Here is a 144,179-nt window from a genome sequence, read left to right as displayed (position 1 = left end):
TCTCATTTAAAATCCCCTAATTCTATTCTTGAATTTTTTTTCTCCTGTAGACTTAAAAGGCAGAACCACTTATTATTTGTGCCTGGGAAAGAAGTCAAGACCTGTATAGACTCAAATTGGACTTCTTTTTTTTTCTTAAGGAAAAGGTAATTGCACACAAACAATGATCCCCTCTAACTAACTGTCATCCTTTGGCTGAATTGTAAATATCTATGAATTGCACCCCCAAAAAAATTATATATATATATATATATATATATATATATATATATATAAGTCCATAAGTGAATTTTGGAGCTGTCTAGTCTGGGGATCTGTAATTAAATCAAGGAGACTTTCTGATCTATCGAAGGGTCAGCGCAGCAGGGCAGTGCTTTGAACCACTGTCTCATTAAGATACAATTGCCTCTTCTCTTCCCAGATTGTTTACAACAGAGGGCTTATTCCTAAGCAGTCAATAATGGGAGAACATAAATCACAGCACAGAAGGAGTTGTTCCTGCTTTATGGGCCAGATCCTCAGCTGGTATAAATCACTGTTGCCCCAGTGATGTCACCTAAGCTCTGCTTTATTTATACAATCCAAAGACCTGTCTCATGCTGTTCTCATTTTGTTGGCTTTTATTGACTCACTCTGTAGGCATGGATTCATATATATGTATTCATATATATATAATGAATTGGAAGATAACTGAGGTACGTGAAAAGTGATTTTGTAAAATTTTCAAGGGAAAATCTGAATTGCTCTCTTCCTTCCCCCTTCATTTTATTAAAAAAAAAATAGCTACCATGTGATTGTTGTCAGCTCATAACCATTTTCCTACGCACCACCTCAGCCACTTTGCACTCTCCCTTTTGCAAAATGTTCCAGTGGTCTTTCTGTGATCTAATGGAGCTGCTTGTAGATGTTAAACTCAGACAGGATGACCCCAGGCTGGCTGGGGACAGTTGTGTTCACATCTGGCTTTCAGCACTGGGAGCCTTTGAATCATCCCATGCTTAGTGTTGGGCTACACCAGCACTTCACTCCTCACAATATCACCTCAAAACCTTCCTGAGCAGCCTAGGTGGACGTGGAACAAGCAAGCAATATCCACCCAACCCTCACAGCTCCTCTAACAAAGCACTATTAATAATAACCTATTACTAATAACTTGTTAGACTTACAACAGCTCCTTTTCGTTTTTGTCCCAGTGGTTGCTGTGACCAAATCTGGCACCATGAAGCCCCTTTTTATATGTCCTGGTTGTATTTCATCATGCTGATATCAGGACTGATGTCACTGGTGTCAATATGGCACAGAGATCAATGTTAAATAGTGGATTTGGGATCCATTGACAGACTTATAGCTCAGACCGCATTTGACCTTCTTTGGCCAACTGGGAGCCAGAGGGGTTTTTCCATGTCATTCAGTTAAAGGAGTTTCCACTGTCTGGCTTTCTCCTCTCACTGCACTGCAGTGACAACAGACAGTTGAGAAAGAAGAAAAACAAACAACAACAACAACAACAAAAACCCAATAATAAAAAACTCTCCAAGGAAATAGTAAAAATTTATGAAAGAAATCCCCAGAGAACAAAACATCAGACAGGCAGAGGCTGAACATGAGAAAATAGCCACAGAACATTGTGAAAAATTGATGAGCAGAGCTGCAGATACTTGAAAACAATAAACAAGCAGAATCTACTTAATTAGGGAAGACTGCAATGTTATTTTTCCTGGTTAAAAAAGCTAACTTTTAGGTCCACCCAGAATTTTGGCACTCAGATCAGGATGTGCCCAGTCATTTGAGTATGCTGCTGTCCTCTCCCAGTGGAGCCTTGCAGTACAACCACAACACGTGTGCTCAAGAACAGTTTGTTATTTAATGTGCCTTTAACATGCTTTCTGTGTTTAGGGCAGCACTGATAACTTCAGCTCTCGTGATGTTCCTGGGTGCCACAATATAACAAAAAATCAAGCACCACAACCTCTGCTTTGTTGCTACAGGTAGGCTGAAGATCATACCTTTTCCTTCTGATATTTATGTGTGTGTGTGCATGTACATATATATATACATCTATATAGATATATGTGTATACAGGTGCACATATAGGCTGGCTTCACGCTCACCACCTCTGATTTCACCCCCTTCCCTAATCCATCAGTCTCCCACCGACTTCCTTGGGCTCTCCCAAGCGATTTGGAAGATTTAAACTCTCACAGGTGGTGGCATTTCTTCCTGAACTGTTGATGACGCTTTCCCTTAACTTCCTCTGAGCCTGGAGATCTTTCTTATGCTCCTAATCTGCCTGAAACCATCATTTCTTATCCAAAGCTGCTTAAGCAGTTGGGGAGTAACGTTCATTTCCAGGCAATATGTGTGCAAAGTTGGATGAGGGCTGGTTTGCAAACGGAGCTGGCTGTAATCCGACATAAAATTAAACCTTAATCACTGTGTTTGGAAGGAAAGATTTGTCACTGCCCAGCAAACGCGTATCTTAATAAACACATTAATTCCCCTGGAGCACAAATCCATTCATATCCACTGGCTTAAAAGCATATGCATCTGCACGTGGGAACCTGGGATTTTCCCCCATCTGAAGCAGCGTGTTGTATTTGAGAAAGGCTTACATGTAAGTACTGGTGACCCTTCAGGAAGAGACGTCACTGCCACTGAGCTCAGCATGGCTGCAGGGCTGGGAGCAGAGCTGAGCTGTGGGTGGGAGGGGGCTTCTTGCCTCTCCTGACACCAGACCATGGCAGGGGTCAGGAATCAACCTCCATCTCTTGGGCCACCACCCCGTGCACTAACCTCATTTTTAGTCCTCTCCATTTCTCAACTGCTCGTAATTACTCTCAGAAATGCTCTGCAAGCCAAAACAAACAAGGGAGATATTTCCAGTGAGCTTTCAATTTGTTATTAATCCTTCAAAGGCAGTTCTGTCCACAAGGCACTGCAGCAAGTGATTGTGTTGCTGAGCCTGCTTCTCTGCAGTGAGTGTTTGCAGCATCATTTCTCTCTGATGAGCAAACTTGCGTATGAGCTGACATCTCCCTCTTTGGACTGCAAGTTTTCTCTCTCCCATGATGGGAAAAACAAGTTCCACACTGAATCAGAAGCCAGCCTGCAGAGCTAATATGATTTGGATTTGTTTCAGAGGACAGGGGTTTGGGTCACTCAGGGCCCACCTCAGCACCAACTGCAAGTAATTCTTTGTATATTTACTTCCCACCTTTTTCCCACATTTTCCTAAGCACCACCTCATAAGCACAGCATCCTGGAATGACAGTAAAGGTCTGCAGATACTGGATAGAATTTTAAGTAAAATCTGTGGAAAAAAAAAAAAAAAAAGAAAAAAAAAAAGGAAAAAAAGAAAAGAAAAAAAAGGCCTTTACTGGATCTCTCTATACTACATTGTATCTCCATGAATGTGAATTCTAGCACCAACTCATTCTGCACTGACTCATTGGAATGTGCTTATCAGAGGTGAATCTATTAAAGTCACCCTTATTGATACTTTGCCTTCTTCCTTGGAGCTTGTTTGTGCATGATTCCGTGGAGCTTTGCAGGAGCTGGGTGTAATGTCCCTCTAATTAGCAATATTATCTCACCTTGCATCATGTATTACAATGAACAGACGTTATCTCGGTGATCTAATTCAAGGGAAACCAATGGGAATATTTCAATTCTGTTATTGAATTTTCTTCTCAAGCTTTGTAATTAATTCCCCTTGCCTGAGGCAGGCTGTAGTAGTGGTGACAGATGAGCTGTGCTCCATCACAAATGTGAGTCAAAGCCCAGGCTGCTGTTAGACTTGGCATCTTATCCCACCACGTACAGTGCCTTTGCCTCTGCTTTTGCTGCTTCTGTGGGGCAATGTAAAGGCAACACATAGTGACACTTTTCCCACCGATGATTAAAACCTAAAGAAAATCCAGCCCAAATGAATGTAGCACATTTAACTTTCCTTGCCCTATCTTGAAGCCTTACACGCTTCTAGGAATAAAGCATCTTATGTCATTCTCTGAAGCTGAACACATTAGCATGAAGACTAGCTCAAGACTTTGGGGGCAATCACCAGTGAGTTCATTTGATGAGAAAAGAAGAGATTGCTTACAAGTGTTTGGACCAACAGAGCAGGCAAAGGAGGTGGAATTTCTGAAAGTAATTGCTTGTTAGAAGCCAGAGTGTCCATTTAAATGAATGGGATTTAGACCTAGAAGTCCTTTAGAAAATCCCTTGAGATGACTAGCTGCATTGTTAGGCTCTTCAGCTTAAAATCCAACTTCAGTGCTTGTCTGTTCAATGAGCATGAGGGTATTCTCCTAACTCCAATGAATAATTACATGTGCAGACTACATTATGTGGCAGAAGGTTCATATAAAACCAGCTAAGATTCAAATAAACCTTCTCAGGCAAAGATTAAAGACAAGCTGATGCCCAAAGACCTGTGTGGCCATTGAGACTCAACATAGTGTCCATGTTTCACACCTGAATTTATGACCTAATGAAGATGGCAATGTGTACAAACACTGCTGGCCTGCCTTGTGAGTTCACAGCAGCAGAGGACATGCCATCTGGCCAAGCTTCTTTGGTAGAGCCAGAGCTCAACCAAAGCTGAACAAGACATGGATCAAGGTTTCAGACTCCTTCTGAGAGTCTGAATGTAAGTTGGTGAAAGGTGTTTTAGCAACGGCCTGTTTCAGGTTTTTTACTGCTTCTCCAGATAGGTTGGGTATAGCTGCTATAAAGTGAAAACGGATTGACTCAAATTTATTTTTAAAAACTTAACTAACCAGATGATTGATGTTTTATCTGACTATAGGCCAGTGCAGCCCACATGAAGACAAGGTTACAGAAGAGATCAAAGATTTCTGCCAACATGGCACTGCTATTAGGGGAGATTTCCAGCAACCTCTGTCACAAGTTGCGAGATGTTTATCAGAACCAAACGGAGTTTGAAATTTCATGACATTTAATTTTTTAAGACAGTAATTTCCTATTTCCTTACCAAAATTAGAAACAGAAAATGTTTTCAAAAGCCCTCTCTCCCGCAACCTCTATTGTGAGTCAGTTTCTTTTCTTTGCAGCTAGGGCATCGATCCCCTTTCCAGCAGCAGCCCAGACTCTCTCACTCCTGGTGAGCTCAGCCCAAGGCAGCGGGCAGAGGAAGGGCAGCCCCAGCCCATGCTGCTGCCCAGAGGAGCGAGGTGAGCATGCTTTCAAGAGAGCGACTAAGGCAGCTGCAAGATATAAGTTTCACTTTATCAATCTCTGAAGGAGAAAACAACTTTACTTGCCATTAAAGTCTTGGAAGCTACAATTGCTGTCCTTAAAAATTAGAGGGGAGAAATGGGCTTTGGGGAAAGAAGAGGGTGGTAACATAGATACTGTGCTGGAGGTGAACACAGTAGAAAGGCAGTCATTATATGCAATTTAACCATCTTGCTAGTGTTTCTTCCCCGTCTCCCATCAGAGATGTCATATCAGCACTCACTGCCTGAATTTGTGCTATAGACACACCTTACAAGTAAAGGTTTAACTGGCAAAATTATCCTTTGATGAATTAGCGGTAAGAAGGAAAAATTTATTTCAATTACAACTACTTTCCATCCTTTCTTTTTGCCACATATCTGAGCTGTAAACACGAATAAAATATCTCAGTAATTCACAGAAATGATTGTATCAGTGTTACCAGAAATTCCAGAGTCCCACATGAAATCGTGCTTGGAATCAAAAGTAACTCCTGGGCAAAGCAAATAGATTATCTGTATTCTTACAAGGACTTCACAGAGCAACCTGTGCTCCAGGGATCTCTTTGTCCCTTCTGAGGTTTCAGAAGGATATGAGATGAGATTGTCCCAAGCACACACTGAATAACTTTCAAGTCCCTGCGGCATCAACGTGGGTAGATGCTGGAAGACATAATTAATTGGCATAATGGCAGGACGTGCAGATCAGACTGATAGGTTGTGGACAAAGGAATACATCACGTGCTTCTTCTGAACGTGAGCAGGCTTGCTCTCCAAAGCAGTTCTCGGAGGACTTAATTTCACAGAAAAGAGCTTCTGCTACTGAAAATAACCTACTATCAACACAATTGAGTTTCCCTCCCCAGGAAATTCAATAGCACTTCTGATGGTTGGTGGCTGAAATGAGAGGCCCTTTGAATGAGACAAGGTGAAAATTAAAGAATTGCGTTGGATGTGACTGTGTGGTTGCAGCCTTTTATCCCACTGCTGGGCCATCAGTAACCCAGGGTTTTCCATTAATACTACTCTTTCTCTCTCTCACACTTATTTTTTTCCAAATCTGAAATAACTCCTGTCTGAATTTACAACAAAGAAAACCACCAAAGGGATCTGGCAGCTTTGCCAAGGACACTGTGCACGAATGCTCATGTGGGATGCTCACAGCACTTCTCGAGGTGGATCCCGTGGGTGATGCTGGTGGTTGTTGGCTGCTGTTGCATTTCAGACAGTTGAGCTGAAAAGCTCTTTAAGGCTGGAGGAAGAGGCCTGGGCCATGGAGCACAGTGTATTCCATTGCACAACTCAGGCACAGGCATGCAGGCGTTGCATGACCCCCAAATGTTGATCCTTGTCCTATCAACACAGGCACAGCAATATCACATTGACAATGCACATATAGAGGCATGCTCAGTAAATCTGGTCTAAACCCCAAATCTAGGTTTACAGCAGCTGACTTAACACTCAACCCCCAAAATCCTTGCAAAGGTGTTAAGATGTGGTGGCCGTGGGGGTCACGTTACACCTTGTGACCAGCAGCAGCCCGTTAGTCATGCAGTCTGCAGCATAATTACAGCTCCACAAGACCCGAGTATGCTTTGGATTTGCTCCACACACACTGGATAATTACTAGACCTTGGAACAGAGGTTTTTTCAAGGATTTATAGGGTTGGTATGTGGTACAGCCCATGGAAAAACAGCAGATCGAGGCATGATATAACAGGTATGATGCTGTACGTTAATTTCCATGGAAACCCTTGTGGGTAAACTGATGCAAGATGAAACTGAGCATCAGCTGGTAATTGTGCTGTGTAAGTGATCAGTGCTCATACTTGGGCTAAAGGTTTCTGTGTAGGGTCAGCCCAGATGAGATCATCAGTGCTCTTTGGGGAATGCCTCATCCTACCCACAGGAGTTCTGCGGGAAGAAAAAATGATCACTTGGTTAAGTAAAAGTGCTAAAAGATTTTTACCAATTGCCTGCTGACAAATCAGTGGAACATCTGAGTATGTGTCTCTTGGTGCAACTCTATCAATACCAGCAAAACCACAGCAGAGTTGGACTCGATTTGCCCCATTGCCTTTTGAGCCGCTCAGTGCTTTCTAGATTCTTCCCTTGCTCATTTTTCATTTTTGCCTTGACTTTCCAGCAGGCAGCAGAGACGAGGTGCGTGCTGAGTGATCATCCTGAGTGACACTCAAACAAATATGCGGGGAGGAAAGAATAGGTTGCAGTGAGTGATAACAGCTCTGCACTGGGACATCACCAACCTGGGGATGCTGCTAACGCGCAAGGGCTGCACGGTGGCATATTGAGCAAGGAGGTATGGAGGCCAAGGGATGGGACTTGCAGAAAGGCAGCAGCAGAGCTGGAGCTGAGCAGAGGCGAGGTCTATGCGAGCCTTTGTGCAGCTGTCTGGATCAGTCCCGGGGCTGCTGGGGTGTCATGGCATACCTGGGCTGAGATTCAAGACGACCTCAACTGATTTATGGGCTGGATAGAGACCTATAAAACCTGCGGCAATTCTGCATGGGGGTTCGCTGTGAAGCTCAGCAAAACTGTGAAACTCCAGCTGAGCTTTGTCCTGATTTTTCTGACACTCGGATAAATGTAAACCAAAAGCCTCAACCCAAATACTGCCAAATTATGGGGAATGCGCCAAAATGGAGATTATTTTTAAACTTCTTTCCCTGTTTTGTGGCTTATGGGATGGGCATAGGGATACTAAACAGTAAACAAGGGACTACAGAGACAGTGTTTTGTGAACTCTGTGCATGACCTTTTCCACGAGGTGAAGTTATTGTATAAGACTTTCCTGTCTGAATGGGAAGGGAACGGGCAATACAACACAATAAACCATCTCTCAGCAAATGCTGAGGACTCAATTACAAGAGTGTGGCCCAATTTCAAGGTCTCAGCCACACTGTAACAGCTGCTGAGCCACTGCTGGGTGTAAGGAATCACAGGACCCATCCTCCTTGTGTCCCAGGGGCACTCAGCATCAAGACCTGCCCAAAAGAGGACCAGCTCTAGAAAACTCAAAAATGTCAATCTAACATCAGGGGCATAAATAAACTCTAGGTAGAGAGATACAGAGTGATTTATTGCCCTTGAAATCTGTTTTCTCTTAAAAGTCTTTCTTCTAAATAAAAATCTTTCTTCTAAATAAAGAGTACTTGGCTCAGATAGGGCCCTTTCTTTACTGTATACCAGTGTCATTGCTCCCAGAAAGAAGAGAACCACAGGCAGTAAAAATAGGTCAGGCCTGCTGAGGTAATCGGCGTGGATGGGAAAACAGAGGGATTTCTCCCCAAAAGCAAAGCAGGGATGGTGTGTGCTGGAGGGAAGCACTGGGACAGGTGCCACACATCACATCAGCAGAGCCCCGCTTGGGCGGAGAGGAAGGAGGGATGGTAATTAACTTCTCCCCATGAGAGGAAGGGCAAGAGGAATGTTTGTCCATAGGAAACATGAAAAAACAGCCACACACACACAAAAAAAACAACTTTAGACCCCAGAGGGCTCGATTCCACCCATCAGATAAGCTAATGGAGCATTAACACTTCTCCAGTTCACCCTTCCTGCCCTGCCCTGCGATTTGCAAATGGAACATGGAACAGACACCTCTGCATCCTTTTGCTCTTCCTAAGCTGCCCATCCTATCCCACAGCTCTCTGCTGGAGTTGCAGTGCTGCTCGCAGATCGGTTCCTGTTATTGAACTGACAAAAATGGGGATGCAGACAAATGACAGCAGCTTTCTTCATCCCTGACTGCTGCTGCTGTGACATGGACATGTCATCCCCAGGTGCCCAGAGCACTAAAAGCGATGGGGCAAAAGTGTTGATTGCCAATACTAACCATAGCACCCAACAGGCTTATAGCCCACGTCCTTCCCCATAAATTTGCAGGGGGAAAATGTAGTGGCTTTCTAACAGCTGCTGAATGAAATACAAAGCAGCACCTTCAGCACTGCAAGGATGTCAACGGTGCTGTTCTCCTGAGTGAGCTCTTGAATCCATTCACCAGGAGCAAACACAGTGATAGGATCATACCTTCCCTGCAGCTTTCATATGCCCTATGAAATTCTGTCAAGGCTGAAATCTTGTGCATTCAAAAGGAGGAAATTTGTTTTTCACAGATGCATGGGTGTTTAAGATGTGTGAAGACTACCGTGCTTCTGCTTAACGTCCTTCCCTGGTTAACAGCACACAGAAGTGTGAGTTTCAGCTTGGTACATCTTCCAGAAGGGCACCCAGCCTGGTACAAAGGGATAAAAATCTCCCTGACTCTGGCAGGAATTTCTTTCCAAGGATTATAGCACTCTTCTGTTAAACGCATTGCTCTAGCTTCTTGTTATAACCTTACAACCAGTGACTTCCAGCTACTGGCTTTTGTTGCAGCCACCAAAACATCACACTACTCCAGGTTCAGCCTCTCCTGCCCTTTCTGTCTCTTTACACTGCAGTACCTGTTCACTATTCTTCACTTACTCTTTAATAGTTTTCTTCTTTAATTTTGTATTTTCAAAGCGGAATGCATTTGACAAATCTTCTAAGCTGGAAGAAAGAGATGGTGCTTTAGTGCCCTTCAGTTGTGAACTGCCCTTCATGCATGAAGGATATCAGATGCGATGGGAGACAGCTCAGCGGACAGCCCTGCTGCACGAGGCACTAGCACTGGGCATGGAGTTCCCTTATTGCAAAAAACTCCTTATTTCTCCCTAGAACTGCAGTGGATGTAAAGGACCCAACTGTGGCTGAAGGAGAAGTGTTTTAAAGACAGAAAGCTTTGTTCTTATCCTCACTGCTCCAGACATATACCGGAGAGAAACGGAGTAGGGTACGGGGCCAAAGTTAATATTATTTTTGGAAAGAGATTGATCCTGGAAAGTAAGTACATGAAAGAGGAAAAGAAACAAGGGATTGTAAGTTAAGGTCACTTTGAGGTCTGGCACACAGGACTCATAGAAGCCCAAATGCTTTGGATTCAGTCACCCCTAACAATGCAGGAATTGATGGTGATTATAGAGTTACAAGAGTGCACAGGATAATTTAGCAGTTGGAAATTGAATAAGAAAAGGCTAGGGTATCCACAAACAAGATGTACCCTGCCATGTTATGAAGGGTTTGACAGCAGCCATAAGCACACTGAGGTAAGCCTGCCACTAGCATCAGCCTGCCAAGAATATGAGTGTCCTTGAGAATATGGGAATATTGTAAACTTCTGGGATTCTGTGGCTGGGCACGGAGCTCAGCTTTCTCACCACTTCCTTCCTTCTCAGTAAATGGAACAGTTAAAAGAAAAAAAAAAAAAAGAAAAAGAAAAAGGAAAAGAAAGTTGGTATCTGGGTAGGCCAAATCCACTTTCCCAAAGCCCCTTATTAGAAAAGTCCCTGAGTGTTTGAGCACGTAGAGCTGAGGCTATCAGGAATTGAGGACACTTCACCTTTCTCCACCAGGAGGAAACTGGGAATTTAATGGAAGATGGAACATTAGGACTTGTGGCTTTACTTTGCAAAATTTTCACCTGACACTGGATTATTTGCTTTGCTTTACTGTTATTTTATAGAGATATAATAAAGCAGTTCTCAGACAGACTCCATCCAGGATGGAAGTTTTCCTTAGTTGAACTGAAGTACCAAAGACCTGGGAAATACAAACATTGTATTGTCATCTCTTCTGCTTTGGGAATGTTATAGAAAGCCCTGGTTGCAGAATGAGGAAAATCAGTTTGCTAAAATATTCCCTGAAGCAGCAATATTAATATGTGCACACATCTGGAAGAACCATAACACATGAACAGATGTCACAGCAGCCCATAACGACAGACTCTTATAGTGTTGATTTCTGGGGAGTGGGCAAGAAACTTATCTCCATAGAAATCCCTTGCACTTCTCCCTGTCTGTGGCCACAAGGCACATTGCAACACCTCGAGAAAGATCAAAGTTCATTTAGGGTTCACTGCTCAACAGTGTTATAAGACCAGGGAGACAGAAGTGATTTTTGGTATCTTGAAGCCCACAGAAATGGAGCACCTGCAAGATGAGAAGAATGAGCTTAGCTTTAATAGGCTTTCTAGATCTTGCAAACACTTTTAACAAGCACGAAGCTCGCCAGCTTGTGGTGTGTTATCAGTAGTAATTAGCTCTCAATTGCTTCTCTCTTGCTTTGCTGAAACTCACTTGGCTCAGGAATGGCACGAGGAGGAAAAACACCCTGCCCTTTACAAAACAGATAGGGATTAACCTCATGTGGACACATTTTGGGGTCCACTTTCCAGTCCTGAGAGCAACTGGACTAAGTGCAGCTGGAGAGATTATCATAACGTGCATCACCTGCTGGAGCTTTGACCACCAACCTGCTTTATAAAGCTGTGAGTTTTGCACCAAAATCTTATCACAGGACATTGCCATTTCTACGTGCGTGGACCTTGCATGGATTGGGCATGGGAGCACTATTTTCAGAGCAGTGAGTTTCAGTCAGCCTTTAGACAAGCTGAAACCCTCTGCAATGGAAATTAGGCAACTCTCTTTTAATTATTTCCCTATGTAAGTTTGAAAGGATAAAAGCTGTCAGGCTGCTGCAAAGCTCTACTTTGTGTGGAGGCAATGCTCGGAACAAAGACCTCCTGTTGCAGATTGAGGGGAATTACTTCTAACCTGAGAAAAACATCCATGGCAGTGAAGAATGTTCCAAATTCTCTGGAAGAAAGTCTTTCTTTATCTTCTCTGGCACCGACTCTTTCAGCATTTTATAATCCCAGACAATCTCAAGCACTTTAAGAGCGTAATATTTCTGGACATGGAATCAGCGAGTGTTCAGCAAGAATGAGAGAACATGTTTTTTCATTTTTTCCCCTTAATCTTGTTTTTGTCACTAAACCGAGCTGACAATGAGCTGAAATTTATTTACTTCCTACATTTCAGTAGAAAGACGTACAGCAACACAAAACATCTGACACAACTGACATTTAACACTGTTCATCTGTAATGAAGATCTCCTGTGACTACTTCTCTAATTCCTATTAACAAAACTTTGTCATGCTAATTACTTTTGCACTTGGCTTGTGAGTTTTTTATAGGATGTGTGTAGACAACAAACAGCTAATTGTAACAATAGTCATCAAACCACAGTCACTCACAGCATCTACATTCTTACTGCTCCACTTTCTAACCTAGGATTGCTTCCCAAACCTTCCTTAAACCAGCTGAGCTGATCTGCACATTTTGCAACCTTAATTAGACTTGAATATGGATGAAGATTGTGAAGGTTTTTGTCCTGGCTAATAATAGCTGTACTCTATCTCGCTTTGTCTTTTAACTAAATACATCCTAATTGTGTATTTACATTTGCTGGCATGTGCAAGATATTTTAAGTAATTGGGCAAAGCAGCTAATTAGTAGTGTACATTCTGTTCTTACACGGGACACCAGAAGATTGTTCAGTGGAGCAGGTTATCAAGAACACAGTCAGCAGGATTCATTAATTTGGAAGTAGGAGTCATATATGAGGTGCCTACATTAGTGCTCCAACAATTGATTTCAATAGCACAGAATTTCTTATCAAACCTTTATATGAAATCATATGTAGTGATCTTTTTTCTTCGTGTTAGGCCCAGAGGTAACCAAGTCTACCAGAGATCCAGCAGCGCTTTTACTCAACAGCTTGTGAGTAATTAATGATATTGTTACAGAGGAGATACATGTTAGTATTTCAGATTTATCTTCCCAACACACAGAGCAAGCTGGGCACAGGCTGCAGAGAGGACACAGTCTTCAAAACATCAAATTCCCTTTTCTTTCTGACCACCGAGATTCAGGCTGATGGCACAAATATTTGGCCAAATCAGTGACCTCAGTGTTCTGGAGTGTATATGCACCTCTGGAGCTCAATTCCTGTCCCTACATCAACACTATGTGTTTACAGAGCATCACAGTGTTAATGCTACTGAATTTTAAAGGTATCACAGAAGGATCAACCGCTGTTGTGAAATCTTCATTTGTATATGATGATCACTACTCAGTATGTTAAAAAAAAAAAAATAAACAACCAAAAAAACCACCCAGGCTCTTAAACATCCCAAATCAATGCATATTCATTCATAGCAGTCATTGCAACCACAGTTGCTCTAATAAGCTGTTTTCTTGACTTAACTGGTTATGCACAGTGAATAGCAAAATTTGGGCAGTTTCTCCCAGAAGGGACTACTATGAAAAGATACACAACCTAAGCTGCCATGGAATATAAAAGTTTTATTTCAGAAGAGAAGTCTGGCAGGTGATGGAGTGCTTCACTGAAACAGAGGAGCCAGCCTGCCCTTCAAACTGAGATCAAATCTAAGATTAGCCTCAAATTCAGAGGGTTGATGAAGAGGTTTTCTTCTTTTATGATATTTTTCACAAACTGTAGTTAAGAGCCAAGCTAGGTGTGTTTTCTGAAAAATAAAACAGTCATTAGCTGCAAGAAACCGAGGCCAATGAATAAATGTGTTGTCTCTCCAAGCTAACACTCCTTCAATGCTTCCAAAACAAAAAAGAAATAAAACTCAGAAGGATAAGTTACCTTCTCAGCAAAATTATCTCCCAAGAATCTGGCATCTTTTTTGAGCTCTAAAATTCAATTAACTTTTTTTGCTTTGTGTGTCACAATTCAATTAAGTGGAAAGCATATTAATCATATAGAACAGGAGTGTATTTAACATGAGATAATGTGCTGGATTTCAGGACTTTGCTACTCTGAATTTGATTCAAACTCAGAATGGTCTGTAGCTTGTTTATGTCTTTGGAAAAGGAAAAGAAGGTATGGGAGTCATCCATGGCGTATTTATCAACTGGAAAAATGATTAGAACTGCATGTGAAGAGCTTGGAACAGTCTTTCTTTGCAAAATATCAAATCCTTGCCTGGCACTGAAAATGTTTTAGTAAGAGGGCAGAAGTGACAACTGGAGGTATCAGAAACCTTTGGAGTGCAGACCATGAGATGTGCTATGCCTAGGTGAAAGGTCCGACTTTCAAAATGTAGGAGGACTTGTTTGGAAAAGACATAGCTGCTTCATGCCTAGGTACCAAACTCCCACACAACTGCGTAGTTCTGAAAATCCCAACGGTCTCTGCCTTTGAAAATCTGCCCCTTCAGATGCGAAGCAGAAGATTTTTCCTTGCAAAGAGAAGAGAATGATGCTCTGGTGGTTTTGGCACTAACGGAGAAGTCAAGAACTCTGCATTTTCCTTTTGACTCTGTCATTGTCTTTGACAAATCATTTACACTTGTGAGCTCTAATTTCCCATCTTAAATTAGGACTCACCCCACTTCCCCCATGGACAGAAGGGTTTGGGAGAATGAGAGGAGTTGTAATAACAAACACAGTTACAGTGTGAGCTCTTCCAGGCTAGGGAGCATCTCTTCACTCTGCAGCATGCGGTGGGGCTGGCTCCCAGCAGCAGTGCAGGAATGCTAAAACGTGCACACATTTATGCTCTGGGCAATGCCTTCCTGCATGACAGAGCTTAATGGCTAGTCCATCCACACTGATGAATGACACAGGTATGAAAAGATTAATTTAGATACCTATCCAAAATACCCAGAGCCTCGCCTTCCTGGCTGCCAAAACGTTACTGGAAATCTCATGGGAGTTGCAATGCTGACTGCTTCTGCCATTTCAGCACTTCCAGCTTGAGCTAAGAGTTGGAAACTTAGCATGTAATAGGATAAAAAATAATGGGATTTGTCAGAAACTTCAAAGAAGTTTGGCTCTACAAGTAAGGAAGGATCCAAGATCGGCAAGATATATATATTTTTTTCTCTTATTCAAGAGGACTCTTAATTACAAAACAAACAGAAGCAGAAAACAGAAAAAAAAAAAAAACTTTTCACTTGCCATATGGTCAGGAGTAGTTGGAAAGAAGAAAAAGTTTCCTTCTCCTGTTTCAGCTGAAAGGTTTTTTATTTATTAGAGATGATTTAAATGCTAAAAGTTTGAAAAGATTAGAATAGAAAACAATAGTGGTTTGATGTGTCAACTTTTCAGAAGGGACCAAAAAGAAAAAAAAGTTAAGCAAAACACAAATGCTGTAGTAAATCATTGTATGTGCTAAATAAATCAGTGTGGTATTGATAAAGCTTCTCTGGCTGCTTCAAGTCACATTTCAAAAAGGTGTTTAAACTAGTGGTTACATCCCATCTGCGATATGCAGTTGCGTAACCAATCAGGTGGGCCAAAAAAGTATCAATAAATAAATCTTTAAGAAACATAAAATGGGATTTGGCTCAAAGGACAATAGGACCTGTGGAAGAAATTTCCACATTAAAAAAACATTGCTCTTTCTGAATCCTGGGGTGAAGAAACAGTTTGAAACGAAGCAGACAATTCCATAATTTTAGGGGGAAAATATTTATTATAACTGAGACAAGTTCACCAAAACATCCAGTCCAAGTTTAATTTAGAAAAAAAATCCTCAGTCCCATGCTGAACTTTGCTAGCAGTCATAAGCTGGAGCATTGTGGATTCAAGGACATGGGAAGTTTTAAGCTTTCTGTATAAGCACTGTTCCTACATTTTTTGTGTTCCAGAGCTGATTTTGCCTTTAATCCTACACCTGGAGACCCAAAGGTTAACTTTGAGCATGGGCCCTACTCTTTTTCCAGAGCTGTGCAATGCATGGCAAGGCATCACTCCCTCCAAAGTATTGGACACACCATAAGCAGAGGGGACTTTTTCCTAAGCCTCGAAAGGACCAAGGGAAGCATCCCCAAACAGGCAGGAAGGATTGAACCTTCCATTGAACCTCTGTACATCAGGTTAGGTATTAGCAAAAATTTCTTCTCCAAAAAGGGTGGTCAGGCACCAGAATGAGCTGCCCAGGCAGGTGGTGGAGTCACCATCCCTGGAGGTGTTCCATAACCATGGGGATGTGGCACTGGGGGACACAGTCAGTGGGAATGGTGGGGTTGGACTTGGAGATCTTGGAGGTCTTTTCCAACCTTAATGATTCTGTCATTCTGTGAACCCTTGTGGTCTGCAATAAACACAGAAAGCAGTGTATTCTGAAAGAGTTATCTCAAGACAGGTTTCTGTGTCTCTGTTTCCATTGCTACACTGGAAAAATATATATATATATATATATCAGAAAAAAAAAATTAGTATTCAAAAAGAAAGGAGTAAAAAGGCTAAAACAAGACACAAGGGCTGAACTTGTGTCCAGGTGTTTGTGTAAAAATTGGGTTTGCTTATTGATTATTCAAGATCACTACCTTTAACATCACAGGTAATGTTTTGTTTTAATGTTTCCCCTCTATTATCAAGCTGTCGTATGGTGCGTGGCTATTTTTTCTGTTGATGAAATTACTGAGTAAAAGAGGATGATATGAAAAACAGCACTGGATAGTTGCATATTATATGTGCATGAAAAATCTGTGCTGGCATGACTCTGTGTAGTGTTTTGCAGGTGAAGTCATTACACCAGAAGACCACATCTTTTGTTTTTGACTCTTGGAAATGCATCAAGCCTGGAACAGGGAAAGGGAAGAGAACAAGACCTTAATTTCTTTTGAATGTAGTTCTTTCTCACTTCATAATTTTAATGCCACTGATGATCAGCCTGAAGTCAGAGCCTGTAAGCTCAGTATTACAAACAGAGGTACCAAGCTAGGGTTCCAAAAGAAGCCCAAAGCTGCTGGTAGGCCATGCTGACAGTTTTCTGTTTTTCAGATTCTGACGAAAATTCAACATTCGAGACAGAAAATAACAAAGCAACTGGAAAAATATTTGACATGGGATTTGTAAAGTGCACGTGTTCATCTCAGTTTTGCCCTATGAGAGACCAATATGATTAACAATGCTCATTTTATGCATTTGCCTGCATAATTTCATTACCTGAACTGTAATAATTGATATGAAATTGTAGTTATAAGCCTGTAGAGTCGTAGAGTCATTCAGGTTGGCAAAGACCTCTAAGATGTCCAAGTCCAACCCCAATCCATTCTCACTGTACCCACTGACCACGTCCCTCAGTGCCACATCTCCTCAGCTCTGGAACACCAGCAGGGATGGTGACTCCCTCACTGCCCTGGGCAGCTGTGCCAGTGCCTGACAGCTCTTTTGAAGACTAAATTTTTCTTAACATTCAACCTGAACCTTCCCTGACACAACTTAAGGCCACCACCTCTTGTCCTAGTGAATATCAGACTGTAAGACAGTTAATCAGAAGAAAAAAAAAGCAACCATTTCTACTGTTCCTTGGAGTTGGGACAATGTTACTGTAGAACACTGCCATTGTCTGAGTTGCTTGGATAGGTCATGGGCAGAGGTAGAAAGTGATAACCAAGGATGCTATCTTCACCCTCCTGTGCCTGTATAGATGCTAATTTAAACCACAATGGTGATTAAAAAAAAAAACACTCTTGTAACTTTGGGAAAAAAGATTCTTGAAAAACAGCCAGACCTTTATATCTGTACTTTATCTCTTTCTGATCTAGAAACTTTGACTCCTATGCAGGCCGTCTTCTTAGTAATTAGACATAGATCAAGTCCTGTGGAAAATGTCCTTAAAATATGGATTTGGGTCATTCAAAAGGGGAAAGCAGGTACAAAAATAAAAAATAAATCCAACTTCGAGCTTCCTTTGGTTATCGTGTTGTTTGGGTTCTAGGGCTTGGTTTTGGTCCATCTTAATAAATAGAGTTGACAAGCACAACCTGCTTAATTCATCATGCATCTGAAATTGGAATAAAGAGCAGATCTATTTCTATTTCTTTACAGGATTGAAGCCTGAAATTATGAAGAATAAAATGTCAAGAAGCTTACTTGAAATAATCAGACGGTTCAGCATCTTTCTTTAATCCATACCCAAAAGTGACCTAGACCCAGAGAGAACACAAAGCTTTCAAGACAATTTCAGAGTTTCTATGAGCTCATGACCTTTTTGTGTAATCTGCATTATAAGTGAAATTGTTTTGCAGTGAACTAGGAAATGATCACTATCCAGCATGTCACTAGGGACTCTTTCAAACGGTATAATTAGAATAATTTCACTTGTATTGGGCAGGGCAGGGATTCAAAAAGCAATTCAGAGGCAAAAGGGCAAGCTGCCAGACCATGCTATGTGGAGCTGAGTTATGTACTTCGTATTTTATTACTCTTCCATGTAGAATCGGGCAGTCATGTATTCAGTAAATGCTGCTATTTGTTGTCTGCAGTCTCTTCTGAAATAGCACCAGTCTGCTCAGGTTCAATACGACTGAGCTAGCAGTGGCTTCAAGAAACACGGTGAAGAAAGTTGTGGTTTGGAAAACGTAGGGTAGAGGTTCTCAAAACCTAAGGCAGTTGGTGTCTTTCTAAGCAGAGGAAAACACTTATATCTCATTGCCCTACAAGTAAAAATGGGAGCAGAGAGATGCCAAGTCCAGGACTTCTGCAGATTTTATGTCTAACTGTCAGTCATTTACATTTATAGAGAGGACAATTTGAGTGTAAGGAAGAATACATTCTTGGAGACAAAGTTTTCATGAGGTTTCCCTAAGTTTTGTGAATGCTTTTCTCCCTGAGCTCTCTCCTTTCCTTGATGCTTTCAGCAAAGTGTTTGCTCAGCCACACACCTCTCCCGCTCTGGGAATATTTGTCTTTTACTCACTGCAGAGAAGATCTGCAGCCTTGGAGGAAAGACACAAACACAGATCAACCCCACAGGGGCTGCATTTACTGCCTCGATCACACCGTTTGCTTTAGTGTTACACTCTCTTATACACTGGATTCCTGGAACCCCCAAAAGGGTTTAGGATAAACAAAATCCTGTTTTATACTTATTTCTTTTCTCCTCATCCAAAAGGTGAAAACATAGGAGATGCTACCTAATTACCAAATCTATCGTAATCCCAAGTTCAGAAGTGGTTTTGGTATATGAAAGACTGTAAACCCTTGTAAGAAAGCATTAGTCTCAGAATCTGTACGTATTGATTTTTAAATAAGTATTTACACATCTTAGAAAACACCCCTAACACTGCTGTGCGTTCATCTGTCCCTGGTAAAAACCCAACCTTATATTCCCAAGGTGGTGTTTTATCTGGCACTGGCAGAAAGCTGTTTAACCCCAAATAGCTGAGGTTCCCTTTAAGATATCTCTCACACAAAGTGCTTACTTCCATTTAAAGACCTGCCGTTCTGGGACAGCCTGGGTGAAGCTGAGGACTTAGCAGTAAGGCGTGCAGGTCCACAATGCCCTCAGGACTCTGCCTTCTCCCAGCCCCTTCTAAGAGGTCTCTCCTCACTCAATAAAGAGGATTTTTCAGGAGCATTGTCTAAAATAATTGATCTTGCTGAAGATCTTTGAAGAGGATTGGCACGGTACAAATGCCATCAGACAGTTGAGTCACAAGACGCCTGCTAAGAACAAATTAAAACCACTTAACCTTGCAAGATGTTACTCCTGCCATTATGATAGCTGCTCCGCTCTGATAAAAGCAAGAATTCTAACCAGCTGATTATTTCATCTCCTTGGCATGGAGATTACAGCACAGCTGCACAGCTGAGATGTCACAATAAAAACGAACGCTTACAAAAGGTTATTCTTTATGTTCTTAGCTTGTAAATGTGAGCAGCCTGCATGATCCATATATGCCAGGAATGTCAACAGTGGCTCGGGGCTGCACCTATGTCCTCTAACCCAGAGCAATGCAAAATTACAAGTGATAAATCCTGAGCTCAAAGCAGCAAAAGAGCCAGTATTTGGACAGAGAAACCTTTCATGTTGGCTTGGGTAACATATAAGCAAAGGAGAACACACTTATCCTGCCAGAAAAGCAGAACAGGTGAACTGCATTAGCTTTCCCCTCTCTCTTGCTGCAAAGATGATAGAATCATAGAATTGTTTGAGTTGGATGTGAAATAGGGTGGGTTTTCTTCCCCCAGTCCTCCCAGGTGGGTGACAGGGAAAGAAAAAAAAAAACAAAAGGAAGGAGTTGTTTGGAGGGCTGTCATTTGCTGTTCTATTTGCTTTAAAGCACTTCTGGTGTAGAAAGCTGACAAATGGCTGTGCTTCCTGGAAGAAAAACCCTTCTGGAGTTTTTGGAGGGTATGAGTGCAGCTGTGCTTTGTACATTTGTGCTTGGTGCATTTGTCAGAAGGGCAAGTTTGCCATGCATTGCAAGTCTGCGGCACTGCTGGAAATTCCTTCTGGTATGTAAGAAAATGTATTCAAGTTGAAACCAAAGCATTACCAAAAAGCAGGGAAAACACACAAGTTTGGGGTAACTTCCATCTTCCAGAGATGATATGGCAGTTTTCCTTTGGGTGGATATCCTCATAACAGCACTAAGGATGATTTTCTCCCACCATTCCTGAAGCAGCACATTAGCAACACTTTATTTCCGAATTTATATCACCACTCTGTGAGCTTTTGGGAAAGGGAGACAGGAGAAGGGAACATTCAGATGACCTGAAAAGCATTACCACCATTTGTAATACGAACCTGAAGCCTGTAAAATGATGACAAGTATGTGATATCGTAACATTCTGGCTGACATTTCAGAGTACAAATATCCACATCTTCATCCAGATTGCAAAATATTAATGATTTCAAATGGAAAAATCTAATGGGCTAAACGCTGTTTTTTCTCCTTCTATTTTAGGGACACCTAAAATATGCTTTTGTTGTTTTCTAAGAGAAAACAAAGCATATTCTGGAAGTGAAATGGCTCCAGTTTAAGCGTTAGGAAAAAGCAAAACCCAGGTTTCAATTTTGTGCACACACACACAGTGCCAGTTTAAAGATCAACGTACTTCTTGGTTTGAAATTATCTCTTTCTTTTTTAATAATTAATAATATGGTGCCAAATGCTGAAAATCATAATACTTTGATACTTTTCTGACACTTTAGGTTGTTAACCAGTGGTTGGCAGTGGTCATATAGGCTTTTTCCTCAATTTCTCTGTTTCAGCTTCTGGGTGCTGAGACAATTCCGGAGCAGTGAGGTTGAGTTCAACACCACCCAATGACATTCAAAGTAACTCTCAAGAGCAACTTTCTTGGATTTTCCTTCAGAAAATTACCAACTTCCCTATATTCCCAAACACATACGGAAGGGTCTCTGTTCTCCTCTCTATTTCATGTTCCTTCTCTTCATCCACGCAGACCCTGGGATTTTGGTGGGCTTTCTGGGAGTCGGTTTTTAAGACCCAGCAGGCAGCTCGCCAGCCCCATGGTCAGGTGCAGTAATCCAAGGAGTGTATAATTTTCAATTGCACACTCACAAATTAAGCTGCAGCTGCTGCCCACAGTTAACCTGATCTGCTCCCTGAGACATCATTAGGGAAAATCAATTAATTTTTCCATTCTCCCAAACGGTGCCGAGGTTGAATAAGAAGAGAAGGAAAAGAAAAGGGGGAGAAAAAGAGGACTTCTGTGTCTATTGTGTTGGAAAGACAAAACCAATGGTATTGAGTAGCCAGGTTAACACAGGTCAGTTACAGCTAGAAAGGAGATACAAGTAGCTTGTATTCCATTTTATAAATGAAAATGAGAGCTGGTCAACCATGAAACCAACCTGCCTGCTACTCAAGCACAGCTTCCTTACTTCTTCACCAGATGCTTTTTTCCATGTGCTTCTGCTTTATAATTCTGGCTTGAGATTACTTAAAGGTGAACGGAAAACGCTGTATTAAAGAAAACCCTACCCTGAAAAACTTGTTTCGAACTCCTCAAGGTTCAGGGATTTGTTATAATTCATTAAAAATTAACTGTAAAATAAGTCTCTGGAAAATGGGATATGTTACAGGGGTGTTTTTGTTTTTGTTTTCAATAATCCTGGGCCAGACATGGAAAAAAAAAGACAAAGATGACACTTAATTGAAACTCACTGCACAGGCAAAAGATAGGCTTCTGAAGTAAAACCCATTAGGGTGGCTTTTATGAAATGAAATGAAGCTGAGAGCATTCCAGGTTTTAATGGAAATTAAAAATACCATTTTTAGGGATGGACGTTTCGATTTGGATATATTAATTTTTAGAAATGCTGTTGTTGATGTTCCCTAGAAGAAAAACTTTTATTTGGCAGAGGAGATTAAATGCTCAACTCAAAACACTATTTTTGCAAATTCTTCTTTGAGAGTGAGCAGATTTTGATGGTAAACTGGAATGAATCATCAAGAACTGAGCTGAGAATTAATCCTATTCAGACAATCCTACTGAAACTTTAACTAATTACTTGTTGGAATTATATTTTCTTATGGAAATTATAGCTAAAAGGAAAATAAACCCAAACCATTTCAGGAGAAAACAACCTTAACACTTCTTCTGAAAACCTTGCACTAGAACCATATTAATGAGTTGCAGCTATGTACTAATTTTTTTTATATAAACTGAATAAACAAACGTATCCTAGCTAGAACAGAGCTGAGCTTCACGCATCAACATACCCAATCCAGAGTTTTCAGATCATTGGTAAAACACCATTCACAGCCAACTGAACATTTTTTTTATGAAAGCATTGAGTGATGTGACCAAAAAAAAAAACCCAGAACCTTTTCTGAGCACGAAGCAGATGATACAACAGCCCTGTGCAACCTCCAAAGGCTACTAGCAGCATTCTGTGCAATGGTGAGGCTTCTCCTCTTGCACAAAAGCAAGAGGAAATGAATCACAGTAACCGAGCAGCATCCAGTATGTCAGCACCTAGCAACGTCAGGTCCTGGAACCGCACAATTGTAGGATCACTAAGGTAGGAAAAGACCTCTCAGATCACCAAGTCCAACCCCAACCCATCCCCATCGTGCACACTGACCATGTCCCACAGTGCCACGTCTCCACATTGAAGCATCCTATTCACTGAAAACTTATCTACGGGGACACACTAGAGCTGAGAGCTGAAGGTTTTGTTTAAATTTAAAGTCTGGGTGCCTGGGGTGAAGGAGAAGACAACAGGCTTTGTGGGTCAATCATTACTGAGCTGCAGTTGTGATGGAGCCGCAGCAAAAGAAGGGAAAAGTTGCAAAACCCACACTCAAAAAGCAACAACAAGCAAAGAGATCTATATTTTGCCTTTTCTACTTCACACTACATTCCATTTTTTTTTTTTTTCTCCCCAAATCATAAAACTTACCAAAATATTGCAAAGTGTGAAGTTTGTAACGAAAAAAGGGATCAGAGAGAGGTGTGGGCAATCCCTCCTCTGCACCCAAAGAGATGCCAACCACATGAGCAGAGATACCAGCAGGGAGAAGCCATACATTTATTCAGAGATCAGTATCACCCCAACCAGATGCCATAACAGACCTGAACGATCACATCGCTAAGTAATTAACTAAGTAATCAATTAATTAATTATAAAGGAAAGTTACTCTTGTAACATAAATCACTTCAGGAGCTCTGGTTACAGAAATTAAGTGTTTACTAAAAGAACTAAAGAAACAGAGCCCCATTGTTTGCAGGAGAGGTTCCCTTATCCTTAATTAACGCTTCTGAGTGTAGGTAGCACTCAGATGACCGAAGACCAAATCATCCACGGGTGTAAATGAGCACAGGTGAGGATCAGTGCTCCTTAGAGTCATTGATTGCCTGGCTCTAGATTTCAGCAATTAACAGAATAACTCCAGAACACACAAAGTTTTCATTACTTTTTGATAAAAGACACTCAAGTAGACTTTTCTTTCCCACTAACAATTTTACACCTTTTTTTTTTTTCTTTTTTTTTTTCCCTCCAGCACTTGAGCATCACTCAGACTAACCACACTCCATCAAGAGTGGATCTGAACATGGCCTCTAACCATTGCTGAAATATCATGCTTTTTATTTTTTCTATCTATCCCTCTTCTGTAAAATGTTTATCTCGTCCTATGCCTATAATTTCTGCTTTAAAGTGCAGACTCTGGGGAAATGCACACTGTCCTGTACAAATACTTTGGAACCTTGGGTTCCACCTCTACAACCTACAGAGAAAGTTGCTTGGGGACAACAGTGGAAGTTTCCATCAGCGTTGCTGCCAGCCACTAGTATCACTCAACATGGGGAAGAACCAAGCAAGATGTGTGCAACTAGCATGTATTTTAAAAGAGCTTGACTTGAAATCATCTAAATCAACTTAGATTCAATATGTGAAGCAGAGATCTGTGCTCTCAGTAGCCAAAATGGGGTCATTCATCTCCAGCATAGCGATCTGATATGCTGCAGAATATTGAAACTCATCTTTTTTCCCTCCTCTTTCCTTTCTTTTCTTGGGAGAGGTGGTACAGTTTCTCAGAGTCATAAGAAAGGTGTTTGAATTTGTTTTGCTGGAGGTAACCCTGCAACCTAAGATGAAAGCAAGGGCTCAGCAGATTGAAGGGAACAATGGAGATCCAATTCCTTTTTCAGGAAGAGATCACTGTGAAAAATTTTGATAACCAATACCCCTAGTTTTGTTCTGTGATTGGAGAGGAGCTTATATCTCTTAGATGCCACAGTTCTATTTATAACAACGCTTTAAGTTTCCTTGGAAAGGAGCAAAACTTTCAGGCTAGCAATGCATTCTGAGGCAGCAATTGGGATCTTCAGTAGAATGGACCATCCAAGTGCACCAAGAAGGCAAAGTGAAGCACTGGTATTATATACAGTGAGGTGCAGGAGTTGCCCTGGTAGAAGAACTGCATGTGAGTGTGGTCAGTGGTGTGAGATGAATAAAGACACCTCTCCAGGCAGTGGTGAGATAGCACCAGTCTGGTGTTATAAAATTAAGATCAGACAAACCTCTGGATAAAATCAGCCATTCAAAGTCCAAAGCAAGACATGTGCTGCACGGGAAGGAGCAGAGTTAAGTAAGATGCCCCATGGGGAGAGCAAAGCCAGGACAGAAAATTCCATCCCATCACCTCCCCAAAGCCGGCCAGGCTCTGTGCACCTGTGGCTTATCAGCTTCACAAAGCTGCCTGGGCTGTTTCCATGAGAGCTTGCTGGAAGCCCTCCCGGTTTCACAGAGCCTCAGAGTCTGTGTTCTTGTAACTGTGTTGGATCATCCATTTGACTGCTAACGCCGCTGCGTTTTAACACTTCCAACAGGAAGATTCATCGGTACGGACCCAACCGGTGACAAACCTGCTCTTTTGACAAGAGTTAAAAATACCTATTAAGATGGCTTTGCACGGATATGAGCAGAAGTACATAAAAGCAGATGTCAGTTATTTAATTGGCTTAGTCTTTTGTTCTCTGCTGAGTCAGACAAAAAGCTCAGAGATCTGTCATTATGCAGCTTTTCTTATCTATGAAGTCTGAATCTATTATACTGAGGTAGCACGTTTTTAATCCACTCTGCTCAGTATGACCTCATGGCTGCGAGATTGCATTGTCATATATAAACACTTAATTGTGTGGGCTTCATGCGGACACCGGGGGATTAAACATGATGGATTCAAACGTGAGAGAGCTAAATGCAGAGTATTGGCCTCATATTTTTTTTTTTTCCTAGGGAGAGGACACGATACATTTATCTGGTGCCAAGCAATTCACTTTTTATGCAGTACTGAACATTACCCATATAGAGGCGATGGATTTCTTTGCAGTTTGTTCCTGTTCTAACAAGAATGTGAGTTTTGCAGGGGTGCAACAGGTCACAATTCAGATCTGCTTTTTTCAGCTGATCACTTGAACAAGCTGAGCTTTATCTCGGTAGTCTCTCTCCTGAAAGAGATGTTTCTGAATTTCTCTGCTTTTTTTTTTTTTTAACTTTCCCAAAATGGGGTAAGAGATGATAATGCTGAAATGATACTACAGTGACATAACAAAGAACAGTAAAGGTCAGACCAGATTAATTTGCTACAGGATCAGCTGGAGAATATTAAACCTCTTAACTGTAATCCTTTGATAACCAGTCCTATAATGTAATCATCAGTGTACATCCAATAACATCCATGTTAATTACTTCAGAGTTATATGTTTCGTTTTTAATCAAAAGACAAACTTTGAAGGATGCTGGCACTCTCCCCCACATCCCAAAAATTAAAGTAACTCTTTTTAAGTAGAAAGAGACTATTTTTATGAGGCGGCTGGGGAAAAGTCAGCCTGGAAAATGTCCTTACGAAGGAAGCGTCTGTCACAAGTCAAAATGTTATCACTGGTCCCTGGGGAGGGGCAGCCTAGGTACAAACAGAAGGGCAGTGCTCAGGGCTGAGATTGAACAGGCAAAGTGCAGATTCTGCAGTTTGGAGAGCATTATCAAGCTGCATCTGAGCAGCTCACCCCAAATTTTGGGGAAGTATAAAAAGTCCAGTGTAACTCCAGGAGGAAGAGGGTTTATCTGAGCACAAAGAATTTAATATTCCTGGGGAGGGGGCAGCTGCCTTTTACAGGATTGCAGGAGCACGGAGTGAAAGCTGTGTCCCCAGGGCCACATCATTGCCCTGTGGAGTAGAGCCCACCTTGGGGACACTTCCAGCCCACTGTGCCCCAGTGGGCAGTGGTTCATCTGCTGTGTGGACACACAGACAGCACCAGGCTGTGACCATCCCAGAAATCATTAACTACCCTCTGAAGCAAGAGTGGGAGTTCTGCACAGCTTGTGTGCTCAGATGTCTTCCAGATAGGTGGAAAAATGGGAAAGGAGAAGAAAAAAGTGTGGATTGATCCAAGCCAAAAAAGTGGCAATGCTGAAACATTGATGGTGCTGGTTAAGGTGCTACAGTGTGCTTTGGAAGACTGTCTGCTAATTTGGTGCCTAAATAGGAAACTTGAGGTGTAATTTTAAGCATTCACAGTGTAACTGTTAGTAAATTGTTGGTACAGAAGTTAGCTAAGCCTTCCCTTCTCTCTCCAAAAGAGCAGAGATGGAGCTGGAGTGGATCTGGGTAAAATGCTCCAACTTTTAACAGAAAGAGCAAATGCTGTTTTCCTCAGAGTAGCTCGTAAAGTCTCATAGTTCTTGGGAAAAAAATAATCCCATGGGTACTCTGAGAAAGAGTATTTATACATGACTTCAGTTCCAAATGTGACGTAAAAGTCTGGATGTACCCAATTTTAACAAAGTCCTTTTTGATCCTCACAATGTCATTATTTCACAGTGCAATCTCACGTTTCCATATCTCCTGACTCTCAATATCCTTTCTAGTGAAATCTGCTGAACAAAGATGGAGGTGAACAAATGAATTCATGAGCGACTGCTGGGCTGAGGCATAAACTCCTCCAGAACAAAATAATGCAGGATGGATGGGTGCTGTGCTCGTGAACACATCCCAGTCCTGGACGTCAGCATGGGCACTTTGTGCCCAGCAGAGCTTTGTGCCATAACAAAGTGCTGAAAGGATTTATTCAGAGATGAAGATGAGTCTGGGAGGTCTCTTCAAACTGACTTGCAGCTTTTGTCATATCCTTCCTTCGCTAAAAACTACAATCTAAACCAAATGCTTCCATCAAAACCAAAATCACTTGGACAAACCCATGAAGAAACAGCATGCGTACTTTACACTGATGACTGATCCCCATATGTGATTGTACTTAAAAAAATTAGAAAGGAAAGTTGACCTCGGGGCAATTCTTGCTCTGGGTTGTGCTGTAATGCAATAGGATTTATAAATCTTTAATTGCAGTTGGTTTGTTATAAATGTTTAATGATAACATGATGTCCAAATGGCTGTTGGAGGGTATTAGTGACTAGGCAGAATTACAAAGCTGCAGTGCTGTAAGTAACCTAGCAATGGGCAGAAGATACAAGGGATTCACAACTGTTCTAAATATGTGCCAGGGATAACGGGGTGTGTGGTGCGTGTGTATGCGCACAAGGATGTGCGTGTGCACGGATTTACATAGCAATAATTCAATCAGCTTGCCTGGAAATTCTCAGTTTGTGTGGGAAGACCATTGAATCACTTGAAATGGCTTTTAATTAAACCTTTAAAGGTTCGTTTCGTCAAAAAAATTCTCAGAGCTCACACTGCTCCTTGGCACCCCAGCCCTCTGCACGCTGGTATGGAAGCCTCCCCACCTATAGGTCACAGCCAGCCCTACAGCATAGGCTGTTCTGATCCACTTGTTCCCTTTCTTCTCCTGTTTCTTCATGGGATTGATGAGAGAAGCAAGAGGAGAGGACCCCACCAGGTACGATGGGTGTTTTGGCTAAGAGTCAATTAAAAAGAGACATAATCACAGAATCATCTGACTTGGAAGGAATGGAAACCTAAGGCCGTCTGGTCCAACCCCCTGCAATGAGCAGGGACATCTACATCTCCATCAGTGCTCAGAGCCCATCCAGCCTGATCTGAATGTCACCAGGGATGGGGCACCACCACCTCTCCAGGCAATCTGTACCAGCACCTCACCACTGTTACTGTAAAACACATTTTTCTTATGTCTAGTCCAAATCTCCCCTCCTTTCATTTGAAACCATTTCCCCTTGTCCTATCACAACAACCCTGACAAAGAATCTGTCCCTTTCTTTCTTACAGCCCCCCTTTATATGTATACATAGTATATGTCTAGATACATATACACAAAATACATACATTGGTGATCTGTTGTTGTTTTGTGTTTGTTTGTTTGTTTCAGAAGGGAAGATAAAGCAGTACTGAAAGCTCATGGCTGTCCTCACTCATCTGGCTTCCTGAAGCTTTTACTCTGCACCATTTACCCTGCATAAATCAATTGCCAGAATATTAGTGCTTTGCTTCCTTGTTTACTCTGAAAGATTATGTCCCATTAGCAGATTTGTCTTGTAATTGAACTGAAGTGTAAAATGCCAATGTTCTGACAGCCTCAATAGACAGGATTAACTGCTGCAGACATTTCTGTCCTCTTTTGAAACATTTTGATTGAGTATAATTAATCCAACTGAACTGATAGGATGATGGATGCTTCCAGCCACGGTGGTTTGCAAAGTTGAGCAAGGCTGGGCATATAGATCACAACGAGATAAAGAGGTAATGACAGACAATGGCTTCTGTTTTTATAGAGCACTTTTTCACTCCATACAGCTACATCACAGTGGCAAAGCATAAACATCCCTCTGTGCACAGTTTCACTGAAAGACACAGAGAACAGTGATGGGTACAGGGTTTTCTGAAAGCTGCAAAGGAAACCCATGGTCCTGCTCTGCTGTCCATCCTGGGCTCTGTCACTGCCCTTTACTTACTGTTCTTTAACATTGTCCTCCAGCCACATCTGCTCTAAAGGCTCAGGGCCAGCACAGTGACTGAGGGATATAGCATTTATTATATGTGGGATAATGGAAAGGGAGATATCAGCCTCACAGGTACCCAAACCCAGGGTTAAGAATGGGGGAAATGTCCCGGGTTTGCAGGCATTTTGATGTCTCCACTTTTTTCTCCTGCTGCTTTTAACCCTTTTGCATGAGCACTTCAAGATGAAAGGTTTTACAAACCGAGGACAAATAGATGCTTTGCAGTTCTCCAGGGCACAGCCTTCAAGTACTGCTCACAGAGGCATCATTGTTCTAGTTTAGCAGAAGTATTTGAGCCTCTTGTCTCCGACCAAAATTAAGTTAGAAATCTTGTAAAAAAAAAATAAAATGGTATTATTGCGGTTAGTTCCTCTTACCAATACTGGAATTACAGAAGCATGAAACAATGAATAAAAGGGAAAAAATCAGAAGATACGTGTCACCACGTGCCTTTATTTTCAATTGCTATCAAGAGAAAACCATTACTATTTCCTACATGTGCAAAAATAACACCTACAGTTTGGCTCCTTGGGCTCCTGCAAGCTCTTGAGCACCAGGCATAACTCATGTTATAAATCAAGAGGCAAAATGAAATTATATCTAAAGAGATCAAATGATTTGCGCTTCAGCTGGATTTCTGCAGCCCTCTGCTCATGGGCTGGAAGGTCAGCAAGTGGAGAGCTCGGGGAGTCATATTCTGCTTTATTATATAACACCTATCTCCGGAATTAAAGCTTAATCCCAAGCTGGGGCTTGGAGAACAAATCAGACAGGAGTTGCCTGTATTATCAGTAACAAAACCACCCTGCTTTTGGATGGTACAGTAACAGGCATAAGCAATCAGGATGTTTTTCAATCTGAGCCACCATGTAAGGGAAATGAAGCTGCTAGTTCTCCTTTGCTGCAAGGCTACAGCAGCTGTCCAGAAAATAAAGGTTCTGGCCAGCACTTTTGATGAAACAGAACTTGCTATGGCATTGGGTGCCAAACATGCTGCCGATAGAAGCAATAAATCCACATCCAAAGCCTAAAAATAATATTGGGATTGTTTTAAATTAAGGTTACGGGATATGGATTTAATTAGACCCTGCATGGATTCTGAATAGCAGTTATTACATATTTGTTCAGGTTTAAGTATTTTTATAGGATTTTTTTTTAATCCTGTTGGAATACTTTTCCTATGGGATGAGGATCATCTTTGTGAGAGGAATAATGGTCTTGTGGTTAAGGCTGGCCTGAGACATAGGAGATCTGTGCTTGATTGCTGGCTCTACCATAGACACTCTGTGTGAGCTTGGGCAAGCCATGTAACAACCAGCTTTTTCTTCTTAAAATAAAAGTCCAAGGCCCATTTAAGCATCTAAAAGATGCAGCTGCTGAGAACTGCTTAATGCTCTGCATTAAAAAGAGGAAAAAAGAAGAAGAAAGCTGGCTGCCTATCTAAGAGTTGTCCTCTTTTGGTCCTTTCAGTGCATGCTGAGAATTTCTGAACTTTTCTTCCTTCGTGTTTTTATTCTTCATCTGTACAGCAAACCCATAGCACTCCTCTCACACACAGAGATTCTGAAAGTGCTTGCACAGCTCCACATGGGGTGTAGGACTGGGATGAGGTTAGAATGGTTTTACTTTGGTTTTTATACCAACAGTGGGTGAAAATATGAGAAATATCATTGCTCCTTGCCAAACTGGTTGGCCTACTGCTGCAAACCACCCATCAAAAGGAGGTGGCAGTGGGACGGTCATTCCAGTGTGAATGCCATTGGGGTTCAGTGGATGGTGTCTGGGTGTGGGGAGTGGAGTATTTGTTTATGGCTCCCTCCAGCACTTGATTTTCAAACTGGTCATGCATAACGTTGACTCATTCTGCCCCTGGTTTAAACCACATGCTGCACGAGGTGGGGGCTCAGAAGACGACCCGTCAGCCTTCAGGATATGTTCTCCAAGCAAAGGCTTCTCCTCTGCTTTCTCTGCAAGTCCTCCTCCTTGTTAAGTAGTTGAAAATGGCAATTAAGGCTGTCTTTGTCAATGAAAGCACAAAGCTCTTCCTGAGTAGCCTTTCAGATGCTGTGCTAAGGGCTGATATTTTCTCCTGCTATAAAGTCACCTGCTACAATTACCTGTGCTGCTCACATGCTCCCATTCTCTTGCTATAGATAAGCAGCTCTGCATTTATTAATATTTTAAAATATTAATTACCAGTGGCATTGGCAAAGTATCTGGTCCCTTAATTGCTATGAGCTGAGGGAGTGCAGATGAAAGGTTGCACTGCTTTGTCCATTTGGCCTTGTGAGAGCTCTAGGCACCCCCTGGGACAAGACATTGGGCTGGGTTGGGAGTCTGGGTTCTCATCCTGTGGAACATTACAGGGCTATGAATGCAACTTGTCTTCTTTCCTGTGAACATCAGTACTTGCAAAGCCACTTCAACACCACATTCAAGACAACTTTTCCTTGCTTCTCATCTACTTTTACTTGCTGAGCATGAACTTGCCCTAGTGCTAGTCATGTGGGATGGCACCTCAGTATCCCAGTAACAGTTCTGGTGACACTGGGACAATTGGATAGAGAAAACCTCTCCGTTCTGTGCCTGTTTCCAGTGGAAATTTTTTCTTTTCCTTTTATTTCCTATTTTTTTTATTAGTAGTATGCCCCCCAAAATATAAAAAATGTCCCATGTGAATTTCCATCTGTTTCTGCTGGCCAGTACACTCGGGTTTCAACTCTGGAGTGTGTCCAGAATGGAACACATTTGCAATATATTTCCTGAGTCTCATACAGCAGTTGGGTGAGTTTCCCTCCAACAGCTGTGTAAGAATCAAAAGATAAAAACAGATCTGGCGTTTGTGTCCACCCGGAGCACAGGCTGTGAGCAGTGCTACAGGAGCTGACTGCTGGAGCCCATGGCATCCCCAAGCAGCTATTCATGTGGCTTTGGAAAGGATTAAAATTGATGTAATCGATGAAGATGTTAAAGAGCACTGGTCCCAGTACTAACTTCTGAGGGACACCACTTGTCACTGTCCTCCATCTGGACGTTGAGCAGTTGACCACCACTCCCTGGGTACAACCAGTTCCTCGTCAGCTGAACAGTTCACCCATCAAATCCATATCTTTCCAATCTGGAGAGAAGGAAGTTGTGGGGTACTGTGTCAAAGGCCATACTGAAGTCTTTCAGTGGTTCTTCCCTTGTTCACGGATGCAGTTATGTCATACGAGCCCAATGGTCCGTGAACCAGAATGGCCCCAAAAACAGTTATTGCCAGAGAGAAATTTGGAGGGAAAAAGAATAGGAAAAAAAAAAAAACAAAAAAAACCCAGAAAAACAAGGATGAATGCCTGCCTGGCTATGTCCAAAGTGCTGTTTGAATTATTTAATCTAGTATTATTTCAATGAATACAAATGTATTTGGACTATTAACTTATGTCAGTAAAATCATTCTGAAAATCAACCTGACAGCCACCCATAATAACTCCCTGCTCCTGACTTAATCAGTTAATATTCCTTTTCATCTCTGTCTCTTGGGCTCAGTTAAGCTATGGTGAAAAGAAATGATCTCGAAGGACTCAGAAATATGTTCCAAATATTCTATGGCACATATCTGAAAAATTCCAGGAAAATCTCACTCTTATCAGGAGTTCTCCTCTCTGTGCTCTTGTAAAGGTTAAAGATAAATCTCAGTCAGTTTACAGCTAGGAAACAGGCTAAGATGGGTCACTTCGTATGACAGATGGATTAATATTATTTCTGATTGATCTTAAGGAGGTCACTCAAGATTGACTTGCCAGAGGCAGGTAGCTGAAATGAAACTGTACTTTCTCTGCTTCCAACACATCACAGGAGCCATAACAGCAGTATCATCACTGGGCACTCCTTCAGTGCCTGTCAACAGGATATTGCAAAGTACTTTATCAGTAGGAATTAATTAGCTCATACAGTGTGAGGTCAGAGTTATAAGCCTGCTTTTAAACTGAAGTAAATGAAGGTGCAGACAATTTAAGTGACACTTGACAGAACACTTCTTTGTGATGGATAAAGCCAGGAATTCACTTCCCTGTTACTGCTTTGCCTTGTCTTTTCCTCTAACTGAACTAGCACTCCCAGTAATTGCTTGGGAAGGTGTGCTGCAAAGTTTCTTTGGCCTGATAACACCATTTAAGCACCCTAGAAACAGCACTAATTCACCATATGGCCAACATCATTCAATTCCAGCTATAAAATCCATACTAACCCAAATCCAAACAAACACAAGCATGTTTTCTTATTACCCACTTAATATTTGCTTCTTCTTTCCTTGTAAAGGACGTATGTTTTTGAACGATTCACTTCACACATAGCCCACAATGAGATCTGTTTGCAGGTGGGCTTTTGTTCCCAGCCTTACTACACTTCCCTATTTGCTTCTTGCATAGAAGCATTTGAACAGTCTTCAGTAACTGGACTGCTTTGCTGACAAAGAAAAAGGGTTTGATCACAGAGACAAAAGCATTGCAGGCTCCCCAGGAGATCATAAAGTTAAACTGTAGTTCCATTGATTCATGGCCTATGTGTTTCAACAATGAAAACAGAAAACAACATTGAGCTTAGCCTTGTTGAATCCAAAAAATGAGTCTACCAGTAGACTGGAATATAGAGGATAAATGCTCTCACCATGGCTGGATTTTAGCAAGAGTTGAAACATCATCCTTCCTGCATCTGAAGAGGGACAAATTATTATGAATATTTTAAGAAAACAAATTTTAAAAATAATAATAATTAAAAAAAACAAAACAAAACAGAAGGAAAAGCAGCTGAAATTTGGACTCTTCAGGCTGTGCAGTGCAGAGGACATAGTGACTTTCCTCTCCTCTCTGCCTTGTTGATGCTTCTGCTCTCAGATTGAACTTAGCATTAACTCTACCTTCGCGACTTCCATAAACTTGAAAATAGGCAAACTTGGTGATCTCAGTTTTACCAGCCATTCAACTTGTGGCAATAATATTTATCAGGAAAAGGCGGGGGGTTTGAAGGATGTTTGCAACCGTGGGGGGAAGGTGGCAGTAAAAGCTTGTGCTTCATATAAATTGTATAATGGGCATTGACTGGGTGAGCACTGACTGAAGACCGAGTGGCATTCCTGGCCTCTGACAGGAAGACATCCATTCACCTTTTATGTCCATTCTTGCAGCTGTAAGTGGAATCTTTGTCTGATGGACTATTGCCAGTGCATTCCTGAGATGGGAGACTACTTCTGCTTTTGTGTAAGATGTGCATTCGTTCTTTTTCACATCAGTAATACATTACACAAAACAGCATCAAGCGTGATTCAGAAAGAAAGGGGGATTAGAGGTACCACACAGTACAAAGCATACCACACGTGCCAGACAAAGTCACAGGTTCAAGCAATAAGCAGATGGAGACATAGCAAGAGGACAGGAGTAGTGTGGAAATGTACTTAGGAAGCTGATCTTCGTTTTTGTTGGAGAGCAACAACAAAAACATGTTGGAGAGGTTTTGGATTCAGCAGCTGCATCATAAGCTGAGTAAGTTGTATCTTAAAACATTAGCCTCTGTGCTCCTAGTGGAAGGTAGATCCAAGCCCTCCTTGCTCAGGCTGCTGGTTTTTGGTGCCCATCCTAATTGTATTCAGCTCCATTTTAGTGCCATTTGTTCTTCTGCTAAGGCTTGCTTTAACTTACAGTTTTCTTTCCTCTGGCATTTACCTCCAGAAGTATTTATGCAATCCTTTCTCCAGAACTATAATTTCAAGGATAAATAAATGGAGGCCTTCAATTTCATCTCATAAGAATAACTCTACAGATAATACACAGACTTCTCATTTACAGCTCAAATTTATGATATTGCCACTTGTGTCTCCTAGAGAGATGCCTCTGAACACACTCTAGGACTGATGTGATTATTTCATGGGTAATTCAAACAGATTCTACACAATCACATTGCAACTTTCTCAGTTCCTGTGCTCGGCTCTGCTAACAAGGTCTCTGCTCATATCACCACCCATGAATTTCCATCCAACAGAAATGCTATGTTCAAAATGCCTTGTGCCATGTACAAAGCAGTTTGAGAAACATAGTAAAACTGACTGACACTGATACACTGCCCTCCTGAAAAGCGTCCAATTATTCTACAAAAACAGACAATTTCAGCTACACCCTTCCACTGAAATGCAGACAGCTTCAAGTGTGGAAGGTGGAATCTATTAAATGCCAACGACCAGTCTTATCTGACAAGCAGTAAATCATCCTCACTAATGGAAAGAGAAATTTTGGGAGGCAAAAAAGTAATGAGGTTTGCTCAGTTCACCAGTGTTGCTGACTATACTCTTATGAAACATGCCATGGGATCTTTAATGATGTGGTATTTCATGAGTAAGAAGAATCTTTTCAATGTGACAGCTGAGGGATGCCAAATGCTAAACACAAAGCTCCCTAACTTCACAAGTGTTTGTCCTGACTCAAAGGGAGTAGTGCCACCTACTGAACCAGCAGCACCGTTCCTGCCACAGCTGTATTCTAATGCAACTTATTTGGTTGAAGCCCATGGTCTCCCAGATGATGCACTTCCCTTCCCAAGAGCAGCAGGTGCAGGACACAATGACTCATTTTGATGATGTAGATATGTCAGTGGTGGAGTAATGTTACTTGCTCTATGGCACTTTAGTATTACCTTCAGAATGAATATAGCCATCGTTTGGGAAAGGTAAGAGAGAGGTGAAGTTGGAATCAAGAGAGTAATTGTAACGTGCTACTGCTTCCTCAGTAAAAGACAGGGTTCAAGACAGTCATTACTGCAATGATGAAAGTGCCAATTACACTGGTTATCAGTTTTCTTTTTGGAAATAATCCCAGTTATCTCCTTCACACCTTCTTTTACTTTACTTCTCCAAATTAGTCACACATACACCTGTGCTTTCTATAGTTGATATTACTGAAGGGTTCAACTCTTAAGAATAGCCAGTAATCATTGAGACATTGCCTTTCAGAAGAAATGGGGAACACTCTACCTCTGTCCTCCTGCCATTCTTTTGATACTGTACAATTGTAGGGTAGATTTTTTTGTGGTCTACTTGGTTCTTGTTATTCCTTTACCTTACAAATATCAGAAGTACGTTGTCTTTCTGGTTTTATTGTGTGCATTTCTTGAGAAATACCTCGGCTTCATCTTTTGAGATGATTAACGGACAATTAATCCAAATTAGTTTACACATTTGTTAAGACTAATTTAGCTACCCACAAGTATTTGTTTCAGGATACCATAATTCGTTCAAAATGGAGCAAAATATTTAATCCAGCTATTCTTAGGGTTGATTAAGAGGTAGCAACTCATCACTCTTGAAGATGTAGTGGTTAGAGCTGGTTTGAATATTTTTGGAAGTCATCCTTTTTCAGCAGAAACCCCAAAATTGTTTCATCTAAAGTATCTTGGCTATGTCAAAATTTTGGTGAATTGAAGGCAGGCTTCCAATGGAACCATGCCTGGATTCATGATGGGCTACTGCAGATCTGAGGGCTTCCAATGCTGGCGATGCCCAGGCAACCTCTGTTGCCAAGCTCACCCCAGTGCAACAATTTGAATTAAGAACATGGGTGGTGGTGGAGAACCAGAGGAGAAAATATAGAAAAGACACAAAGAATTCTAAGCAACCATAATTAAATTTAGCTCATCTCAAATATCAGTTTTCCCATCCAAAGTAATATCTTTGACATTGTCAGCTTATTTGTTCTCCAGCCATTCATTGTCTCCTGTAGGCACATACTGCCAAGCTAATAACAACCAGCTTCTCGGACAGAGTTGGTGGCTGGACACAGCAGGGTCCAAGCTGAGAAGGTGCCATGGGCCCAGCTGGGCTCCTTGGGGACACAGTGGAGGGGTTAGATGTGCTCACAAAGGGGATGTTCCCAGCTGGGAGTGGGGCTCTTGCTTTCACAGCTGCCTCTGCAGAGCTGCAGGGTCTGACTCTGAGCATAGCTTTGGTCTTCTGCGAAGGAGTTCCAGGAGGCTCTGATAGACCAAATGCCTGTCTCTTTCAGAAATACAGCTGTTAGGCTATCTTTCCTTTATATGGGGCTGGTGAAACACCGTGAGCATTTCTACCTCTGAAAAGGTAGATTTTAAGGAACATGAATCAGTCAATTTGAAGTTGTCCCATGTCCCACAAAATTAATAGCAGTGTATCGGTGTCATCAACATATGTTGTAGAGAAGTGAATAGCAGCAGCTTCAGACCTCTCAGTTTGCCTGATGTCTCCTGCAATGCTGAAGTGTCCACACAAGTCACAGCACATTGCTCCTACAGATCACTCACTGCTCTTTGGAAGATAACACATGCCTGACAAATGCAATTCACAACTGAAACAGGAACAAGCTCACAACATTTGCTACTGAGAATGAAATAAAGAACCATATTGATCCACATAATGCAATCTGAGGAACCTTGCCACATTCTACACTAGTTGGCAATTCCTTGTATATTTTAGTTTTCAAAGCTGTTTTCACTCCTCTTTTTTTTCCTCTCTCCATCGTATTTTTGTCAATCAATAGAGATAATTCTGCTGCCTTAGCAGTGGTAGAACATATATAGCTAAATAGCAAGAAAAGATGTAAAACTTTCCAACCCTTTTTGAGGGGATTTACACAGAAAGTCAGCATGACAAAGTTACTCTTGCCAGGAAAAGGGACTGGGATAGACTATATTCCCACAAGTACCTCAGGATTTGATGAAGAAGATGGTTTCAGTGTGAAGAAACAATTAGAAAATAATATCTTGATCACATCTGCCAGACCTTCATACCTCTGAAGTTCAAACTGTATACACTATGTTCTTGGTTTGCATTATCTCCACTGTGATTTATTTCTTTCCATGAAAGTATTGCCTTGTAAAAGTTTTTTAGACTGTAGGTGTAGAATATATTTATTTTAGGATGCTTTAACAAGAGGAAAAGAAACCTAAAGTATTTGCAAAGACATGTTCGACTAGCTGGCCTTTACATTCCTTCCTTCTGGAATAAAGAGTTTGCAAAAGAAATTGCCAGAATAACGACTTAACAGCCTGTCAACTAATGAGAAAAGGAGGATGTAGATTTGGAGATATGGAACAGAAAAAGCACCATTTGGCAAGATCCCACGTGGAAGAGGAGAAAATTAGAAGGTACAGACATATATAGCTAAACAAAAAATTGCCATTCACAAACTTAATTTTGAAGCGAGTGAAATATCCTATGAAAATGCAGATTATGACAAGTGAAGATTGTTAGATAATTGACAGAATTTTTGCTCTCCAAACTTAGGAGCAAAAATGAATTAAACGCTTTATTCTTTCTCTATATTTTGAGTGTGCACCTCATGTTGCATTGGTTTACAACAAATAAAAATCTGCAGACTTGTACCAACATAAGCTATCGTAGGAGGGAAGGAATTCAGGAGAAGGAATGCTATTTCTTACTAATTTGGGACCTCTGGAAGGAGCAATCCAGATAGAGGAGTGAAATGCTGGTCAATAGTAGTAAAACATGTTAAATTAGAGGTTGGGATGGTGTCCAAGCCAGGATTTGCAAAGGAATATTTAACTTGGGAGAGGTTGTGATAGATTACAGGAAAGCGAGGGGTCACCCTGTTAGACAAGAGAATAGGGATTTGGCCCACTTAGTGCTGCGATCATCATTTATCCTGCTCTTTGGTCTGCTGGAAGAATTCAAGTTCCTCCTGAAATCAGTCTGAGTGAAGTAGATTCTGAGAGAGGGTCTTTGAGGAGGCTCCTTCCAAGCCAAGACCAAGAAAAGGCTTTTTTTTTTTTTTCCCCAAATCAATAATTTGTTCTTTGTAGCAATTTTCTGTCTTATTTTCTCTCTTCACAAAGAGAACTTACTGATTTCTCTCTGATACCAACATTGTGTATAGAGCTGGATCTATAATTCATGAGAACGAAAACAGTAGCATCAGAAAGAAAACTCGTCATAAATTAAGCTATTAAGCTTTTAAATGAGCAGTGGTGGCAGCGTGGGGATGCAGAACATTTATTACAACGCTAAATATAGGGACAGTGCTAAAAGGTTTTCATCAATACATGGTAAGAACAAAATACTGAAGGCACTTTGAGCTTCAGTTTTTGTTCTCTGCAAATTGCAGTAACAGTTTATTTCCCTTGATTTTGCGTTAGATTTTTTTTTTTTTTTTGTCTAATATTTTTAGGGGCTGTCTTCACCCTCTGTATTCAAGAATGTTTCTCCCACCATTGGAGGATGGCTGCATATTCAAAGTTTTCCCTCAGCAGCATCCACAAGACAACAATTTTAAATAGAAGGTAGAAAGAAGAGGCTGAGGATCTTCACAGGTGCTCCCGGAGATCCCTCCTTGTACAAATGAATTGCCTATGAGGAAATTTCTCAAAAACCATAGAGCCATGGCTCTATAAGGTGAGTGAGGCAGCAACTCTTCCAGCAGTGCCAGTGGGCCAAGGAGGGACTTCTGCCTCCTGGATGAACTCAACAAGCACCCTGTTACATTCTGAATTGACTCGTTCTCTGTCTTAAGACTTCCTACAACATCCATACTCAAGTCCCCAACCTCATTTAGGCGAATGCTGTCACCATTACCCACCACAAATATGGTGTACAATTAATGACTCACTACAGACCTCTCAAATTTGTCCCTATCTGATTGGGTAGGGGATTAATTCCACTGGTTTAAAAGGGTCTTGCAAAAGATCCGGCTTTTATGACAATAAAAGGAATGAGGAAGAGATATAGCACGATGAAATATGAAAGAAAAATAAAGCTGCAGCTTCAGCTTGTGTAAATCACTTGGAGCCGTGCCTGAGGTTTTCTATTTGAAGCTAAGTATGATAGTTTTCTGTGGGAGTTGAAAAATACAAAAGTTCTCCTGGGATATTGTAAACATAATTCATGTTCACTCAGGCAACCACTGACATCACTTCCGCCGCACACAGTCCAAGGCACTGAATGTGCCGGGGCTTTGTTAAAAATAGTAGCTTCATAAATCTGCCCATTCCTTTAATTAGGCAGCCTTGATGACAGGATTAAGATTGAATGCTTTCATTTCAGATTGGTTAATGAAGTGCTTTCTAATATTTGGATGTTGCGCACAATGGGCTGCCCTCTAAAGGTATCTATCCTATCTGCAGAGATGTAACCACGGCGTGGCATTAATTGCTGCAGGCATGGCTGGAGTGGAAAAACTACCTTATTGAAAGGTTAAAAGAGAAGATTATGTAGACATTTGATTTTCTCCTATTGCGTTTGTAGACTACAAACAATTTGCAGATGGATGAGGCTATGCTGCTCTGCTCAATTTTTTTTTAATTAGCTATTTAATAGAGCAAACATTTTATCAAGATCAAAGAACGTTTTCATACTGTGTTCTTCTCCTCTGTCTAGCCCCTAATGAAATATCATTAATTGAAAAAAATAATAATAATAACCTAAGTCCAAAAAGAACAAAGTCATCCACAAATGCTGTTCTTCTATTCTGGGACTGAAATTCTCCATGGATGAAAGATGAATTTAGTGCATCTGAGGAGAGTCTAGCTCCCTGCAAGCAAGTTTCCATTGACCCACACTGCCAACCATGCTCAAACCACTCACAGGGACTTAAAGAAACTTAATCACACATCCCAGCTCAACTATTGTCCAGGGAATTGCAACCGCCAGGAGATTTATCTGATATATAGGAGATACAAGTTACCTAATAGCCAAGCTGTCAGCGCTGTCCTATATGAGATTGGTGGTTACTGATGTGGCCAAACGGATTACAAAACATGTGCTTAAATCCTATTCATTACATTCAGCTGAAAGCTTTCCTGAATCCCGAGGAGTATTTATCATTTGTGTGTCAACGGTGTTCAAAACCTGCTGTGAAAATGCAGCACCCACAGAAGTCTGAGAGGAACACACACAAGAAGAAACTGCCATGCTCTGTCAAAAGGAAAAGCAGAGGTGCTGTACGAAACAATAACACGCAAATCCAGGCCAGGGGAAAGGAGGGAAAATCGTTTTTCCTGCTCCTGAGCCTGCGTTGGCCAACTGCTGAACATCTGGTCTCCCAGTGTGTTTTCTCACATCGTGCCAGTACCTAACTGGAATAAACAACTTTATCAAGATCCTTGTTTCTTACCATCAGCGGCCGATAAGAAAACTTACTCCTATCAGCGTGAGATTCAAGCAGAGGGAAGAAAGATTTATGCCTGTTTGAAAGCAGCCTCCACCCTGCCTGATTGTTCGGCGCTGCAGAGAAACGTGAAGTCTGAGCGCGTGGAGTTTTATTTTCCAGGAGGCTGTAGATCTCAGCACCGCTCTCGCCACCCACCAGGCAGTCAGCGCACAGCTCCAATTTGTTTTACGTGTAAATGACAGTGTGCTTCCCCTCTGCAATTTACTGTAATACTGATATTTTGCACTTCCACGGCTCCTTTCCTTCCCTGAGCTCTGACTGTTTAGGAAACAAGAGTATATTAAGTATTATGCCAACAGCACGCTTCAGAGGGCAGAGCAATTGATATTCTGATGGTCAATCAGGACCAAACCCCAAGTCACTGTTCTGATGGTAGCTCTGTAGTTTAAGCCACTTGGACCTGTAGGGGTAGAGTCCAGCTCTTGTTTCTGTTATTGCCTTCTAACCTTCAGTCGTAGATACCTGCAAACTTCACATTCTATTCGCAAGCTCTTTATACCTTCAGCTGTTTAAACAGATCTATTGCCTTAGATGGGGAAATACATTTGGAAAATTACCCATTTTCAGCACTTATAAGACCACTTGAGCTGTCAAAAGTCTCTTTTCACGCAGTCAGCCTAATAAAGATTCTTTCCTGTAGGTGTGTAGGTTCTTTATAAGAGTTAGGGAGCTGGGTTCCATTTTTGCTTACAGTAGGCTCATCTTCCTGCTGGGAGCATTCCCCAAAACTGCTCAAAAGACAAAAGCATACTAAACATCATCACGTAACTGCTATTACCATCTTGCATCCAAAGCAAGCCAGAATAATAATAAATGACTTTTAGTTTTCACATTTGAGAGAGCAATATTATGCTCTTTATATCATTGGAACGGATGGATTTTTACTTTTTACGTATTTTTACCTAACTTAGTGCTGAAAATCTGCTTGGCCAGGCAATGTCCATCCTCCACCCAAATGAGAGAACAACTGTGGGGCTAACACATGCACACACACACAGCGTGCACAGTACAACTGACTTTTTCTTTATGTGTAGGCTCAGAGCAAATTCAGCTTGAGTCAAACAGATGGGATTCCCTGGTGAAAACCAACCTCTTTTATATTAAAACAGTTTGATCTGGGGGTCCCAGCTTGAACAAAATCCGAGTTGAGCAGTTTAAAAGTTCAAATGCAGTGCATTAAGAATCTTTCAGTACAGTTCAGTATGACTGATGGACTCTGCTAAGGAGAAGTACTGGAGTTTAAGAGGCTTTCCCACTGCAAGCCTTCTTCTTTTATCACTTCCAAGACAGAACAGGTGAAACGCTCTGCCACGTGCTTGGCTAAAGAACAATCTCATTAACCTTTCATACTTAAGAGCGCCATGCCTTTATATAAAGTAATGACATCCATTTGCAGAGCTGATTGCAGTGAGAGAACAATATTACAAAATAATCATACAACTATTTCAAGCACTCTATTTGGCCAAATGTAGCAAGGGCACTCTGAACGAGAAGTACCTGCCACCGCCACTGCCTTATCTGCTGAACATGTCTGAACAGGAGATTAATTTCTATAATACCTCCACTTAACATGATAACAGAAAGAAAATAGCTACTCTAAGGGGATTTGATATCTAAGTGTTTTGACATGTCTCTCTGTCTCTTTAGGCTCTTCTGCTATATCCATTCCTATGATACCTGAGCACCTTTTGACCTTCTAAGAAATGAGAAATCATTCTTCCCCACCCCCACCCCTTTTTTTTTTTTTTTTTTTTTTGAAATGTTAATTAAAACACCCTTTCAGTGCATGTCAAGCCATCATCACCTAAGTGAGGGCCAGTAGATACTAGTTGGCAGCATTCCTTAGAAGTGTTTTCCCAAAGAGCTGGTTTCATTTGGTGCTTTGAGACAGAAAAATCACCTCAAACCCTCTGCAGGAATGCATACATCTGTAGCCAGGGAGAGATCAAAGTCTCCGTGTTGCAAGTTGTGCTGCCTTCTCCTCCATGGCACTTCAAATAGTAGTTTGAACTATTCACAATAACTGTATCACAGCTTCATGACCTCAAATGATTAGAGAAGCTCTTCCATACTAAGTACAGACACAAATCATGCCAGGACTCAAACAATGGCTTCTTTGGAAGGCTACTCTTCAAAAGGATTATGTACGACTTCCCAGGCTCAGTCCAAGGGACTGTCAGAGTGCTGGAGTTCTGCTTCCCCTCTTTGTTTCCAAGCTCCTTTCTTGCAGCTCCCACCCCGGTGCTCCATGTCCTTGAGCCCCTCTCCTCTGCTGACCTCTACTCCTCACCACGAGGTGCCCAACCCTTGTGAAACCCACAAAGCACACAAATCCCTTCAAGATGACCCAACTACTCAAAGGGGCGACCAGAGAACATTTTTTCTTGGATTTCTTCAGGCAAAGTGCTGAAGTTCATCCTCCTTTGCCCCCAGATGCTGCCTCTAGCACTAATATTACATTCAAAGGCTGCCAGTGAATATTTTCCTTCTTTCTCACCTGCTGCCCCTTCCCCCTCTGACTCATTTTGTCTGCATTAAGTCATGTTTCTCACAGCTCCAATCCCAGCACGTCTGCTGGCAGAGTTTCAGCTATTTGGGAGTTGCCTGGAGGCAGCAGACGCATCACTCCTGCCTCAGCTGCAGGTAAGCTCTGCTCGACCTCTCCAGAGCAAGTAGCACCAATTGCAACGAGAACAGTCTGCACTCATGTACACAAAAGCAGCGAGGGTTGTGTGTACACCTGTTGAATAGGACGCTCATAAAGTGCAATGCACTGGACAAACCATTCACTGGAACTGGGAAAGCAGAGTGGAGGTTCAAACCATTAATTTTTAATTCAGAATGCCCTCATTAACAGATTCCTTTCCATTAATTGCAGTGACCACATCTACAGTTATCAACTGGGTATTTAAAATAATTCTCTAGTTTTTCTATCAGTTCCTGCCCTTCAAGTATTCTCCTTATTTTCTCCTGTTACAATACTTTCATTAGAAATAAAAGATGGATCATAAATAATCTGATTCTTATCTGCAGTTACTAACACAAGCTAAGTAAAAAACTCAGTACCTGGAAAAGTGATGGCCTCATTGTGTGTTCCTTTATAGGTGAGTTGAGACTGAGAATGAATTATATTTACAGACATTGAACTGGATGGAAAGGGCAGAAAACTCCTCCACTTCTAAGCATGAAATTAATTCCAGCTGAAATCCATATGATGTAGCTCTGTATATTAAGGACTTTCTGTATCTTAGTGACCAATTTTTATTGGCAGGGAGACCTGGGAGCTGACCTCTGTTTCCTTCAGACCTTTTACTCCAATAATTTAATTCTGCCACTTTCAGAACAACATAAACTTTCTCTAACAGACGAATGACAAATCTATCTCTTTGACTAAAGTCTGTAGGTTATGTTGGAAGGAGAGTTGAAGGTAAAGACTTGATCCAAGGAGAAAAAGACTAATTCAGGATGCAGAAATAGTCTGCTTTGTTGCATGTTTGCATAAGAAAGAAACTTTTTCTGTTATTATGAAAGGAAATTCCTTCCATATACAATTTTCAGATGTTTCCCTAATACAAAATTATCCTGTTTTTTACCTGAGCAAAGTTTTTCTAAGCTATCCTAAATGGAACATCATTGCTATCACTGGTTATATACTGGCCCTGAAGGTGTTGGGTTATACAGAGATACACATTCAGAGAGAGCTCGTAATCAAAACGAACTAAAAGACGTTTATTAGGCAGCAATTTCTAGAAGAAAATATTATTGGGAATAATCCAGCACTACCAGAGGGGGAAATAAAGCAGGTGACCTGCCAGGCACTTCACAGCTCTGAGCAGTCTGTTTTTTATCCATCCCATTCCAAGGCTTCACCATGGTGCTTCCTATGAATCACAGGCTGAACGCTCACTGGGCTGCAGTTCACACCTAAAAGTTATGTGGCAAGGAAGAACCGATTGCCTACCGCCCACCTGATCTACTTATAACTAATGAAAACACGAGGCATTGATATTAATTAACATATATTGAAGAACATGTTAAACAGCTCCTCAGTCTGCTGGTTAGAGAAAGCAGCTGGTTTGTTGATGTGACACTTAACACAGGTACTAATTAGACTTTTTGCATTTTCAGGTTCATTCCTGAGAGGAAAAAAAAAAGTATCTTATAGCCTGGAGTTATTTATTATTGCTTTTACACTAAAGAGTGCATGAACGTGCATGACATTTTGTGATGTTCTACTTCTCTTTCTAGAACTAGCAAGCTCCAGAATGGCTAAGTTATAGAAAAGTCAAACAAAGCAAACAAATATGGAAATATTTAAAAAGAAAAGCTGGGGAAAACTTTCTAAACATCCTCCAATTCCAACTTCGTTTACCCTAAAACTCTGTCCCATGGAAGCTCTTTTTCACTGGATAGAAATGAAAGGTTTACACCCTTCGGGTTGCACTAGGTCCATCAAGAACGTTACCCATGAATTTTAGCAGGGAATATTTCTCCTGCCTTTCCTTCTCCTCTTCCCCTCAGTCTTCAAGCTGCCTTGGGTGATAAATAGATGAAGAGCAGGACAAGCTAATAGCAGAGCATCCCTGAGTTTTGTGCCGTGCAGTTGCTTGTCAGGTATTCTCTTACCAACAAACACAAGCAGAGAGAAAAGGTCTGCAATGGGTGGTTGGAGCCCAGGGATTCACACAGCTATTGCAAGACCTGGAGATGCAAGACCCCAGTGCACCATTGGGGTCAATGCAGAAAGGGAATCCCGCTCTCTCTAAGCAAGAGGGAGATGATAAAAATGATTTAGGCAGGAGGAGAGAAGGTGAGAATAGAGCGTGAAAGGTATTTGTAACACAGCCTGGGAGGTAAAGCCTGCTGGAAGCTCAGAGAGATCCAAACCCCAAATAAAAATAGAAGATGGGAGATCCTCAGCTCACGTTTCGGAGGGGAACTCAATCACAGCAACAGAGGAGCAGAGAATGGTGCAGAGCGAGGCACGGAGCAAGCACTGCAGGAACGCAGGTCTCCTATTTCTGCTCTGCTTGGCTCACATTTCATGGCTGCCCTCATGCTGGCAGTGGGAAGACTCAGCCCAGCGCTTTGGAAAGTCCCAGCTATATTTCCATTATATCCTTTCTCTGACCTCAGTGTCCCACCAGTCTCGGTGTGTGAGCACGTCCCACAGACAGCAGCTGAAAGACCGGGTGCTCACTTGTGGGTTTGCTAAACAGATAGCAAGTGGACTGGGACTTGAACGCCTCCCTTAAATTTACATGAAATTCAAAAGAGAATTAACTTGTGTGATATGTAAACACAGTTGTACAACTGTCTCCAGCTGTTCAAAGGTGAGCAGTTCAGGTTGGATATATAAAGAAAATTTGTCAGAAAGAGCTGTCAGGTGCTGGCACAGATGCCCAGGGAGGTGGGGGAATCACCACCCCTAAAGGTGTTCCAGAACCGTGGAGATGTGGCACTGAGGGATGTGGTCACTGGCATTGTTGAATGGGTTGGGCTTGGAAATCTTATTGTTCTTCAACCTTAACGATTCCATGACTCTATGAGCAGGGAAAGTTACACGGCCAGGTGCTGCCCAGAGGGAGACATCACATAAAACACTTGTCAAATTTTTAACATTAGATTAATATACCTATCCTTAAAACTGAGAATGGAGAAAAAGAATATATGAATTATTTCTACACGCTGCAATTTTCTTAGATGGAAATCATATCTCTGTACTGATCTGATGCAGTACCGTTCACCCTAACTCAGAGTGATGTGACTTCTGTCAGAGATAAAACTGCAAGATGACAGAAACTGGAAATTGGTTGAAATTGGGCAAAAGAAGAAGACAGGAGCCTCTGCCAACAGGAGATGTGCAGCCCTCATGAAAGCCATACAGTGGCTGTGTTGACACACATGCTTTTCACACATCTTGCAAGTACTGTGACATGTCAAGGCAATGTAAAGTTAGTGTATAGCTGAAGTTTCCAACTACCAGATGTCACATGTCACATTACATCACTTCTTCGTGAGTAATGTTCTCTCATGTTATGCAATGTCATAAGAATTAGTCTTATTTCAAAAGCTGCCAAGTGAAAAACTCTAAGAATTCAGAGATTTGTCATTTTCTTTTGTTTTTAAAGCTTTTTTTTTTCCTTTTTCCTACAGTCAGATTAGGTTCCCTTTTTATTTACTTATGACATTGACTTTTCTTGAAGTGAGGACGTAAGCGCTTCCAAAACCATGGGCACAAAAAGCACTCAACTTTTATTAGGCACTGAGCAAGGCAAGTGGTAAATAACAGCCTTGCTAAGTGGTGGACGGAGAGAGCAAAGCCAATAATTTTTACTCATGGGATCACACTCTTTCTGCTCCCAGATGAACCTAGTCAACAGCAGCATTCCACACATGCTTCCAGCCATTCGTATTCCTGTGCTGGTTAGAAATCAGTTTCTGCTGGGATATCTGGTTAGAAATCAGTTTCTGCTATGATATCTTCTCAGGTGGTTGGGAGCCAGCAGACGAGGTGGAAAAAGACACACTATATAATAATAATAAATCAATAATAATAATATAGCGTGTCATTAATTGCATATAATGAATAAAATTGCAAGTTCAGACCCTGCTAAGACAGACAGACCTGCAGAAATTTAGATTGGATATAAGGAAGGAGATCTTTACAAGAAGGGAGGTGAGGCAATGACATGAATTGGTGGTGGTGCCCCATCCCTGGAGACATTCAGGTCAGGCTAGATGGGGCTCTAAGCATCCCACTGAACTGTGGGTGCTCCTGCTCATTGCAGGGGAGCAGGACCAGAAGGCCTTTTGGGTCCATCCCAATTCAAATCATTTTAAGGGTCTATGTAATCAAGCAGCTTGTGCTTGATTATGGGTTCACCTTCCCCAGCAGCAGGCAGGCAGCTAGTTGGAAATGCCTCCTGTAGAGTTCTCCTTAGAGCACACTGACAGGCACACAACACAGTCTCAATCACAAGATCACCACCACTGACTCCAGTGCATCAGACCTGCAGTTTTCTCACCCTTGCAGTAAAATTTCTGATGTTTCCAGTGATCAAAATATGGTATAGTATATATAAAACATGGTAACATATATGCTCCTTTCTCTAGGAGCAGGCTCAGAAAACAGCCAAACCCCCACACCTGCACACTTCTCCCAATTGCAGAGCATTGCAGTGGTTTCTGCTGCCAGATATTTTCAAGATGTGGGTTCTGAGGAATGAATAATTCACATTGCTTCATCTATCAGCTGAACGCCCTGTTTTAAACAATACAGTGAGTGGGGGGGGGGGGAGCAGGAACCTCGGTTTCCTTTTGCTTTTAAGGTCAAAGATTGAATCATGTGCTAACTGCTGTTACTAGCTGTGCCTTTAAACGTGCCCAGAATTATGACCTTTCAATTGTAGTCTAAATACTGGGTTTGGTTATAGCATCATCTCAGTGGCCCATGTGTGATTTATAAAGTCACGTGTCAGTGAGTAGTAAAAGGGATTTACAGCAGATTGTAGGTCAGGAGGGTTAGGGCACACTGGAAATATTGAAAACAAAAGTAAATTTAGCATAAATGAATGTACTAGATATTGAATGGATGCCAAAGCATGTATGGGATTTAAGCCATTGTTTTCTATGGTCCTGAGCCAAAGCACAATGTATAATGGTCCCAAGTTGGTGGATTTATGATTACTATTCATTAAAGTAATAGTAATCAAAGCTATTAAAAAGGGGAAAGGATCTGAATGTCAGTGCTCTGATCAACATTAAAATATCCCAAACTTCAATTCCACAGGGGAAGAGAAAACCTTCCATGAGGTAAATAGTTCCATGGAAGTGTATAAACTTATGTTGTCTTCTACCAAGAAAAATCCAAATCACTCACATACGTGTACTTGGAATGCACTTAGCATTTTAATTTCATCCTGCAGAATAAGCAATTTATTTACTGCTTTGTGAAGTATAACTCCCTATGACAGAGCCCAGCTATGCAGAATTTGGGTGATGAGGTGATAGCTTCATTAGGTGATTCTGATAAGAAACCAAAGGCAAGTATGTGACTTATTCTCTACATCACCTGATTCCCCTTTTAATTAAACAGTTAAAAATACAGTCAAAAGGTAAAAACCAAAGCTTCACTGAAGGGGCATCTTTTGTGTTTTCTAAATTCCTCACTGTCAGCAATAAAGGAAAAGCCTCCGAGGCACAGAAACTTCAGGCCCAGAGCATCTGTGGGTATAGGAGATAAAGAGCAGCAATGCCTCTCACCAACTCTCTCTTTAACACTTTTCTATGCCAGTTCTGCCATGCAGAACTTGAGCTTTCCAATTTTTGTGGCACAAGGTTCTCGTTTCCATCCTTTTTCACTGTGTTCTGATGGGGATTACACTCAGGGTCTCTTGGCAGCTTCCCACTCCCCCCCCTCCTCCTGCCCCCATCTCCCACTTCAGGACAGCCTGAAGCTGCTGGGAGAGTTTTCTCACGTGTGCTATTTCAGTCTGATGTCTCTCTCCTTCTCATGCTTTCCTTGTTTTTAACATCCACCTTCCTGTCCTTCGTAGCACTGCCCTTCCTCTCCCTCTTTCCTGGTTTTGTTTGATGACACCCATCTCTCATGTCTTCCAGAGCACTTCTCTTGCTGGTTATTTACACCCTGCAGGAAGCACAGGCAAACTGTGAAAATAAAGCTGTGCATGGGGCTGTCACAGACACTTCAGTTCACTGCAGTAACGTGGCATCCCACCACCTCAGCCCTAAGGAGCTCTTTGGGAGCACGACCAAATGAGGCAGGAGAATGGCTTCCACCCAAAGAAAGGAACATTGAAGTCTTTAGTGGTAAAAGTTCCAGAGAGATTTCTTATTTTGCCAACCAGAATAAGCTAGGCTCATAAATGCACTTCAGTACCAGCACATGTGAAAGAGAAGAGGTTATCCCTCTGGCTACACTGACATCACTTAAGGCAATAGGAATAGAAATCTATATGAAGTTTTAGAGGTTCAACTCAAGGAGAGTTTGCTTCCTTTTCAGAACGAGTAATTTTAAATGCAATGAAAGTGCTACCGGAAGGATGTGAGCCAAGTTTGGGAATATCAGCCCCCAGCTTTGCACAGCAAGGTAATAACCCTCCCACTGTCAGCTGGGGGGTGGGAGGGGGTTGGAGGTGATGCTCCAGGAAAGCAGCATCCAGGCAGAGACAATGCAAATCGCTCTTTTTTTTACTACTTTATAATAGAACTCTGAGTTGCTTTACAACCTTACATAAGCCAGACTGGCAAAACTTCTGCCCAGTCAGAAAAAGAGAGGAAATTCAGCATTTTGGGTGCAGTATTTGCAGATATAGGAGCATCAGCACCTGCTGCACAGCACTGACCTTCAAGGAATTGGTGCAGGCAAGCATTGCTACAGATTCTGCTATCTGCAAGGCTTTAAGAAAAGGATACTCGGAATGTGTCAGCACTTAGGAGAGCACTTTATAAGTCAGCTTAGCAAAATATAGTTCAGTGGTGAAAAGCATCAAGCAGATGTTAGATACAACAAACCAGGACCGTGTCACTCAGTAAGAATATCTCCAGTTTCAGGTATCTTTGTCAGGCTGAAAGGACTTTGAGTCTCTTTCCAGGAAGCTGCTGAGCCCACTGTTTGCAATATGCTTTTGTGTACTTAACGGAGACCAGCAACGCTCTTGGCCCACTTCTCTCATTTCCCCCCTCACCAGCCCTGCTGCAGGAAGAGCCGGGCAGCCGCAGCTGGTGCACCAGTAAACAGGAGCAGTCAGCACATCACCAGAGCGGGCTGCAAAAGTAAATACAGGAAGCTGGCTAAAATCTGAAACAACAACAACACCCCTGCCCCCAAAGCGAGAAAATAATGATGGATTTTGTCTTTCCTCTGATCCTCATCAGTTGAACAAAGCAGAGTTTGAAATAATACGTGTAAAGAAGAGTAGAAAGCGTGGCTTGGCATTAGCAGGCTCCCTAAATTAATTTTAAATAAGAAAGGGATATAGAAAATCAAGGAACAATGGAGCAAAGCTACGTGTAAGCTCCTGCAATGGTTGTGTCGGAGGAGCAGGAGCTGGGATTGCTGCTGGCTTCCCTTTGTCTATTCAAGGTAAGCTGCAACAATAACTTCCTGCTTGCTCTCCTGTGAAAACACCCTCTGTTTGTGGGTATGAAAATAGCTCCGTGTCCCCCAGTGCTGCGACCTCAGGAACACTCCATCTCTGGGCATGGGAGCTGCTGTAGAAATGAGGCAAACGTTTTGGGGGGACAGATATGGACCACCTCTGACACACCTGGCTGTGCAATCCAGCAACCCGAAGCTTAGAAGACACAGGGCAAATAGGGAAGGCTGACAAACGAAGAGGAAATTTGTGAAAATATTAAGCAAGGAGAAATGGTCGGGGGAAGCAGTGTTATTTGTGGATGTGTCTGAACGTATCCAGAGTTGCATAGAGTTTGTGCAGTGCCACCCACCTGGCTGCTAATTAACTGCTGGAAATTCACCTTCTGCATCTCAGGCCCTTTTCTCAAGAGGACAGTGGGTCTGCAGGACAAGCTGTATCACTTCAGTGGAAACCAACAATGAGAACCTGCAGCTAAGATCTGATGTGCTCTGCTGCGTGTGAGAGAAGCTGCTGGGATGAGACAGATTTCATCGAGAAAGTTTAAAAGTTGGTGCAAAACATCGGAAAAAAATTAACACTGTTCCACAACAAGATGTATTTTCATTTCACTGCTACTCCAGGAAAAGTTTTCACTTCAAAAACAATTTCAAGTTTTGTTTTAATATTATTAAATCTCGCCACAAAAACAAACAATAGCCTTAACCACAAATGCCAGCAACCCCTTCAGCCTGAAAGATTTTTAATTTCAGGTCAATTGGTCTGCAGAACAAACAACCTTTGGTCTTTTTGTGTTGCTGGGAGATGAAACAAAATTCAATTTGTGTGACATAAAGTGAAGGGTTTTCCCTCAGCCATTCCTTCTTCCCTAAGGAGCAAACACAGCTGAGATGTTCAGTTTGTGCTGGTATCCATTCTCTGGTGCCTGCTAGGATGTTCAAGTACACACCTAAGGTTCTAGCTGCATGCATCAGCATTTAAACAGTCATATATATAGCCCTAGCAATGCTGGAGGCTTTCTCTAAACCAGTGTGCTTCTTGACCTGGGATATTGTCAGCTAATCCAGCTGAGAAAGAATTGAGGTTTCCTAGCTCTCATCTGACCCCGTTTTCAAAAGACTTGGCCTTATATAAGCAAATAAAGTGTGTTTGGATCTCCCTTCACTATATTTCCTGATGCAGAAAAGCAAGAGTTTCTCTGACAGTTGCAGGATTGAGGTTTTTGCTGGTATCCATTTCCAGTCACAGCTGCGATGTGCTGCAATAGCAAGCAGTACTGCTGTGCTGATACAAGCACCATCCAGGTGCAAAGGAGCAAGGCACACACGCTCAGCATGCATCACACTGACTGAACCAGTGGGGCTGTGCAGCCCTTTAGAAGACAGCAGTGAGCATCAACCAGCACCTGCACTGAGCACTGTTATCTGCAATTCACCCTGTCTGTGCGTTCTGCTGGAGATCGCTGTCAGCTGAGACATGTGAAAGATCAGCTCTGTCACTGTTATCTTTTCCACTTGCTTCCTGACTCTCTGGAATTTTGTTTTCTATTACCATATTCGCACAGGATTCAGGTTCTTAAAATGGTTAATGAAAATAGTTTGTCCTCCCCCAGCCCCTGTCGTAGGAATATCTATTTTTCCACTTTCCCGCGTCATCCTTAATAGCATCACCAGACACAGAAGGAGCTACTAAGCCCATGCACAGACAGAGCCCCAGTGAAAGAGGTGCTGCAAGGTGAACTGAGCAATGACAGCTCCAACAAAGAAGGTCACATGTAAGCTATGACATCTCCGTGAGCCAGATCCTTACGTCAGACCAAAGAGATACTAACATCTTCCTACCAGATTTATCATAACATCTTGGTGCACTGGTCATGTTGCATTCACAATACATTGGAGCCTGGAAATAGAATTAGCCTTTTCTCCTTGATCTGATTATCTTTCTTTTTCTCTAATTAAAAATAAAAATCAACTATTTTGAGAAAGCCAAGGATTGCAGAGTAAACTTCACTCTGTACACAATGCATAAACAGTTCCTTCCGTGTCTAAGCACCTTCTACCTAATCCTCAATCTTGTCAATATGTATTTACCCTTAATAACTTGGATCTGGGTCATCACTTTGTCTTCCATTTGTTTCAGTGTGTCCTAAGCTGTGGCTCTATTTCTGTCAAAGCTAAATGCTTGGTATTCCCCCTAAGACCTGGGCAGTTTCCAGCTTCTGTCTCACAAAATAAAGCACGCTATAAACAAAGAGTTTCCAGCCAGGCACTGTGCTGAGGGCACAAAGGCTTGCCGGTATCTGAAATTTCCCACCGTTAAAACTATGTCAAAGATATTTTCACAGCTTCTGCCCCGTGTCATTTCTCCAAAACATCTCAAGTCATTTTCCTTTCAGGGAATAAGGGAGGAAAAATAACCAACAACCCACACAGCCATCCCCAACCCTATAATGCTTGTGTTAACAGGTGAGGTCTAAAAATTTCATTAGGGGGGAAAAAAAAGGGGAAACAGTAACAGCTGCATACGTGTTTGGAGGAAATCAGAGGGGCACTTTCCATCTGGCATGTGCTTCACTGGCAAAAGAGCTTTTATAAGACTTGGAACTGAAAGACCACTTATATTTGGGGGAGCAGGCTATTCTTGTCCTGCTCAAGTTAGGCAGCACAGCAACAGCTACCATTCAAAATACCCCAACCAGAAGGGTTTACAGTGGGGCTAAACAACAGAAAAACCCAACTCCAAGCAGGAGGATGGACAAAACCAAGGTGAGAACATCTCCTGTGCCTCAGCCAGGACCGGCTGTGAAGTGCTCCCTGGTGGCAAAGTGCTGGACTTGACCCTTCTTTCTGTGACCTTGGGTATTCTCTCCACTGATTGGGGATCTGAGGTGAAGAAGGAATTCCTGCTTTCAGTTTTTTCCTATAACAGCAGAAGGAATGTAGAAAAATTAACCAATGATAAAAGTGAACACTTCCTTCACCTCGACTATATCCAATCCTGTGTCATTTTGTATGTGAGCTCAGAAAATGCCTGTGAAGAGCACCAAAGAGGGCTTTGCTTTTCCTCCAATTCACCCAGGAAGTATTGTTTGTTAGTTTCAAGAATTCTGCTTTATCTAAGGGAGACACAGGAGTCCCACACCCAGAAGACCCCAGTAACACCTACCTGCACTTCTGCAAGCTCAGGCTGTCCTAGCCATGGCCACTGCTGTGCTAAGCCCTGCACAGACACAGAACCAAAGGCACAATTCCTGCTCTGAAGAGTTTATGCTCTCTGTAGGTACATGATCGACAGTTGCAAAAACACAAGGGAGCATTTCTCACTTTCAGCTGTCAGGCCTGATTTGACTCATCAGCCCTCTCATTCACTTTGCACAATAGCTCACATGTGTAAACCTGACCTCATCAGCTGGCTCCATATCAGCCAACCATTGCCTGAGACAGTACTGTTTTTGATGGTGTTATCAGACTGCAGAACAAACTACATCTTCTCACTCAAGCTCTGGTCCAGCAGGATAATTAAATATATGTTTAACATCGTTAAATCCATGAAGCCAAAGACACTGCCCTTACCTGGCCATACAGATATCTCTGCAGTGCACTTGTTGGAGTCCCTGCACTTCATTGTATCTCACGTTTTTCACGGGCTGCTATCTAGATGAAGGTCATTGACGCTGCTTTCTGGGGGTCGTGTAGAGGTGTGTAACCTATTCATATTGGTGTCTGAGCAAAAGCAGATTGCTTTATTTCCTGAGAAATCTTAGGCACGTAACTTGACTTCAGTGTTGTTATTTAGAAACTGAAACGTAGCTCCACTCCAACTGAGAACTGTGATTATCAGCTCAGGCTGATGTACCAGCAACCCTGCTCTGCTAAACCAGAGCTGAGCAGCAGGGCTTTTCCTGCTCAGTGCTTCTCCTCTGAGTCCTATGACAGATTTTATCTCTCACAGTATTTCTCTTTCCTGGGTCATCTAAAGCAGACACCTTACGAGCTTGGACACCTTCCGTTAATCGTGTGGAGGTCAGCTCTGCCACCTCCGAGTTTGCTGAGCTCCCATCCTACAGGTATCTCAGTTCAAGGCAAGGCAAGATAACAGCATGCTGCTCCTAATTGTAGGAGCACAGAAAGGAACTGAAGGGGTCAAAACAGATCCCACAGAAAAGAAATAAAAGCTCTGGCAAGATCACCTATTTTAAAAACAAGCAAAGTTGTTTCTCAATGTCCGAGCTGGAAACAAGCTGATCAGCGTAACAAAAAGCTAACACAGCAGTTCATTCCAGCAGGCTGAGTGCCTCCAGGACTCCACTATTCTTATGCCAAACAGGAAGATAGCAGCTAATCAAACCTGCTAACAGAGCATTTCTCACTCAGTTGCGTATCCTTTGCTTCCCCCCCAACTCCCCTCCAGAAAAGCACGAGTGCCTGTTGCTCAGCTCGTTATGCTGTAAACAGCGTGGTATGGGATGTATTTCTTTAGTTCAGCTACCCTAACAAGGGAGAAGCTACAGTCAAGGAAATCAGCCAAAGCAGTTCTCTAAGCTCACTGGGAGAGAGCCACATGCACTGGTACCGCCTGTATTTAATTCTGCTCCTTTGGATGGACAGACAGGGTGGCTCTGACATCTATCTAGGGCATCACCTTGTTTTTAAAGAAACAATAAAAGAGAATAACACTCCTGTAGCCATTCTCAGACAAGATTCCCTCCCAGCTTGCACCAGCTAGAGCATCCTGCTGTTCCTGTCCATGGGCCCAACAGCTCATCTGGAACAGGACAGAAAAGGGAGAAAAGCTCTATGGAAGTGTGTTCCAAGTGCTCTGCTCCTCCTGGAATGTGGTGCTCCTACTTCTAACCTTCTTAGCTCCCCATACCTGCTGCTTCCTCACCCAGCAGAGGCCAGTTCAGAGGGCTATGGGTTCTAACATACGTGACTTTCAAGGGAGACACCACTGTTTTTAAACTGAGCCCCAAACCTGGTAACACTGGGATATTTGCTGATGAAAGCGCCCATCTGGTGAAAGATCCCTATTGCTAGGCCAATCTATATCAATGGGAAGCAACACCCAAGATGAAAGAGAAGAGGGATGCTCTTGGTAGGTTGGGCGCTTGTTGCTCGAGCTACTGCTTTTGCCATCAGTGATTTGAGTTGAGGCATGAAAATGGATGCAAATGCTGAGGGAAGAAGGAACATCTTTCTCCGACCTGCTGAATTTCCCAGCAAGCTGCAGAAGCACACTTACAGATGGGGCAGGTGGGAATCCATCTGTTTGAGCCGGTTTTATTTGGTTGCCTTGCTTTGATTAGAAAGTCTCCAGGCAGAAGTAATGAGTGTATGTATGAGGTGTGAACAGACAAGTCCATCAACATCCACGAGGGGTTACTGTGTGTGTGTTATAAATACGTGTGTGTGTCTCAGTGGCACTATTCCTGAAAATAATTTCACAGTGTTTTTCTTTTCACGCTTTCAAATGTAAATGTTGAAAGTTCAGAGAACACTAATAAAATATGAATGATGAACATTCCTCCCTCCCTGGCTTAAAGAATAGCCCAAGTCACGGGTAACATAAAACCACAGATTTTTCCCAGGAGTAATAGTAGAAACTTCATTACTTGAATCATTTGTAATCAGACTAGACAAAGCAGAGAAGACTGTACTCCAGGGTGCAATCTTCAATCACTTCCCTCCCACCCAGAGAACTTTTCCTCAGCTGTTGGCACATGTCTTTACTCACAGACCACTTGCCAAGACAGGTCCTTTACTTTCCTAATCATACCATTACCAATGAACAAATAAAAACTCCCAAATCACCAAAAAGTTCCAAAATACTGCATGTACATTCTGAATGCCGTGGAAAACAGTAACAGGACTGTAATTCCTGGCTCAGATATATTAGTATGGCTGAAAATGAATTCTACAAAGACAAACCCTCCTAATATCTCCTTGAGAGCTTCTATTTCATTAGGGAAATTATTTCCACAGTCTTTGTTACAAGAACTGTGTTGAGAGTGAAAACTCAGTGCAACACGAGGAATATGAGTGTAAGAGATCAAAAAAAAAAAAGCAGAAAACAAACTAGATTGAAATGCAGGGATCTGGCCAAACCCAGCACTGGTCACCCAACAACTCTGGGAATGCAAAAGTTTGTACACTGCTGCTCAAGCTGTCATTTTAGGACTGCATTAAGATGTCAGTTCTCTAAGTATGGAGCTATTTCACTCTGGAAGGCAGCAGTGAATTTTAATCTGGTCTGCGGTGGTCCTTCAGCATAGGAGACCCATAAAATATGGCTAAGGAAGCTAAAGCCTGCTACCAGCAGGTTTTAAGTTCTCCTTGCAGGAATCTCTAACAGCACTGAAAAACAGTTGGGTGTTCATCTGCTGAGACCTCGAAAAACACAGAAGCAGCTTTAGACGAGGCAGGGTCCAAGAACAAGGAGCAGATGTGTGGAGGTTGGCTTTTCCAGATACATAGCAGCCAAGCTATGAACTGGACCAGCTCTTCCATGACAGCTCTCTAGCACACCACAGTCCCCAAGCCCCATAACTCAAAATTAAAGCTCGTTTCATCTCAGCTCACGTGAAACACAATCATACTTTCATGTGCTCTAATGTAGCAGGTTTTGTTTGTTTTAAAAAAGGACTCATAATAGATATCCAGAGGAAGCTGCCTGGCTCTCCTGCCCATCTGCATCTACCACAACCTCCATCCAAGCCTTTTTCTTCTTTGCCTCTGCTCTGCACACCCCAGCAGGTGTTCCCCACGGGCTTCAGCCAGCTCCAGGCATGCCATTCAAGCAGCTTTGAAATCAAGAGTCTTTGTTCGGGTTGTAGGAATGTGTTAAATACAATCAAGTCTTAACAATTAGGAACAGCACCGAGTCCTCATGAATCACTTTTCACACTGTTTTGCATCCTCTCTGTATGTTTGTCTTTCTTCCCAAGGCTATTCCCAAGCTATCGCTTTCCCCTGGAGTCCTATTAAAGTCTATTCTTTGTATTTACTAACAGGAAGCGTCACACTTCTGTCCTCACCAGCCTCACTCGCAGGCCCTCTTAATTATTAGTATCTTTCTCTTTTTTGTTATTATTATTTTTTTTTTTTAAAGCTTATTTGGCAAAATCTACAGTCCTCTATTCATCCTGGCCGGCAGGTTCGTTCTTTCTTCCTCAAGGTGCAATCCGGTTTCCTTTTGTTGTATTTAAATCACCAAATACTGATACTTTCCTGGATATTGTGGGAAACAGCCCTCATTGACAACCAACTTCTTTTCATTTCCATCCTGATTAGCAAACAAATAATAAGTGGAAGCATAATTTATGGCTTGATTTAAGCCATCTCATTCACATTTGGGAGGAAATCTACGATGACTAAATCTTTAGAGGGAAGGCAGGATAAGCAGCATTAAGAACCTGTCATTGGAATTGCATTAAAACTTCCTGTTCTATTGTCATAGGCTTTGGTCTCTTACATTAACATACGTCAGTACTAGACAACTCTTAATTTTAAAGACATAAACAGAAAATAAGCTAGAAAACTAAAAAAGTTATGTGGCTATGCTGACCAATATACTCTCTCATTAATTTCTTAACACTGTCCCTCTGGCTATAGAATTATAGAACGGCCTGGGTTGAAAAGGCCTACAATGATCATCCAGTTTCAACCCCCCTGCTATGTGCAGGGTCACCAGCCACCAGACCAGGCTGCCCAGAGCCACATCCAGCCTGGATGGATGGATAACTATCTTTGTGTAAAGCACAGCTTTACATTTACATGAAAATTTTGAGTTATAAGAAATATATAGATAAGCTTACATGTGTGCATGTATGTGCTCCATTCCCAGGACTGGAATACAAGCACTCAGTAGGGCTGATCATCAGCATTACACTCCCTTTGTCTCAAGTCACTGTGAGCACAGATTTTCTCCATCTCCTTGCTTGTACAGAGCAGCTTGGCAGAACAAACTCAGGGGCTTCAGATAAGAAATGGATTTCTCAAAAATATTTATTCAGAGTTTTCTCTGGTTCTTTATTACTAACTGCTCTTTCTGAATCTGAAAGACCCTTTTCTCCCAAATTTCAGCCACATGCACTCTTATCTTGGCCAAATCAGCATTTCTGATTGCCTCAATAAAATGCTAATACATGAAAATGTCAGCAAAGCATGGAGGGATGGAGGGAACAGAACAGCTCTCTGACAAGCTGAGTTTATGGGTTAGTGCCAGTAGCCAAGCCAAAGGACAGAATGTGTCAGAGGATGGATCACAAGGAGGGAATGTTCAAAGGAGAGCTCAGAGAAGGGAAAAATGCAAACCCTGCACAGATTGTATACATGCCCTAGCAAGCACAAATGTCTACAGAGCAAATTGGGAATGCATCTTGGACACACTCAAGGCTCTTCAAAGCCTCCTGAATTAATCATGGCCTCAGCTAAACCAGATTCTACTTTAAATTGAAATAAAGTGCAAGTGGATATCTTAATTGTTCAGTATAGAAAGTACAGAACTTTCAGTTAAAATGAAATGGAATAATCTTAGTTTTGCTTAACGTATCGCAAAGCAATGGTAATTTTGGAGTAAAATAGAAATATTTTCCCTGCATGCAATTATTGAAGCTCAGCTTATTTCAGAGTCCACCATTTAATTGCACTGTTAGAGTACGAGGTGGAAGAATCTTCCTTTCTGCTATCCCTGTTCTCATAGCGGGATGCTGCAGGCTGAGGAGAAAATAACCATTAAAAAAGCAGGTAAAGGAGGGTATGACCTTAAGGCAGCATTTTGGAACCTAACAACAGACACATGTAGAAAAGCTGTAGAGAGAAATTCTTAGAGCTACGCAGTCCTTGGCTGCTATCAGCTGTTGCACTCTCTTGTACAAACACTCTCTAGTGAGTGAGCATAGAAAAAGAGGCAGTCTCTGAGCCCAAAAATAGAGGGAGGTTCATCAGAGTCCTAAATGGCCCTAAACCTCCAAAACCATCCTTCTCTGAGGTCATCTAATCAGCAGGTGTAAATTGACAAAATATCCCTCTGCATAAAAATACCCTCAGGGAAGTAAAACACAGAAAAAATCTGACCTCTGACAGAACTGTTATAAATAGGCTATTTGAGAAGTTTTCCATACTGCATCAGCTGCCCTTTAACCCTTGAACTGCAGACATTTTTCCATCCATCCCTTTAGCCAGCTACTTTGTGCACAGACACAGACATATATATTTATATGTACACATATATACGCTTGCATTTCTGCAGCCAGCAAGCACATATGAAGACCAGGAAGCAGAACACTACAGTAAATGTGGGGATTGCACCCTGGATCAGAGCTTACAGCCATTATCAGCTGCTCAATCACTGTAAAACAAAAATCAAGCTATCACAACAGCATCCCTATTGGTTTTATGATGAACATTGGGACGGTGTGTATTCAGGCTCTGGGTTAGCCTTGAGCCCTGTGCCTTGGAACTGCTCCATCACAGAATCATTAAGGTTGGGAAAGACTGCTAAGATCATCTAGTCATCAGCACCAGCTGAGTACTGCAACTGTGGGACAGCAAAGACATGCTATAAATCAAAAATCTGTGTTCCAGCACCTCAAGGAATGTGTTACGAAGTGCTGAGAAGCTGCTGCCATTATCCAAAAACCATTTGCAAATACAAAGAGCAACATCTCAGTCTCTCAGATGCATTTCATACAAACGGATGGCAGCGTGCTGTACTTTCACCTCCTGCAAGAGGGATGTGTCAAATGAAAAGTCAACTTCAAAACATAGCAACACCCAACAACGCTTCTTTACCCTCTTTAAATAAAGCCAAAGTACACAGCAGTACCCCCAAAGTGCAGTGGGTGATTGAGGGAGGGCAGAGGCTGGAGGACTCCCCTTGCCTGGGTGAAGCTGGGAACAGGTGAGCACTATTTACCCAGGTGGGGTGGACTGATCCAATAGGATGAAATAATAAAATTGCTGTTTTACTGTACCTTGGCAACTAGCAATGAGCTCCCCATCTCCCTCACCTGTTTGTAGGTTGTACAGGTGTTCATTAATTTAAATACACACTTAAATTGATGGCTATCTATGGCTTATAAATAACAAAGTTATTATCAAATGCTGGTCAAATGTAAGCATAGTAGTGCAGTAATCCTTTGTTCCAGACCTAGGCTCATCTGATCATTTTATGCTAGAGAAATTTACCACAGCTGAACCTGAGATTGCATGTAATGCCTTTAGGAAATTTTATCCCTTTCTGCAAGTCCTCTCCAATAAAATTGGCCAGAAAGCAACCTGGCATCATTTCTCAAGGACAATAAAAAGGAAATCTGAAAAAACATTTCATTAAGCAAGTGTTGAATGAATCAGCTTAGGAGAGATATTAGGATCTTTGGCAGGGGAAGCAATAGAGTTCTTAACAGTGTTTGTGGTGCCTTTGCACTGTACAGACGGGATATTAGTGGAGACTGTGCCTTGGCTGCAGATGCAGACATGAAATCAGAATGGTTTCATGATAAGTCTCCTTGCACCACTTTTGACGTAAAACTCTGCCTGAAATGCTTGCCAGTCCTGTGCACACATTCATTTCACAGCTTTGACTTCACTCTATAATTAACTTTGTGTGGTCAAGGCCAAATTTCAGACCTAAAGACAAGGGAGGAGGAAAACAGTGGGAGATGAATAGGTTTTCAAATTTTTTGTAAGTGATTTTATTTATATTCTGCTTCCCAATGGCAGCCAACTCCGGGTTTAGCCCACACTATCATTAATGCTGAAGAAGCCCATGGTGTCTATGAAAGGAGAGATCAGGGGACACTTTCCCACTGAATGTGCCTCAACTAAATGCCTTCCTCTTTTTCTGGGTGGTCATTATTTGTAATATTATATTTTCACACTTTGAGCCAATCTCCTTACACAACAAATTAATAAAGCTTCATCATCAAGCAGCTACAGACAGACACCTAGGAGCTGATGTACCACTACAGCCTACAGGAAGCTGCTGCCTGAGTCCTGAAAATAACATTTTTAGGCCACTTTTTGCCTCCTGTAAGAAATAGAGCATCTGGGGAAGTATCTCTACCCCTCTGTTTGCTGCCTGATGAAATTACCTTGCCCTTGGTGTAGTCCAACAGCAGTGTGAAGCTGGGTGGGATGAGCCCAGGCCTCACTGATGCGTGACTGCCTGAAGCCTTACTTTTCCTTTTTAAGGTCGGGATTTTGAAAGGACCTAAAATAATTAAGTCCCCCAAACCATCTAACCCCTCGGGGCTCTTTTGAAAACCCTAAGCTAATTTCAGCTCCTGGTAAGCATCCAAATGTTTGGATCCCTATGGAAACCTTTCTCTGGAGTATCTGAACTGTAAGGTAGTGCTATTTGTATTCCCATTCCCTGTGCATTTCCATTGGTATCATTAATACATAGCAAGAATGCAAGTCCTAGGAAAATATGTCCACGGTCCCTGGCTGATTCTTGCAAGATGGTGCTGTTGTAGGAAAAAGGATTACGTGAGTTAAAAGTGCACAGGGCTCAGCAGTCATTAAGAGCTACAACTGCTCCTAGCAAAAATACTTTTTGCAGCTGCACTTTGGAGGAATGTTTCGCATGTTTTTGGTTGTTTGGTTTCTTGTGTAGATGTCAATATTCCACAGCAGGCCTATCCCTCCACCTGCCGTTCGGCAGGCATGACCCAAGGTGGGTGGCTGGATGGATTTTGTTTAAATAATGAGGTCTGTCAGCCTTCAGGGGGAAATGCAGAGAGACTCTGAGCTCAGCATAGATGTAGAGTAGTCAAAAAGGGACTGAGGCATTATCTAGGCTTTAAACCATGCTTCTCCAAGCAGCTGCACTGCCAAGGCCTCGATGCTCATGATGCTCCTGGGACTTCCCAAGCTCTGATGAACAGCCCTTTGCAGTTTTCTGCTGTACATCTATCCAGCTTTGCAAAAGCCACTGCTTCTTAAACCCAAGCATCTCCAAAACTGTGCGGATGACTTGCGTGTGGCAGCATTAAGAACAGCAGCACTGTTGAAGCCACAGACTTCACCCCAATCTGAATCAGGTACAACTCAGCATCCTGTCTTAAAGAACGTAATGAAACTACTTCACCATAGCAACAACAGCGTGGCTGCAAGGGCTGCTCAGTATGAGCTTTCCCTGTGGGAATTCTTCTGCTCTTTGCAAACTCACTCTTTTACTATCACTTGGAAGAGAATCTGTTTTAAAACTGTTTTTTTTTCCCCTCCTGAAACAATATTTAAGTTCTGAGCTTTGTGGCCATGGATGGAAATTCAATTCTAACAGAGTGGAAAAAATAGTTATGATGGTGTTTTAGTTTATTTTAAATAGATTCTTGGAGTTTAAGCCAAAGCCAACCTTTTGGTCACAACCATGCTATTACATTTTATCTTGAACTTACGTATACCATTCTGCCTCATTCTGAAGAAGTAGGGAGAGAATTTTTTTTTTTTAATAATTCAGTATAAATTCTTTGGTCAAAACACTTTCCTACTTAGCCATAATCCTCCTATTCCATAGGATACAGTGCAGGTGGACTCAAAATAAGCGTTTGGAATCACAGAACCATTAAGAGCATCTAGTCCAACTGTCAGAATTGGTAATGCTTTGAAAAAAGGGGAACTTGGAAGAGTCCTTACCAGCCCTACTATATGAATCCCAGCTCTGGAGGAGACCCAACAGCAATAGCTGAGGTCTGCTGGTGAGCAGCTCCCCACTAATCAGACTGATAAACATTAATAGGCAGGAGGATGTATTTTAAACATAGACATCAGAATATATCTATAGAAAATGACAGGTTAGTGCAGAACAAGGTCTGGTCAAGTTGCAACAGCCCATTGAATTTCAGACTCACAGTTTAGATTTCCAACTTCCCACTTTGGCTATCCTGTGCAGCATCGAGCTTTATTCCATAAAACCCCATCCTATTCCACTCCATGACAGCAACTGCTTGTAACTGGCTGCTGAGCTCACGGTGCCTCGAAACCTCCTGCTAATCTCAGGGGCTGGAAGGCAGCCCACTGTTGCTAGGCTCTGCCCTGGGACCTACAGCCTATTGCTTTTGCCACTCACTCGTCCAATATTTTCTTAGCCATATCCTTCTGAAAGCAAACGCCAAGCTGTAACGCCTTTGCATGAAAGGGAGATTAGAAAAAGATAAAAATGAATAGCCTTAAGCCTTTGTGTAGAGCTTCTAATTTGTTCTAACATATGTTCAGAAAACAATAGTCTACCAGTTTGGTGGGTTTTTGTTTTGTTTTTTTTTTTGCTGGTTAACTTCCACCAATCTCGGGAAAATGTGTAAAAGTAATAACAGCAATAAGATAAAAAAGTGAACAAACTATGAAGATACAGCAACAAAAATATCCACATCCCACAGATTAACAGAAGACATGGAGAACACGGACACTCGCACAACATCGGATAAGGCTAATTCAGGGAGCACCTCTTGTTTTAAAAGGTAAAAATAAGAATTTATGCTTATTCCAAATTCAAAGATATTTCAAACTGAAGTTCAGACAGCTCTCTTTAATGCATGGCTCTTCCAAAAGATGCAGGAAGAAGGGCGCTGGTTAATACAAATCACAGTTGGAGTTGCTGCAGGATTGTAGATAGCAAGGCAGAGGTTTGGACAAATTCTTAAGGAGGAAAAGATGTGGCCTCTGCTGCCCTATGCCATTCCAGCATCAGCCAGGAGACAGCATTTGTTTGCAAGGAGAAAATGATGGGGACTGCAGGCAAGGACTTGGGCTGTTCATCAGCCCAAGGCAGAAAGAGAGATCTGGTACTGCAGGCCAGGAGGAGCCTCGAAGAGAAAACCAAAAAGAGCTCATGACTGCAGTGTGAAGTCACGGAAAGGGGTGCAGAAGGAGACATGACACAGGGAGCCTCACAGGTCTGGAAAAAGTCCTCTTTGCTGCAGTATTCAGTACATTTGGTTAGCCAGATAATTCCAGCTGAGCCACAAATGTCAGTGTTCCTCCTCTTGCCACACCACTCACAAGGAGAAAATACAAGGCTGGTTGCATTGGTGACTGCCAACATCCACGCTCCTGAACTGGGTATGACCTTTGTGCAGAAATGGTTGCCAAGTGACAATCTTGCGTGTTGTAATGTAGCTAAAACAAAGCTTAATGAAGATTTTGCTTAATAGTTATTGAAACTGAAGTTTGAAAATCAAAGCAAATAGAAAGTCTTGGTAGAGAAAGCTAATAGTAGGGGAAAAGACAATACATACTCATTTTGTTGGGAGGAAAACAATACATTAAAGGGACAGCTTGTAAGTCTCCTTTCATTTGAAGTAATTAATGATGATTTTTTATTTAACTGCATTAACATCAAGGAGCAAAACAACACTACGAAAGTAAAGCTCCACTAAAAGAAACCACTGTGCAAAAGCACAACTAGAGAACCTGAAGTTGTGCTGTTCGGCTATTCTCTTTTGCACATCACCCAAAACTTCAGGGAAAAGCAAAGGAGCAGAGCTCAAAGCACTGTTAGTTGGATGGAAGAAAAGCAACTCTTTAAAAACCTTCCCAAAAATCTACAGTGAAAAATTTAATTCAAAGACTATCAAAGTAAATTCTTTTTAAGATGACTCCAGCCTTACCAACAGCAGTAACAAGGATGTGTGCAAGAAACTTGTTCTTATCCTGTTTTTCCTGATCATTCAAACCTCTGCCTGTCTGAAGCAAGCCACTCAATACTCCAAGCCTCTTCTGCAATATTTGTATCAATGCCACAATGAAAAGACACTTTATGAAAGTCATGGATGTGCTCATCTTCCTCTGTTCCAAGACTGGAGTACTACAGGGTCCAGAAAACACATCAGGTCATCAAATCAACACAGTAAATCTTCCCTTTTACTTAGAAAGACAAAAATAATCTTGACTTTTAATGAGCTTACACAACACCAGAAGTTTCAGACTCAGGAAAGTATCTCATTTCTGCTGGCGAAACACAACGCAGCAGAAGTTGGACCGGGCTGTGCTTGGATGGGCTCTGGTGCTGCATACAGAATCCAACTCCGTCACAGAGAGAGCATCCAAAGTCACAGCTATCATGTAGCAATGCCCTGTACCCAGCTCTCTCTGTGTTCAGCAGAGGCACTGCTTTGTTTGATGCTAGCCTTCACTTTAAACACAGAAGTAGGAAAATGACTTCTGTAGAAGCAGAGGACAGACCTCCTGTGTGCGAGAGATCCGAGCTGCCACAGAAAGCATGTAAAATCTCTTTTCATGATCTTTATTTTAAAAATTGGCTTGATTTCCTTTTTATTTTTCATGTATCCTCACTATTTCTACTGGAAGGGATTTCCAGCGCCTGTCTATTTATACCATTTCTTCTCGTGCCAACATTGTCTCTTCTCTTAAATAACTTTCCTCTGCCTGCTGCTTGCCTCCTTGATGCATCCACAGGCAGCTGGTCAGATCTCCCCTCAGCCTTTTCTCCTTCAGCAAAACAAGTCAATCCCATTTAATAACCTTTTGTGGGAGAGTCCCCATTCCCCAGATTCTTCCTGCCCTCTGCTCCTCTTTTCGGGTGTGCTGATGAGCGCTGCTACCCTGCATGCCCAGCTCTGGGTCCATAAGCCCTCCCTCCCCAAAGTTCCCCATCCAACACATTCTAGGATCACATCATCATCTGAGGACTCAGAAGAAAGGTCAGCATGGTTCTTTCTTCACTTTCACCCCTGCCAGTAACAAAACAATCACTGCTTAATAAGGCAATGATTAATCATATCCATTGTGTCACGCAGACTTGAGAGATGTTATGTACATCATGTTAATGAATATTCCTACAACAAGCTTCACAAGCTATTCTGTTTTCTCATTAACAATAGCAAATGAGGATGTTGCTTCTTCCTCTGCAAGTTTCAGTCTCTATACGTGCACTCAGACACGAGCAAATAAATGCATGCATTCATTGACTCAGGAATAATACAGAAAGGTAAGAGAACAGCTTCCTCTTCACACCTTGACAAAAGCAACTAATTCCTCCTACTATTACAATTGCTGCCTCTTCATCAACATTGTACCTGTTTGTGGCAAAGCATACTGCACAAACAGACAAAAAAATCACAGAATTATGGAATTATTACGGTTGGAAAAGCCCAACCCCAACACCATGCCCACTGACCATGTGCCTCACTGCCATGGTTCTTTAACACCTCCAGGGACAGTGACTCCACCACCTCTCTGAGCAGTTTCCATGCCATTACCTAACTGCTCTTTCAGATAAATCATTTTTCCTAACGTCCAGCCTGAAACATCTCTTTTTCCTTCTTTGTAAGTCAATGGTGAAACACCCATTGACTCCACATTGCAGCAAGGAATGATGCGTGTCTGGTTTTCTTAACCTGCTGGAATGAAATGAAGGCCAGTGACAACTCAGTTTAACAGAACACCCTTATCAAAGGCAGAATCAGAAGTTGTTGAAGGTTGCAGTAGAAGTTAGCTGTGGGAAGAAGAATGGGATTGAAGCATGCAGTCAGGAAAATGCAGCTGATGATCCCTGCTGCAAAGCAACAGCTCACACACTCTGCCTAGGTTGTCCAGGTTTTAACACACTGTGCACATCTCCATGTTCTTCACACCTCTACAGTTCTTTACTACTAATAACCACATGGGGCATTTTCCTAAAAAGTGTTTCAGACACTGTCTTTGGGCAATACCTTCCCAAATCCCTGACACAAACCACAACAGGCCTTCATTGCAAATAAAGTGCAGAACGAGTAGATCTTGCAGGAAAAGTCTGCCCAGCTAAAAAAAGAAAGAGCATTAGGATTAACAAATACCTGGCTTGTGTCAGAACCTGTTCATGATAAGAGGTAATATTTTTAAAATGAAATCTAAGTACAGCCCTTGCAGATGCGGAAAGAATGCAACAGGAAGATAGTTTCAATTCCCACTTGGCTGCAAGGGTCAGGATTTGCAGCCAGGTTGTTCTTTTTGTTTTTCATTTCCCCTTTGCCTTCTGCACCGTCTTCCTTCAGCTCCAGGTGGGAAGGTGCCCCTACTTCAAGGAGCTCTACCTCAGAGCTGCACTGCAGCACATAACTGCCTTCAGTGCACACGCAAAGGCAAAAGGAAGTTGGCAGCTCAGGGACTCAACCTCTGCTTATCTGGTACTTCCAATCCTGCACAAATCACAGTGACAAGAGAACTTTGTGCATAGGGGTTTCCTTCCTTGAAACCAACCGTGCTCATCTTTCTCTACTGAGCACACATTGAAGCAGGGAGCATGGAGATTTCAGCTTGCTTTGATTTCTTTTACTTATGTGGTCATGGTGGGTGGCATCTCCCTCCCCTATATTCTTCCCCTCAAGTGCAGAAGTTACTTAAGAGAGATATAAAGGAGAACAGACCCTATAAGAGAGCTTGCTTTATCCAAATGCCACATTTTGATGGGTATTCCTATGTGAGCAAGAAACAAGGTTAAGACTTGAACTAATTATTCTTGTAGATGCAAATCAGATACTAAAATCCCAGTGCTTGGTGGAGATAGGGTTAAGGGTCTCAGGTGCTTTTATTTGACTTTGAAGAGATACCTTAAAAAAAAAAACACCAACATTTTGCACGAGATAAAGGACACCTTCGCCTCTTGACGGTGAGAAAGTCTTAACATGAAATACCAGCTTGCACTTAAAATCCCTGCAATTGCTTTGGGTGGGAAAATTCTGTGGAAATTTGGGTTGAGTTGGGTTACATTTTTTCCTTACAATGACTTTAGTACAATCCAAATTTCCAGACCAAACAATATTTTTTTCCCCCTGAAGATTTTTCATCATACGGTGACAATTTGCAATGTGTTACTTCAATTAATTGTCAACTATTTCCAGATCCCAGACCAGATTACTGTATATAAAACCATCACTGTTAGTCAATTCGATTTTTTTTTCCCTCTCGTTTATTTTCCAAGACAAGAACTGGTGGGTGACCATCTGCTTCTTATTTCAAACCTGTCTGTTTTTGTTAATACCTGACATCTCATGCAAAAGCTGAATTCAAGATTGATAAGTAGATTTTTGTTTAGACATAGGACTCCTATGCCAAGCAGCAATGCTCTACAATTCCAAATTACTTTTCTATTGAAGATTTTTTAAAGCAATTCTTTAAATTATGTTTTAGACCTATGTTTGGCAACCATTTCCAAACATGTTTGGCTTTATGCATTTGAGTTACCATATGAAAGCAAACAGAGACATTCATGTGCTAAAATACAAGCATGGAATAGGAACCTTAAGAAATGTAAAGGTAGGGCTCCATCCATTATTCTTGTCATTGGTTTGTGTGTTAAACTTCCTGTTTTCAAATCAAAATAGTGTAATTTATCTGATGACCAAAGCTACTTTACCACTGGGTATCAGGAAAGATGAGCCTCAGGGGACTGGAGCACCTCCCCTATGAGGATAGGCTGAGGGAGCTGGGCTTGTTCAGCCTGGAGAAAAGAAGGCTGCAGGGTGAGCTCATTGCAGCCTTTCAGTACCTAAAGGGAGCCTACAAACAGGAGGGGAATCAACTCTTTGAAAGGGTAGATAACTGCAGGATGAGGGGAAATGGTTTTCAGTTGAGGGAGGGGAGATTTAGGTTGGATGTCAGGGGGAAATTCTGTACAGAGAGAGTGGTGAGGTGCTGGAACAGCTGCCCAGAGAGGTTGTGGATGCCCCGTCCCTGGAGGTGTTCAAGGCCAGGTTGGATGGGGCCCTGGGCAGCCTGGTCTAGCATTAAATGAGGAGGTTGGTGGCCCTGCATGTGGGAGGGGGCTTGGAGATTCATGATCCTTGAGGTCCCTTCCAACCCTGGCCATTCTGTGATGAGCCTCAGCCAGAAGCTTCCACTCAGAAGTTCAGGGAAGAAAGCACTCTCATCTCCACTTTAATTAGCAGAGTACTTGATTACTTCATATTTCCCATGTTCACTAGGCAGACTATCACACGTAAGCAAAAATCCCAAGCTTTATTTTTTCTGTTTTCCTTACTCTGTTCCTATTATTTTCATAAAGCCTGTCACCAGTAACTGTGTTTTTTCCTCTCTGTAATGGAAATATTATAAATGATTGGTTAAGAAAAACCCAAATCCTAAATCATTAAGCAATAATCTTGAGATATTATCTAAGTAATACGCAATTTAATAGCAGATTTTTGACAGGATATTTTTCACTTAGAAAACTATCATTTTTTCTCCCTTAGGTTATAAGGTACTTAAATCACTTTTTTTTCTGAAAGGAGGAGGAAACAGCTGTGGCTAAAGCACACTTTTTCCATCTGTCATTTTTTCTTTATTTTTCTCTTTTTGTGCATGCAGCACTCAGAGTGAAAACATTAGCAGTGATGCCAATATTAGAAGTTAAAGAATGTAAACTTGAATTTGGTCAATTTTGGTCAAGGTTTGAGAGAAGGGTTCCTATTTTTTGTGTTTGCTGGCAGTGCTGGATGCCAGGGTTGCTCTCAACACCAGCGGTAAGAGGCTAAGATATGTAAGCAGGCACTGGGATGGTCTGCCCAGGGAGGTGGTGGAGTCACCGACCCTGGAGGCATTCAAGGAACGTTTGGATTTTGTATTGAGGGAGATGGTTTAGTGAGAACTACTGGTGATAGGTGGATAGTTGGACTGGATTATCTTGTAGGTCTTTTCCAACCTTGGTGTTTCTGTGATTCTGTGTGAAGCACTGCTGGACTGGTCTGTTTTTCAGACCTTGCTTTTCATCCTGCCTAAGCTAAGCTATAGGCAATTTCCTCAGCTATTATTTAGTCAAAGGGGCTACCTGGAAAGAGAGACTAAGAAGACTGAAGGAAATAAGCTGATGGTTAGACTTTGGTTGAGAATACACCCCAAATCACCCTTCTTGAGAGTCATTCCAAGTTGTCCTTGTTAAAACACATTTTTTCCCCATGCATTGCCTTCTACTCCTCTTGTGCTCAGTAATCATCCTTAGCTCCACTTTCAAAACCCCACTGCTTTGGATCAGATCCTCACTCTGTTGCCCATGAAAGTATCCAATATTTCTCAGAAGAATCCTCAAAACACTGGGTAATAAAAAGGTATGGGAAAACCTTGGAAGATGGTTTGGCAATCCTCTCCATCATTTGTTAGACTGTTTAAGTGCTGAAGTTTGACGGGTAATGATTAATAATATTCTGGAAAATACATGCTATTCTAACTCCACTCAGTTATTCCACAGTAGGAGAATAAATTACAAAAGTGACAATATGAATAGACAGCTCTCTTTAGGAGTAAAGCACAGATGAAAATTTCATGCAATTTTGGTTTCATTTCCCCCCTTTAGTTCCTTCTGTCTCCAGGCACCGCAGAGATGAAAACAGACCCTGAATTCAAAGAGAAGTCCCACTCTCTACTGTTGGGTTGGGAAGGACTATGAAGTCTTAGTAGCCAGGTGAAATATCACCGTAAGAAGTGATGATGATTCGGATGAACAAAAGAACGAATAATCCTGTAGTTATTGTTCACTGTTGTGCCAACTAAAGCCGGATTGGCATCTGTCCCAAAAAAACTAGCACATATTTTGATTGTGATTTTCATTTTCTTCTTCCTCAAAAAGAACTATTCATGTAAAGTCAGCCAGGATTTAAACAAATAGATCTATAGCATGATAATAGCCCCATTAAAAAAATAATTAGGAACACGGCCTGAAATAACTGTCTAAAGATATTCAGAAACATAAATCAACCCAAGTATTTGAATAACATCAAGGTGATGATGGAGACAACATGAGGTGGTCTTGCTTGAGAACCCAGTGCTCTGTTTTGATATACAGAGCATCAAATGGAGCAGAGCAAGGCCCATTGCTCCACTGTGTTCTCAGGCCAATCTGCCTGTAAGATAACTGTCAGAAAGGGCAAACAGGCAGTATAATTCTTCCCACCAGTTATGTTGTTTTATGAGAGCAGAGCAGCTTTCAACTGACAAAAAGATCTAACCTCTGAAATATAGACCTCTTATCAAGTTGGGCTTTCTTCATGAAAAACACTTTTATTTTGCCTTTGAAGGTATTCAAATGCTATTATTTCAGACACATCTCTGCTACAGAGCCCTACAAAAATATTGCCTCACATTCCTTTTTATCATTTGTTGTCTAACTTGCCAAAGAGTTCGACTCAACCACACGTTGCAGTCAAAGGGAGTTTTTCAGCAAGTTTGGACTCAGTTCTTGGTTTCTACCTTTACCAAGCAATCTAGGTCTTCTCCATATACATTTCTCAGGGCCACAGGGGCAGTGTGCACACACCAGTGTCACTTGATCTGCAGAGACAAACAAAACCTCCATTCTAAAGGAGATAGTAACAAGAAAAAAACATCAGCCCATTGCACCTCTGCTTTGCTCCCAAGTTTTTTTCCCCCAAATGATTTCCCAAGCTGTTCTCCATGCTGGAGATCCCAGCAAGCAGTGACTTTTCTGTCCTTCTGTACATGATGCTGTGGCCCTGACCATTTGCTATCAGCATCTACGCTCAGCCCAGTGGCAGGTTTAATGTTTCCCCAGCCATGATTTATTTCACTACCCATTCACTTACTGCCTCACCACTGAATCACTTGGCAAGAGGACAGACCTCCAAAAGGACCCCAGGTCCATCACCTCTAAGCAGCACTGCACAGAGCTAGAGACGCGAGTTGAATCCCTGGAGGTCAGCAGTCCCAGTGCCGGCCATTGCAATGCAGTTTTGCTCTTGGCTGCTGTCTGATTCAGCACAGAGAAGGTTATACAGATCTTCCTCTGTGCTGAGTCACAACCTGTTCCTCCTGCTCACAGCAGGAGCAGAGGCAGGACGTTCTTACACGTGCTGCACAGGGCTTGGGGAACACAAGTGAATCACTGTTGTAATTCTTGATATCCTGCGTTAATGGATGTTATTTGTAAGAGACTTTGGAAAGCTATTATTTACAATTCTCTGAGATATATCATTTTTTAATTAATTTTTTTTTTTAATCCCTATTGCCAAACTTTAGTAGTTACTGTAAATGGATAGGAAGTTTAAAAACCTCAGATAATGAGTTATTGTCCAGTGTTTGCCCTTGAAATCTTATGTTTGTTCACATGCACATTCAGCAAGATGAAATAAAGCACTGAACCTCCAGATTTTTTGGGTGGAAAAGAGTATGTTAGTAGTGCTATTGACATTGGCTCCAAAAAGTAGGTCTTCATCAGTAAGAGGGAAAGCTGTTGCTTTTCCTATCATCAGAGAAACGTGGAAGTCAGGAGAGATAAGGCATGTTTGGCAATGCACAGCATTACCACAGATCACTATTTTTCAGACAAAATGTTTTTCTTAGTTGAAAAATGATCTGCTCTTGTACATACAACTCAGTGCATGAAAACAGACTTCTGGAACTTTTTCATGCTTTGCATTTTAAGTATTAATGAACTTCAAACCATCGTTTATTTTTAGAACGAACATCTTTCACAAACACATCCACACTTACGGACTTGAAATGTTTGATTACAAGTGTGGACCACTCAAAAAGATACTTTTTCAACTTGGAAAACACAAATACTTCAAAAGTATCAGGATTTTCCCTTCTTTGATGAACACTATCTTGTTCGTGGACTTTTAAAAACACATGGAAGCATGTTGTGAGATAAAGCCAGGAAAGTGAGCAGAGAATAAGATTGAATGATGGGACTAACAATAGCCAGAAACAACCACAGACAACAGTCCCACTAATATAAAAATCAAATCTGATTGACTCTGTCTAACACTGAAGAAGATTCCTGGCTCAGGAGATATCATCCTTAAAGCAAGGTTTATTAAAACAGAGGTTTAAGGTTCGCAAAGTTGTTAAAAAAAACCTGAAAAAGCATCTTTGCATGGAAAGGTTTAGTCAGCTTCAGAAACAGTTTTCATTTACAATGCATGGAAAATTGCTAATCTTACCAAGTGTGTCACCAAACCAGCGCTAAAGACTGAATGGAAAATCTTTTGCAGTCATTTCTGTGAAATGTCATGTAATTTGCAAGAAAAGGAGAAAAACAAGAGTTATTTCTGTTTTTCCTTGCATGGTCTGGTACTTTGACTTGGTAGCTTGTAATCAAGAGTCTGCACTGCAGTGATCCCATTCAGGAAAGTCCTGCAGGTACCAGGAAAGTCTCATTGATGGGGAAGGAGCTTTGGCACAGGATACCCTGTGTGACCTGGAGTCAGGTTCCCTAGTTTGGTGGTCACTGTTTCCTGTACGTAAAACCAGAAATTAAGTGTACTAATTACTATGGTTCCTCTTAACACATCTGTATGAACGTGGTAAGTACATTTTCTATTAATCTGATTAACAGACTTCTTTCCGCTTTTTTATCTCAAGAAAATGCCTTGCAACCCCATTGTTTTGCTACTTAACAATTCTGTGCTGTCACTTTGAGGCCAAATGCAAATGTAAAACAGATCGTTTCCATTTAACCAGTTCCTTAAAAAAAAATGCTTACTGTCTACATAACAACCCTCAATATTAATACATCACCCAGACAGCCAGAATGAGAGCAAGCAAAGCAAGCATCCTACATCACAGAAATATAAGTAACGCAGAGACAGAGTAAATACCAGTGTCCAAGGAAATTCATTAGCTAATGTTACCTAAAGAGCAAATCTAAATGTGTCAGGTGATAAGAAGTGAGACCAGCTCAAACCAGCCCTCTGGAGGATGCCTATTTGAGCCACGGAAAGAATGAAAACACGCGGGCTGTGTTACACAGCCCTCCTCGCTCGAAGCACATTAAAGCAGCACAAGCAACAGTCTGGAGCTGACAGAAGCCTTACTAAGCACATGGCTGCTGAAACAACAAAACGTGCCACCAGCCCTACTCCTTTCTCTCTGTGACATTCTCAGGTGGGTGAGAAGTATCTCGAGTAGAGAGGTTTCTGAGAGCAAGACAACAGAATATCATAGAGGGCTCAGAAATGCTTTGATATTAGAAATATAAAAGCTATGGCACTGTTGAGGCATGCTTTTCATCTTTAGCTTCTAGCTTAGGATGGAGGAGGGCTGTGCTCAGGACAGATGCCTGCAGGAGCAGGGAGGTAAGCAGACTCAGGGGAATGACATCTCTTCCTCTGTATCCAACTTTCTTTCACTAAGAACACTGTACAGGACTGGCATGCAAAGAAAACTATAGTGAATTAATATTTTTCCATTTAAGTTCTAGTAATCTCCTGGATGCTTCCCCTCTAGCTTCATCTTTTGTAACCATCTCTCCACAATGGCTCGTGTCAATTTCTTGGAAATACCCTTCCTTGCTGTTGGATACCTACAGACCCTTACACAACACCCCCTGCACATTCCTGAGTTCACAGACAGAACAGCTGTGCATCTTTATTACACATATGCTGCATTCTGGTTTTGCTTGTTAGCCAGCAGACAGGAAAGTTTTATTTTTAGGCAGATGTGAAAGCCCTAATTTGTTGCAGAGGGGAAGAGAGAAACTAATAATAGCATGCAATGCAATACAGCCAATGCCAAATTAATTAACGGAGACCAAAACAGGTTACAGCTCATCAGCCAGAACTACTATTTTCCACATCCCAGGCCCTCTCCTTTTCTCCACATGTAGTAGGGAAGGAGTTGGAGGATGGACAACCTACAACACTGAGTGGTGCTGGAGATATTTTGTGCCTCTGAGGTACTGAGATAGACTTTGCCTGAACATCCACCAATTTCTCTCTCGAGGAGGAGGAACTGTCACAGCCTCCCTCCAGAGCAGGTGACCCAAGGGAGGCTGAGCTGAGCACCTGCCTCCCTGCTGCCCTGGGTTGACCACACGTTTGCTGACAGCTCTTTCCAACTGGAAGCAGGAGCCTATTTTAAGCCATCCCTTCCCTCACGCATACACTGTTGCCATAGCCACAAAACTAATGCACATGGAAAGAAAGGTTCTTACTCTATTGACTCAGCAGAGAGGCATGTTACTGAATCTGTTTCTTCGCTCATGTAAGTGAAAGATAGTGGGACAGATCCTTCCACAGCTGGTGCTAAAATGGCATAACTCTGTTGGCTTAGTGAATCCCTATTAATTTGCTGCAGCTGACATATTAGCCCTTTGTTTTCCACTGCTGTGCCTTCCAGAACTGTTTGTGGCACAATGCAATTAATTCAGTTTCTCCCGTACCTCCCCCTGAAGGATATTAGTCTAATAGAAACAGCAAAAAACTATTCTTTCTGTCCACCTTTCATTCATCTGAGCGTTCAGGGAAGGAATACGTGCCCAGTGTGTGCTATATCAAACCCCCAGGGTCACATATAGCAGTTTGGGAAATATTTAAGGTAATCTTCAGATGCACTGTCAGCGAGGTTTCCTTACAACCTAACAACAACATGGACCTTAATAGTGGCTTGCACTGATTTCATTTATGTTTGCAAGCTTTCAAGCTAACTGATTTGAATAGAATTGCTGACATTTTAATGCTGTTTCTTACAGGATACTTGAAGAACAAACCAATACCCTTGAAATAAGCCCACTGCACGTTTAGCTAGGCCAGTCTATAAGAGATGCACAGCATGTATTCTTCTATGTCATTAGAATTTCTGCAGCTTCACTGCTTTGTTACTGTTAATGCAATACCCACTTCTTTGGGCTCACAGTTTCTAAGAGTTTAGCACCATTAAATCCAGAGTCATCTCTAAGGTTAAAGCTGTCAAACATCAAGATATAAATACTTCCTCCTAGCTATTACTATCTATAAAACAGCCAACTCTTTAAAAAGTCATGTTACACCATATACTCTCACATGGCTTCCCTGCAACAGTTAATTCCAAAGGCTGCTTAAATATGTACAGTATTTTTCCTTTGACATGCTTTAGATGTATTTGTCATTAATCTTAACCCTTTGACTGTTCCCTGAGGGACAATGTAGTGATCAGACAGCTGTGCCCCTCATAACTTTGAATACTTTAATTAAAACCCCTTTGGACCTTTTTCTCTCCTCTATTCTTTCTTTAGTCAGACACCAAGAAAAACGACCACAATTTTAACATCTAAACACTGGAAACTATGAACATATAACAATGCAAAAATAATTTCTTATTTTTCAATTTACTTAATTATTTTTAAATTTAATTTCTGGGATGAATGAACTAGAGTTCTATTTTCTTCTGAAAATTCTTTTTGAAGTCACAGTGGTTTGGCCTCATGCGTATAACCATAAACAGAGCTGTACGGCTTTAGACAGATACTTTCAAGAGAGAGTTCAAGTTCTGCCTCTTCCATAGTTTAACAAGACAATAGTCTTTATACAACTTTTACCCACAGAAATAGTTGATCTGTCCTGAGGATGATCAATCTCATTTAAAGGTAACAGGCTTGGCTCACAGATAAAACAAGCCCTATCTTTTTACTACCCCATTCTCACGCCTTGCATCCAAGTGAATTTGGGATTCACGGGCATAGAGAGCAATTGCCAAAAAAATGACTGAATTGGCAAATTGTAAATATCGCTGACATGAAAAAAAAAATGATTTTCCACTGCCTCAAACTTTCCATTAACACACTGTCAGAATTGAGTATCAGTTTTGATTCCTTAAGTGTTCTTGGAAGGATTAAAGAAATCAAGCAGGGAATAGAAACACTGCTAAATTGCTTTGCATTATTTGTTTTGCAGAATTCAGTCTGTTTTATGTCATTTTTTTTCCCCTCTCCTTTGAGAATTACGGGAAAACTGATACAATTTTACCTTCACAGCTTAACACTTGGATTTATAAACACACAGGTAAATCTCGGCTCATTAATAGGAAATGTTGGATGCTTCTGTAAGAACTAGACCAAACAAAGCTGACTTTTAAATACATTGGTGCTTTGTTGCAACCTGATATGCTGTTTGTTCAGAAAACAATACGGTTTTAAAGCTGTTCAGAGAACTTGGTCCAGTTTGGAGCTTCACGTTGCAGCAGTGGGGCACCTGCATTTCCCCAGGCTGTGTGGAGGGATCAGTCACAGCTCCTGCTGAATTCCTCAGCTCAGAAATCCCAGGAAGCTCAGCCACCCACTCACAGCAGGCAGCTAGTAGCAAACCTCACCTGAGGGAAATGGTTCTGTAGGCTTTCTTCTACTCCATTTGTAACCCCAGAGGTTTCATGCTCATCAGTCATGAATTACGTGACTGAGAGACCCCACTCCTCTGGAGAAGTTATACAAGGGAACTAAATCACTGTGATTAAGCCCCCCCATTCAAAAGAAGCACTCAAGTCATGCTAACACCTCTAAATACACAACTATATGAGCATTCCTGCCTGCACTGAGCATACAAAAAAACCATTTATTGACCTACACAGCCCAAGCCCAATGGCTAAGTCATCCAGCACAATCACTGCATCCACACACCACAAAGCCAGCTGCAGTTTTCACTTGTTCTCCATATGTTAATTTCAACCTGGTAATAAATGTGCGTGCAAGGATAGTTCTCATGGAGTCCTGACAGCTAATAAGAGCTGAATCCCCTTTTCTTCTGGTGGATGAAGGACCTTTCCCACTCCGGGGTCCATCCCCACCACTTCCCAGTACAACTGCAGGAGCACCTCTGGGCTGGACCACAGAAACTCCGTGGCAGGGAGAAAAAGGGCATCAGAGATAAAAGTAGCTTATAAAATAACTCAGTGTCAGCACATGATTATGTTGTTTTCCCCTTAATCATTAGTTAGACTGCTGTGTTGCAAAACACCCTGGAGCTGAAGAAACTGCTAATATGCAACAGCTTTTGGAATGTCATAAATGCAAAGTTTTACTGGACTGGATATGCAGTGTATTGTACAGTCAGAGTATGGATGGGGAAACTTTTAGACACTTTCCAACTTGTAATAAAATGAAAGAAAGTGGATTAGTAGGATTTGTAACTCATTAAAAGGGAAGAGCTGCTTTAGAAAGATTTGTGGGGAAACTGACAGCACTCAGACTATTCCTTCCCAAAGTTCCTTACACCTGGACATAGATAATTAACTCCCTATGCCCTCACCCAAAACAGCCTCACACTTTGCAAGACAATTTGCAGATGAGAATCTGACATGGTAACACTGACCCTGGAACACACTGGAAATAAATCAGGTTTTGCTTTGCATTATAAAAGGTGTGAGATGAGCCTGATCACCTTCCAAGGCAGCCAGACCATCAAAGCAGCAAACAGCTGCTGTGCACAGGATGCTCAACCCATGCTCAGATAACTGTGGGCCTACGTGGCTTTTGGCTGAAGCCAGAAGTAGGATAGCTTGTATCTGCCTTCCATAAATCACACTGGCTTGCCCCAAGTCTAAGCATAACGGATCGAGAAGACCTTTTACTTCAATAAAGCAGAGGCTGATTTCAAAGGTAAATTAGGAAGAGGTAAATTACAGAGAATAAAGACTCCTTTCAAAGCTATTGGAAGATCCTGAAAGGCTATAAAAACCTCATTGGCAACATGAGCTTTCTGTTCTTTGTTCTGAGAGAACTAGTTCACACCCTGCAAGAAATAGACGTGGAGTAATGACTTCTACTAGCTAAGATACATCAAAGTTGACCTGTTAGATAAACAGATTTGTTTAATGATTACATTTTCCTTTGCCAAATGAAAGCACATAGAAGTGCAAGATTCAACAGCTTCATATATTTTTTTTTTTGCTTGAGCAGCACAATGGAAATCGTTTGTACTCTTCGCCAAAACAGTAAGGCTCCACAACACTGGGTCTGGCAGAGACAGAGCTCATCCCAATCATTTGCCAGCGATTGCTAGGAAAGAAATGCCAACAATTTGCTTTTAAGCTTACAAGATGTTGTGTATAAGACACAGATCCTAAGTAATTTTAACCATCTGATAGCTCTTTAATACTGGAAATTCTAAAAAGCCACGAGAATCAAGTCTACCCTGCAGGAGCACAGCAAAGGAGTGGTTTGGGGGCAGCACACAGCTGCTTTAAAGAGGATGAGCCAACACTGTTTGAGGTTGATGGAAGGATTATTGGAGACTTCAGTGAATGCTGGGTCAGGGCTCAGATACATCTTGATTACAACCTCTTAATTAGGTCTTGCCTGTGACATCTGCAAACTTTGCAGCAAGCCATATGGCCCATAATATGATTCAGTACCAGTGTCAGACAGTGGCTGCAACTCATGGTATGTCATTACAAGCATCTGAAATTCCACAGAAATTAACTGGAATTGCCAACTTTCAGTTAAGACCAACAATTAAGTTGAACTAAGCTGACAATTTCCTTAGTTTCTGTAGAACAATTCATCCTTTTCTATTGCTTGACTACTTTATTCTGACACTATGATGTTTTCATATTTATTTGCTTAGTCATTCACCTGTGTGATCCTCACAAGTGGAGGCATTTTTATTTGTTTGATTTCATGCATTTTTGTCTTTTATACAGCCATCACTTGTTAGCCTACTTAACTTTTCATTATTTCACACATATAAAAGCAAACACTGTATTAATCAAATGGTAATGGGACAAATATCTGTCCCATTATTAAATGCATTTGTCAAACATTGCAAATACATTTCCACAGCACGACTGCCACCTGATAACTACAGCACATCTCCCTCCCCCTATGGAAAATTAAGTAACTTCTTAATACGCTATGTGCATAGCTACAGATTAAATATTCTTTGGTTTTACTTTACCAACAGAGAGCTTAGCTCCATAACTAACTGAGCCTCGTAAAGCACTGTATTAGTAACTGTTGATGCGCTTAAGTTTAAAATAGTTTATAGGTGATGTTTTTTTCCTGACAATGCAGACTAAAGTTACCATTTGGTGTACTGGAAATTCTTAAATAGTACCACCAACAGTGCACTGTGAATAACATGAGTGGTTGGAGGAGACTTGAGCACCAACCCTTGCCCAGCCTGTTGCTGGGAAGAAATCCTATTATGTAGGAGTAAGGCTAGTTTATGGGTTTTTTTTTATATTTACTTATCATTTCTGGTTTTGTTTGTTTTTAACCTTTCTGGAATAGTTTGGATTGATTTTAGAGACATGGCATGACATTCAGACCCACAAACCTTTGGCAAAAGGACTCAAATGCTTTAACCATTATTAGAGGTAAAGCAAGGTCGCATGGCCAAACTGTTGGGCATATATTCATGGAGATGGAGCCTCCCACAACTGTCCATTTCTCAAATTATGCTTAGACTTCCCCATGACATGAAGCCAAAGTCTCTGAATAACTATTACCTGGCAATGCCATCACTGCTACCTTGGTGCTGGTCACTGCATGAGGCCAGCTGACCTCAGAGTCCGTATATAGAACATCTCACACTGCTCCCCTCAACAGCACAGAAACCTTCATACAGTGCTGTGATAGATGTAATTGGAAAATGAGGCAGTTCTGTTTTTATTTCGGGCACAAATCAACTTTCTCTCATGGCACACACCTCTGTTAAGAAAAGAACGAGCACTGAGGTCCTTACATTAATTAAGGCTCTCAGCTAAACCAACTTATTGCATGTATTTCTGATAGAATGACAACACAGTCATGACAACACAATCATGATAACGTGAATCCAGTATCATAGTTCCCCTCTCCCTTTGGCTGAGGGTCACAGATTTGCAGATGAAGACAGACCAACACAGTGAGTTTTGAATGACACAAGCATCACCCATCCTTTCCATTAGCTGGCAGCAACAGGATCACTGTTGTGTTCACATCCAAAAACAAGGTGTTGTATTCACTGGGTTACAGTAACAGTAGTGTGGAATGTAGGACCTGCCTAACCTTTCCCCATGTGTATATTTATTTTACAGCCTTGTTTTTCCACAGTTGCCACTGGGTGTAACACCACAGCTGTCCTTGCTTGCTGGCAGTGTATTTTTATTCACTTATCTTCAACCTGGCAGTTATTTTTTTTTTCCATCCAGCATTTCCAATTTCCTCACCCCAAGTCCCTGCTAAGAAGGTCCTTTTTTCAGCTGTGAACTGGGTCCTTTCAGCAGTTTTTATCAGGGATGCACTGACTTCCCTTGATATACAGTCTTAAATTATCTGTTTAACCTCTCTCAATTGATTTCTTACTCTGTAAAAGGTGTCACGATCTCTCCACTGGTATAAGGCTTTGGTGACCTTCCAGACCAAGTGAAGTGCACAGAATGTCACTATTGCATCAGATGTTCTCTCATTTCTTTCTATGATCTGGGAAGTGCCACGCTTTCTTAGTTATAGGTAAAGGCTTCTGTTTTCCTCCTCCATAATGCGAAGAAATCTCTTCTTTACAGGCTGGTGGTGGAGCATTGGGAATTATATAACTTATGTATGAATTAATTCAAATTAAACTAAGACAGCATTATTCAACCAATTAAGAGCAGTTTTCTGTGAGTCAGAAGACTCAGGTTTCTCTTCCTGCCACAGAACTGATTTCCATGATTCAGCCCCAAAGCAGCATGCTTGGCTCAATAGGAGAAGCAAGCAGTTCACAGAACTCAGAAAAAGAAATTCAGAAAGGAGAGTTCGGAGGTGGCACCCATAGACTCATCTTTTAGATCTGGCCATACTTTGGGCCACTGCATTCTGCAAATAGTTCCCTTAATAGAGTGCCAGTTGAGCTTCGCAATCACGCTTCCATGTTCTAAACCTACACGACACAGATTTAGGAACCTAATAGTAGGCAGACAGACAAATACAGCCTCTTTGGCCATGGGTTTGAAGAATAGACTCACAAAGAGTCCCAAAAGAGACAAAGCATCTTAAAGGGATGGGCATGCATCTGCCTGGAAAGCACCTGTTAGTGGAGATTAGCAGATTGCCATCTATCCTACATCTCCAAGGTATAATTGCCAGTGACACACACTTGGAAACAAAAAGTGGCTTCCATAAAAATAATCTGTAAATCCTGGATTTCAAGACTGGAAGGCTTATCTTTAAGCAGCTATTTCTGTTATGTTTCCACTTAATCTTAAAGACCTATTCATTTACAGCATAGTAAGCATTGAAGTCCACTTATACACACACCTGTATTGCCATACACAGCCTATTTGGTAGTCGTCTTTCTAGTCAAGCAACTTCTTGTTTGCACAGAAGAAAGCCCTATAAACTCAAATGCAACTTTTCTACCTTTGCTTCATGATTTTAACTGCTCTCATATCACACTTTCTTCTCAGCATTTGTAGAAAACCAAAGCTATTGGAAAAGCAACCAGCACAGCTTGCCCTTGCTATAGCAGGAGAAAATCATGCTTAAGACTATTTGTTCTACAGCTGGATCGACTTTCCCAGACATGGTTCTGAGTGGAAACATGCATTTTAACACAACTTATACATCTAATGATTACTGAGAGATCATGACATGCTTGTGTATAAACTTGGAGCAGCTCTACCTCCTATTGATTCAGACGTAGCTGAGCGTCTTTCCATCAAAATTCCCAATTCAACACAGAGTTGGTTTAGTTTTTATTTTGAAATTCCTCTTCTATCTCCCTCTTCACCAGGAATTCTTAATGCAGCAGAGAAGAACCTGCACTTCAAATGGGTAGTCGCAGTTCATAGAGAAAGAATATAAATGAAAAATGCTTTTTCCAACTGGTACTACTCTTTAACCCTGCTTTAATCTGTTACTCAGCTGCTTATTTAGCAGGTGACATCCAGAACAAGTCATCCTTTTGGCATCTAAAACTGTGTTTTCCCTTTGCTCAGAGCACTGCATTTGAATTGTCTCCTCCAAAGAAGAGAATTCTGCTGTTTGAACCAGAGCAATGCACAGTAGTTAAAGCCTATGGACATCTTAGCACAGACCTACCCTAATATTCACGAGCTGGGATTACTTAGGTTGAGAGGTTATACACTTCAGGGAACTTAAAATTGCTGTAGTATGAGCATTGATTAGCATTTTAAAGTGGGATAGTCACATAAGAATCTTAGAAAACAAATCAAATACTTTGCAGTGCGTTAATCCACAGCTCATTATATTGGATGATATCCCCAGAAATGAAAGCAGTGTCATCCAGTGCCACTGGCTTTGTTACAGATACACAGAAAGAATTGCTACAGACCAGAAATCACATGGGCAGAAGCTCAAGTTAGTGAGAACTGAAGTATTTTAACACTTCACATAAACAGAACATTGGCCAGAAACATTCCTCTTACTAACACTCTCAGATTTTTCTGTTGCAATAGGAGTCCCTGATAATCCAGCCTATTTACAAATCCATTTCTGCTTCTCCTTCTTACCCTCTCCTCGAGGAACAAAACAGAGCTGCAGTGTGGCCTGGCACAAGGTATCCACGCAGCAAGAGAGCAGAACTCCATCACCTCAAGAATCACAAGAGCAGGGAGCTGCTGCTGTGTGCAGAGCTGAGGGGTGGGTGGAGAATCATAGGATTATTAATGCTGGAAAAAGACCTCTAAGATCCCTAAGTCCAACCCCACCCCCATTATGTCCCCATCAGTACCATATCCCATGGTTATGGGGCACCTTTAGGGACAGTGACTCCCTCAACCTCTCTAGGCAGCTGTGCCAGTGCCTGACTGCTCCTAACAGCCAACCTGAAACCTCACCCTGCACAGCTTGGGGCCATGACCTTACAGTATGTCATTGGGGTGAACGCCAGACCTCTTTCTCCTGCTACCAAGTGGGAGCACAAATCCTGACCCTTTACCATCCTTAGATACCCAAGTTATGGGTGAAGAGCTTGTATCCTATTAAGTAACTGCCTACCTTACCTTTCAGCACAGCCAGCTCTAACATGATGCAGTTTTAACAAACATCCCCATGCTGACAAAACCCCAAACTCACAACTCTTCTTTTTGCACTTTGCCATCCGCACATCTGAGAAGAGATTCGAGAACAAACACATCTATAGATTACTGTTAAATGGTGGCCACTGTTCTCAGCTTGTTGTTTTTCCATCAACTGTTCCAGAATTCTTTCCAAAAATACAGCACAAGTGCTGAGAGGTAGCCAGCCACCGCTGTCTTCACGCAGCTAGCATGTCCACTTCCCAGCCAACTCCTCTCTTTATTAGAAAACAAAAAATCATATTGCAACTGATGGCAGCAGTGGATGTAACCTACCCTCTGCGGGAAAAGCTGAATTAGTGCTTTTCATTCCTTCTAATCCCCCCGAGCTCTAACACCCCTGTGGAGGCCCTAGGGAGGTCAAGAGCCATGAACGTGACACTAAGCTGGTGAGCCAGGTGGCTGGCAGTATTCCTTTCATCCAAACCTATTTTTGCTTACCTGCCATTTGTAAATATAGATCAGAGAGTTCATGAGCAATAGGATATGGAACACCTTGCAGAAACTTTCTAGCTACAGAAGTCCTCCAAACCTTTCCTTTCTCTGCTAAGTATTCTGTTTTACAATTGGAAAAAGCTGAAGCCTAAAAAGCAGACACCAATTCTGACCACACATAAAGCATTCTACACCCCATATATAGAGATAACATTTTGCAGAGCGCGGGATGTGAGGCTGAGATGCACATTGGAGTTGGCCCCAATGGCTCTCTTTAGCAAGCAGGGTTCTACATGAAATACACAGACTACGAGCAAAGTTTCTCTGCCTCATCACACTCAAGATGAATCTGTTGTCTCAGCCTGTTCTCATATCCCTGTATGAGCACAGGGATAATTTCTCTGGATATGCAGCATTCATTAGAAATTCCCTCCATAACTTGCCTAAGAATGTTTGCATGTTTTTTGATGCAGACATCTTCCAAGAAGAGGTTTTTCTTAGAGTGAACATCTTCAAGGATCAAAAAAACTGCAGAAGAGCACATAAGATGGTTTTTAAAACAGATGTAAGCTAGAAGGTCATCTCCCATTGGTACAGTGCAAGAAAAGAACTGCATACAAAAATGCTATGAGAGTTTTTTGTTCAAGAATAATCAACTCAATATTTTACCCCAAATTACTGCTTACTGACAGTTTTGGTAGAACTTCACCCACCTTGATTTAAGAAGCTCCTTTGGAATGAAATTGAGTCAAGGTACAAAAAAATTCTCTTTTGAATGAAATTTCACCCCATGTGATTTTTCTCAGGTCCCAAAATTCCGAAGGACACAGACAAGAGCTGATATAGAAAAGTAGTCCCTGGTCACCTCTAGTATTTAGATATATCAATGTGGTGTTCTAGAACATTCATCTATGTCCTTGGCATGAATAAGGCTTTGCTAGCCCTAAGTACGTTTGAGAAACCCACCTGTAACAATAATTAACACCATTAATTACATAGAACATTTTCATAGAAACTGAAAGAATTGGGAAGGCAGAATGCTCACAGGCACTCTTCTCATTGGACCAGATCCCTTCCATGGATCTTACAAAATTGCTCATGGTCAAACTTGTTCCAGTTCCATTCTTTTCTTAGTTATTACATATTTCATAGTCACGTGCCAAGTGTCAAGACAGACCACTATTCACATACAGATGAGGCAGGGGTTTGGGTTCCTAAAAGCTATCCAGCTCAAAGCAAAAGATTTTTGAAACATGACATTCCATTCTCACAAAAAAGAATTAAAAGTAGATCCACAACAAGCACAAAATCAGGACATTTCTACTCAAATTTCTACTCATTCTACTGGATGAAAATGAAAATACATAGCTCAAAATCCAGTGATGCTTCAGTACAGTTAAATTAAGGGCACCTTCTTAATCCAGTGAAGAAGTGGCCAAGAATCAGGTTGGAATTTTTATTTTTTAGAGAAGCTAATAGACTTGGTTCAGTTAACTGATGCATTCACCAGATGCAATCCCTAACCAATGGATTATACAGTGTTCAATGTATAATTCTGATCCACTCTTGATTTATAACAGAATGAAAAGGATCAGGTCGTCTATTTTTAACTCCCTGGAAAGTTTAAAAATAAAGAACAGCTTTCAATAATGCATTAAGCAGCAGGTTTCAGGCTTAAAATGAGCTTGTGAAGCGTGTGCATCAAATAGTGAGGTCCTATGGCTCCGCTACCAATAGGAAAATGAAGATACATAAGGAACAAATGAAAACGTGATGTCAATAAACACAGGCATAACACGTGGGTGGTTTTGTTTGGGGGATGGCATACAGTCCCACATCTGAATCCATTCAGATCAGGGATTTGGCAGCAGGACACCCCAAGCACACATGGGCACTGCCCTCCCAGATCTCACTAAGATTCCTTCCTCACTTCAGAAATACTGAGAACTTAAGAGATATGAAGTGCTTTAATTAATTTGATTTCCTGATGATGTCAAGCTCACACCCCTCATGTTGCACATAGCACCTAAAAAAAAAATCAAATTCAGCCCTGTCCCAGACTTTGGATCCTGTTAGGCTTTCTGCCCTCTTGTACTCCAATCTTAGACATTATTATTAGCAGATGCTGATAATGAAGCAAATAATTCCTCACCGAAATGAAGGAGAGCCCCACATGCAGGGCACGAACTGCTGAGAACACCAAACAAGCATCAGCTGCACTTGCATTGCAAGGAAGGCTCTCTCTAAAGCAAGTAATGAGTACAAAAAGTGAATTCTTTGTCTGGAAACTCTGAAAAAAACTCTTTTATAGCAGTAATTCTTTTACATTGAGCATCAGGTGACACACAATAGAAAAATCTTTTCTCCAAATGTTGTCTATTATGTGCACAGAACTACACCCCTCTACAAAAATCACTCACCTGCTGAGTTTATAAATCAAGCTAAGTGTTCTATATGACTTGATCACCATTATTGCAGCAGGCAATTGAAAACCAAACCCAACTGATATAACAGAACTGCAATAACAAGGTAAGCACTGATGATGGAAAATCCATTCCCTTAGCACTGGCAAAACCAGATTTTTGCAATAGATCAGTTTGTAACCTAACTTGGCTCAACACTCACAGTCATGGGGCGCATTGAGCAAGATTAATATTCAAATTATCCCAGGGCCAGTGCTGCTCCTGATTCCCTTCCCAGCACACACAGCCAAGCTCTGCCTTTGCTTGGCTGCAATAGCCTCTCACACTGGGGGAAGCGGGGCCAAATTTGGCTCACAGCTGAAATAAAGGAGGACAATGCTCTGATTAAAGTGATTCAGAATCCAGTTTTAAATCCCACAGGTAGCTGGCATATCCCTATTCCCTATACTTAGGATGGGAAATACTATCCTATACAAATACTATAGTAAATTTAGCTGCTGAAAGCTAGTAACAGCCCGGCTTTTATTGGCACTCTCCTCTATATGCCCTGGCTTCCACTTCCCTATGTATTTTAAGCACCAGCTTCTGTACATATTGGTACCTTATGCTTAGGCAGTTCTGCACTGTAAATATAGAAGACTTTTAACCCAGAGATCAACCCAGATCTTCCCCCCCACCAATATTTTTAAGGAGAAAAGGTCAGAGTATTCCAGTGAACTGACGCACTCTGTCTAATTTATACAGCAAGAAGCTTAAAATTGTGCGTCATTTGACCATTTTCCATTTGTTCATGCTGAGATTAAGAGATGGGCTTATTGTTGAGCTTATAGTTGAAATTACAACTAAGAGAAAAAAAGGGTTGTAGGAGATCAGTAGCTGCAGCTGGGCTATGATTTACTGCTGCCTAGTCATGGCAATGTAAATTTGACAAAAGCTACTCTGAGGGATAGAGAGAAGCCAAGTAATTAACCATTTTTAAGGTAAAGGCTGCCAAATAAAACCAGGGAGGCCAGGCTTGCTGCGAGCAGCAGCAGATTTCTTAATTGTCAGAAAGCATCTGTGACAACAGAGTGGTACGCAGCTGCCATCGCAAGGGAGAAAAACCCAGAAGCAACAGCAGGAATCAGCTGCAAAGCCGAGGAGTCAGTATGTTTCATACTACTGCACTTTGCACTGCTCCTCTCAGGCCAGGCAGATGCAAGCTGTCCGCATACACCAGCAGACAGCTCCTCCCTTACACACCTCCAGCTCCTCTTCACACGTATAGGGGGGTTCAGCTGTATCAGTGCATTTTCAGGACCAGAAGTAATCTCTCAACACACCCCTGAGTTGCACAGGGAAGTGCAGTGAGGAGCAGAGCTGGTCAGACACCACATGAATGGCTACTGACACAAGTTGGTTATGGTAGAAGTGGATTATTGGGAGTGCATTCACGTTTTCACAAAGTTGATGCCAAATCCTGAACTGTTGCAAGCTCAAATATTTCAGCTGCATTTGGTGGAGCCATGGTAACTTCTATGGGCAGAACCGCAGCTAAATTGCTTAAGTCTTTCTTCTCCTTGCACAGACTGCTTGCATCCATTAGGTTGTAGCAAAAAAGGAAATGCACAAAGTTTGCAATTCAGATTTTCCCTCCCATGTTCTTCCATATTCATAAATATGAACCCTAAATTGATCAGTATTGATATAGTAGCAGTAAGGAGGGCAAAAGATTTACTGACATTTTCCTGGAAGAATTGTTGTTCTCTATAGCATTTTCCATTTTCTTTTGAATTATTTTTAAGGGACTGGAGACAGATGGATTTTCTGGTCAGGTGAAAGTAAGAACACTGCAATTCAATCTATTTCCATGTGTGGCAAATCACTAATACCATCAGATTTTGCTCACACTAAATTTATAACTTTAACCACAAATAGCCTCCTTTGCTGGCAGGAAAACAAGAAATGTCACCCTCTAACTTTGCAAACTTTTGTGAACGCTCAAAAAGGTGAAAACTGACAATTCCAACCATCTCCGGTGCCAAGAGTTGCTCATAACAGCCCGTCTCCAGACAGGGTAAGTATTCTGTTTAGAGAATGATTATGAAATATCCATTAACAAACTTTGTGACTGTGAAAAATAGTTGATGCTTTCCAGAACAGCATAATTCCTGAAGTGAAGTAGCAGAAAAATAGGGAAAATCCAACTACAAGACCAGAGCATCTACTCTAACACATGAAAGCTAAAATTTGTCACCTTAGAGATTTAATAATCTCAACAGCATCTCACTACTGCAATGGGCCTCTCACAAGCAGAACCCTGTAGGCTCAGGGTTTGCTCAATGGAGGCAGTTTTCCTCCACAAATCAGCATGAGCTTCGGTTGGCACAAGTCTTCCACTTCCTATGAGAAACACACTACCTGTTCGTTGAGCTTCACACACTAAATCCATGTACTCTTCACTCTTCATCTATTAGGAGAAGCATTTCTTTTGCAGTGCATCGCTGTGTCCTATGCACAGGAATGCCTTAAAGCTGCACTTGTATTAGAAATGATCTTCACAGACTCGAATGTTCAACCTTTACATGAATATAATTCTTCATTTACCTCTCACCATAAAACCAGTCAATGTTGTGTTACTTTCTAGTTGGAATTATCACTGGAGAAAACACTGAATCCTAGAGGTCCCACACATCCACAAACTATGTTATCATCTGCTAACCTCCAATGTATTAAGTAGTATTCTAAGACCCAAAAGTAATTTTCTACAATTTCAAAGTGGGGATCTGAGACAGCAGTTATTACTGCCTAGCTTTAGAATAGCTTTTTTTTTCTGGAGATCTTTATGGGCTGACAGAACAAGAAATTTAGTTCAGGTCTCTCCAGCCTTGTTCAGCATCCTTAACACGAGACCACATTCAGTGTCTTTGCACTCTTTCAGTGCTGGGAGCTGTGTCTCAATACTCTTGAAATAATATTTTTTACTCAGAACAGGTAAGAAAACAAGAAAAATCAAGCAACAAAAGCATAAGCCAGCAGCCCATTAATTATCAAGATAGATTAAGCTTGTATCCATTTCAAGCTGTCGTTTTCAATGATAACTTGAACATGAGAGCATCTCTCAGCGATAATGCTTATTTGTCATCAGATGAGTGTATGAGCCTTCAGATAAAGAATTTCAGAGCCTTATGGAAGAATGCACTTAGCTATGAACACACCAGTGCAAAGCAGATAAACTTTTGTGCCTGAAGTTGAGGATTTAAATGCTATTATGACATGAACTGCATTGTGCCAATTTTCCAGCTCTAGCAAACATACTACATGTCATTGTCTTTCTAAGAAAGGATCTATTCTCATTTTCTTCTTTTATTGACTGACAAAGATTAAGGGTAATCTCACCAAATCCTCAAATCGCCCCACATGATACATTTTTTTTTCCTAAACATTGCTGTGTCATTCATAATATTATTTCCAGCTAACAGAAAACATTTGCTTTATTCATCCTTGTTTCTTTCCCTCTTGTACCTCCACCCCCTTGAAAGCCTCACCAAAACCTGCCTGTTTTTGACATGCAGCACGACCATCTTAAATTTGGCATTGAGCTCTGGGTGGCCAAAGTCATCACTTTTTACTTTAAACACTTAGACGCAACCAGAAAGGACAGCAGCCAACTCTAAGACATTTTCTTCCTGCTTTGGCTGCAGGATAGAAAGAAAATAAACTTGCCAAGTTGGATTCGTTTTCCCATTCCCCTCTGCTCTCTCCCACCTTCCAGTAGAAAAAGAAAACAACTGAAAATTAAGCCCCAGACACAACAAATAGGCGTGAAAAAAACTTTTCCTCCGCAACCACAAAGTCCAATTTCCTCAGAGAACTCAAAGACAAAACTGGAATTGCACATATTTGAGATGGCAGTACTACTGACCGCAAGGAGTTTACTTACTGTATTGTGATCTGTCAAAAGGAGCTGGCAGAAGTGATTTTGTGCCAAAGAGTATCTTATTTCCAAAGTCACTGGGGACTAGTCTAAACCACAGTGTCTTGCTGAGAGATTGGATTAATACTTCAGGATAAAATAGAGACCAATTTCTCTGATAGACAGTAGATCCTGGGTGAGGCTTCCCAGGCCATCACACATCCACCTCCTTCCATCTGGTGCTGAATACTCAAAACAGCAAAAGATTTGTAGTTCCCATAAAAGCTCATTAGCTGCCCTGCTCTAATGGATGCGGAGCTTTACTATTGGCCCAGTTTATTTTTGGCTGGTCCTTCTGGGAAGAACAGTGAAGATTTTCATCTTCAGAGAAACACATCCAACCTGGACAAAGCACCTGCTGCTGAGGGATTTGGGGAAGATTGAGAACAGAAAGGAATGACCTATTTGCATGATGCCAAAGATCTAAAGAGCTTGGGAGCCTTAAGGCACCTTAGTGGGACACCAAGGCAAGAGGCAAGAAGCAGCCATCATCAAGAAGGTCACAGCTAGGACTAGAAAGCACGATGCAGCTGTGACAAACATCCCACAAGCAGCTGAAGCTCAGCAGTGAATTTTCTCCCCTCTCTGCCCCCAAACAAACCAGCCCAGAGGGGTGAGCAGGGATCAGCCTCAGCCACACAATGAGACCAGGTCAGTACAAAAGGCTTAATTCAAAAGTATTAGCCTTAACCTACCCATAATATAATGCTACAATAATGATGGCAGGAAAAAAAAATATGACAATATCAAGGAAGAAATATAATGCCAAGGCAGATGGTATGAACTTCTAAGAAGTGAGGTCAGTGCCTTTCACACTTTCAAGTGCTAGAATTTATTTTGAAGCTCTCAGCTCCATGGAAAAGGGAGGAAAAATCCTGGAGAAGAATTATTAGCACTGAGATTATTTTATTCCAGGATTTTCTGACTCATATTCAAGACAAGCAATCTGAAATCCCTCAGGGACACTATTGTTCCCTGCATTTCTTTCAATAAAAAGAACTGAATGCACAAATGGTCAAAAGACAGAGCAAGTGTTTCAGTGAAAAAGGGTCAAATTCTGCCTTCAGGTATTCACTGAATTGAATACTCATCAATGGAAGTTCCATACTGGCTTCCAGGCTTTGAATTTTTTCCTCAAGTGTCCAGAAGTTACAGCCCTTATTTTGGTAAGTGGGATGTTTATCTGACTAATGATGGCATGACTTTTGAATGGTCCTAATTAGAAAATATTAGTACAAGATTCCTAATGCAACAGTGGCACAGCTTGCTGCTGATTTCTGCTCAGAGGCTGGCAACAAACCAATGCACTCTCATTACAAAGCCTTCATCACCATAGAGCCATTTCTAATTATTTTATTCAGCATACTACAAGGTAAATTCTGACAATTTAGCTGGAAACAATGCTTGTAATAGGAGACTGTTTTCACAATTGCCATTGAAACAAAGTGTCCCTTTTGCTTCACCAAAGCCATGCCTTAGCTAATGGTGCTCTTTTGAATTACCATTTTTAATCAGTTGTAATAGTTTTTATGAGACTCACATGACTCTATTTGATGTTTCCAGATATTTCAAACAGATCATGCAATGTTTATAACAAATATTAATAAAAATGCATCCAGACATTTCAAAAAGTAACACAAGATTCAAATACTCCAAACTTTGGCCTTATATTAATAACTTTCAGTGCTTAAATATAAGAACTATTCACTGGAAAACAGCATTCAGACTCCAGATAGCCATTACTATCTGAGGAAATTCATCATTCTCTCTCCCATCTATCAACACCAAAACACCACTGCTTATGTGGCAACGGCCATCCCCAAAGCAGAGGAAATACCCCTGCAGACAAATAAAGTCATTCTTGATTCTTACTATCTCCAAATATTCCTGGCACAGGGCAGGAGAAACAGCAACTCGTTGCTGTGTTTGAACACTTGCAGTGTCATGTTTGCAAAAATCAGGGTTTTTCCATACATTGTGACCCACAACACAGGCATTCCTCTCCTGAGTCATCAGACAATGACACCTGCTTGTGCACAAAGGGAAGAGTTAACTCCCAGAGAGATGTCCAGGTAGGAAAATTACCCCACATCAGTATTATATCCTGTCCTAGCAGGTGCTTTGTTGCTGTAACACTCCCTGAATTTATGATCCCCCTGGCACCTAAATGCTTATGTCCCTCTCTGATAAAGCTCTGAGCACCTCCAGCAGCATTTGATTGAGCTGACAGTGCTCACATCGGAAGCACATGGGGATTTCCAAAAAAATAATGGTCCTACAAAATTCAGCTTGACCCAAGGCAAACCAGCTCTGCAGCATCAGGCCTTAAGGCTCTCAGCAATGCACAAGTTGGTGCTGCACTGCTTTTCCCCCCCCATCCAAACCAAATTTCAGTTTGCATCCCTTACCTCATATTAGTATTTACACTCACAGACCCTTTCACTAGGCACAGTGCATCCAGTGCCTGTTTGCCTGAGATTACATTCAGATGGCCACAGCAGGTATTTGGGGTTTGGCTGCTTTTCTAGGAAGCCCATAACTAAAATGTAGGAAAAAATCTCTTATGTTATATGCATCTGAATTTGCTGCAGTTTCTGGCTTGGCAACAAATTGTCTTTTGCACTTTTAAAGGAGAAGTGGACACTGTTGTAGGATTACAGTAAGAGCATCAGAACTTGTGCCTGGTGTCTGCATGCTCCCACATTAGCCTCAGCCATCTGTCACCTCCACATTATTCTCAGCTCCTGAGCTTTTGGGGACAGTTATTGCCTTTTTGCACAGCCAGAACAAGACAGCTGCACTGCATTTAGTATCCCAAAGTGGAGATAAATCAGTCATGTTAATAAAAATAATCATAATTCCACCTATGAAAGAATGGTACCATGACTCAGGCATTGCATACTTGTGCTGGCCTCCAGCTGCCTGCTAAGATACTGCACAGAGCCAGAACTGTGCGCCGTTTTCAGATTAATGTAGGAAAATAAGCCAGAGTTTGAATAGCGTTCAACACTGAACTGAACTATCAGCAAGAAAATAGCTTCAGATGCATGGCTGGATTCCTATTTATCTTTCATTTTTATTAAAATTCCAACTAATAAAGTAAAAGGCAAATAGGAGAGACTTCAAGCACAGTTAAAGAAGCTGAATGTAAGCATCCTTGCCCAGCCAATGAAACTCTTTGGAAGAGAATCATGTATGTCAGCAAGAACTAATTTGCCCAAGCACAAGTGATAACTGTTGTGCAAGCTGCAGTGAAAACAAACCATGGGTGGTAGGATTGCTCAGGAGGAAAAGACAAAAAAAACAAAATGAGATTGAGAGAGTGGAGGGAAGAGGTGACAACAGATAAGCAACCTGAAGGGGTGGAAGAATTGCAGTCCACAGAAGACTTACGGACTGTGATAAAGCTTCACGTGCTGAAGTCAGACTAAGATTTGCTAAGAATAAGAACTCTGGTAAATGCGTTGCATTTTGTTTCATCTCCCCTGCATTTTGTTCCTATGGATAACTTTGTAAAGACAGCTCAGCAAGCAAGTTCCAGCTGTAACCTGCAGCTCAGGAAGAGGAACAGCAGCTGCTTGCCAGTAGCCACTGCCACAATAAGGCAGCACCTCACTGCCCCATACCAACCACCAGGCAGCTGGGTCAGGCTGTCATCACACATCCCCTCCTTGATTCCATTCCCTCTTTGCAAGTAGCCCGGATGTTTCCAACACTTACAGGACAGGGAGCCACATGCCTGAGGTTGGTGAGTGGCTGTGAAGCTAGGTTTATCCTTATCTTGGGCCGTATCTCCATAGCTTCATCTAAACCCTAAAACTAAGTGAAGTTATAATGCAACTAAGTGAAGTTATAAAGGCACCATTGAAAACTCTCCAGTGCAGACTGGTGGCCATCAGCACCAAGTTGCATAAGGGTAAAGCCCAAAGACTACTATTACAAGCATCTTGCTCCTCATGCAGATGCAGAGTAAGGAAAGGCTATTTCTACTTCATTTTCTTTTCACTGAGAAATGAGAAGTAGCTGGGCAGCTGAGCTGACCCTGCTGCAATGACCTTAACAAGCTCATACACCTTTGGTGGCCTTCAGTTTCTCTCTGTTCATATATTCTGGATGAGGTCAGTGGCCAGAGTGTGCAGTTTTACATGACAGAAAGTCAGACTCACTGATCCAACTCAAAAGGTGCAAGAGGCTTCTTTCCATACCCAAAACTAGCTTGGAAGCTAGGATATGAATTAGCTCCATGATATTTAATAGAAAAAAGAAATCAGACTACACATCTGATTGAAGAAATCCACAACTGCTGCCACAGCCTCCCAGGAATCATGGCTTTATAAACTGACTCAATTCATCAAGGACAACGTGCAGGAGTTAACCAAGGCTGAAAAGAAAGAGAAAGCTTCCCTAAATGAGAAATGCTGTACAAACCTCAAGTCACAGACAAGGAAAGGATATCTAGCCACCAGGGAAACTGAACACAAACCTTGGGACTCATTTGCACTGAAGTCAGTCACACCACATTGGTACGTGCACCACCCTGGGGGAATGCCATAAGCTTTTACTGAGCATAAAATGCCATTGTCATCTTATCTCCCTTCACATTTGTTATAATTAGGTTCAGCAAGCCACTGTATAGCAATTCTGGCTACAATGCATTTAGCAATGGATCGTGCATTACCATCCCTCTTCTCTCAAAGAAGCAAGGAGAAGTTTCTACCAGTTCCACAAGGGGTTATCTTCAACTTCCACTTTCACTCCTTACTCCCATACAAATCAGGATGCTCTGAAAGCAAAGTATCATTCCCAAAGTTCCTTACTGATCCCAGAGCCCTTTCTGAAGGCCCCATGAGTTACATAGAAGTATCTGCTCCCCTAAAATGGAATCTGCCCCAATTTTCCCAGCTGATGAGGAACGGCTGCTATAATACCTGGGCAGATTTTTTCAATCTTCCATTAAGTTAATATCTGACAAACTATGTGCTGAAGACAGATACTCAGTAAGCTTCTGATGGGAGGTAACATGCTACTTTTTTAACCAAAGCAGTAATAGCAACAGCTGTGATGCACACATTCAGTTGCAGAAATTTATATCCTAAATCAAATCATAACATTTGGAAAGGAGTACGAGCAGCTTCTTAGAGTCATATTCTGACCATTCAAAGCCAAGCTCAGCACACAGATGCATATTTTCCATTTTAGCTTTCACGGTGTATTAGATTTAGTCACCTTGTCTGGCATCAGTTATGAAAGAAGCATTAAGGAAACATTTACAGCAGGTCAATTCCATTTTAACCTTCATAAACAACAAAATTCATAAATGCCAGTTGGCCACAAGCCTATTATTAAATTATAATAAAACTGAAGAAATAGCCCTGGTTATGTCTCAGATGTCATGCTTACATTTAGACCCTGGCTTACTACAGTTTAACACTGAATTTAAGTGTGGCTAAGAAAATAAATCTTATGATATGAGATAAAATTAAGTGATAGCTGTGGATTTAACCTGGAAGAAGGGGAGAGATCACCTGCAGGTTGATAATGATGAATCAAGGATGTTGGTTAACTGGTTAAGAAGAATTATAAGACAATCACTTTCAATCTGTGATCAACTACTTGCATTTTTAGTTTAAGATGCTCATTCACTAGGAAAATGAAATATCGAGCATCAGCATTTTCAAACAGCTTGTAGCCTGAGAAAAATATACCTAAATGTAACTAAAAGGCCATTTCAGACACGAAGTTTGGTGATTCACACCACTGTCATTAACAAGGGAGACCCTTTGTTTCTCCATCCAGGCTCTGTGGAGAAACATGAATACCAATAAACAAATAAAGCAAAAGCAAGCTCAGAGCAGATCAGGAAACACTTGACAACCATAAATATTTTGAGGCAGAATAGCTGTTTCATTCCAGAAATTGATACCATCAAGGACTGAATAATGGTTGGAAGTAGAGAAGGGACTGGGCAAGCCAAATAATTACTTCAATTGTCAGAAGCAGTTGACTTCATCCAGAGATCAGTAGCTGAAGCACAGAATATTAGTAATTACTATATTTGCTAATTCAGCACTGAAAAGGATTGCCTGTACACACAAACTGCAAGAGAACACTCAGGCTGCTACGAGTTGTCAAAACAGGATGGAGGACAAAGAATTCTGATTTGGATTTGGCAAAAACTTGAGCAAAGTTTGGACTCCTGTGTTTTAACATTCCTCAGGTTTTACCTCAGTACCACCAATAGATCAGTAATATTGCCTTGCTAATATCTAGGGCAACCATGCTGGAGGTCTTGTTAAGAATCTGCTAAGTAGCAGATGCATGAACATCAGACAGCATCAAAAGATCACCATTTCAATCGGCCACAGCTTTAAGGTAACAGTCTTCACTACCCAACCTGCTCATGACAAGTAAAACTTATGGCTTATTTCCTCTGTTCTCAGCTTCAGAACTTATCCATGAACAGAGCAAAAGCCCCTTGGCATGCAGCGTACATCGTTTTTCAGTTCATAAGCTGAAGAAAAGGAGGAAAAGGTTGAGAAAAGCTAGTGATGAGTTCCCTGGTGTATAATCCCTTGTAGAGAGAGAGATGATTAAGCTATCTGGGCACGAAGAGAAACATGACCAACACTGCTATCTTCCCTGTCAGTTCTGCCACAGTTTCCGAGTGTGATCACAACTCTTTCCAGTAAATTAAAAGCTGCCATTAAAAGAGAATATAGCAGCTTTCCCTGTTGTGCTCTTCACAAGGACTGTATTACACAGATGAATCACTATAGGATGAGCATAGATGCCTTCAGAGTTCTATAGGAAGAAGCAATTAGTTTAAGATCACATTCCTAAAACACTGCATTAGTCATCCCTCTCCTAATTGCAGTGACACCCCTTGGAACTGGAGAACCCAGGCATCACCCCCACGAGGTTAAACAGCCCCATTTACAGATTCAAAGGCGCCGGTAAAGAATACAAAGTGAAATTCATGGGCTGTATTTACTGTGGATTCATCTCTGCAAACATAACTTCACATGCTGGACAGTTTGTAACAGCACTTGCACAGCAGAATGCCTCCAGAGGAATATTGCATTTCAGAGACAAGAAACAAAAGAAAACATTGCTGCCAGCAGATATTCACAGAGACAGATTTAGAAGTCCCTGTGATGATTACAGGTAAAGCTGCTTCCATTTTTGTCTCACACAAAGGAAAGATTTTTGTTTGAAGAGATTCTCTTATAATCAATGGCTCACTTGTTAACCTGAACCTGCCTGCCTCACCTACCTGGGTCCATAGGCTGCCCAGCAGCCCCAGTTGAATCCCTGCCTTGATCCTTGCTCCTGCACTGAGATTTCTCATTGAAGTATTAGAAACCATTCACTCACATTTGTAAGCACGTCTACATGTGCTCACCTATCTTTTCCAACATCCTAATGGCAAGGAAGTGTGCCTCAGTTAAGTCTGTCCCCATGGAGAGAGAGCTCCTGGCAGCCTGTAGGGCAGGGGCTGGTTGGTATTTGGGAGCATCATGGCAACATTTCACAGAGGGAGGAGGTTGGACAGGAACACAGCTGGTGCCCTGGCAGAAAGTCAAAGGCACCAAGGGAATGTTCTGGGAAACACTCAAGAAAGTATTGTTAGGCTAATATGTGGCTCCTATTTACATTTCCCCTGCTCAGGAGTGTTTTGCTGCCAACTTCTGCTTCCCACATCACAGATTTCCCCCCCCCCTTCCTACTGACATTCATTGTATCATTATGATTCCTCAAGTGAACGTTTTCAGATGCAATTTATTATCTTCTCAATTCACTCCACAGAGTCATGGAGAACCTTGAGGGCATTCCCTGCCACTCAGCATTCCAGTAACTGCCACAGGGATGGATAACTGTAGAACAGAATCACAAGATGTAGCAGCAAGGAGTGAGATGTGAACTCATCACCTGTACCAACCAGATCTAAAAACAGAGCTTACAAAGTTGAGGAGCATGGTAGTTTTGCCTTAGAACAAGGAGACGAAGGACACCAAGGTTCACCTGTACTACTGAACATGGCAATGGAAAGGGCTTTCCATCCTCATTTCCAGATTTATTTCCTAGGACGAAGCCAGAACAGGGACAGGCAGCATCTGCAGGCCATGGGGTAGCACCCTGGGGAACTGGCTGACAGTTTTCCCCCTAGACAAAGTATTTGGGAAGCTGAAACAGATGGATGGATGTCTACTCCCTCATAGTACAACCCTAGATTTGCCTCTTGATATTTAAGCCAGCATAACAGCAAGGGTAAAATAAATCACATTCAAGCTAGTTTTTTAATTGAGCTATGATAGGAAGGATTGGGACTTCTATCTGCTTCTTGTAATGTAGTTAAAAGGAGAAAATACTGCAGCATTTCAAAGTCTCAGTAATAATTACACTGCAATTAAGGAAAGTGAGCACAGTAGGTAGAAATACCACACAGTAACAGAAAATGGTTCTTAATCCTGAAGTCAGATTTCACACTTTCATTCTCAAGTTTTTCATAGAAAGATTAATACAGTAAGTGATGGTGTTTCCTGCCAAATCAACCCCAGGAAATACAGGAATCCCAGTCACTGCAAATTACACCTCACCGGATTTCCAGCACAAAACAGAGGCAGTAAATTCCCTATTCCCTGTTTATCACAAATTAACACCAGTGCCACTGAAGTTTGACCAGGAAAGGCAAATAACCCTCCCCAGCTGAAAGGAACTTGGAGAACATCTGTACTAATGCTTTGCCTTATTATTTAAGCCCAGAATGAAACGAATTATAAGATTTGGTTTTGATCAGAGATATTAGTGTGTTGCCATCAGGGCAGTTCATCCAGGCTCAGGAGGTAACTTGGGAATTATTTGGGATAAGGGACCTCAGCTGAATTCCTGGGAAAATGCATGTGGAAGACCATTGGAATTACTCTGCTTCTTTCCTTCTCCAGCCAAAGAGGGACATTGGAGCCACCTCTGCCCTGGAGCACAGGGGTCTGCAGCCCAGCTCCTGCACAGCCCATCTGCAGCAGCAAATGACCAAGGTGTTGCCTGCAGGTGTTACCCTGTGCTGCTTTCAAACAGTAACAAGCCCTAGCTGAAGAGGCAGAAGGATCACCGAAAGAACCCTTTAAATGAACAGCCTCAGCAAACTGGCAATCCATAGGAAATTTCAATTGTTAATGAAGGATCACAGCCTTTGCCTGGCAGCAGCTCACCAATGCAGAACATCTGCTTACTGACATCTGGGGCTTTCAGCTTTCTTGATGCTCTGGAACTTCCCCATCTTCCTTTCTGTAAAAGCCATTTCCCCTCCCATTCCTGTTCCTGTACAGTAATAAACCCCAGTTTTCCAAAAAAAATCATTTGGACTTGATATTTCCAGATATCCCTTCCAAATACAGTTCTGTGATTTGCAATGAGAAAATAAAGTTTACACTTTATTCAAATACAGCACAAAGCAGCAGTGGCTACTGGAGACTTCTACAGTCTTTGCCCTCTGTCAGCCTATTATTTAAGGACAGCATATATTAGTAGTGTGTTATTGCTCTGAGATTTGAAAGTATTTGTCTGCTTGAAGAAAACTGTCATCAGATCACAAGTAGTGAACTGATTCTGGGCTCAGTTTTAAGTCATTAAGATGTGGTCAGTCTTCAGGACAGATTAGGAAAAAGCACTGACAGTGGCCAAGGCAGGCCTGAAAGCTGCCTGTTCAGAACCAGCTCATCCTCCAGAGCAAGAAGAAAAATAGTGGAAAGAGCTGCAGAAACAGCAACATAGAAGCAACAGATCATCACCCTATGTACAGAGATGTGTCTTACATCTCTCTGAATGACAAAAGCTATAGTAATTTAAGGCCTTCTCAATATTTTTCTTACTTTGTTGATTTAATTGGATGCATAAGTAGTGAAAAGCTGCAGGGAAGCAATTTTGTACAGGGCTGTCATTTGTAGCAAACCAGAAGTGAGCACAACTTGACCTCATGGGCAATTCCTGGAGGTTAGACATGGGATATTCTGTCTAGAGCCAGATTTGAGGATTACCTTAAGATAATATGCACAGATTAGAAAGATGATGAAAGCAGAACAGGAACAGTTCCATCTTCAGCAAGATGAAATACACTCAAATCCCTTCCCAGAATGAAGGCAGCAGTGATGGGCATAGCAGAGGACAGGAGCAGTGGCATTGGATGCTCGTGGCCACAGACACTGAAGCATTTGCTGGGCAGTGGGACAGTCAGATGGCTCAATCACACAGCAGCACTAACAGTTCCATAGGATGTGCCACTTGTAACATGCCTCCTCACCTTCCATACCAAAGGAGTTGTAACAGATTAATGGTCAAGCATGAGGGGTGCTCTGCTGGATTAGAAGGGTTGCTTGCTTTGCTACCAGCTTGATTTCAGATCTTAGCCAAGGCTTGGCTGATTTCTCACTGCATGAAGAAGTATTCTGTATGCAATGCAGTGCACATTACACCCCTTATGCCGTATTTTGCAGACAGGATCTCATCCACAACAGAGCAATTTCACTACATGACATCAGAGCACATTAAACTTGCTCTTAGTTCAATAGAGAATTCATTTTGATGGCAGAGCAAAGAGGAGAAAGCATTCTGACTTTATGAACTCTGATGTTTCAGGGAAGAAAAAAAAGTTCATCTCACCCTGAAATGCTTATCTACTGAGCTCATAAATTATAAAAGGTGGCACCAAATGTTTCCAAGAAATATGGCAAAATTTATCCCTGCAATAGAAGGGGCCAGCAAGGTAATCATCTACCTCATACCACTTCATATTTCACATTGTCACACTGACCTAAAGACGAGGAATTTAACCCAAAATATTAGATATGAAAGAACCTGCAGGTGTCCCTGATCAGTGTTCTGCAATCCTTTTTGTTCGAAGTAGACACGGGGATATTAGTTACTAAAATTAATGATGGCATTCATCAGTCTTGGGGATAAAGGAAAGTTAAGTTACCTCAGTCATTATTAAAATACTAATCCTTTCCCACAGCATCATAGGAAAGAGCTATAGCACAACTGATAGAACTCAATAGCCTTACTACATCTTCCACACCTGCATTTGAGTACCCAGCAGAACACTGCTTTTGTGATGTGACCCTTATCCTTCTAAGCCCTCCTTCTCAAAGACATTTATCTTCTGCATAACCAGTTCAGGTGGTTGTGTTTGATCAGACATCGAGGTACTGAGAAACATCTCCTTTCACTTGTGAATATTTACATGCATGCTACACACAACTGAATAAACAGAAGATTCAGAGGGGAAACAGGACCAGGGGGAGAAACACACAAGCATTCCAAAGCACATCTATCAGTGTTGGCTCAGGTAATATTCACTTGGTAACAGCCATAGGAATTACATTCAGAAAAGCAGAGTATATAAAATTAAATTCTCTACTATGTACCAGAAGACTGAATTTAATCAATCATTTATTGCACTGAATAATATACGTGGGTTAACTAAGCATAAGCTGGTGTTTGGCTAATGCATATCCTCCTTTCAGGGTAAGATTCCCAGCCTTTGAGCATCTTCATTGCCCTTGGCAATTTGTTCCTGAATATAATCAATAAACTGCATTAAAATTGTGCCCAGTCTCTAATTTCAATTTGTATGGCTTCAATTTCCAATTCAATACTATGGATTCTCTGGCAGATTAAAAATACCTCCAAATATAAAAATTCTTTCTGAAAGAGAAAATGACCACATTCAAGTCTCCACTCAATTGTTTTAATAAGCTAAAAAAAAAGTAGAATGTCAAAGCATCCTGCCCTATCTACAGGTAATTTCTGTCATCTCCCACTCTACACTTAAAAAGTGCTTAAAGATTTGGAATCATACCTACAAAATGCTCTCTGATCAGTGTCTTAAGCATTGCTTTGCAAAGGAAGTTGCAATAGCTATGAACAAAACAGGTTTGTTTCACACACACACAAAAAAGATCAAGAGCAGGAATACTGCAGGGGACAGAATCTGTCATAAAGGCATAAATTTAAAGCAGGCAGGGAAACATTGGCACCTCCCAGTGCTCTCTGCTTAGGAAACATCTGCATTTTTCTACTTTCTTTTACTGCAGTGAACCCACAAAGCCCCATTTCCTATGAGCTGCTCTGACCACGCACAGGACTGCAAGTTGAGAGAAATGGAACCAAAGGCAAACTGAGCTCATTTAACCCTGCTCAGCACTAAGATCTTTCCAGAGCACACTGCTACAGCTACAGGGGCGAGGACTTATTTCCATTTATCACACACAACACAGTTTCAAAAGAAGTATGGCATTCCTACAGGCTCTTTTAAAGGCTGGGCCAAGCCTCACTTCTTTCTTCATTTAAGTAAAATCTGAGCAAGTATTTTCTAAGGAGAAGAGCTTCCTAAGATAGTGTCTGCTCTATGAATCAGGGAAGCTGTCAGGCACTGCTGAAGCTGCCTTTAAGCACTGCCAACAGATGTAAGACCTGCAGGATGGAGCTCTCTTGCTCTCTCTTCTCCCCTTCACACTTTTTTCTATTTCTAGTCCATACCATCTGATTTATTGAAGACCCACTGAAAAAGCACCAGGGCGTTCAAAACTAAGTCCAGCAAGAGCACAGCATCAGAACAAGTCATTGGACCTTAAATCCAGAGTGCACCACAAATTGCATTCACTTGTGGAGATACTGTGCATTCTGTGGTGATAAGACCAACTCTGAACAGTTGGAAGCATAAATCTCCACCAGCCTATCAATCTCAGTGACTTGGCTGCGTTCTGATCCCATTTTCTGCAGCAAAAACAGATAGCTTTGCAAATATAATCTAGTCCACAGCCTAAACCAAAGCTTCCAGTCCCCATCCTCATGCCACAGATGTCTCTGCACCCAAAGCTGCTGGGATCAAAGCATAAATTGGTCCATACCCTACACACAGTTTCAAGTAATTAACACTTCACTTTTAGTTTTTAGAAGCTATTTAAAATCTCATCTGATCCAGGAAAAGCTTACATACTCAGTCAGCTCTTGCTTCATTTAAAGGCCGACAGTCATTAAAATGTGGTCTTACATTGAGGGCACTTACACCCAGCAGCATCTCACAGGAGCAGTATGACTTCAGCACGCATACAATAGCTTTGCTGTATGAGGACTACATCTGCTATACCACAGATGAACCAGAGTAAATATTTAGACATTTAAATGGCATAAATTCTTTAATGTTCTTTTAAAAGAAAGCAGGCAATCCCTCAATTCTCAGACAGGTTGGGAGTCTTACACTACCAACTCTCAATCCTAAGATGCTATGGATACAGAACTGAACTTCAGACTCCCAGTGATTTCAGACAGAACTTGGGTAACCATACCAAAGCTGATGGAATCCTAACAATGAATTGGCAGTTGGAGGAATCTTTTGGGAAAGAGCAATAAGACTAATAGTTTTCCATCCCCATGGAACATAAGCTTTCTATATCTAGCCCTGTGCTGATGCATCATAACCCAAATTATCCCAATGATGACAACTCCGGGCAACTTGCTACTACAACTGTCTTCAATTTCACTTAGCAAACATTTAATTTGCAGTCTCCTAATTAACTAAGTAATTGGCATGTTTTCCAAGATGTGACAGCATGCAGCAAAAGAGACTTCTAGAAGCTTTCAGGCTCATGTCTATTTTAAATCTAACTATGCACAGCCTTTGGCTCAGATTTAGAGAAGCATCCCAACTCAGTCCAAAATGCAATCTGCAATTGTAATGCGGACAAGCATTATCACTTAATTCTGCACAACTGCCAAAGATTTTTGATCAGAGACTGTTTAAAGCTTTCAAAAAATACTCGTTCCTATACTGCTTTCAGCTTTGTCACACAGTTTTATCTCACTATGTTGATTCTCCAGTTAATATATTTCACACAATTTCCATTACAAGGCTCAGCCACAGAGAAGTAGCTGAGCAGTGAGCATCATTTTAGGCTGGCTCTTTTTCACTGACCCATCACAAAGCATCTGAGTAGATTTGCATAGATTTGTTGCAGGTGTGTAACAAGTTTAATAGAACTGCATACTGCAGCTAGCTCTTAAGTAGCATCTCTTGCACTCTCCATTTGAGCTCATCTTTGATTTAACTGAGGCTTAACTCACACAGTACATAAACCCAATGAACACAGCTTGCTTAAACTTGCAGTGGTGTAAGCCATGTTGCCCTGATCCACTTTAATCAGCAGGCAGTGTAGTACATTCCTGGCAACAGAGCCTGCCCTCCCAGTTAGCAGAAACACCTGGGAGTGAACTGGAAATGTATTGATTTTTCCACATAGCTGCTGGCTACAAATCTGTGTTCATAATGTAACATGGAATCTGGCTTTTATCAGAATATGAGAGAAAAATGGAATGGAATTGAAAATATATGCAAAATATATTAAATTAATGGACACTTTGTTCAGTCCTTTGGAACAAAGATACTGAAAGAAGAAAACATTTATATTAAATACCAGTTCAGTTTGCCAAACTCAACCTTTCCTGCCTGTGTTATTATTACAGCTATCTCTGCTTGGAGGGGAACGTTCATCATTTTCCAGCACAGCCCTCAAGCAAAGTTCTGCAGTCAGGAGCTTGCAGTTTTACCACCCCCTCCATTTATACAACAGCTCTATCGAAGTTCTGAATCTGTGTTTTCCCATAACACTCATCCAGTCCATGAAAACACGTTGGGCAGCCCTGGTGTTTTTTTTTTTTTTGAACACCATTGTAGTTTTTGAACCCCACAGTGCCTGATGTCTTTCCCCCAGCATCATCTGGCCTAAATGCAGGGCAGGGTAATCTGTCAGTTTTGATAACTAAACCACAGAAGGGTATGGAAACCATGGCATTTCCATAGCTCACTGTGCTCAGGAAACATCCCCAGCCAGGGATTATGGTGGTAAGAGCAGCAGGAAATCAAGCTGTCAAGCCTTTACTTTAGAAAGGCCATTTTTATTGGCTTATGGAATAACATCCCTTCACATGTTAATGATGGCTATTGCTAGCAAGCATGAGACTCATACCCCAGCTCTCTTTATGACCTTTGGAAAGCAATAGTTATGTGCTAAATAGTGCCTGGTGTCATCTTCATAGTGTGATTGGAGAGCTCAGATGAAAGATACTATAAGCTCAAAGCCTCCTTAAGCAATGACAGCCAGCACAGGTGGCAGAACTGACATGGGAATGCCTCAAACTGCATTTGAGAGAGATTGAAAGGTGAACATCACATTGTATATATACACACAGAGGACCCAGGTCATGCTGTGACAGTAAAGAAATACAACATTCAGATGTACTATTATTTAATGGTTACAGCGTTTTCATGATTTGCTTAAGTCTCTGCTGTTCATAAAGCTAGATGCCTGATAGCTGCAGAGCAACCATTCTGCTAACCCTCCCCCAAAGAGTAACTCCTTGCAGAAACAAGGCAAGAAGGTGGGGGGCTGGGTCAAACAAGCCAATTTGCAACCACTGTTGTTTCTAGAAGGCATCTTTCATCATGATCAAGCTCCATTTGCCCAGAAAGCTTCTGCCAACCTAGCCTTACCCTTTCACTACCAAAGGCAGCAGAGTAGGGCTGCATCTTATCCATGCAGCACCAGGCACAGGAATCCCCAAGCTCACTCCCACCTCCTCAAGCTACTGTGCTGCAGGCTGTTAGCAGCTGACAAAGACCGATTTGCATAAACATGTCTTACCATTTTCCCCATAAGTAATGGGCCTGGGTCTCTCCTGCTGGCCTTTCACGTGAGATAGAGTAGGAAGAGCACTATGAAATCAAATAAGGCTACAGCTCGACCTCCTCCACAGCTGGAATGTATCACCACCCAAAGCTAACAGCAGAGTAGAGAAGAATCGGTTATATTGGTTTTAAGGATGTTTTACTGGTTCATTAACTGTTGAGTAGAAATAGCCTCCTCTTTTATTTGCACTAAAGCAAGATAAATCCTCCCTGCTCAGAACTCATAATGCAGTTTAGACAGTTATTACTAATGAGGTCTTAAGTTCAGATCCAGATGTTTAAAGAAAGTAACCAGCTCCACAGTGCTGTCAGTGCTGGAAAGGGCTCACTGGAAGACTCCTTTATTTCTTCAATCCAACAAATTTAGACCTTCACGAAACAAAAATTTCATTTTCTGGAAGGCATTTTTACAATTCAAGTAACACTTGGAGGAAGGGCCAACAACCATCTACCAATTCTGCAACTAATATTAGATATGAATCCATAGGTGATAAACTATATTAGAAGGTGCTCATTTCTCCTGAGAAATGGCCATTGAGTGTGAGGTGAAGGTTCCTACTGCTCAAAGTTTCTCCCTGCACAGGAATAGAAAAAAAACCCAGCCTACCACTTTTTTTTTAGAGAATATTTCAGTTCTGTTCTTAGAGGACAATTAAACTCAATAGAAAAGAACTTTTAATCCCTACCAGCACTCCAAACAGCAATGCCTACAGAAAATGTTTCATTAGACTCCCCCACTATGAAGTAACTCAGTGCCAAACAAGATGGGACACATGAAAAGCAGAAACCCCACATTAACTTGATTTTTTAGGCTTTAGTGAAGTTAATTCTGTTTAAGTCTCATACTTGAGACAGTGCTGCCATAGGAATGAAGCTCATACTCATCTGCTGAGTCCTTTTCAAGCAGCAGCCACATCACCCCCCCACACTGTGGTTCTTTTCTATCCTTCAATTTCAGACCTTCAGCTTTCAAGAATCTAAGATCTGGTACTGCAAGACAATTTCTATCATCTTCTCATGCTGGCACACTTGCTTACAGGCACCAGCTGAAGAGCAGCCCCATGTGTTTTGCATTCCCTGAGAACATCTTTGACTCATAGCATTCCAATGGTGATTCCATCCTCACTACATCCAACATCTCGGGATTTTATAGCATGGAGAAAATCAGGTTAAATTGGAGAAGGAAGATGGTGCATGCAAATATCAGTCCCCCTACAATATTTTACTTTTCCCTGCAGTTTTGATCTACAGGTTATAATAATGTGGTACTTATTACAAAACCAGTCTGACAGAAACCAATGAACTTAGCTAAGTGAGTTGACAGGCTGAAAACTAAAGGTTTCAAGCAAATTGGAAAGCAGATGTCACCCATCACACTGGTGTATCAACAGAAACATCAAGTGTGTTGTCAGAGAAACACTCAGTTTGGGACTCCAAAGCATATTCATATTTTAAAATTATCTTTAATAAATACCTTGTGATCACCAGCCTCAAGCTTAACATTTCTGCCTTCAAGATATTCAAGGCAACTGCTTCACAGGGAGTTAATTTGCTTCCTGGCCATGGCCAAGTCCCAGCTATGCAAGCTGACAATGCACCCAGCATAACCCTGCAAACTCCCTCAGTCCCAGGCTGACCTCTTCTGACCTACTGAAGAAAAATCATTTTCAAAAGGTACCCTGCATGCAGCAGCTATTTACTGGGTGGAGGAATGTATAACCCTACATATCATTTGAAATAGAGCTGAACACTGAAATACAGCTTCACAGACACATGAGATGCCAGTGTTAAACTGAAAGCCCTGCTCTACCTTTACAAGAAATGCTTTGAGGCTGTGCTTTAATATAAGCCTTCTTGATGCAGTATTTTTTGGCAGGATTTAACAGCACTGAACCCAGTACTACCTGAGGAACTCTTCAGTTGATCTATCCATGTTGTAATAGACAGAGAACAGAGACATCAGAAAAAAAATAAGGTTTTATAGGTGCTTAGCTTCTGACCCCATTTTGGAGCAGTTCTCTCAGGATAACAACCATCATCATTGGCCTCCCAGTGCTAACAGAATGCATTGCCACCAACAATGGCTCTCCCTCACATTTCTCCATTCTTCCCTGCCATCCTTCCATGCAAAGAACCCCTCCTCCTGTGTCTCCCCCACAAGAAATTTGCACTCATGTCAGTATGAGGACAAACAACTGGTTGGGTAGGGGTCCATAGGGGAGAAGAGATTAAATGAAAGCTTTTCCTTCTGAACTTCAAACATTTTCCTTTCCAGGAGAAATCCTGCTCTGCTCACATTTCCAAATCAGTTGGTACAAACCAAAGCAGATCAGGATCTGTCCCAGCACCATATTTTCAGGTACTTCCCCATATTAGGCCCATACAAACTTGGCAAAAGCACTTCACATCTACCACGAGAGCACTTGAACGGCTTCCACAGGCTCAACTATGCTGATATGAGCATGAAATGGGCAGGGCAGGTTATCTACATAGCCAATCCCAACAGATGAGGCTACAGCTTTCAACTCCTACGTAATCCATGCTATTTCCATACCTCTAACATTGATCAATTACTTTTGTGCTGCCCATAATTACACTTCTGCCTTGGCCTTCATTAAAGAATTTTTTGCTCTACAGCATTTTTGCTGCACTTACCAAGGCTCCTAGAATTGCAGACTGACACGAAGCTGATATCTAGTGCCATCCACCTCTAAAAAGAGCATAAATGTGCTAGGAATTGAAGGAGCTGACTGCACAGGTCAGAACAGAATCTGAAATACCCTTCAGGTGTCTTACATTAATTATAACAAGTGAAACACACCACTTAAAAATGTTTTAACGTAAGCAAACGACGTTTCCCCATATTAAAAGGAAAAAAGCTTCCCTTTCTCGTGCTGTAAAATCTGCTTCAGTGAAATCCTGCCTGTAACACTGTATGCCTCTAATGACTGACAAGCACCCTGTACACTCCTGAGCATGGAGAGCTCTTTAAATACACCAAACTGTACAGGGTGTTCTCTTACAGTGCTCCAGGAAGAAATTCACACTTAACACCTTGTCTTGAGAAGGCAGAGAATAAACCTATGAAGGGCTAAAGAAGAGCTTATCTCCTTAATAGTGGCATTACATTACCCAAATGTCCATCAGAACCAATGCTGCAAAATCAATAGCACCATATCCAAAGTATTTTATGCAGCAGATTTAAGGGATAAATTTGGTCAGGTTACAGCACTGACATTGGCTGAAAGGGATGAAAAGGAAAGAGGAAGGTAAGGAAACAAATTAGAGAACTATTTCCAGAGAGCACAGGAAAAAAATGGGCATTTTAAAAGCAGGCTCAGGCTGATTGCTTATTTTGTTTTTGCTCAAAAGCATATGCAATGGGGAAAGCTTTCATTTGGGAAAAAAAGGCACCGAGCCCTTTGCACAGCCCATAGAAGGAAAACTTAAGGAAGGGAAGCACCAGAAGCTTTCAGATCAATTGAACTGTTTGTTTCAGTAAGCCAAATTAGCCTAAGCACAGCACTAGACCTAGTGTAGCTGAAGAGCTCTCAGGTCACAATGGCTTACATTTGCCAACAGAGCCAAAGGTAGATTGGCAGTCCAGGTACATCCAGGAGAGAACATACAGAAAGAATGATTGCTTTCCATACATTCCAGAAGCAGAAAAGCAGGAGAACCAACCAGAACTGCACAACTAAAGCATGTAATAATCAGGCTTAGAAATACTTAGCATAGATTCTAGAAAATGGTTTTAAATTCAAGGCACATGAAGTTCTGGAGCTACCACCCCAATTTAAACGGGCGGTAGTGAGGAGCTAATGACTTTTAACAATGCCTCCTCACAAACCTCTGGAAGTGTGTACAAACAAGCACAGCATTTGTTTGATAGCAGGTGACTGAAGTCCCCAGAGCCAAAGGATCTCACTTCCCAATCTGTCACCCGCTGTCCTGCATGCTGTGCAGAACACACTGCGTGCTCACCAGCTTCGTGCACTGCTCGGATGTACTCCAAACACATCCTGAACTCACAACACAGGCAGAAGAGCACTGAGAGGGGGGCTCTGCCATCTGTGCTCTATAAAAATAGATGTCACCTCCACAGAAGGGTGACCTTGGTTCTATTTCTCTACACAGTGCAGTATGAAAATAATGAGCTGAGGTAAACTAAGCAAATCTGAGGAGAGCACAGGTCACAAAAGGTTGTTATGTCCCCATTCATGTTTCCAGCTACAACTGCTCACGTTCTTACTTCCCTCTCAGTTTTAGACCACAGCAGTAAAGCAGAAGCACCTGACTGCTCTCATTACACCTCTAAAGGAAGATAAGCTTTGGAAAAGGAGAAAATAGTTTAAGGTGATTTCAGCTACTGTTGAAAATTAGTTAAACCTCGTTTGATCCAAATATCAATAGCAGAGGACCTACATTTTTAGTGCTAATACCTTAACTTGCTGCTACATCTTTTGGCTATTTATGTTTTGTTACTAAATGCTGTCACTATTGTACAGTGAGTTACCATGGCGCATGCTGTACTCTTAAGTACAGATCTAGGCATCTCAAAACAGAGCATATATTCTCTAAAATTAGACCCACGGACTTATAAAAGCTCAAAGGATAAACCCAGTGTGCTGCTGTGAATAGTAATGGGAACACATAGGGGAAATCAGACCTTTTGTAACTGTAAGTCACTTACATGGACCGACTGATTCAGCCAGACCTGAGGTTTACCCACATTCACCACAATACATGGAGTCCTTTGTGCTCAAATAACAAAATTTAGATGAATCATCCTCAAGCCCTTACGCTCAAAGTGAATCTGTTGTGTGTTGAATGATTAAAATAAGTCCACAGAATAGGGGGAAGCAAGATAAGCTCTTCATTCTCTAATTCCTTTATCCTATTCTTTTCAGAAGAGGCTATTCATTTTTAACATAATAAAGAGATGTTCTTGCTTTCCAGAGTGTTCCCTTCACCTACACTTGTTAAGGCTCTAAATCTGCTCTTATGGTCAGGATGGTGCATCAGTTCTAAAGGACATTGCAACAGTTATCAATAGCTTGCTATTAGACACAAACCAACTGCATCCTTCAAAATGAAGTGCGTCATTGGTCGTTCTGTGAGTTATCCAAGTAGTGATCCTTTAAATTCTACCTCTCAAGAGACAATCAGCAAAATCTATTAATGCCACACTCAGTGAGTATAGCTTTAAACACACAGCCCTTTCACCACCTACCACACCAGCTGCACAACCACAACTTTAGAATACTCTCCTTCTCATCATTTTTATTATCTTGTGCATTTCTTTTACCCCAGGAGTCTGACACCTGGATGAACAGATTGGACTCCACTCAGCCACACAAGAACTGCCCAAATACCTGTACTGTTGACACAAAATAGATTCTCACAGTGTAAATAAGTAATTCTGAGGAGTATGTAGACAAAACCACCTGAAGGCTCTATCAGTACTCAACCAGCCACAGAGCCTTATGGCATTTGATGTCCCCTGACACCTAGAGAGGATGGGATGATGTGACATTGAGAACAGCTTCATTCAACTCACAGCACTGAGTGCTAAAACCAGCTCTAAATACCTCTCAACACCTGCTAGTGTATGTATACATACACATTTTGGAGCCAGGGTGTAAATGTGATCAAAAGCACTAATAAGATTATTAGCGATAGCCTGGTTAACCTCCATAACTTCAAGCTCACAGGTTACAATCAATCTTCTCTCAGCAGTGATTACTATGACCTCTGAAGCAGTGACTGATTTCTACAGGAAGAAGCAAAAAACTAGAAGTATTGCACAAGGCTTCTTTGTAGGTCTGCAGGATTGCCATTGCTTACTGCATTCATTTAAAATACATCCCCAATACAGCACAACTTCCATATTTAATGATGCTGAAATATATGTGATCATTTCCAACTCCTGCAAATGGAGTGGGATAAAAGTTAACATCCAGAAGATACGCAGATTCCCAATTAAATTCTTACATATACAAACCACTCTGAAAACAGGTATTGTTAAGTGGCCCTGAGGAAACATTTTTCAGATTAAAACCAGAGGATCAGAGATAGGCAGCCATGTGTAGATAACTTAGACACCAAAACCTGAGGTGGAGCTCTTCAACCTCTCTCACACCAAGCTGAGATCTGTGCATCATTGAGGATGAAAGCCACCACAATCATTTTTATGCAGCTGAGAGAAAGCCAAATTGATGATCAGCCACATTCATTCAACCTTTCTGCAAATTATATGAAGCATTACTAACGCCTCAGCATTTTTATATCATTTTTCAAAACGTATCCAATTCCTATACAAGTGGCCAGGACAGAATCACAGAACCAGCAGTGCTCCAGGAACATTAGGTTCTTATCATCCTGGCATGGTCTGCATAAACTCATAAAATACCAAAACTTTCTAAAACAGGTGGTTAGAAATGGGGTGAATGAGAGGTTATTTGCACAGATTCATTGTTTTTGGCAATAAGAGTAGAGAAAACCTCCAGCAAGAGTGAACCTCAAGCCTCTAAGGAGGAGCTGTGATGGCATTCCATGTCCCCCAGGAGCAGATTCACTGTAGAATAAAGATTATGAAGGGGTAGAGATTGCTTACTAAATGTTCTTGTTTGCTTTCAAACATGTTAGCCACATATACAATCAGAATTAGTTTTAGAAAAGCTATATAACCTTTTATGTAGTGTGTGGTGGTTTGATTTTTTTGGCAGGTATTACACTAGCACAGAAATGAGAAGCCTCATGCAGAAAGGAGATGAGTTATCTCAGCTTTCTTCATCTGAAGGAGTCCTCTTGACCCAGTCTCACCACTGGTTTCCTCCCAAGAAATGCCTCCTAAATTAACAGCTCCACATCTCTATCCTACACCTCTTTGTTGTGAACTGTGGCAAGTATAAGCCTGATAGCTATGAAGTCAAAAGCATTGGTCATCAGGTCTGCTACTGGTAGGTATCCACCCAGTGTCCAGCTCTTGACAAAGCCATATGAAAGCCTGAAATCATCAATGTCTCATTACAAACAAGCTAAAGCCAGTGCCTCTGCACAGACACATCCTTGCTTTAACATCACAGGATGCTAAGAACCCCCCTCTCTGCAGAGGAGAATCAGCTGGTATCAGCTAAACAAAAGGTTTGCAACAACAGGGCAAAGAGCTTTTTTACTTCAGTATGAAATAAAAGGAATGGTGGTTATAATACCAGACTGGTCACTGGACACAGAGACTATTGCTAAATGACCTTCCGTCAATATTTACTTTCAACAAGCTGCATCTATTTAAAGTATTTATTATGATGGTTAAATGAGCCCTCACCAAATATTCAGTCTAGGTATTAAACATATTCTGATTGCCAGGACTATTTCCAAATTGAATTATACACAACAGTGGAGATAGATTCCCTATACCATCAATGCACAATTTTAATTAAGTTAACTTCTTCAAATTGCTCTGTCATCCAATATACCATAGCCAACCCAATAAGACATACACCCTCCTGACAGAGCATTTTCTTCTCCCAAACAGTAGTGAATAATAAATCCTATTCAAAATGATTAAACCAGAAGCTACTTGAAACCTGCAGAAAACCTTTCCTGTTTGTAGACAGTATAATTAATGTTTGTTTCCAATATAATTAGCCTGTATTTTAACATTTTTCCCATCAATTGTTACATTTCACATGCCTTCGTCACACTACCTATATGCCTAAAGCCTAGAAATAGGAACCCAGAGCTGCCCCTCAAGTTGAGCACTAACAATGGAGGCACATCCAGGGGAGGGAAGTAGGATAGTTCTGGAAGGGCAGGCAGAGCTCTGCACAGACCCCAGGCCTAAGAAGGACACGACAGACATAAAAAAGCTACTTCAACACAAGACAGTTGAGTTTTTAGCTAGAACACCAGCACAGGAAAGCTGTTTCTCAGGGCCTGATGGTCTCGCAGATGTACAGCTGGCTAGTGCCTGTAACACTAACACTGCAGAACTGCTTTGCCCATCTGCACAGTTCTGTACATTGGTTGCGTGCCTTGAGCTTATAGACTGACAATAGCTATTGAATTGCAGGAGTGAAAGAGCAAAAACAAACAGGTGAGGAGACTATGCTTTGTTGATTGCTAGGAAAGAAAGGAAGTCACTCCTATCCTACCCCCTGGAGACCTATTCTATTTTATTCACTCTCCCCTTGGGTCTGATCCAGATCCCATAACAGGAGTAGAAATAGCCCTATTGAGATCCACAGTCCTCAAGCCAAATGTTATATGGCAGAAGGGAAAGAGAAGAAAGACAAAGAGGTCAAGATAAAAATTAAATTCACACAGAGAATGGCAGTCAGCCCGAAGCAGATACATGACCACACGTTCTAATGTCATCACAAACACTACTGAAAATAGTATGTGCTTAAATACACACATACCTAAACTTAACACGACACTGTTATACACAGTAACACTCAACTTACATACCCACAAGAAAATTAAGTTCCACATCCTCAAGTCAATCAGAAAACTGAAGGTAAACTATTAAACAATGGGCCCAGGCGCCCCATTTAATACACAGGTTTATGCACAGAAATTATCTCATCAGAACCAGGCTTAACAAAGTATTGTCCTTTAACACAATTTATTCTCACATTTTGACTAGCTTGCGAACAGCTTCCAAACACCTTGTTACTGTTAACTCTATGATCAAGTCCTTCTAATTTACAGGCTGTGACAACGTAAGGTTCTTCTACCATGGTAGCCATATATCTGTGTTGTCACATGCTTCCCACTCCAGAACACTTCCTCAAAAGGCAAACCTACTTAATTCCATAGCTTACTTACATATAAATTGAACCAACAGTAAGTAACCTTCAGTATCCCATAAATCCTTCAGTTCATCTTCAGAAAGTGAACAGAAAACGCTACTATTTTCTCACCAATACACTCTAGCCTAATGTAAGAAGTGGTAACAACAACAGTTGCAGTCTGCAGCTAATTTCAACCTCAAATACGTGCAGAACACAATCTTTCCAACTGGCAACTAACCTTAAGCAGAAACAACAGGATCATTACTTCCAGCATAAACCCATTTCTTCTCAGTATCACAAGCCACATTACCAAAAAAAAAAAAAAAAAAAAAAAAAAAAAAAAAAGCTACCTTACATCAACTTCTAGGCTATACACAATACATGCATATAAATGAATTCAACACAATCCAAATACAGTGAAAAAAATCATCAAAAGCATAGAAATTCATAAAAAGCACAACAACTTACTTTATGCAGGCTATCATCCAACTGAGCAGCAACTCCAGGTCTCTACCAGCAACTTCTAGAAAGAAAAGCCCTGCTCCACCTGCTTTAATGCTGCTCTGGAGAGCCCTGCTGGCTGGGTTCCATCAGCATCCTCATTGGAATCACCTGTGAATGTCCAATCAGGTGTGGGGCTGTGGGTGGGGAAGGAGTTTTCTTCTGCTGCTTTCTTGTTTTGTGTTTTTGTGAGCTTTTTGCTGTGCTGTTGGTTTTTTGGTGGCTGTAGGAAGCGCAGTCAAGAAATAAAATGTTTTATGCTTTCTTTGAGTTCTTTTAATACATCTTTTTCATTTACAGAAATTGCTTAATCAATGCTTAATGTTTCTATTGTTGAGTTTCTAACTCTATTGCTCTTTATTTTCCCTATCTGTTAATTTTCTCAAGACAGAAAGTGTTGCTTCTGCAGTTCAGTTAGAGTTTCATCTGGGCTCTGCTGCTTGTAGATGGCTGCTCTGGGGTTGTAGTGTGGGGGTCTGGAGATCAGGTGGGAACACTGGGCTGCCTTCTTCTGGCTGTCTGCTTTTTGGGGTTGCAACCATAATTCAGTGATGGTTTGTCTTTCGTTCCTTGGAGCGTAGCACACTGGGTGAGTTGTTCTGCTCCACTGTTTTCTCAGTGCCATGCATTATGCTAAAGAGCAGAAGCTCCTTCCTTCTGCCTTTCCTTTGTTCCCTGTGATCCAATCCCGACTTTTCCTTCATTCCATTATGGTCAGGTCTGAATGAAGTGATGTCACGTAGTGCACAGAAACAGTGATTTTGTTTTTCCCTTTTATCAGGGGTGAATAAGCAGCTTGGACTCTGTGTAAAAAGTGCTTTCCTAGTAGCAGGTGAGGTAAATTTGGCTGTCAAAGAAGCATCAAGAGAGAAAAATCCTGAGCACAGCATATGTACTGGGGGAAACAGAAGGAAGATTATAATACTGTCAGCCTCTGATCCTTGGAAATACTTGGTCAGAGCCAAGAAAAATCATGAGTCTGACTTAGGGAAAACATAAGGCTTTTCAAGAGTGATACATTTGGTCTACTTTTGTTTGACTTCTGGTTTCTGAGCCTCTTGGTTCATATTTCAGATTTTCATTCAAAAACCACAGTGGCCAGAGATGTATGTGACTTGTTGATGGCTATGTTTCTTTTTTTGTTTTCACTTCAATACAAATCAATAAGCTTATATTTAAAAGCTGCCTTTTGAAAACAAAATGCAGGGTAGGATGCCTCTGTAAAATAATAGGAATTAGCAAAAGCATTTAACTCAAGCAGAGAAGGTAATTCCAAGCTTTGTCTCAAGGGGTGATTGCTCCTATGCGTGCTCAGCAGGTAGAGGATGCACTGCTGCTCCTCTCTCTGAGGGGAAACACTGAGTTTGGCAAAAGGTCCTCATTCTGATGATGAGGTGTTCAAAAAGAATCTCTGAAGAAGATTCCAGAAGCGCTTAGCCAGCAACATTGACATGTTTTGCTTCAATCATAAGCATTATACTAAGTATTAATATTCAACTGCGATAGGAAAATTAAAGCAAAATGTTTACTGCCTTGAAGTTAAATATTTTTACTGTTACTGAGAAGAAGACATTGAAACAATCCAGCAAAACATTTCGGTTTTGAGAAAACTGCATTTTCTCATTGGACTTTTCTGTCAAAACATTATGACCAGTTCTAATAAACATATGCATAATGAGTATAAACATATGTTCACTCTAAAGATGCTGGTTTAAACATCACCGCAGAATTAAATCTTTGTTTATCCACAGCATAGGCAGCAGCTGTTCAGCTTGCACTGCTGCATCCCATGGTGTGCTTCAGTGCTCTGCTGCAGGACTGCTGACCTGGGGGGTTCAGGCTCACCTCCCCTGTGTCACATCCATCCCCAAGCTGCTGGCATCAGCTGTTTGTTGTTACTTGATTTGTAACTTAAATTTCTGATTGGCAAAACTTGATCGGAGGATTCATTTACTGCTCTGTGCTCCCAAACTAAGGATCACCCTCATTCCATATGAGCATGAGGAAGAACTGATGGAGCCCTGGCTGCCCAGAGATGTGGTGGAATCTCCTTCTTTAGAGGAGATCAAAACCTGGGTGTTTTCCTTTACAACCTGCTGTAGGGATCTGCTCTGGTGGGGTTGGACTGGGGGAGCTCTGGAGGTCCCTTCCAACCTCTGTGGTTCCATTTCCACCTAGAAATTGGAAACTCCCAGAAAAAGGATCCCTCAGACCAATCCTTTTTGGCAAGAACTTTCCATCCCCAGTAATGTGGTCAGTAGCTCTAAAACAAATGTTTGCCTATGTATATGCTGCATGTATTCAGGATAAATAAAGAATAAATCAGTCAGTTTGTTGTGAATAACTTCCATGGCTGATGGTTGCATACTGTTTTACTACAGCTATGGAAACATTTGTCAGGATCCTTCTCCCCTGTTAGAGGACACCAGCTCCTTTTCTATTCTTAGGTTGGGTTTGGGTCAGGGACAGATGGGAAAAAAACAAATGGAGCAAAAATAGACAGGACGCAAATTGTCTGCAACTTGTATGAAAGGCAAAGGAATGGATCACTCCCCAGAAATTAAAGTGTTTTTGTGGAAAATGAGTCACCTTTGCCATGGCTCCAGTCTCAGCAAGCACCTGGACCTCGTGGCAGCTTCTCCTGCTCTGCATGTCAATCCATGGGCTCAGGGTTCATTCTGCACACTGCAAAATAACAATTTATCAACTTTATACTCAGTGCTCAATCTTGATTTCTCAATAGCAAAGCATCTGAAAGAAAGAGCCTGTGAGCAAGGGTGATGCCATACTGGGTACCCTGCAGGGTTTGTGCAGCTCCTACGAGCTTCCCACCTGCTGATGGCAGAAGCCATTTGTGCCATGCCTGCTGTGGTGGTGCTGTGCTAAATAGCTGTGGGTCCGTGGGACCCCTGTGCTCTGGGTGATATTTACTCTTCCCAAGGGCAGATTGCTGGTTTGGTGCCCACCTTTGCCATCTGATCTTGAAAAAGGACGTGCATCAAGATGTCCCACGGCAACTTATGGCTGTAAAAATGGCTTTTGTATTCTTAGAAGTGACTTTTTAACTGAGCTCTGCATGTGCAGGAGGGCCCAGAAGATTTGACTGGCAGCATGATGCTCAGCCTGCAGTGACGTGTCCAGCACAGACATCACTGGGAAATGTAATGTTCATACCAAAAATTCTTTGATTTTTTTTTTTCCCATTGAGGATTCTGTAAACAGTCAAGTACCTTAATAAAGCTGAGCTACCTGCTCTGCTGAAGGCCATGAACGAGGGCAGCATCTTTGCTGTGGCTCCTGGTGGCACCTAAAAGAGCCGGAGAACCCTGGTGCTTAGAGATGCACACAACTGTGAATGACGCTGCATAAATCTCGTCTTGCTGCTAAACCCTTCATACAAAGTGTTTGATTTTATGATTAACCTTCTCCTCATTGCTCCCTTCTCTGTTTCTCTTTGGTTGGCTTAATTAGATTTATTAACTTAATAGAATCATAAATGAATACCGTAGTGTGGTTTGTGCATGTTTCATTCTTCACTGAACATGAGAAAATGCAGGCTCCGTCCTCAGTGCTTTTATATTCTGATTCTTGAAACATCTGCTTGAATTACCTATATATGCCCACTCTATTCTGTTATCCAAAATTATAGAAACGTTTTTAGCAATTAAATGCATTTTAAATAAAGAAGCAGCAGAAGGGGAAGTATCTTCTGCTTTGAAATGCATGGAACCATTTTCAGTACAAGTTGGTGGAAAATGCCCAAAGTTTCTTTCCAAAGTACAAAGTCTGCTTGTCGTTTTTAACTCTACCCACTCTCTGCCCACCTCTGCGGATCACAGAAATAGCTGTGAATTCCTCCACTTATTGCCCTCTAATTCTGGACCAAGGGCATGAAGGCTGAAGTTTAGATGCAGAATTGAAGGATGCAGGATTCAATCAGTCTTCTCCATCCTCCCTCCCCCAACAAGGTTTTTTTTAATTAAGAACTCTGGAAAAATAGATGTTAGTGTAACTCAGACTCCACTTCAGTATTTTAATGAGTAGTGTTGGAACAGAGGACTGGAAGAGCTTTGTTCCATCTGTGCCTATTTGTTCACAGAGGGGACATCTGGGTGCTTCTACACGTGCCCCTGCACAGGGATATGCAATAAGGCAGAAATGATGGGAAGGCAAAATGATTTAGTGTCCAAATCCCAGCAGTCGGTCTCCAAGATGCTCATTTCTCTATGTAGATCCTGCAGACTAGATGTAATGATATTGATTTTCTTTTCAAAGAGTGCTTATGTTGATTCGGTTGCATGAATGTTTTCACTTCCATATCCCACCCTGGTATATACATTTTACAAAATGTGAACCTGTTACTCAACAGTAATTTCTTCCTGTCATTTATAGCATAACCTTAGCAGAACAGATGTGCTCCCACATAATTTACAACATAGCCATACTCTAGACAGTTAAGAGTTGCTTTATCAAGAAAGGATTAAAACGCTTGCAAGTTTTAAACGTAATCCACTGTAAGGGTAGGAATAAATTAATCTTAATTACGCCTGTAAATCTTATCATAATGTATTATCTAAAAGGGATTCTTGCTGAAGAACAGCAGTGAGTCATGGGCATCCTATTTCTTCTCTAAGCTTGTGCTGCAAATCAATACATTTAATAAAGTAATCAAACAAAAATATTAAATGAACAATTCTTTTATTCAAAAATCAATGCAAGGAAATTGATACCCTGCCTACGTGCATTTCATGGCACATTTCTCTTTCTGCAGAACAATAAAAGGCTGTGAGTGGAGTGTTTACAAAGCTGAAAAAGAACATCTTTTATGAGGGACTAAACCACGAGGACCCAATTGCATGAAAACCTGAAAGCACTTGGCTTTTTTTTTTTTTTCTCCTTAACGCCCAGCAAAACCACAGGAAACAAGAACTCTTATCTCACAGCCAGCGCCAAGCAAAATCCAGATATTCCCCAGATCAGCTCATTGCAGGGAGGGTTGGTCATAGTCCAAAGATACTGAGGTTTATACTTGAACTTCAAAGGAATAAAGAGTTGTCTGGGATAGAGGGATATCTTTGGCCCTACCAGCAACAACCTGAATGGATTTTTACCTGATTAGCTGCAGCTTTAATTCATTTATTATCTCATTAATTCTCACCTGTAGGAGATAATTTGGGTTGGGGCTATGGTCTGTTCTTTAGGTAAGTGTTGTATGTAAAAAGCACTGTGAGTGTTACCCATGCAAGCCTTACAGAAATGGTCTGCCCGAGTACAAAATCACCTTCTTTCTTAGCAACCTGTTTTGTTGGAGGTCTAGGAAAGTATCTAGCTGCTGTTGGGCATCAAATAATGGCCTCTTTCATAAGCTTTCTAATGCAATAAACTCTGACTGACCACACAACGTGGGGAATAAAAATAAAATTATAAAAAGCACCTATTTACTACTGTACAGTAAGACTTAGGTCTCATTAAATCACAGTGACATAAAAATAATGGGATGGCAAAGGGAAGAAGTGACTTAGTTCAAATTTACTGCTGTTGTTTCCCTGTTTGTTTTCATCTGAAACAATCTTTACCCTCATTTCCCTATTTTCTTCTATAAATACACAAAATATTAGCTGGCTCTTTCATTCAGTTATAGCTAAATTTGGCTTTTTGATTTCAGATAGACCTCTCTACTGCCCTAAATGGAAATACATGTGAGGGGATGTGCTTACCCATAACTAACAGATGTTGTGCCTGAAATTTTCCCACAAACAAAGCTTTTAAATCCAAAGTTTTTGAAACTTGCACCGCATTTGCTTAAGAACGATCAGTTAAATTACGTTGCTATTGGCATCATTAGTTTTATCTTAGTGTGATAAATCTGAAATAACCACATGACTTCCGAGATTGCTAGAAACCAATGAGGAAAAGAAGGTTGTGCCATGGGTATTTCTACCAGGTGCTATGATGAGCTTGGTTTTCCTTTGTTAGAACAAACCAAGGTGTTTTGTGCCTTGTGAAGTTAGGGACTAAGCAGCCAATATCACTGCTTGCACTGAGTGATGGCGTGCATTTAACTGGCACCTCCCAAAATGATTATCCCAGTTGGAGGAAGTCAGGCAAATGCACAGATGGTGTTCGGACAAAATTTCAATGTGTCTGGCTCTTGGCTGTCCTTTCTGTGAGCTAATGAGTGTATTAATCAGAGATCAGTTTCTTGTTTGCTCGTTTCCATTAGGTAACTGGGTGGTGTGCAGATCTGTCTTCCTCATTGACTGAACTACTGACATCTCCCTCGGGTGGCAGCCAGCCAACCCTTATTATGAGAAGTAAAGGAGGGCTTTGGTATTTTTGTGGCTGGAGATTCCTGATAGGAAACAGGCAGGTACTCATTAACCTTAATCAAGCAGGCTGTGAAATGTGTTTGACATGCTCTGGGTTGCCTGATTTGCACTCATACCTCCTGTCCTCTGCCACCTGTCCTGCTCATCACGGGACAACGAGGAGCTGAGGTCGTGGTGCTCCATTTCAGCTCAGTTGAGTAACCCAACTCCTTCAGGAGCGTGGAGCACATGCCGAAGCTCTGACTTCAAAAGGTGTCCTGGAAACAGCATAGAAAAACATATTTATCCAGTGACCTTTTGCCAGAGCTGCCTCAGGCTGTTTTAAATGGCAGCTGAGAGGGGCACAGAGTTTGGGCTTAAGGATGTTGTGTCATTGTGAAGGGCAGGCAGAAGACAGGCTTGGGTTTTATAGGGTTGCTAAAAGGGCTGCTGGATGATGGGCATGTGAAACAGGACACGGAGACCTCAATCCCACAGCAAACAGATTTCTGCCCTCATGTTGCTGTGGCCTCATGTCCTCTCTAACCTGAACTAGGTTGGGAGGGGTGAGTGAGGGGAGTTGTACATTGCTAATGGGAACAATTCCTTCACTTCCTGACCTGGCTTCTCCAAAAATCTCAGCCCGAACTCATCAGTTCTGGGTGTGATAGCACAGGTAGGACTGTAACACGCACTGATGTGAGCAATCAAATAAAGAAATAAGGAGAAGTGGCACCAAGCCCTTGAGAACAGTATCCTTCAGGTTCCTACAGTACTGCCATCATGTTGGCTGGCTTTCTGGAGGAACAGACCGGTTCTCAGCCAGCTGGAATTGCCCGTTAATTACCAGGAGCATACTGAAAGGCAGTTGGTGACTTTTGGAAAGAATTGTATCCAAATCCCCCTGGACTATAATATAAATTAGCAGCAATAAGGTATTTTGCATGAATTGTCAGTTAGCAACTCTAAATGGAGGCAATTTGTTCACGTAAAACACTGGTGAAGGCTGAGGTGCTTAGAGAGACAATAGGACCTTAAGTGAACCTATTGTATAGGCTTTAAAGCATGACACAAAGGGACTAATGGTCTGATTGACTCCACTCATCCCTTCTGCAATAGAAGAAGGCTCAAGGAATTATATCTTTGCGGCTAAATACCATCCCTGGGTATCGAAAGAAAGCACCCTTTGGCTGGAACCTCTTAGATAAGAAAAGTGGATGTTGTAAATCTCACTGTCACCGTGCTTTGTTCTGAGTTGTCACCTGGCATCGTTCCTCCGGAGGAGCATCCCACAGCCACTGCGTAGCCCTATCAGGGCTATCCAGGAGGAAACGCTGATGAGACAGCAGTGCTCTGGGGATTTAAGCACCTGCCTCAGAGCAGGGCTCGTGGCCTTCCCTTGCTGCTTTTTTCCTTTTTTTTTTTTTTTCCCCCCTATTTTTTCCTTCCCTTTTCTATAGGGTGGGGTAACTTTGTTCTTTTCCAAACTCAGTGTCAGGCCCTGCCCTGCCCCGTGTGATGGTCTCGTGGTTTCCCTGCTGGTTCCTACACCCTTCCTCCAGCCTGGCAGGGACTCCTCTGTACCACCTGGACTGGGGGCAATACCATACCACCGAGTTGTATTTTCACAATGATGGTTTGCATTTCAGAAACAGTAATATAGCAGTCCTTGTGCAAAGGAGACCGTGCAGGTGATCCAACCTTGTGCTTCAAGACAGGACAGTCTCCAAAAACACTTCTTTAACCTTTGTGGATTATATATTTCTATTCTTTCACAATTTAAGTCCTTAATATAGAGAAAGTGCAGGGACTCAGTGAGACTGTCCAAAAGCTGAATTTACAGCACCGAAGCTGCTCAGGAGAGTCTGAAGACAGCACAACCTGTGAAGTCGTGCCCAGTTTAACAAGCACTGATAGAGCAACGCTGGAGGAAGGCAGCCAGGCTGCGGAGCTGGGACACAGAGAGAAGAGGACATTGCTGGGATGCCATTCTTCAGAGTCACAGAACAGAACATCTTTGCTCCATGATCTCTTATGTAAAGAGAAGGACAGCTTTTTTTTTTTTTTTCTCTCCTTCAGAAAGGCTCGCGTCCTTCTGCTGAGGACAGGGCAGGCCCTGCGCTCGCTCCCAGCCCTGCAGAGCCGGTCCCTTGCTGCCACCAAGTGTTGGAGCAGCGTTTGGCAGGCTGGCTTCCCCAAAATGTCATTGAACATCGCACGAACCTTGCTGTCCGTAAGGGAACGTGTGGAGCAACGGCCTCGTGCTGCTCAGTGCCCGTTCTCTGACCATGAATCCAAAAATATCAAGTAAGGATTCTATATTGGTCATTTTAAAGCAATCTGCTACTGGCTCACAGAATGCCGTCGTACTGCCACGAATGCTTCCTACCCCATTCCCAGATCAGAACTTTACTCCACTTGTGAACAGAACTCACTTGCAGTAGTGTAGAACAGGATTCGTGCAGTGGGCACACAGTATATTGCAATCTAATTGCATTTATCTTTAAATTAAAACATGATGTGCCTTTTCTGTTGGAAGAGAAAGAATCAGAGATGGAAAACAACTCTACCCCAAAGCATCCTGTGAATTTTGTTTATCTCCAGCGTGGCTTGCACAATGTGTAGCATCACAGAACAATTCAGGAGGACAAGGAGGCCCAGGCAGAGGGAAAGAAGATGGCTCACATTCTCCACCTCTGAGCAAAACAGGTTTTTGAGGAGTGTGATGCAACGTTACTTCATGCAAAGTGTCATGTGTCTCTGCTTGAGTCATCTGTGTGAATAGATACGTGGCAGAGCAAGTCCTTGGAAAACAGGAGTATTTCCTTTGTCTTCAATAAATGTCACTTTCCACATGGCAGGAAAGAGTAAGGAAGCGTTTTTCTAAAAGAGAACTGAGGAAGGCTGGAATAAATTCACTCTGTAACATACTGTGTAAAATGGTCAGTAGGGGAAGCATTAAATTCAAGTCAATGGCTTTTTTTCCCCATCGTTATTAGCAAGTCGGACGCTGCAGAAACACTTGTAGGAATGACCTGCTGAAGGACAGCACAGAGTGAGGGCTGTGCTTAACCCACGAGAGGGAGCTCCGTTTACATCAATGGGATCAGCTTAAAATGGTATTATTGGCATGGAAATCTCAGTCAGAAGGAACACAATGGGAAGTGATACAGACTTATATTTCCGTGTGATGTATTCTTAAATTCTCAGCGTGTCACTGGGCAGCTCTGGTGTCAGAATGGTCAGGAGGTTTTTCTATGGGAAGTCATGGTGCAGTTCTAGCTCCAGTGACCTGAAGTTATGTGTTGTTTCCAGGGGCAGGTGAGATGTTGGTATCACACTGTCCAGATAAACAGGGAGGAAAAAAATCCCAGTGTAGACAAGGCCTTGTGTTACAAATCTTGAAGTTTGCTGTTTCTGTATTATAACCAAAAGTGGCTTATGCTGTGGTTCTGAAAGGTTTTCTTGTTTTCCTCACCTGTATCAGGGGTATAACAAAAGATACCACTTCTCATCAGAGTTGCCTTAATGTGACGTAAAGAGAACCTGGAAAATCCCCTATGGCAGATCCTTGTTGTTATTACAAGAAGTTAGGATTCTTCATCTTCTTCAGCATCATTTGCACTGCTTCTCAGTGTTATCTCGTTCTTCAGAGCTGGAACTTACAAAAATAAAAATACTATGCGTATATATTCTATGTCTTTCTTTTAATAAACAACCAACCAAATAAAATAATGCCCTCTGAACTATGGAATTTCGTATTAAACTGAATCCTGAAGTGGGGGAAGAATGAACAGCAAATCTCAGAGGAACAGACACCACTTCCCAGAAATCCAGAAACCAGCTGGTATTTAGTGGTCCAATTTTGGCCCATCTCTTCTTTTATTTTTTTTTTTCTATTTCAGTCTCCATGTCCTCCTCCTCAACCAAAACTAGAAGAATTCCTGAAACGGGACAAGGAGATTTCACCCTGATGTTAACCTCCAAATTCAGGCAAGTGGCTTTGGCACTTAAAGGTAATTTCTGGACAGTACATCCATGGAGAATTCTGATATCTGAAGATCGTGGGGGATCTGAGGAGGTCTCTAAGTGAACCTAAAGCACCACGAGGTGGGTAGGACAGGGAAGACCTTATAGAATCTCAAGGAGATAGAATGCCAGGGGAGCATCTCCCTTGCTGTGCTGGGGACAGGTTTTGGAAGGACAGTGTGCCTCTCTCCCACCCCCAAAGGACATGGTGGCACACACGCTCCCCATCCCTCACCAGCCGTGCATGAAGACTCCCTGTTCATCCCTGTGCTCTCAGCCAGGGTGGTCGTCTGTGTGGAAAGCCTAAAGCAAACAAAAGCGAGCTGCAGCCAGATGTTGGGAGCTTTCAGGTTCACTTAGTGTTCCTGGGGTAGGCAGCACACGCATGCCTCTGCTCCCTGCTCGGATGGATAAGCCCAAGCATCCATCCCCTTTAAAACCTTTCCTTCTGCAATGGAAACCACTGCTTACCTTTTCAGAACCATCTGAGCAAATACGGACCATGCAGAAAACGTCAGCAATTCCTGATCCATCAAAGCTGTGCTAAACAAACCTGGCTGAACAATTTACAACTTGACCTCACGTTGTGCCTGTAAATGGATTCTGTGAAAGGCCTTTTCTTGGGCTGGTTATATTTTCATGGTGTATACACCAGGCTAAATTAGCCAGTTCGGCAGCTCCCCAGAATCCTCTTGGCTTTGCTTTTTACTGGGGAGGGCGGATTTCAGAAGGGACTTGTTGCAAATCCCCAAAGCACTGCTTTATCTCATAGGCAGAAAGCAGTTTCCTCTTTATATGAGGCGAGAAGTTCTGCTTTTTTTGGTGAAATAAGGATGAGATTTTTTGTTACCTTTATTTGAGCTTCTAGTGTTTCTTATTTTGGTGACAGTTCTTGAGAATGACTTCGTAGTGACTCGTGATCAGATGTAAAATTGACTTATCTACCAGTCTTAGGTGGTGGATTTGTGTTGATTCCTCCAGAAAAACATTTTAAAATCCCCCTATTATTTGTGTGGAAGAAGCTGTTGTCTTGTCTTTTGCCAGGAGGGAAATCTGAACAAGGTGGAGCTGCAGTCCCATGGACTGATTGCAGAAATTGAGGCAAGCCCACTATTCTCCTCTAAGAGTGATGGCCATGCTCTACTTCTCAATAATGAAATAATAGTGGAAATAAACATCATCACAAACATTACATACTGCTTTCATCACTATCATCCTAGTCACATGCATATTTAGCCACTGAAGTCATCCCTGAGACCACAAGGAGCCTCGGTGCATGTAAAATTTCCCTCATCGGAGATTTCAAAGCCTGCAGCTCTTGATAAACAGCCGAGGACCTCCCCTAACGAATCAGCTCAAGGAAAAAACTGCACCGGGTCTGAGAGAATAGCACAGCCAAACACATTGGGATGATTAAGGGATACCATTCTTGTTTCTAAATTAACTTTCCCATTCAAAAGTACATTTAAATCACAAAGGGGAAAGATGATGCTTCTTTTCCTGCAAAGGAATCATGAGCTCGGTCTCCCAATAACTCATGCCCGGATTACATTAAAATAAAACCATTAATTTCAAAGGCTTTCCTGAAAGATGGTTTAAGCTTCTCACACTCCTGGCTAAACAGCTAATGAGCATGGATATGGCAGATTTAAAGAAAGGATTAAGCAGCATATTTCTTGTGAGGTCCTCAGAGCTGCATCACTTTATTTTGCTTCCAGATCTTGTTCATGAACTACAATCTGATGCCAGCAAGATGACAGGGAAACGTAGAAACAGGTATCATAGCCAGCTTTGTAGGCACTCAGGGAGATTAGAATAATAAACTGTGAATTATATGATTTTTCACAGGAAGAAATGCTTAAAGGATAAGAAGTATATTATTGTGATGGGGTCTGAATGCCAGGTAGCAACGAGGGCACCAGGTTTGTAGCATACTTTTTTTACTAGTGCCTATTTCCAGCAGTATGTACTCTTCCTGTGTCCTCCTCAGCTTTACCTCCCTCCCCCAGAAGAGGACCAAAGGTCCGAGGCAAGAGCAAAGGGAAGAAGAGTGCGTCTGGGAAGGGCGGATGTGAGCACCGGGCCCTGAGCTGCGATTCTCACGATCCCCAGGCTGAACTTTGTAAACAGACTTGGCGAGGATCCTTGCCTGGAGAAAATAGGCTTAGGGAAGGTATAAACAAATCAACAAACAACCTTCCCTCCCTCGGAGGGAGCTGCAGAACTGAGCTCCAGGAGGACGCGCGTATCAAATTGTCAGTGGCATCTTTTTAGTGTGATGCTCGGAAAGGTGAACAGTTTGCATTTCTTTATTGCTGTTGTGCCTCTGAATGAGGAGCAGAGCATGCGCACAGCAGCTGTACAAAGGGGAGGTGTTTGCTGTCATAAGCTCTGATTTAAAGACTTGGGATTAAGCTGCAGAGGTTGGGTGTGAATGAGAATGAGGTTCCATTGCAAATGGACCCTTTGTCTTTCATTTTAGAGACAAGTTCTAATTTTCTGACTATAGTCCAGAAATACCAGGCATCCTAACCTTATCCCTGACTTTTCCCTACTGTCTATACATGCAATTAAACATGAGGCAGGAAGGATAGCTGGGAACAGTCACCTGCAAGCTCATCTCCAGCACATACAGAGCTCTTCTCTGTGATCTCCACAGTGGTTGAGAATCTTCCAGGAGGATTTTTACAGCTTGAATCTAAACCTTAGCCAACTCCATAGAACACAGGTAGAGCACTGATATCACAGTCAGTGAGCATTGCTGGAGAACTTCAACTTCCTGGAGGTGGTGAAGAAAAGGGTAGATGTGGCATTTAGTGGGCTTGGTGGGGATGAGTTGATGGTTGAACTTAGCGACCCTAGAGGTCTTTTCCAACCTTAATGATTATATGATTCTGTCATTCCAAGCATCTCTCCAGATATTTTCACCCTAAGAAGGTGACTCATGGTTCTAGAGCAGCAGAAGTGACAAGAAAGGTCCCAGCATTTCCCAGCATAAGCAGGCTGGGCCCACTGAGCAAATCCTGCTGTAGGGTGTGTTGGGATGCTGCCTGGAAATGTGAACCATGAAAAAGCTGTCCTTGGTGGCCAAGTCGTGTCCTGCATACAAACAGTGGCGCTCAGGCCCTCTGTTTGGCACTGATTTGCATTACAGAGGAAGCTGCATCATTCAGGATGGAAACAAAAAGCAAATCAGCCCTTTTTAATAAGCTGGTGAACCACCAACGAGCTGCCCACCTTTTATTTACTGTAAGGCTGGAGCTCTATGTGGAGCACAATTGTGTATCTCTGCACAATTACAGCACTGCCTCTCCTCACTGCAGACAAAGAAGGGAAGGCATTCACTTGCTCCTGCCTGAAAGCTGCCTTCAGCTATTCGTGAAACCATAGATACATCTGCTTGGACCATCCAATCCCCGGTGCTTCCCCCGGAGGGGGAATATCCAGACATTGTCATTTCAGCACAAGAAGCTGGATGCATTTATTAATCAACCTTTTTGCTGAGTGGAAGTCTGGCTGGTCTCTCCTACCATAGTCTAAATCCGTCAGTCTGCTTCTATTACAAGACTTACACAAAAGAACATTTTCTTCCACTCTTTCTTACAGAAATGGGAAGACTTGAATGCTTTTCTTTTTCTCTTCCCTGGGTCTTCTTTTGACTGACTGGGATTTTTCACGGCTGTATCAGAAAGTTGGACATTCCCCTTTGTTTCGGAAGCATTCGTTGATGGATCACATTTTAATTGGCGTTGAGGTTTACAGAAAAAGGGAGCACCACAGGAAGTTATTAGAATAACAACACTACGCATCTGCACAGGAATTAAAACTGCAAATGTAGGGGGCATATTAATTGCTACCAAATGCTTTGTTTTTCTCCATCTAAGAAAGCTCAGCTCAACAAAAGTCTTTTTTGTGTATGTGTGTGTGTGTGTGTTTTTCCTGTCTTTCTGTTCCAGTAAAAATGTAAGTGATTAGATTTGTGGGATTTTAGCCTCGTGTATAAAATTTCTTGTACAGCACAGTTTAGAGCGTTTGCAAAGGAGATAAACACATTTGTTTTGGCAAGGAGGATACTGATGGCTGCAGACGGACACAGTTCATCCAACACTGTTGTTCCCACAGTGAGTCTGAGCGTGGTCTGTGCTGGTTTGTGCCAAAGATGGTCAAAATGTTTTGCCTGCGCTCTTTGATTTTTCCCCATGAAATCACTGACGTGTTGTCGCAAAGCCATAATTCAAGTTGCTGTTGAAATGAGAAGTAATACGGAGATTGTTAGGAGTTTAACTTGTTATTTCCTACATGACAAGTTTTGCTTTTAAAGGAGAGGTAGGAAAAGCAGAGGGAAACAAAGCAAATATTGCCCATAGCTATCCATAAACAATTTTAGCTGATTGGAACACTGTTTTTTCCTGTTCGAGAAAGGAGAATGCTGGAAAGATTCTGCACAGATTTCCTTTTCTTCTTTTTATATTTTTTAATTCATTCTAACACATTACTTTTTTTCCAAATTGATCATACTTTGTAAAATCCCCCTTATGCTACTTTCTAACAGCAGTGCCCTGTCACCAATAACTGTAAAAGGGCATCCCTAGAACAATGGATAGCTTTTCTAGCAACTATGCTAACAGAAAAGAACAAGCATTAAAGAAGTGTTAGGTTTATGGGTAATGTTTAATTTATATTAGAAGAGGCATTATGTGTTTGCCACACTAGTACAAACAAGCAAAAAAATCAAGGAAGAAAATAAAATCATTAAAAAACCTACTTAATGACATTATTTCTACATTTCCACTGCCACAACTATTAGCAGAACATGGCCAACAAGTGGAAGTGCTCTTCACTTAGGGCTTGGTCTTTTGCCACCAACAAATATTTCCTTGAGAAAGCAAAGCTCTTGGGCACCCCGTTGGATTTGGTGATGCTTTACTAAAAAAAAACCTGTGTTAAGGCAGATTGTACCAGTGCTTCTCTAGAAAAAGTAGTCTTGCTATCAGTGACAAAAAGAAAATGGTGTCTTCCTTTTGCTGATGCCAACTTGCCATGAAATCTGGCTGAAAATGGAAAAATCCTGAAAATGACCCACTTTGTAAGGGACACAGGTGGATTGCTTGGACATCTGCAGAAATTCTAACTATTATCAGCTGAAAATCAGCAGTTTATTTAGCTCTTGATGTGTATTTTGTGTTTCCAAATATTTGCTCAGTTTCACCCCTGAGAGTTAATATCTGCACATTCAAATATGATTTGAGATTGGAACTGGTCCATGATACAAATCCCAAGGGGATGCAAAATGCCATATGAGAAAGCACATCCACTCTCCAACAAAGCTTTACCATTTTGGTCTTCCTTGTAAGTATATTCATCTCCTAGGTTCCCTTCAGCCTCCTCAGTTTATTGAGCAGACAACACATACCCACCATCCATCAGCTTCAAATAACTTGTGACTGTCTCACCTAGAAGATCATAAAAAAAATTTAAGAAAAGGAAACAAATGCATTGGTTTATCTCAAGCTACAATTACATGGTTGCTTTAGGAAGGTGCAAAAGCCCACAGAGCTCTCCTCAGCCTTTGGCTTTATTCCCAGCTGGGCCTGGTTGAAAAATCTCAAGTGCACAGGTGGGATTTTAATGAAATAAACAGTTCCATGGGGATGTCAAGTGTTTGTTGATACATTCAAGCACAACCTTCTCCATGTCCTGGTCTTCATCCTCCATCTTGCACATCTGTGGCTTTGGCACTATGTCTAGAGGAAGGACACACAGCTGAAACAAAGAAGTCCAAGCCAAGAGAGCAGGTGAGAAAAATCTCTATCAGATGGGATGGAGGCCATGCAGAGAAAAAGAAAGCCCAGGCCTGGGACTGCTCAAACTTAGAAGGTATTGCAGAAAGTGTGCTCAGCTGGCACCGTGCTTCTGTCCACACTCACATGGCCAAAAAGACAACAGGTTTCCTAAGCAGCACGTTTGGCACCTTGCAGCTCGCTGACTTTCCATGCACGTTGGCTAAACTGCTAGCATGGCACCATCAGCTCAGATTTTTTTGCTTGAACAAATTCTTCAAGAAGAACCCTGTAAGTGTATTTCCAGGCATTACCTCATAACGATTGTTTCTAAATCTCCAATGTTTTCCATGCTCAGAAAGGTTTGCCTTTATGTGGGAGAATAAAAAGAAGTGACAGTGGATGACAGCTGCAATGGGCCGTGTTTGCTGGGCACTCTTTGTTTTGTGTCACTGCTGAATTGTTCTGGTTGAGGGGAAATAGGCAAGATGCTGACTCAGCAGCCATCCTTCCCCACAGGCTCCCAAGGACTGTGAAATAACTTGGGATCAGACAGCTGGCTCGGGATGGTTGGGGATTTTCAGATGGAAAGCTTACGGCTGGGAGATGCTGAATCATCAGAAACAGAAGCCATTCATTAAAATGGGTCGGTTTCATGAGTCTGGTGACTCAAATAAAGCTTCCACTGTGGGTTGAAAGTACATGTGGTTAATCAAGATGGAGACTGGGAATTGAGAAGACTCAATGGGCATGAGAAGCCACGAGTCTGACCTATCTGGGCCAGCCCAGCTTGCACTGAATGTCAGGTTCAGTCTGCTCCTTCATAAAGGACAGTGCTATGTGAAACTGCACAGCCAGAGCTCAGCAGCTAGGAAAAAACACAGATCTTCTGGGATTTTGAGTTGAATTCACTGTATCTTAAGGATCTGAGTTCATAGACAGGGAAGCAGATTAATTCTGATCATAAACATTAAACCTTCTTGCTAAGAGCCAGTCATTCATGTCCCACTCTCAGCACAGTTTTTGGAATTTGTTGCAGGAAGACAGTTGAGACATTGCTGTATGGAAAGTATTGAGATCTGGCAAAACCATTCTGTGAACCTCACTCTAATGTTCAAATGGTGATGATATACAGGTTGGAAAAAGGCAGCCCACGTACAAAACTTAGAGACACCATAGAGCTCTTGGACAGTATTGGTTGGAAGAGGCTCTGTGTTTCTGTTCTGCCTCAAGGCTCATTTGGGTTGCTGTGGGTCATATCCAGTTGAGTTTTGATTATGTCTGAGGATAAAGATTCCATAGCTTCTCTTGGTAATGTTTTTCAATGTCTGGATACCTTTTTCTAGTATTTAATCAATCCTTCCCTCATCCTCCTTCATAGCACACAGTAACTTTCCAGGAGACTTTCATCTCCTGTGAGAGCAAGACAAAATTATATCAGCACCAGCACAGTGCAACACAAATGGCCACAGATGAGATGATCCCACACAGAAAGGGATTTTTTCCTTTGGAATGCTACTGCACAAGATCTTGTAATATAAAGTCTGTCCTGATTATTATTATTTATTTTTTAATGTAAAGTATTATGATTTTATTATGACCATAAATACCTGTATTTTTGCTTTGTAAACATTTTCTGATATTTGGACTTCTATGTGAGAGTGACTGGGCTAACGTGTAAGAACTACTCTCAAACTGAATGAGGTCTGCAGCTCTCTTGCAATGTAACAAGGAGCTCTTTCTGTCTTAGTGGTGCAAGTGTACTTATTTGGAAGGATTTTATTCTCTGTTGTCTTTGTCTAACTTCAGGAGGACTTGACAGGCAACAAGTTACAAGCATAGTTACAACCTGTCTGATACCAAATGGTTAATGTACGGTCAGTAGTCTGTTGTTATCCAGTCCAGAGAAAGTCTGAGGTCCAAGTTTCAATGCAGATTACATATGCATGAGAGGCAGGGAGCCCAGTACCATGGGCCCTGTGCAGGAGATCCCGGGGAGGAGTGGGGATGAAAGACTATTCAGATTCTCTGGTATGAAGGTTTCTGGGTCAGTAGGAACCATAGAGTCATTAAGGTTGGAAAAGACCTCTGAGATCTCCAACCCATCCCACAGTGCCCACTGATTACATCCCTCAGTGCCACATCTTCACATTTCTGGAACAACTCTGGGGATGGTGACCCCACCACCTCCCTGGGCAGCCACTGCATCACCACTCATTCATAGAAGAGATTTTTGCTATTCAACCTGAACATCCCCTGGTGCTACTTGAGGACATTCCCTCTCATCCTATCTCTGTTATCTGGGAACAGAGTCTGACCCTCACCTCGCTCCTAATTCCTTTCAGGGCACTGAAGAGAGCACTGAGCTCTCCCCTGAGCCTCCTCTTCTCCAGCCTGAACCACCTCAGTTCCCTCAGCTGCTCCCCACAATACTTGCGCTCCAAACCCTTCACAAGCCCATGTGCTACCTCAGCTCTCACCCTACTGAGTCATACTGCAGGGGATGCCAAGCTCATTAGTATACTTAGAGCCAGAGGATAATCAGAAAGGAAAACAAAAAAGAGAATGTGAACATTCGGAGCCCACTTTGTCATGCAGTGGGCCCTGTGCCAGGGCATCCCCCCAGTGCTGCAGTGCACATGGCTCCCGTGCCCCTCTCCCAGCCCTCAGCACCCACCCTTGCTTCAGGATGACAAAGCCATCCTAGGGAAAAACTAACACCACTCCAGAAAAACAAAACAAAACAAAAGCCCCCCTTTCAACAATAGTCTGTCAGGCATGATTTACTGTGCTAGCATACACTGGGCAAGCTTCATTGAACAATCTCAATCCTCCGGGTTCCCACACTGGTTTGCTTTCCTGCAACTCAACAGGACACAAAGACACAAGTAGATGGGCAGTAAATAAAACTGATGTCTTTTGTGTCATTGTGTGGGGGCCTTTCTCTGGGGGAGGCAGAATAAATGAAGTGTGAAATGTGATATGAAATCAATTTCTTCTCTTGGGGGGCTGGGTAGGGAGAGGGTAGGTGGACTTTGTTGTGGCTGCAGGCATGCCCAGCAATGAGTTTTTCACCACTTTGTTTAGCTGGTTGAAGAAAATCACACATCTCTTCTGCACTTGCCCAAATTCCCACTTTTTTTCCTTGTAGGATAGGATTGGTGGAGAAAAAAAATACACCACATCACACCATGTGTCTTCACTTCACATAAATGTGTGCAGCTCTGTGGGCATCAGCAGAAGTTGAGAACTTGTCTGCATGTGAAGCTGTGGCCTCCAGGTGTCCTTTTTGTTCTGAGGATACTTTTATTCAAACTGCTTCTGATGCAAAGTGTGGGATTTCTGCAGTTACACAAGAAATGATAAAGAAGAGGAATTCAAACATGTTATTTCAGATATACTAGGGAAAGTATATCTCCATCCCAAATCCTCCTTAGGCAAGGCTGCATTTTACATCACTGTCAGCTTTGCTGTGCTCTGCAGCTCCAGCCTCACTCAGTTCCATCCTTCCCATTCACCTGGTTCTCACCATCCCACATTTCATCTCCACATGCTTGTGCTAAGCTCTGTGTTGCTGCACAGTCCACAGCAGGGGCTGATCATCTCCAGAAAGAACTGCAACCATTACCTTCTCAATGGAGCTTCACGGCACTCAGAGGAGTTTGAAGGCAGGATTGTCAAAGCTGCATTCACACCCAGACTGTGTTGTGGCACTCAGGAGATAGAAAGCAGCATTAAAGCTAATGGAACGTGTTGATTGACAGCTGTTTTTTGTTGCAGAAGAAGCAGAGCACCAGGGCCCCATCCCCTCTGCAGGCGTCAAGGTGAATCACAAAGTGCAAAGGAACAGAGGAGTTTTTCTGCTGCTGTATTTCTTCCCCTGTTCAGCATCACGCTGGATGGCCTGAGGAAGATGCTACAGCTGCTGAATGTTAACTGTCATACCTCTTCACCTGCTTAGGATCACAGAATCACAGAATGGCCAGGGTTGGAAGGGACCTCAAGGATCATGAATCTTCAACCTCCCTGCCACATGCAGGGCCACCAACCTTCTCATTTAATGCTAGACCAGGCTGCCCAGGGCCCCATCCAATCTGGCCTCGAACACTTCCAGGGACAGGGCATTCATAACCTCTCTGGGCAGCTGTTCCAGCACCTCCCCACTCTCTCTGTAAAGAATTTCCCCCTGACATCCAACCTAAATCTCCCCTCCCTCAACTGAAAACCATTTCCCCTCATCCTGCAGTTATCTACCCTTTCAAAGAGTTGATTCCCCTCCCCTCTGTAGGCTCCATTTGAAAATTGTAACAGGAAGCATAAACATTCCGCCAGAAATCTTCACATCAAATTTAGAAAAGCCACTTTTTTTTTCTTCTTTTTTTTTTTTTTTTTTTCCTTTATCATTGCAGGGCTTTGATCTACCCCTGTACAATTACCATTTAGCTGACACACTACAACTGTGCATTTATGCTCTTCCTAACACCCGCAGCTGCAGCAGTGAGCGCAGCAGCGATCTGATCTGGGTGTTGGGCTGTGTCTGCAAACCCCCTCCACCTGATAAGGGCTGTTGTTCCTTCACCAGATGGAACAGATTAGCCGGGCCCTGCGATATTGTTAAATAAAATACATAAAAAAAAAGAAAATACAATTATTGCTAAAGTGAAAACATACCACGTGGGATTATTAAAAGAGCAAGATGTTTCGCATTTTAAGGATGTTCTTCAGGCTTTTTTCTCCATTCTTCATGCACCAAAACCCTGCAAGCATAGTGTTAAACTTTTCCATCTGATCCCACAGAGCGTTCACACTGCAGGATGATGCCATCCCCAATGGGATGGGGCAGCACCAGGTGATGCCTGTGTTCCTTCCACCACCACACCTCATGCCCACGTGGAGAGAAATGCAACTGCAGAAGCTTTCTCCATTGTACCAAAGGTTGTCTGATGGTCTTTTCTCACCAGATCCCATCTACACTGGGTCATACACAATGCACAGTGGACTCTTGCTTGCTGAATTCATGCCTCAGTCTAAATGGCCAACAGCCATAGTAATTCTAGCAAAGAGTATTCTTCCTAAAACAGTTTGCAAGAGTATTCAAGGTCTGAAACTGTTTACTAATTGCAGGGGTATATGCAGGAAGGTGGAGGGTGAAAACGGATAACACAAGATGTGGACTAAGAATCGCTATAGAAAATACAGCCAGGTTTAAAATAGTGCAGGGGATTTGTTAATGATTCCCCTGCTCAAAGAGTTGGGTTAATGAGTTTATTTGAGCATGTGCTTAATGGCTTTTCTGAGTCTGGCTACGGGAATGCAATGCCTCGCAGATACTTTCAGGTGTCTGATGATAATAAATCACTTTAGAAATGGCCTTAGGAAGGGAGTTTCAAATTAAGCTGCATCCATTAATGTTTGAGGTCTCTCCTGAGCATCACTCGATCTCCTTAATGTTCCTCAACCTAAATCATCTCATTAACGATGTATGAAAAATCTATTCAGCTCCTTGAAACCGTTCTCTTCCATTTGGTTTTTAATGGCTGGGGAGAATCCGGGCATTTGGTGACTGATGACAGAACTTCTCCCCAGAAATCCAGACTGCTTTCCAGCAACATCCAGCTGCTGGAAGGCAGAACCTCCAGGAGGGAGCTGCAGGGATGCTCAGCACAACACATCTGCACCACAGAACTTCTGCAGTGCACGCAGCTGGAGAGGGCAGGAACGGAGCCAGCGGCCACCAAATGAAATAATTGGAGAGTACACTTATTAGACAGCAATTGCTAAACACAAAAGCAATAAATAGAAAGTCCCCACTTCAAATAGGCTTCCCTCCAGCCACATGGAAAATTCCATCTGTGTTAATTTAAAAAGGTCGGTCGAGCCCTATCATAGAAAATTGCAGAAATTAGTGTGGGCTCCCTCACAGACTGCTATAGTTAAGGTGTTTTGCCAGCAGGAGAGTGGGAATGTTTGCTGATGGCTTACCAAAAAAGTCCTGAAGCGTTGTAAACATCTTTAAAATAGAACACAAAGTTCAACCGATTTTTATAAGGTGAGCCACGCACCTTCAAAAGAGCAATGCCTTTTTAACAGAACACTGATGGGATCACCAGGTTGCTTTTTCCTATCGCGGCATCCTGAGAATTCATAGGCATGTCTATGCGTACGTATATATCTACATAAATATATATTTTTTTAATTTTGACATTTCCTGATCTAAGGAAAAAAGTGAGTCTGTGGTATGCCCGCTATGCTGTGTTTTTATTATGCAGGAATATTTCTTTGGTGGAAAATTTTTCAGAAAGCTAAATATTGGGGAAAGCATTACGGAATGTATTTGCCACGGCAAAGATAATAACCGGCGTTTTGAAACTGCTGACCAATACTTTGCATTTTAAATATGTTCTGCAGATTCATGAAGAAGAGGGAAACCAGTGAAAGTAAATGGAACTACATTTGATGACAGCTTTTTGCTGCTTCTTGACAGCACTGGCTTCCTAAACTCCTGTCTGACAAAACTGAAATTTGAATGCTTTTTCCCTCTTTATTGAATGACTTTCCCCAAACTTAGGTCATAAAATCCTCTCTCAATTCCACCCTTAAGTGTGATGATCACTGGGTGAGATATTGGGCCTCATTACTGCACTGGCTTCAACCTTCTAGTAAGAGATGATGAAATGGTAAATAGAAAAATAGATTGGATTTATACCTGAACTCTGCGACTGCCGCCTCAGGTAATTTTATCAAATCACTTTAATCTAACAGTAGCTCAGATTCCCCAATGTGAATTTAGAAGGAAAAGCATTTCCTTACATCACGTGAAGCGTTCAAGAGTTTTGCAAAGAGGCTTCTATGATATATTTAGGGATTTCCTATATGAAAGCTTAAACATCTAAAATCCTGTCAGAACCGCTCAAAATGTTCCAGTCCAATAAAGTTCAAATGGGGAATAACACATTTGTTAAAACAGGCAAAATTTTACATTAAGGGGATGACATGGGCAGGAGACCATACATACCTCAAAAGAAAATGAAGACAAGATTACCCAGCCAGTGTAAACCGTATTGGCGTGGTCAGTGTTTTTAAGATTTTAGAGACACTTGGAATGAAAGAGGGAAAAAAAACACAGCCAAGTCTCAGGCATCACAGAGTCTGTGTACACTCCAGTAGGAAACTTGGGTTATGAGCAAATATTTTACTACAAATCAAATGCCTTCCAGGGATAAGCAGCTGGGAAGGTGGGAAGAAATTAATATCGGGAGCTTTAGAACTTCCCAGAACTACTCTCTAACTCCTTGATTGAAGGAATTAACTTCTATTTTATTAACTTCTTAATGCCCTTCTCCAGCCCAGGGTGCTCCTTCCATGGTGCTTCCCTCTCTCCCAGAAGGGCTGCCCTGGGGATGTTGCTCTTCGTGGGCTTTAAGTAGCAGCTGGCTGTGATTAAGTGGATTGGGAGGATCAGTGCTTGATTAACTTTCTGCTGCTATTGGTTTGCCCAGGTTCCTGAAAGAGAATTAATCTTCTGGTTCGGCAGAACGTTGGGCCTTAATGGATTCCAGACATCTCCAGCCCACCCAGCGTACAGCATGCCAGAGCCCTTGTTTTAACACATTTGGGCTCACAGCTCCTATCCCACCACAGGTGAAAGTCCTGTGGGTACTGATGGGATTTTTTTCTGTTCTGTTTTTGGCCTTGTTATTTATATGCTTTCCATCACTCGTCTGCCTAAATCTGCATCTTGCTTCCTGTTATCCAGCTATTTTGTTTTTCTTCAGCGTGCAGGTAGATGGTTTAATTTCTTAACCAGAAGAGATCTCTATTTGAAGCCAATTGAAGCAGAGCTTGTCTATAACTGTTGTGCTATACGAAAATATTCTTTTATTAGTTACACTCGATACATATGCTTTCCTGAACAGGAGCCTCAGTGCTGAGCCATTTGGCTTAGTTCTTGGCCAGGCCTTTGGAAATTGAAGGGAAGGGTCTCCAGCAGGGACAGTGATGTAGAGGACCGTGGCTTTGCTTAGCCAGCAGGACAGGAAACCTGCAGATCCTTTGCAAAAAGTTGAGCTCACTGGCCAAAAGCAAAGTATAAATGCCCCCACGTGGACAAGACTTGGACAGATGTTATAATATTCTTTTCCTTTTTGAAACTGAGCAGCAAGAAGGTGTGGAGAAACAGAGGTGAGCAAAAGAATAAATTAAAATCCTTATGTTAACAGGCATTGTAAAGTGAGAAGAGGAACCCTGATAATATTAACATTTCGTTCTTCAGATAAACCCTACAACAATCTTAACAAATCAATGTAAGCACCAAAAACTGAACAGAAGTAGTAGAATTCCCAAGGATGTTGTAATCTGAAATTTCTATTTAAATTTAAACTGTAGAGCAAAAATAGTAATAACTGAGAAAAAAAATCACAAGAGTAAGAATGGAAGCTTGGCTGCGCTTTGAACATTCTGAATAAAGCTGAAATGAAGTTCACAGGCATCTCCTAATTACATCACAATGTTTTATTCCACTTAGTTTTCATGAAAGACTCCTGATTTCTTTTTATTATTCTCAGTGGAAGTATAACATTGCTTAACAAGAAGAAAAGGAAGGGAAAAAACCGAATCTCTTGATCTCTCTCACTCTGTGTTTGCTGGGATAGATCAATTGTGAGGTCTAAACTGGGTATGGAAATTCACTGCTTGCAGTATGGTTAAAAAGAAAGACCATGGATGATTTAACAATTTACATAACCTGAGAGATTCAGCTGCAAATTGAATGAATGGTCTCCTTTGTTCCTCTAAACTGAAATCAACAGCGAAGGAGAGGACAAAACAAAAGTTTCTTACATAATTGTCTCTGTGACTGGCATGATAGGAAGTTTTATGTCTGTTGGTGGAATTAAGAGTGGGACACATTAGAAAACACAAAGCACTGTCGGGGCAGTTAAGGGATTGTACACATTGACTGATGGAGAGTGACAGACCCTTCTGCAGCAGCCTGTGCTACGCGCTGTGTTGTTGTTCTGCGTTGGATCTGGCATCAGAGTGACCACAGCTCTGGAACTCCTGAACTCATATATTGAGGGCCCTGTGAGTTTGAAACCAAGGCTTGGTTTTAGGAGTGCATGTTCTCCTTGGGGTGTGTTTTTGGAGACTCAGGGTTCTCCTATTCCCAGAGGCTGAATTGGGTTAAATTATTTGCCAGTAGGAGAGGCTCAACCACATTAACACTGTGCTCCCTTTGGCCTCGACACGAACAAATCTATGAATGTAGAAATTGTGGCCTTTCTTACATGGGCATGCACTCTGAGTGCAAGTTCCTAGAACAAAAGCCAGGCAAGCCCTTAGCTTGTTACAAACCACAGTCACCCGCTGGCCTCCAAATATTTACCATCCTGGGATGTCAGAGAGGCAGCTGCCTCTGCTTTACCTGCCGCCTGGATCAATAGTCTTTAATTTTTAAGGCCTGTTAATCCAGCACGTTTTCACCAGCCTGAAGTCACATTCAAATAAACAGCTGGAAATGAATGTGGGGAGGGAAAGGCCATGCTCACCAGAGTTCAAACCTCTGGCAAACATCTTGCTGCAGCTCTGTATGCAAGAGCAACCGGTGGCATATGGTGCGTATCTCCTCTCCAAAGCTAGTTCAAGAGGAAAAAACAAACTTCACCTTCTGGAATGTAACCAGCAGATGAAAACAAATTAACCTCTTTTTTTGTTGTTGTTGTCGTCGTTGCTGTATGTTTAAACCTAAAGTCTGTTTTAATGTCCTGCTTTACAGCTTTCTATGATAAATTCCTTGATTTGCCACCTTTCTCTGAGTAGAATCAGTCCAAGTCAATAACCCTTCATCCATCACAGTGAGGCATGTTGCAGACACAGTTCCATGTCTGGACCTCCTTTCTCTGCTTGCTGCCCCACTCAGTGCAACAAACACTTTGGAAACCATTTTGCTTTCCAGATGGGACGTTCCTAGCATTATCAAATGATTGCTTCTAAAGTGCATTGGGGGGATGGCGGGGGATGTTTCTTTCTTGCTTTGTGTGCTTTATGTTTTGGAGAATAGACATTTATTATTGAAAGAAAAAAAGTTAGTAAAGAAATATGGCTTAATATGTGCCTCCAGATATGCCAGGTAGACACCCTTTGTTTCAGAGCAGATTTTCAGAGCAGCCTCCATCAATATTATATCTCCATCCTCTTCTATGTGCTTATATTTTAAAGTATGAATGAATACTCCTAAGTGACAGTGTCATCTATGCAGCAGATCTCTGCACAATGGCTTCTTTGATTTAAAGAAAAAAAAAAAAAAAAGAGTTTCTACATAGTATAAATGGTTTCTCTGTGATAACATTCGCAGTCCATCAGATCAACAAGTTGTCGCTGAGTGTTCCCTCTTCTACTTCAGAAGAGAGATGAATAGACAATAAATCTGGCAGTATGCAGAGAACACATTTCTCTGTAACGTGCCTGGGCAGGCTGGCATCAATAGGAATGGCTCTAGTTATATGGGATTAACATTATAAACTGTTTTCCTTCCTAAACTCTGAAATGCAGAATGCTTTATTATGCAGAGACAGCTCAGTTAGGCTTCTTGGCTATTAACAAAACTGTAGTATTTAGTTCAGCTTGACTGCCATCTTAATTCTGGCATATCTACCAGGTCCATCTCATGTAGTCTAATTTATGTCTCTGTGTGGACATTGCCTTTATGTAGTATTTGCTGCCACATCTGTTGGAATCAACCCATGGTAAAGTCAAAGACAGGATTTAGCCACATGCAGAAAACAGGATGGAAGCATAGCCCAGGCCTTGAAGTGAGATCCTTCAGATCTTCACCCTTCTCAACAAGGTGAAGCAGT

At 41.8% G+C, this 144,179-nt stretch overlaps 2 long non-coding RNA genes across 4 annotated transcripts; one reads left to right on the top strand and one right to left on the bottom strand.

Moving 5' to 3' along the window:
* Window positions 1–22,692: 22,692 nt before the first annotated feature.
* Window positions 22,693–27,691, top strand: LOC149915370 (uncharacterized). Of its 2 annotated transcripts, none has more exons than XR_016459121.1 (3): window positions 22,693–22,940; window positions 25,659–25,775; window positions 27,294–27,691. It is a non-coding gene; the product is annotated as an uncharacterized LOC149915370 (long non-coding RNA). The 2 variants fall into 2 exon arrangements; XR_016459122.1 differs by lacking the exon at window positions 22,693–22,940 and adding an exon at window positions 23,655–23,742.
* A 23,153-nt stretch (window positions 27,692–50,844) lies between these two features.
* On the bottom strand, window positions 50,845–117,248 carry LOC149915369 (uncharacterized). Of its 2 annotated transcripts, none has more exons than XR_016459152.1 (3): window positions 117,177–117,248; window positions 52,013–52,170; window positions 50,845–51,329 (listed from the first exon to the last, which is right to left on the bottom strand). It is a non-coding gene; the product is annotated as an uncharacterized LOC149915369 (long non-coding RNA). The 2 variants fall into 2 exon arrangements; XR_016459151.1 differs by having other exon boundaries at window positions 52,013–52,173; window positions 117,177–117,222.
* Between the last annotated feature and the right edge of the window lie 26,931 nt (window positions 117,249–144,179).

The sequence above is a fragment of the Phasianus colchicus genome, chromosome 20 (assembly GCF_987193195.1).
Source record: "Phasianus colchicus chromosome 20, bPhaCol1.hap1.1, whole genome shotgun sequence".
Classification (NCBI taxonomy): Eukaryota; Metazoa; Chordata; class Aves; order Galliformes; family Phasianidae; genus Phasianus; species Phasianus colchicus.
The sequence above is the reverse complement of the archived record's forward strand: the minus strand, read 5'-3'. Positions and strand labels throughout refer to the sequence as shown.